Source organism: Ahaetulla prasina, chromosome 1 (genome assembly GCF_028640845.1).
Source record: "Ahaetulla prasina isolate Xishuangbanna chromosome 1, ASM2864084v1, whole genome shotgun sequence".
Lineage (NCBI taxonomy): Eukaryota > Metazoa > Chordata > Lepidosauria > Squamata > Colubridae > Ahaetulla > Ahaetulla prasina.
Window position 1 is genome coordinate 158,393,311 of NC_080539.1, and position 118,458 is coordinate 158,511,768.

At 39.5% G+C, this 118,458-nt stretch overlaps 3 protein-coding genes across 12 annotated transcripts; 2 read left to right on the forward strand and 1 right to left on the reverse strand.

The window, feature by feature from the left end:
• Positions 1–2,944: 2,944 nt before the first annotated feature.
• SMC6 (structural maintenance of chromosomes 6) lies at positions 2,945–42,977 on the reverse strand. Of its 6 annotated transcripts, none has more exons than XM_058179042.1 (27): positions 42,826–42,977; positions 39,648–39,787; positions 37,496–37,613; positions 34,036–34,141; positions 32,308–32,444; positions 30,008–30,069; positions 29,571–29,651; positions 28,869–28,970; positions 28,142–28,261; positions 27,952–28,050; positions 26,102–26,248; positions 25,750–25,838; positions 24,950–25,114; positions 23,675–23,853; positions 23,014–23,215; positions 22,001–22,115; positions 21,299–21,459; positions 19,835–19,970; positions 19,123–19,197; positions 17,507–17,677; positions 16,176–16,313; positions 14,163–14,308; positions 13,293–13,418; positions 12,590–12,695; positions 5,776–5,928; positions 5,263–5,360; positions 2,945–3,677 (listed from the first exon to the last, which is right to left on the reverse strand). In XM_058179042.1, the coding sequence occupies exons 1-27, from the start codon at positions 42,953–42,955 to the stop codon at positions 3,551–3,553; spliced, it is 3,429 nt and encodes a 1,142-aa protein (XP_058035025.1). In that variant the 5' UTR covers positions 42,956–42,977; the 3' UTR covers positions 2,945–3,550. The 6 variants fall into 6 exon arrangements, with proteins under 6 accessions (XP_058035025.1, XP_058035014.1, XP_058035003.1 ...); XM_058179031.1 differs by having other exon boundaries at positions 5,776–5,922; positions 42,802–42,959; XM_058179020.1 differs by having other exon boundaries at positions 42,802–42,959.
• A 148-nt stretch (positions 42,978–43,125) lies between these two features.
• GEN1 (GEN1 Holliday junction 5' flap endonuclease) lies at positions 43,126–74,801 on the forward strand. Of its 5 annotated transcripts, none has more exons than XM_058179083.1 (14): positions 43,277–43,406; positions 49,294–49,479; positions 50,010–50,196; positions 51,536–51,712; positions 52,580–52,690; positions 62,380–62,453; positions 62,589–62,680; positions 65,136–65,286; positions 65,378–65,414; positions 65,548–65,628; positions 67,146–67,276; positions 68,604–68,665; positions 70,430–70,576; positions 70,845–74,801. In XM_058179083.1, the coding sequence occupies exons 2-14, from the start codon at positions 49,319–49,321 to the stop codon at positions 72,227–72,229; spliced, it is 2,796 nt and encodes a 931-aa protein (XP_058035066.1). In that variant the 5' UTR covers positions 43,277–43,406; positions 49,294–49,318; the 3' UTR covers positions 72,230–74,801. The 5 variants fall into 5 exon arrangements, with proteins under 5 accessions (XP_058035094.1, XP_058035066.1, XP_058035104.1 ...); XM_058179093.1 differs by having other exon boundaries at positions 43,335–43,406; positions 49,254–49,479; XM_058179103.1 differs by lacking the exon at positions 43,277–43,406 and adding an exon at positions 44,120–45,747.
• Positions 74,802–93,491: 18,690 nt separating this feature from the next.
• MSGN1 (mesogenin 1) lies at positions 93,492–94,405 on the forward strand (the record flags this gene model as incomplete). Its single annotated transcript, XM_058179160.1, has 1 exon — positions 93,492–94,405. A coding segment is annotated over one exon (477 nt), but the record flags the coding sequence as incomplete, so codon positions are not given.
• Positions 94,406–118,458: the final 24,053 nt, after the last annotated feature.

Consider the following 118,458-nt stretch of genomic DNA (forward strand, 5'->3'; position numbering starts at 1 on the left):
CTGAGCTGCGTGATCATCATTTTTTTTTTACTTTTAAAAGCATTTTTTCTTCGGCCGAAAAAATGCTTTTAAAAGTAAAAAAAAAAGCCTCTGATGGTCACACAACTCAGCTGGGATCATCAGAACCCTTTAAAGGCATTTTTTCTTTGCTGGTTGGGGAATTCGGGAGTTCAAGTCCTCCAGGCTCAAAGTGCCAAGGTTGGAGACCCCTGCTTTAAAAGCATTTTTTCTACCTCTTTGGCCGAAAAAATGTAAAAAAATGCTTTTAAAAGGCTCCTCTGGCAATCCCAGCTGAGTTGCCTGATCATCAGAAGCTTTTAAAAGCATTTTTTACAACCTCTTCAGTTGAAGAGATTGTACAAAAAATGCTTTTAAAAGTAAAAAAAAAGTTGGCCACGTCCACCCAGTCACATTACCCCCCACCAAGCCACACCCCCAGAACCGATAGTAACACATTTTACATTTCACCCGAATGGGCCTCCCTAGAGCTACTTAAGACTTGGATTCAGCCGACCTAACCCGCAGGTCATGTGATCACATTTGGGGTCCTTAGCAACCAAAGAGAAGCATCTGGCCCACATTTACAGTCATTTGCTCCATCCCAGTCACATGACCACAATTTATGGCCACCACAAAAAGGTCATAAAATCAGGCTCCGTCACATGGTGATCTATTTAATGACCAGCACAATTACAACCATAATTCAAAGCTCTGTTACAGTCGTAAGTCGAGAACAACCTGCAAGAGAACAATAGCTATAGAAGATTACGTTTCCTCCCCTCCCTTTCTCAGCATGAATTATCTATTAAGAGTAATCTGTAAGGATGGATGACCTGGTGTCCCAATGTTTTTATCCCAATTTTGAACAAGCTATCCCATCTCTCAACATTGGTACTGCTGGCTGGGGCTGGTAAAAGTAAAAACACTAACACTTGCACACCCATGTTTGCTTGTGGGTTTTTCATTTTATAAACTAGCCTTTAATTTAGGCTGGAGTGAAACTAAAATTGCTGGATTTAAGACTATCTGGGTTTGAACATAATTCCCCTTTCTCAAATCATACCTAGTGTTCAAAAATGTACGTCATTTGCTGATTACGATCAAGATCATATTTTTCAAGAAGACTAACTGCTTCCCAAGGCCAGCAGAAACCATCACAAACCATTATTTCTGAGGTTTCTAATTCCAGGTTTCACTAGCCAGAATGAAAAATACTTGGGAGGACCAGTGCAGGTCATGGCTCGGTCACAGGAGGCTGAGGGCGGGCTGGTGCACATTGTAATGGTATCGTGAATGACTTTGGAGGATGACGAAAGATGCCTAGACCCTAGAGAACGACCCGAAAAGAGGGAAGAGCCTAAAGTAGCTTAACAGTCAGAAAAAGAAACTAAGGAACTTTGTCTGCCCCAGTTGATCAGTTAAAAGTGGTGGCAGGAAGTTTGCACCTTTAGACATGCAAGTAGATTTAGCTCATTTTGTCATGTTTCCCGTCTGGTTTAGCCAGGAGGGCTGACATTGTGGGAGGCTGAGGGAAAACCAGGGTCAGTCGGCATAAATTCAGGGGTTTACTAGAATGATTTAAGATGTTCCCTCCCAACTTTCCCACGGAGTTTGCTTGTGGGAAGCCAGAAGGAAAGGTTGCAAGTTGACCACGGCTCCCCATGACATTGTAATCATGAGTGGGACACACAAGTACCCAGATCACAATCACATGACCACGGGGGTACTGCAGTGGCTGGAATTTTGAGGCCTGATTCTACGTTCCAGTTTTTTTTTTCAGTGCTACCGTAACTTTGAACAGTTGCTAAATGAATGGATGTAAACCTGTCTGTGGAGATTCTTCATCCAGGTCAGTTGCCTCAAAAGTGCTTTTTAAAGGAGCCATGGTGGCCCAGTGGCTAGAATGCAGTATTGCAGGCAAACTCACTGCTCACTCCCAGTTTGATCGTCACCACTCAAAGTTGACTCAGCCTTCCATCCTTCTGAGGTTGGTAAAATGAGGAGCCAGATTGTTGGAGGCAATATCAGCAAGCTCTGCAAACAAAAATACTCTGCAAACCGCTTAGAGCGAGCTGTGAAGCACTATGAAGCGGTATATAAATCTAAGTGCTATTAAAAAAAAGGCCACTGGACTGTTTTTTCCTTGAGGAAGAAGAACAAAATGTTTCCTTTCTCATCCAAAACTTCATTTTCTTGGATGAGAAACAAAACGTTTTATTCTTTTTCCTCAGTTAAAACAACAACTGTCATTGCCTTTTTAAAAAAGAACTTTTGGAGCCAAGGGCTACTCATACTTTGGTAAACAACCAAACCCCTTCCATCTTCATAATTCCAGGTAGTTTCCATATTAATGTAACATTCATGCAACCACCTGCATATGATACTAGATCACAGTGGTTTACTCCAGGTGATACTAACGACATCTGCCTACAGCTAATATCAGCACAGCCAGTGAGGAGGAATGCTGGGATTTATACTTTATCAGTGCTGGTAGGCTTACATAGGGCCTAGTCCTGGTTTAGCATTCCCTATACACTAATATAAGGGAGCTCAGGGGCTAGGACATTGAGCTTGTCGATCGAAAGGTCAGCAGCTCAGCGGTTCAAATCCCTAGTGCTGCCGTGTAACGGGGTGAGCTCCCGTTACTTGTCCCAGCTTCTGCCAACCTAGCAGTTTCGAAAGCACGTAAAAATGCAAGTAGAAAAAATAGGGACCACCTTTGGTGGGAAGGTAACAGTGTTCCGTGCGCCTTTGGTGTTGAGTCATGCCGGCCACATGACCACAGAGACGTCTTCGGACAGCGCTGGCTCTTTGGCTTTGAAACAGAGATGAGCAGCGGCCCCTAGAGTCGGCAACGACTAGCACGTATGTGCGAAGGAAACCTTTACCTTATACACTAATATAGTTTGTTCAAAAACAGTGATTTAGCACAATATGCAAATCCGACCATCAACTGAAGTTTTATTTGCCACAGGAACTAAATGGATAACAGAAGCATTTGAAAGACAGTTACAAACAATAAAGTGGTTTAACAATGTATATTGTAATGATGAAGGAAACAATACAAATTTAGACAGAAATGTTGTTAGAGGACGTCTGATAAAGGGTTTAGTTTTTCACCTGCTATTATAACATTCAAAAATATTGTAAAAACAGGTAAGCAAACTATATAAAATGTATTCATCTTCTGTCATTTATATTTACCTCTTTTTTTGGGAACAATAGAAAATAAGAAACATTTCCCACATTCATCAAATATATTATTAATAGTAAACTCTGGCAAGAAATATACAGTAAATGTAATTCACAGGAGCAGAGAAGAAAGAAAGAACATATTAACTGCTACAATTCTAGCACCAAAAGGTTTACAAAATCTGAGCATAAAATTGAAATGTGTTAGATACCATTAAAGGCCTGCTATAAAAGGGAGAAAGGCCACAAGTAAACTTCAAAAATGAAAAAGGCTCTTTCACTGATTTTACCAGCAGTGAACATAGTTTGTGTGTCTTCAATATTACAAAACAAGTTAGTAACAACAGAGGAAATATTCTCATTCTCCATCATCATCATCATCATCATCATCATCTTCATTTGTACGACTGAAATTCAGTGTCTTTTGTCCCCTCTCAGGGTCTTCCATTCGAAGGATTCGGATAAGAGTACTTGTAGGCAAAGAACTAGATACAAAAGGCAAAAAAAACAACACAAAAAACAACCCATTAATAATGATTGTTTCATGCATGCTTTCATGCTTGGACCCCACCTGGTTAATAGCAACTCATCTTTTGCCTCAATAAATATGATCTATCAAAAACGTTTAAGCATTTTAAATACTGTTCGTAGAAACACTGGAACTATTTTTAGGCTAGTTCATTTAATTTCACAATCGTAAGCAAAACTCTAAAGCTGCCAAAACTTTACCTGTCCTTGGGTTAAAGGGTGATACATTAGGTGCCTTCAACTAACTGAAAGGCCATCGGGTGGAAGCTGAGAGGTGGGAGACCTGTTCTCAGAGACTCCAGAAGAAAGGACTACAATGAAGGAGTGGAAATTGCAATGCAGCAGCTTTCCTCTTGTCATTAAAGAGGGTTAAATGTTTTCTATTTGCTTCCAGAATTGACAAGCCCTTCTTTACTGCAAAACTGAACTAAAGAACTAATTAAATGGCATCTGTCAAGGTTGCTGTAGTTGCATTTGTAAATCTTGCAGACTTTGAGCAAGAAGGTAATCTGCAAAATCTTCTGATTATATGTTAAAATCCATGGGATTCAATACTGCACAAAGCTACTCTGAATACTAGGATATTCACATTCCCATTGCTCATTTTTATTTTTTTTAATTTATAAACTAGTCACAAATCTGATAGCAATAGCTTTTGACTAAACATTTTACCCACAGATATATAACAATGGCAACAGCACTTCTGCTAAATGCCATGTTAGAACCTAAAGTCAACTGTTCAACCATTCCCCACAGGTGTTAGTAAACAGGCTCAAGGTTGCTGAGGGCTGCTATCTCAGACTGCATGGAAAGCTCCTCTAAGTCAGGGCTGTCAAACTCCCGGCCCGCGGGTTGGATGTGTCATGTCCTGGCCACGCCCATGCCTGGTTTAGTGAAGTGGGAAAAGTCCCAATATGTCACGTGACGCTGCTGTGATGACACGAGTTTGACACCCCTGCTCTAAGTGATCTCACTCATTTCTGCGGAAAATGAACCCAATTACTTATTGTCAGCCCAACAAATACATCTGAATCCGTACAGGATTGAAAAATCTTGTCTACAAAGGATATGAGCCTATAGAGAGGAAAAAATTAACATTTAAAAATCAAATCACAAAGGCATAACTTATTATAAATTACTTAAATAACAAAAGAAGTATTCTGTTTAAAAAAGCAATAGAAAGCTGTTCTCCTGAAACAATGGTTATTGAAGTTAGTGTCCAATCCTGTGGTCATACGGGTCCTCAGAGCATATAGAAATCTTAGTAACAAACTGGGAATTTCATGCAAGGGATTTTTGCATTTATTTAACCTAATTAAATCTTACTGTAGATATTTCTAAAGCCTCAATTTAGTATATTTGATTTCAAAATGTAGCATTCATTGCTGATATTACCTCTTATCCAGGATATTTCTAGAACTCCCAATATAAATTAACCATAAAAGTATGTACATTTGAGAATATAGATAAATGATATGAAATCTTTTTTTAAAATATTGAAATGCCTTTAAGGATAGAGACTAGAAAATGTATAATAGATACCTCATGTTCTGAGGAGTGAGCAAAATAAATTGCCGATAACGTTGGGAGTCTGCCATCTTAAGCATCATGTCCATTGCAATTCTCCTGTTAACCATGTCCTAAAAGATATTGAAGTTGTGCCAAATGTTATTAAAAAAAACATTTAAATTTCCAAAACAATTCAATGTACATTATTGTCTTACAGACCAATTCCAATGCCACCTTTTTTTTCTCTTTTCTAACAGCTATTTTCCATCAACTTTGTTTAATTCAGGGTTAGGTAATCCGATTCCTCTGAGCACGACTTCTAAAAACTAAAGTAGTGTAAGTTCATTCATTCATTCATTCAATTTCTAGTCTCGGAAAGCTTACAATCCTAAAATTATAAGACAATTTAAAAAACATTAAAACAATAAAAACATCCAAAAAAAACCCCACATAACAAATAAACCAGAAAAAAAAATCCAAGCTACCCACCAAATTAGCCCATTCATGATCTAATATTTTACAGTACATCAATTCAGCCAATCATACCATAAATACATCAAATTCATCCAAGCATCTGAAAGGAGATTCAGCAATGGACCACAACGAGAGGATGAAGCAACAAGTGGAAAAGGAACGTTCGCCTCCAGAGAGTGATTTCATATCATCAAGAGAAGCCTTGTTTCCATTTCCAGGCTGTACCTTGGACAAAAAAAACCGAACTGAAGTGATAAGATACAAGAAAAATATATTTTCAGGTGAAACAAAGCATTATTAAAAATTCAGCTTATACTTGCATAGGGTGGCGGGGCTCTGGACTTTGCGGTGTTGGCAGCTGGCCACAGCACCTAGCTTGAGAGAGCACTCCTCAGTGATGGTGGCAGCACTGGCAATGCTAGGGCTAAAGTAGAGGGCGTGGGGTGGGTGGGCAATAGTGGCTGGATGAGACAACAGAAAGTCCCAAGAATCTATTTCAATCCCAGCACCAGCACCGCTATGCAAGGCAACCAAATGAGCAATAATGGAGAAGGCAGAAGCACTATTAACACACTGCAGTATTGCCAATAATTAACCCGTTCAAGCAGTCCAGAATGACATTTCAAAATTTACTGAGCAATCCACCTCCAACCCAGATGGATGACCCCATAACCATGGGAGGCTGCAAACACCTGTAAAGGTGAGCTGGTTGCCAAAGTACCCAAAATGCAATTACATGATGGGAGTGTGTAAGGCCATTGTAATTCCAAACACAAGTCATAAGTAGTTCTGGGGAGGTCAGTTGAGATCTTGAATCATTAAAATCATCAAGCAACCAGTTATAAGTTGAGGAGTATCTATATATATTTTTCCTGTCAGTATGAGATAATAACTTCACTGTCCCCAAGAGACAATAATGACAAATTAATACGAAACCTAACATTTCACTGACAGACTCTCACTCTGATTGCCAACATGATGTATTGATCATCATCAGTTTGGGAGCAGAAAACATTTGTTTTCTTTGTTGTTGGCCAATTTTAAATTCTTCAAGAAAGTACTAAAGTTGGATCACGACTGACCATCAACCTTTGAATGATTCATCTGGAAGCTTCATCTCCTGACTAGTACATCTGGTAAATAATCTTAATGGAAAACCAAATACAATCTAACCTGTTTTGCAGTTGTTTATATATTATTTTACATCCTCAAATATTCCGCTACAAGATGAATGGTACAATAATGCCTTCTTTAAAAAAAAATAACTGTCATTCCTGAATTGCAAACCTCACATGTTCTGAATGGGCTCGTGTTCTCCTCACAAGCCTAAGCAAACACGTTGCTGTTTTCTTTGGGCCGAATTTTCTTTGGTATAGATTATTCTAAATGCCTTAATTGAGAGACTGTAATCTAACTGTGGTTTCTTTGTGTAGCAAATGCATTTCAAAAATTGCTGGACCTCTGTTAATCATGTGGAAAACTATTCTATATTTGAAAGGAGAAACTTTAGAGGGTAGAGTTGTGCAAAACATTTTGAGTGTTAACTTTTCAGTCTCAAAATATTTCTGTTTGACTACACGACTTTAACGTCCAGTATTCTGTATATTGTATTCTGTATAATTCTGTACAATGGGTAATTCTCTCTTCTTAATTAAGAGTCAAAAATGAAATTTGTCTTTTTTCTGGTGATGAACTTTCCAGAAATGAACTCTTCAATGAATGATCACATGATGCTGCCTTTCCACTGCTGGATGAATGCCAAGTCTTAAGGTTGGGATGGACAGCTGCTGGTAGGCAAATGTACAGGTGAAACTCAAAAAATTAAAATATCGTGCAAAAGTTCATTTATTTCAGTAATGCAACTTAAAAGGTGAAACTAATATATGAGAGAGACTCATTGCATGCAAAGCGAGATAGTTCATGCCTTGATTTGTCATAATTTTGATGATTATGGCTGACAGCTCATGAAAACCCCAAATTCACAATCTCAGAAAATTAGAATATTACATGAAATCTATAAAACATGGATTGTACATAGAGCAATATCGGACCTCTGAAAAGTATAAGCATGCATATGTACTCAGTACGTGGTTTGGGCCCTTTCTGCATCAATTACTGCCTCAATGCGGCGTGGCATGGATGCTATCAACCTGTGGCACTGCTGAGGTATTATGGAAGACCAGGATGCTTCAATAGCGGCCTTCAGCTCTTCTGCATTGTTCGGTCTCATGTCTCTCATCTTTCTCTTGGCAATGCCCCATAGATTCTCTATGAGGTTCAGATCAGGCGAGTTTGCTAGGCAATCAAGCACAGTAATCCCATGGGCATCGACCCAGGTTTTGGTACTTTTGACAGTGTGGGCAGGTGCCAAGTCCTGCTGGAAAATGAAGTCAGCATCCCCAATAGCTCATCTGCGGAAAGAAGCATGAAGTGCTCCAAAATCTCCTGGTAGACGGCTGCGTTGACCCTGGACTTAATGAAGCACAGTGGACCAACACCAGCAGATGACATGGCTCCCCAAATCAACACAGACTGTGGAAACTTCACACTGGACTTCAAGCATCTTGCAGTGTGTGCCTCTCCATTCTTCCTCCAGACTCTGGGTCCTTGGTTTCCAAATGAGATGCAAAAGTTGTTCTCATCAGAAAAGAGGACTTTGGACCACTGAGCAGCAGACCAGTTCTTTTTTTCTTTAGCCTAGGTAAGACATTGTTTGTTGTTCACGAGCGGCTTGACAAGAGGAATACGACATTTGAAGCCCATGTCCAGGATCCGTCTGTGTGGTGGCTCTTGATGCACTGACTCCAACCTCAGTCCACTCCTTGTGAAAGTCCCCAACATTTTTGAATGGCCTTTTCCTGACAATCCTTTCCAGGCTACGGTTGTCCCTGCTGCTTGTGCACCTTTTTCTTCCACACTTTTCCCTTCCACATGACTTTCTATTAATGTGCTTTGATACAGCACTTTGGGAACATCCAACTTCTTTTGCAATTACCTTTTGAGGCTTTCCCTCCTTATGGAGGGTATCAATGATGGTTTTCTGCACAACTGTCAGGTCAGCAGTCTTACCCATGATTGTGATTCCTACTGAACCAGACTGGGAGACCATTTAAAGGCTCAGGAACCCTTTGCAGGTGTTATGGCTTAATTAGCTGATTAGAGTGGGACACTTTGAGCCTAGAATATTGAACCTTTTCACAATATTCTAATTTTCTGAGATTGTGAATTTGGGGTTTTCATGAGCTGTAAGCCATAATCATCAAAATTATGACAAATCAAGGCGTGAACTATCTTGCTTTGCATGTAATGAGTCTATCTCATATATTAGTTTCACCTTTTAAGTTGCATTACTGAAATAAATGAATTTTTGCATGATACTCTAATTTTTTGAGTTTCACCTGTATACCAAAGAAAAGGGGTTGATCAATCTTGTTTATAAGAACAGTAATTTGTTTGAGAATATGTAGGATTGTTGTTCAAAAACCTGAACCAAAATAGAAAAGATGCAGATAAATAGCCAGATTACTGACTTTCTTTGCACTTTAGACTTCCTTTTCAGTTATTTGTTTGTTTTCTTATAACTATCTTTCCTTAAGACTACTTTTAATACAACTAAGAAAAACATAAAAGAACTTCTAAGGAAAAGTGCAGCCTACAAGTTTATCTTTTCAGTCAGTGTAAGTAGAACACAAAAAGGAAGGTGAACATCTACTTCCAGGACAAAAAGGAATTGAAGAATACAGTGCATGGAAATCCAGCTCAGAAATCTCACCCTATGCCAATCACTGGAACCACGCAAATAGAAAAACTTTTCCAAGTAAAAGTGCAGCACTATAAGTTTATCTTTTCAGTCAGTGTAAGTAGAGGAAAGTAAACCATCTACTCCCAGGATAAAAAGGAATTAAGAAATCCAGCTCAAAAAGATCCAGCTCATCCTTTCCTTAATCATTAGAACCTTGCAAATAACTAAGAACCACCACAATGAATGCATTGTTTCGACACAGGTAATTTACATGCTTTAAAATTGAAAATTATATTTATATTCAACAAGGTGTCCACACATTATTCCAATGTTTCTTAAACTAAAAATCTTTTATGAAACATGTGCAATGAGATCTGCTAAACAATATATAACAAATAAATCATTCCACTGCTTCCAAGCCATTGAAATGAGTGAAATATTCATCACCACGATCCTTCATGAATTGCATCCAAAGCATCTAATACTATAAACACAGGCAATCATACCACCCTGTATTTACAATTAAACTTAAATAGCAATAAAATATTGTGCTAAGAAAAAGCAGCCAGAATACATTTATTGTTTTTCTGCAAAATATTCAGTGCGGTCCATCTTTTAGAATTATGAGGACATCTTGAGGTGACAAATGTCATAACAACTCCCCGATATGAAAATAATTTTAATTTATATATATATATAAAAAATCACAAGCAATTTCAAGGAAATTCAGCTAAGTGATAGTCTCTACAATTACATAAAATTGACTATTAAGTTTTCAAAAATTGCAGGACTATGAAAAGTTGAATCCCAGGTTTTTTTTCCCTCATAGAGTTACCTCTAAAACATTTTTCAGGCTAGAACCAGAGTCTGTATTATACTCATAAATGTGGGACAGAGCAGTTACCTGCTTCTTCCCCTGTTTGTTCAACTTGGAAATTGGCCAGAGAGGGTCAAGTCCATTAATTCCACTGTTATTATGAAAGCCAGTAGAAATGGTGAAAGAGAAGCTAAGCGTTAATCTTTCACCAACGTATTTATTCTTTGGGAGTTAATTCCATGTATTCATTAATGTGGCATTACTGATTGCCAATAACTATCAATAAACTGTCAATATATATAAGTGGCCTAAACAGAAAATTTGACGATTAAAAAAATCAACCCAAAACACCAAACTGATCCGCCATGTTCAAAATTAGATGTAACATTCTCACTTCCTTGTAGTGAAATTTCCTCATAAAGTCTTTACTGTTCCATATCGTTCAGGAAAAATTATACTTAATGACAATATCACACTTACTGTAATTTCAGGGTATAAGACACACTTTTTCTGCCCTAAAAGAGGCTGAAAATTTGGATGCATCTTATACTCCGAACGTAGCTTTTTTTTCAGCCCTAACCAGGCGCTAGGGAGTGAAGCGATCTTCCACGCTTTGCCTGTTCCAATCCCTGCTCCCTCTAACTCTCAGCTGTGCTTTAGAAGCTTTTTTTTATCTCAAGGAGGAGATAAAAAGCATGAGCGTGAGCTTAAAACCAGCAAACTAATGTACTGAAGCTGACCAGACTATGGATGCTAGCCAGATGAAAACCTGGTAGGCAAATTATTATTATTATTATTATTATTATTGCTATTTTCCTCCCCAAAAACTAAGCTAAGTCTTATATTCCGATGCATCTTATACTCTGAAAAATACGGTATATGGATAGCACTGTATTTGATGTAATATTTGTAAAATATCTTAATTTCTGTCACAGTAACTGGCAACAGGTTTTTTTTTATCTATTAAGGCCTCAAACCATTAAAAAAGGGGGAAATGTTTAAAATTAAAAATAATATAATCTGAATGAATATTCAAGAATTATTTTAATATGTACAAATGTTTATGTCACATAAAATATACAAAATGTAATATATTACTATACAGGTAGTTCTCAACTTTCAACAGTTCATTTAGTGACTGTTCAAAGTTACAACAGCACTGAAAATTGACGTATGATCATTTTTCAGTTACAACCTTTGCAGCATCCTCATGATCATGTGATCAAAATTCAGGTACTTGGCAACTGGTTCACTGATTGTGGCTGTGTCCCAAGGTCATGTGATCACCTTTTGTGACCTTCTCACAAGCTAAGTCAATGGAGAAGCCAGATTCACTTAGTAACTGGGTTACTCATTTATCAACTGTGGCACGAAAGATCGTCAAATGGGGCAAAACTCACTTAACAACAGAAATGTGGGGCTCAATTGTGGTTGTATGTTGAGAACTACCTGTACAAAGCAAGATTTTAATGTAGAAAGAATTACACATGCTGAAAGGCAATTTGTCAGGTATAATAAAAATGCACTTATAAATACCCTCATGTATTTCATTATTATAATCTAGTTTTCTTTCCAAAATAAAGCTGTTATGGATTAATTGGGAAGCAGAAGACAAGAATAGTGGGACAGAGAATTATTAAATATAATGTGTATTAAAATGGGAATATGGGGGGAAAATCAGATTTGTTATGAAAAGTTGCTTAATCATTTCTGGCTGGATATTGTTCACCAGACCTCAATTAATAACAAGCGTTCCCGATCTGGAGACATAATCTAATCTATCTCTAGCATTTTCATACATTTAAGACACAAAAATGAGATATCTTCGACTGAAGTTTAATGAATTATTGAGCCAGCTCTTTTGTGGGGGGAAAAAATAAAGCTTTTCACAAGTCAAGCTTGACTCCTAGTGACAGTTTTCATGGCAACAGTACAGGCTTGTTTTTGCCTTCCCTGCCAGCTCTAGCTTTTTGGATAATAAAGTACTATTAAATTGAGGCAATGACCTAGGGAGCATTTGTGCCTTTGGAAAAAGTGCTTATCATTTTCTGTTTGCTCTGAGGTATTAAAAAAATACTCTGTTTCCTGCAAGGGAATGATTTTGTACAACAGAGTGCTCACATGGAAGCTCATTCGCATGCAGGTTATGTGGAGGAGTGAAACCATTATTTTCAATTTCACTTTAAGGCCAATCTTTGGTAAATGTATAAACTGAACTGGCAAAGAGTAGGGGGGAGGAAACGCTTTATTCAACGATCAACTCATTCAAAACAATGCAGAAAATAAAATTACCACAAAAACAAAAGTAAACCGAAAACCTGACTTACAGTAATTGAAAGTCTTTCATTCTTGTGGTCAAACTCTATTTTTCCAGAATACGACCGCTGATTTAACAAAGAGTCGAAGTAATATTTGCATCGCATAGTAAGAAACCTTCAAAATGAAAACGTTAAAAAAAATGAAGATATAAAAGAAATTGAAAATGTATTAAACATATAAATAACATATGAAATGACACCAGCAGAAAACTTGGGGTCTGTCTATATGTGTCAGCTCCAGTTATCCTTCTTAGTGCATTGCCTTATTTGTCATAACAAAGGCAAGAGTGGACAGAAACCCCCATCCTAGAGACAATTAAATAATCTGTTCTCATAAACCAGGCTGAATCAGTTAAAGAACATACCTGTTGTTCGGCCTTTTGCATATGATTAAAAATTACTAAAAAAAAAAAAAGTTAGTATTTTTTTTAAAATTGAAGTTTTATAAACTTCTGTGGCACCAAAAAATAAAAATTCAGTAACAGAACTATTTTTTAAGATAAATGTACTTGTATCCCTTTTGCCTACTGACTTCAATTCTTTTAAGATGTATGCAATTATGCAAAAATATAATTGTTGTTCTGTATCACCTTGTTGTCATGAAACATGTAAGTCACAAACATTTAAATAAGTTCAAACTGCCATTGTCTCTTATTAGATCCTTGTTTAAAACTAAATAGTTTTAAAAATATCACACACACATAATACCTACCTTCTAAAATGCAGATACGTTTTATGTCTCTGAACCATCATCTCATCCAAAAGTTTAATGAATTTCTTCAAATTTTTGCTTTTGCTTTCTGAACTCTGGTATTTTTCTTTTGCTTCCTGAAGTTGTCTGCATATTTAAAAAAGAAAAATAAACATTTGTTTCAGAACAATATCAAAGTAAGCTAGAGAAATTCTGTGACAGAAAGATGCCTATAACATGATGCAGCCAGCTACTCATGTTCTAAGGAAGTTTTTCTAGATACCTGGAAGGCTACCCTGAACAATTTGGAATGTCATTCCAGGAAGAGAAATGATTGCCCCAAACTAAAATTTGGGGACCCCCCCCCCGCAATGATAATGATTTTCAACAATGAAAAAGAAGTATTGCTTCATGGAACACAAAGTTGCCCAAACTGGAAAATCAACACCAATTGTTGATTTTCAGTATTTAATACTTGACAATATGTAAAAATGATGATATAGCTCCAGATTTAGAAAACCAATTCTCCTTCATTAATTGGTGATTGCATTTTCTGTAACGATATTCTTGGAATCAAAGAACTCCATAAACATTTTCAGTGTTTTATGATTTTATTTTCTAAAAATATTTTCCAGATATATGAACTAAAGTTCCTCTCAGAATATAAATTAATTTGGAAATAACATTTATTTTGAAGGCATTCACCAGTTAGGTCAGTCAGAAAATTATGGAACGGAATGTCTAATTTAAAAAAAATTGACCCCTTTTTGCAGGCTAAATTGTGATTAGTCACTAAGCCAGAAAACATTGATCTAGGGTTCAGATGTCTCCTACATATTCACTCACCCTTACGTACAAAATTCTCTCCCTCTCACACACATACACACTTACCTTATTATTTCTTCTCTATCTCCAGTACGTTCTCTTTCTGAATTTATTTTTTGTCTCAAACGATTCATTTCTGTATCCAGACTTTTATAAGTCCTAGTTACTTCTATTCGCTCTGGATGGATCTTTGAAGCCTTTGCAATCATTTCCTAATAAATATGTTAAAATATGGCAAAAGACAATTTTCATTACGTTTTTGGATGAAAGTAATGCAGTAATGTAGAAAAAATAATAAAGTGAAGTGAAATTGAGTATAATAAATAAAGGGAACATGAGAAGGTTTTTAAAAAATTAAGAGCAAGTATAGGTGCAAATGAAGAAAATATACAGAAGCTGGATGCAATAAAATCTGAACAGCAATGGACTGCATATTAGCCCTCTGTAAAATCAAAAAGAAATGGGAAGGAATCCAGCAGCATAAAGCTGGAACTAAAATATAGGTCAGATTATTTATTATAATATTTATTAAAATTATTGACCTGCTCCTCATAAATATAAATAAAATTTCACCATCCCTTGTGATTTCCTAGCTAATAAAGGCTAGACTGCTGGACGCTTTGTCATGTCAAACCAAAAAAGCCTATTTCAGGTTATTTATACAGCTCTAGAATTTTAAATTATGCTGCTGCTAGTTTATTATTTTAACATTTAGTGTAACATATTTAACAAATTACTTAAAATATTGAACCTTTTATAAACAATTGTTTAGAGTATTCAAAGTATTCACATACAGACTCACACAAACACAAAGCCACAGACATACAATTCTTTGGGTTTGAAGCAAAAGGTGCTACTCATATCACTTGTCCCAAGTTATTAAAATTAGTTACAGACAGGTGCTCTGTTCATACCCCCACATAATCCAAAGCATCATTTTCTTCCAGATCTGAAGCACAGCACAAGTCCTAAATTATACAATTTAGCTTCAATGCGGTATCTCTGAAACACTTCAGAACTTTGTGTGTTATATTCAACCTAAACATCCATATATAGTAGTATTTAAATATTTGGTAATGCAAGCTAGAAGTTGTTGAAAATTTTACACTTTTTCCCCTGCAAGCTTCCTTCCATCATCAGGTAATATATATTTAATTGCCTTTGAATACTGAGTTTCTATCTGTTTATTTCTGCACCTAATAACTAGAGAAATAATTATTCTGATTTCCCCTAGGGCTGGAAAACTAAATTAGTAATTGTTATTAGCAATGGTGTTTTATTGTTCATGGAAAATTAGTCTGACTTTCTCAATGCAATTTATACTTAATTAAAATTGTTCCTCTTTAGTTATCCCACCAAAAGAGCCTGCAAAATAGCAATTCTGTCAAAGAGGGAAAAAGGTATGCTAGATTGGGCAACCAATGACTTATCAAATGGAAGAAAGCTCCTGGAACCGCTGTAGAGAAAAACTATAAAATTGTTTCAGGAAACCGGCTTCAAACCCTTGATGAAAAATAACTTGTTAGACCAGTCCTTTCCTCTTTAACAAGCAATTTTGGGGTGGGTGGGTAGGAAAGCATATCTATAAACAAATAAATAACACTCCAATGCAAAATAGTGCAAAGCACTGAAAAGACTGCCCGTGCTCTTAAGGACACAGCATAAGCAGTGCCCTGCTGGATCAGATCCTTGTCCCATCTAATTCAGCAGCCTGTTCTTACTGTGGTCCACTAGAGGCCAATCCACTGCATAAGGAAGTCCGCTACTCACACTGCCACCATAGCTAACAGCCATCTTTATGCCCAGATTTAGAGAAATCCTTCCATATTTGATATTGGAAATATTGGAGAGGAAATCCTAGAAATATAGGTATTAAAAAAACTCAAGGACCGTTAGGCCTATGTTAATTAAAATCAACTCCACAGAAATATGTAAGATACATATTACAATATGCAATAGGGAATGTGCCTTTCTTTATGTTACCGTATTACAATAGAGAATATTCCTATCATCCCCATCATTTAGTAGGCAACTGTACTGCCAAGAAATTTTGCAATCATGCTAAAGAAAATAAATTACCTCTAATTCTCTCTCTTTTGTAGCTACATTATGTTTAAATGCTTTTATGGATACTAAATGGAGCCTTTCTTTTTCTTCGTAATGTTTTAGATTGTTTTTACTTATCTCCAGTTCATCCTCTGCCTGATGTAATCCATCCTATTAGGAAGAAATCAATACCAACATAGGTTAATTAATGTATTAAATGTACATGCACTGCATACAAATGCACTGGCTGCCAATTTGCTGCTGGGTGCAATTCAAGGTGCTTGTAATCACTTTTAAAGGCCTTCATGGCATGGGTCCAGGCTACTTGCAGGACCATCCCAACCCAATGGGACTGGCCCGCCCTACCTGTGCCAACAGAGGAGGCATGCTGCAGGCCTAATCGGTCAAGGTACTCTGGTGAGCAGGATGCAGAAGAGCCTTCTCTGCTGTTGCTCCTGCTCTTTGGAACATCTTGTCCCCCAGAATGAGGTCAGCTCCAACCCTCCTGACCTTCCATAAGAGCTTGAAAACCTACTTCTGCCGGTTGGGTTGGGGCTCCACATGGGGGGTGGGGGAGAATTCATATTGGAAGTGGTTAATAGACTAATAATAGATCCCACCTCTTCCTCTGCTCAATCTACCCTATTTTAGTTAGGGCTGAGTATTTATCTTTTATATTATCTAGTACGTATGGTATACAGGTTTTGAAATATTTTATCTTTTTGATATTGTAAACCACCCAGAGTTACCTTGTGGTAAGATGGATAGTCAATAAATTAAATAAATAAAAAGAAAAATAACCCTCCCACCTCACACTACAAAGCAACTCTGGGCAGTTTACAATTAAAATCATAAATATAAAATATTAAAACATTAAACACATTAGATACAGAACCCAAAAAATCAAAGGCAAAATGGGTACAATGGGAGGATCTTCCTATTAGTCTACCAGCCACCTCAAGCATAGAGCGCCGCCATCAGGTCCCCAAGTCAATCTTTCCCCTGCTTGCTTTTTTTTTAAAAAAATGTCTGATATTAAATGTGTTACATTAATTTAAAAAACAATCATTTTGAGGGAGAACTATAGATTGTCTTATCCAAAATCTGCTCACTCAAGGTTTTTACTGACTGGGAAGGTTTTTTTCCCCCCAGGAACTTCTGTGTTGCTAAAACTAGCTAACTAGCTGATCTTCTGTTCTGTATCCAGGCCAAATTGTAGAACATTTTATCTAATATTTTGAATTTTCTGGTGCGCCTCAAACACAGTAACAATTAAAATCTTTTAAATGTGAATTAGAAGATGTAACCTCTTTTTAGATAGTCTTATTCATTCTGCCCACCATACTGAATGGTAATAATGCTACCTTGATTGTAGCTGCTTCATCTTGTACTTGATTAATTTTCTCTTTAAGAGCTACACATTTTTTTTCTTCTTCTTGCAAAAGGCATTTCAGTGCCTCCAGTTTCGCCTTCTGCTTATGTAATCTTTCCTTAACAGTTTCTATTTTCTGTTGGTTATCATGAATTTCTTCTTCCTGATGTAAAAAAAAAGTCAATTTGAATTACTAGTCATAAAACTGAGTTTCAGACTGACAACCAAAGGATAGCAAGGACACTATAGACTGTATCATACTGTAAGGATTTTAACACTATCAGTTTTATTATAACACAAGCTTTTGCAGAGGTCCGTCCCCCTAAAATATTATGAGGCAAAAATCGGGTTTATCCCAATGTGTTAGAGACAACTGCCATCAATTTAATCCTGTCTATCAAGATCTACTCTCCATTACACTTCAGTTTTGTTATTTCCCCAAAAGAATGTGGTGGTGATAATTATTTTACCCAAAGCACTGTAAGCATACAACTAATTTAATATTTTTAATATTATTTCCCCAAATACTTTGGAAGAAAAATCTGTAAATATTTCATATGCAAGCAATGTGTGTCTATTTTTGTAGTGAAGCACTATATGCTATTACTGAGTAGCTTTTAATATAGAATCAAATACACAGAGATGCTCTTTGTAGAATACTACATGGTGCTACTCACTATGAATATAACATTTTATTCACTGATTAACATTACAGTAATCCATGCTTAGGGGCTGCCTCGGACAGCAACTACAGGTAGTCCTCGACTTATGACCACAGCTGAGCCCAAATTTTCTGTTGCTAAGTGAAACATTTGTTAAGTGAATTTTGTCCCATTTTATGACCTTTCTTGCTACATTTGTTAAGGGAATCACTGCAGTTTTTAAGTTAGTAACACGGTTGTAAAGTAAACTTGGCTTCTCTATAGTTTGCTTGTCAGAAGCTCGTAAAAAGGTCATCAACTGACCGCAGGGACACTGCAACTGTCATGAATATATCTGATTGCCAAGCATCTGAATTTTGATCACGTGACTGAGGGAATGCTCAGTCCTAAGTGTAAAAAATGGTCATAAGTCCCTTTTTACAGTGCCGTTGTAACTTCGGTCACTAAATGAACTGTTAAGTCAAGGATTATCTGTATTTGTAGTTACAAAGCTGCCGAAAATGTAACCTTTTTAACCAATGGCCTCATGTATGACTTTTGTAGAATTTCTCTCACAGTCATGTGTTCACCATTACAATCAATTAACACATATTAGTGTGTTATTACATATTACTACTCTGTAATTTCATAAGCACAGTGACAGTTACATGGTTTTCCACTTAGTGACCACTTTGTTTAACAACCAAGTTCCTGGTCCCCATTGCAGTCACTAAATGAGGATTACCTGTAACAGCACAATATTTTTATTCCCCAGTTCTAAAAATTCATAATTTCTGCAAACATTCACTTATCTCTTCCTCTAGTAACTGAAGAAAAGGTAATGAAAATAAAACCAATTTCTCAGAAGTAGTAAAATCCTTCACTGTGGGAATTACTGTTAGTCTTAGTAGTTACACCAGGGTATACCAAATAATATAAAGATAGGAAGTGTTCAAACAGTTCTTACTAATGTAGAGATGACCACTGATTCTTCTACAATTTCAAGGTCTGTAATTTCTAACTTTATTTTTCTCATTGTTATCTGTAACAGAAATGAAAATAAATGTTAAAAATCGAGATACAAGCTAAGCCATGGAAAGAGTGGCTAAAAATTTCAAGGAGTATAAAAAAAGAAAAGCACTCTTCTATAATAGATTCACATCCCATCTTTCATTCAGAAATTCCAGGTGACACACATAGCACCCTCTCCTCTTATTTTTCTTTAAATTCATAATCCTGTGAGGTAGATTGGGTTGAGAAGGAATGATCGGCCTAGAAAAGCCTTGTGAGTTTCTATGGCTGAGGATGGCTTATAACCTCAATCTCCTCTTTCCTAATACATCTTAACCACCACACTACAGATAGCGTCAACTATTAGAACTGGCTTCATCCTGATATATTGTACAATGAAGATTATTAACTAGTCAATCTGTGTTAAGTGCTGGAGCAGCTTCTATTGGGTTTTCGGCCAGAGAAATTGGGGGAGGGGGAAGCCCTTGAAAAACATGACACTGCGAGATGTACTTGTCTAGGCAACCTCAAAGAAAATATTCCAGGATAGCAAATCTAGGGGTCACAAGGCCCACTGTATCAGCTGACCTAGGAATTCGGCTCGACCTATTGGAATAGATACCAGGATGTTATTTTCCAATAGAGATTGCTCATTATGTTATTCTTACCTGCAATTCTTTTTTGTGCCGATGATGATCAGTCAGATGAAATTTGTTCTGTTTAATGTCAATTTCAGTAGAACGCATTCGTTGTTGTATTGCCAAGAGATCAGTTTTTCGGTTTTCAATTTCACTCTCCAAATTACTTAAAGACATAACAAATTAATTGCAACAACACCTTAGCTAGAAACCTATTTTTACAAGAATCTGAAGAATCTGACATAAATTGCTTAAATGAATACTGGAATGATCAGCTCAAAGTATCCCCTCTTTTTAAAACAGCTGAGCACAGATTTAAGAAACTGTGCTCTTAATTGAGATTAATAAAATAAAAATCATTTTACGTAGACTGGACGCCACAGAAAATATTGAATTAGGACTGGTTCAGCAGAAGATGAAGGACCCGGATTGTTGGGGGCAATAAAAGTTGACTTTGAATATAATATACAAATGGATGAAGACTATTGCTTAACACAATGTAAGCCGCCCTGAGTCTTCGGAGAAGGGCGGGATATACATTCAAATAATAATAATAATAAAAAAAAAAAGAAGAAGCAGGGAGCAGTCGGTTGGACTTGATAGAAGAGAAAGACTTGCAAGCAATACAGTTTATAGTTCATAACTGTCCAGGTTTATTTTCTTTTATATCTTTATTTTTGTATATGTACCGTGTTTCCCCGAAAATATGACCTACCCCAAAAATAACCCCCAGCCTGCTCTTTTATGCATGTGCCTATAAGCCATCCCCCCAAAATAAGCCCTACTGAAAAGGGTGGGTGTGGTCAGCATAGGAGGCAGTGAGCGCATATGGGCCGTTGGTGTCTGGCAGCACCTGCAGCCAGCGCAGCACAGGGGAGTTGAGTACCTGTGCAAGCAGCAGAGAGAGGCAGAGGTGCAGGGGGGAGGCAGGCGATCCGGATGTGCTGCGCAAGAGCCAAGCGGTGGTGGCCTGGAACAGTGGGCGGCTGCTTTGCGCAGTGAAACCACCAGCAGAGGCGCAGGGTGGATGCAGGTGATTCAGATGGACAGGCCATGGGAAAGCTCAGCAGCGACAGGCCGCAGGAGGTTTGTCTTCGCATCTCTTGGCTTCCCTGAAGCCTGCACAGCGCATGGGGATCGCCTGCCTTCCACTCGGTACCTTCTGCTCTGCGCAGCTGCAGACTGCAACGACTAAGGGAGTGGCAGGCTGCAGCTACTGCCGGATACTATCAGTCCCCACGCGTTTGCCGGCTCTTTTGTGTGTGCTGGAGGGTGGGGTGCCCAGCTAGGCTGATCACCCTGAAATCGTGTTGTCCTGAAAATAAGCCCTAGAACTTATTTGGGGCCCAAAAGAAAATAAGACCAGGGCTTGTTTTCAGGGAAAGATGGTACATATAAACAAACACATGTTTTATATTAATTAGTTTGCCATAATAGATTATCTACAGACACAATTTAAATATTGATGAACAGATGATGATCTGTTATTCTAACCTTATGTCTGCTTCGACATCTCTGCTGAGAAACCTAGGCCCTTTATTTTCAGAAGAGTAGTATCTTTCCTCAAACACCTGATCACCATCAGCAGTAAAAGCTTCCTTACAATTTTTAGGAGGCTTGTTGTGCTGCATAACTCTTCGAGCGTCATAATTACTCTAAGAAAAAAAATAAAGCGCATCAACAATTTACAAGTAAACCTGCAATATTGACAACTCGGGAAGATTTAAAACAGAAGGGTCTGAAAACTTTTCTTAATGTGGTTATCACTACAATTTAAAATATCCAGCTGAATACCAATAGGCTTATTCCAATACTGTACACTATTGGATTTAAATTTTATGCAAAAAGTATTTAAAGCAAAAACTCATTCTCTCAAGATTATGGGTACATCACCCCCTTTATGTGACAGCCAGCAGATAATGTGCCTTAAATCAAATTTGATTTTAATTTCTCTCTTGTCACAATTGATGAAACCAGTAAGCCTTTCCTTTACACCCTGTTATCATGTCCTTTAAGCGCCAATATTTATTCTCTTATATAATAGCAAAACAACTTGATAAACAACTGAACATGATTTGGTACAAAACACAAACAGCATACACTTAATGAACAGTCTAATCCTAAATAAAATGAATTCTTACAAAAATATCATGCTAACATTCTGTATGCATTGCAAGTATGAGAGTAAATTCTTACTTTAATCAGCAGGACAGTCTCTATGCTCCTCATGTCAATTAAGCAATTGGCTACTACTGTATGGTCAATGTCTAATGCCGTCAAAACTGTTGGATAGTTAGGGTGAAAAACAGCCCTACGAGAAGTTAAAACAGTAAGATGCATTGTTGTGACAGCAAATGATATTAAGGATTAATCTTTATAACCAGTGAGTCTGGTGCACAAACAGAAATTTCTGGCAATGGGCATAGAAACTGGAAACCTTTAAAAAAAACATTTCTACCCTGAAAAAGAAATATGGAGGTTTACAGGGTTTGTCATGAGGAATAAAATAAGACATTTATGACCAACATCATTCAGAATTTTTCACGGTTCAAACTGCTACAATTGGGATATAGTTTTTGAATTTTAGTTGTAAACAAAAGAAAGCAATTCAGAGTGGCAAATAGCAGATTGAAGGAGGGTTGATTTAGAAATGGAAGGATAATTCTGGCATAGAACAGTTTAGAAGAAAACAGCAATTAAACACATTACTGGAAAAAAGACTACTGCATACCAACTCACAAATTTTTAGAGAATTCCCCAAACCTTGAGAACGAATTTTCAGAGGATACTTGTTTCCTCCTTTTAATTAATGGAGGATTATACAAGATTGCCCATAAAAGAGCATATATTGGATATAAATTATGTATTCTATTAAAAGGCCTCATAAACGGGAGAACAATGTTCACATATAACATGTCAAAAATTGTTATCGAAATGCCATTGTGAACAACTATAATGAGCTAAAGGTGACAAAAGCAAATCTCAGATTTATTGATGCCAATCTCAGAAGTTCCTTACAAACTAATTATAGGCAAAGTTATTTTAAAATATCTCTCAGTGAGTTTATTTCCTAGTATATAAATTATGATTGAGCTTTAATTACAACAATATCATTCAAACTACATCAGACAAGTGGGAATAAAGGAATTGATTTTACAAAGTCTGATTTAGAAATTAGATTTTAAAAGAAAAGACTCAGATACACTTACCTTGACTTTACATCATAAACACTGTTCTGAAAACGAGTAACAATAATCGTAGGTCGAAAACCAGCTTTACAGTATTTGGACATCAATGCCTGTAATACTCTTTCATCTTTATGATTGTCACAACAAAATGCAAGTAGCAGGTTTTTTAAGCATGCTTCAACAGCCACGGTAAGTTCAGGATCTTTCAGATGAATAAAAGCACCTAAATATAAGAATTAAACCTCAGTACATATTGTCAAAATAAGTTCCTTCAGTTGTACAGGATAGAACTGCTGTTTTCCGACTAAAGGAGTGCTGCTGGATAATGCCGAAAGCTTTTATACTTCAAACTGCATATGGATTGCTCGTCTGTCATTTACTTCAGATTCTTTCTTTGTAAATACACAACTCCTCATTTCAACATACCAAACATAAAGTACAATAGTAGGAATCTAAAAGCTTTTCCTTGCCATTGTAATACTTCTTAGAGGAAAAAGGGGTGTGGAGGGATGGTTTGCCTTGTATATCAAGATAAAAAAATGTGGTTATACACAGGCATATAGCAGCAATGGTACATTTATTCTTCAGTTTGCGAATATCAAAGCTGCAACTCAATACTTTTACTCTGTTGAGTCAAAGCTTTCATTATTTGATTACATAGAGAAGAACACTAATGGATTACCGAACGGTCCTATTGGTTTGTATGTAAACTGCCCTTGAGCATTAGCCGCATCAATTGCTTCACAAAGGTCTGGCATATATGATCCAAATCTTTTCATGCGATTGGTTTTACACTCCTTTAATTGTCTTAGCTGTTGCTGTTGAGAATCTATTTTTTTTTTCACTTCATTTTCTTCCTGTCTAAACAAAAAAACAAAAAACAAAAAAATCCACCTATTTCTCTTTGAGAAAATATTTCATATGTAGCTTATTTTTTCCCCAGCAAAAACTATTAATTCAGGATTCCAAAACTATGACATAATTTATGGTGTATAGTAAAACTGGGTACTTATGAACATATACTCAGCTTAAGAAATTATTTTTATAAGTAGAATGAAGTTTTTTCTTTTAGCCACAAACATACTCTCATTTTCTATTCAAATATTATAAAAATAAGGTGGGATATTTAACACAACTAAATCATTTAATAATGATCTGCAGTTTGAAATCAGAAGTGTTCACTGTCTCCAAAAAATTATTCAAAGTTCTACAAATGCATCTGCTTTACTTTCATGCTTACAAAAGGAAAAATGTTTTTGATTTTGTAAAATACACAACTTGCTTCTCTTTCAAAAATGTGGGTGACTTTACTTCTTATAGAAAAAATAGTACAGAATCAAAATGATTTATGCCACTTTCCAGAACTAACCTAGACAAAATTTATATGCATATTTCCCCTCATGCCAATATTGACTATTTCTTGCAGGTCCTTTATACCCATAGGGGAAGTGTGCAGGCGAATGAAGAAATCAAACAAGACACTATGATTAATTTGTACCTTTCTTTACTCAATTTACTATATATATATCCTATTATTTATTCAGGAGTTCAAAGTGGCTTCCATATTGTTCCTTATTGTTCCCCACAACATTCCCTATGAGATAGTCTGAAAGACAGCGACTGACCTTAAGTTTCCCATAGCTAATAGCAATAGTAGCACTTAAAACTTATATACCACTTCACAGTGCTTTACAGCATTCTCTCTGCAGTTTATCACATCAGCATATTGCTTCCCAACAATCTGGGTCTTCCTTTTACCGGCCTTGGAAGGATGGAAGGCTGAGTCAATCTTGAGTGGTCATGATCGAACTCCTGGCAGTGGACAGAGTCAGCCTGCAATACTGTGTTCTAACCACTGTGCCATCACGGTTCTTGATCACGGCTAAGAGCGGGCTAGAACATTTTACCCACCAAATCTAATAAACAATCAAGCCACAGTGAAACCTAAGAAGCTTACCTAAGTCGAGTAAAATCTTCATCGTATGAACGTAGAGCCTGTTGAAACTGTAGTATCTGCTGAGCAATAGATTCATCTTGATCCTGTAATGTCTTCAGCTTTTCTTTCAAGCAGTCTATTGTTTTTTGTTTTTCCATTTTATCAGGCGCTGAAATCTGTTCAGCACTGCAACATTGCGCAATTTACAGATTATTTTGTCCAAGCACTAATTTGGTAAAATACTTTGCATTATTTTAAAAAAATAGTAACAAAAACTGATCCTTTTTATTTACATTTCAAGTTATGTAATTATAGAGTCTTTTTATGTGGCCTAACTTTTATGATAAAATCAACATTAATAGGGCCAATACTCCCATTTTAAAACAGGGTAATTTAACAAAAATACAGGTTTAATGCTTATACTGTAAGACACAACCAATGGCTAAAATGGCTCTTAAGACTCTTTTTGTTGCATGTTTAAAGGGCACCGTTCATTTCTTTAAATGCGTGGAACTATGGATAGATAGATGTTATTGGAAAAGGGATAATAAATAATAGATTTTGAATCACTCTCTGCCTCAACTATCCTCAAATGTGTTTTTGAATAGATCAGATATGGAAGGGTAAAATGAAAACGGAGAAGGGAAGAAATATCTACTTCGCTGATAGATGCAATTCCACCACCAGCAGAATATTCATTAAAGAGTTGATTCTTTTTCTCTCTATTTCACATTTCAATGGAAAACCACCATCATTTTTAAAGAACCCATTTTTTTCTAACTGAGAACATAATTAGGGGGGGGGGGGGGAAGAATTATTACCTGTTTTTTAGTTCATCAACTTTTTGTTTCAGTTGTTCTTCATCTTTTAACAAACGCTTCAGTTCAGCTTGAGACCTATTATATGCTGCCTGGACAAGAAAAACAGGGTCTGTGTTAAAAGTAACTTGAACGCAATTACAGTACATACTGACCCATAATTTAGATAGAGGAAAGGTCCTACAAATCCCTTCTAGAAATCATAATTCTTCTGGGCCATAATTTGTTTGTTTTCCTAATCCATTTTTGCTTCCACACCAACAGTGACAAAATCCACACAACTGATAAGCGTCTAAGATTACATTACTATGAGGCAGCATTCAGCAATTTAAGGTTGTGGATGGAAAATTCAAACCTCTGCATCGTTATGTCCTTTTCTTTTTGCGTGCACTTCTGTTTTCAAAGCAATACATGATGGTTCTAGAGTTCGAGCTTCTTCAGTTATCTTCTGTAGCTCGTCTTGCCTAGTTCTATATTTAACTTCTGCTGCATCAACTTTATTCTAAAAAACAAATGTCATGGAAGTGTTGAGAACGATAACACAAAAAAGTCTTATTGATATTCAAATCCATCTGAAGGTAATGAGATAAGTTCTCATGGTTACATTCTTTGGAATGTGGAAGATGACTATACTTTGAAAAATGCAATTTCAATTGTTCCTTGCTTTCCAATATATTTTAGACCTCATTCAGGTCTACCATGAACACTGGAGTATGAATGTTATAGCTGAACCAGGTATAAATAGCAGTTATCTTAATATACAGGTATTTTCATCTTCGAGCCCTTATTACACAGAAAAGTAGTAGTCTGCCATTGGTGCTTCTGGCAATCAATCAATCTGAATACTGAATGTGATTTTTTTTTAATTTATTTTTTTAATTTATTTATTTGTCATAACAATATATGTAGGTATCATACAAAAAGATTATATAATATATAATATATAAACACATATATGAGTAAATATAAGGAGGTATAAGCATATATGTATATAGGAAGAAGAAAAGAAAAACAATAGGACAGGAACGGTAGGCACGTTTGTGTGCTTATGCACGCCCCTTATGGTCCTCTTAGGAATGGGGTGAGGTCAATAGTGGAGAGTTTTTGGTTAAAGCTTTTAGGATTATGGGAAGAGACCACAGAGTCAGGTAAAGTATTCCAAGCACTGATGATTCTGTTACAGAAGTTATATTTTCTGCAATCTAGATTAAAGCGGTTGACATTAAATTTAAATCTGTTGGTTGCTCTAGTATTATTGCAATTGAAGCTGAAGTAGTCTTTAACAGGAAGGACATTACAATAGATGATTCTGTGAGTTAAACTTAGGTCTTGTCGAAGGCGACAGAGTTCCAGGTTTTCTAAGCCAAGGATTTCAAGTCTGGTGGGGTAAGGTATTTTGTTGTTTTGATGAAATATATTTTGATGAAATATATTATGCACCTATACTTCTGTTCTTAATCTGATCAATTAAACAGTGTTTTCTGCCTATTGTGCTCAGGTACCTACATCAAAAGTATTTTACACAGGATTTAAATATAGCTCTGCTTCCAGAAGGAAGAAACTTTGATACTTATTTAGAAGTAAACATTCGTCTCAATTCAGTTTTGTTAGTATTATATAATAAGCCAGGTGATTAGATGTTTAAATGCTATAATGCACAAGCTCTGAAACCTGTTTCCCATTATTTTTATTATTCACATAACAAGAGAGGATCTTTTATGGGTTCTATAACTAAAATTAATGAAAGATCTGATTTCCAGCTCTGTGTTTAAATATTTTTGGGGAGAGCTTATTTTCGGGGGGAGGCTTATTTTAGCGCATGCACTCAAAAGCCCAATTGGGCTTATTATCAGGGGATGTCTTATTTTTGGGGGAAAAGGGTATATATTTACTTCTTCAATCTTCTATGTGCAAAAACCTTATTTTATTTATAGAAGTATTATTCCACAATTCGCTTTTATTTAGTTAGATTTCAAAATAAATCAATAGTCAGAGTATTTGTGTAATTCTATGTATAGCAGATCAGTTGTTCTTATAATTTTCTGTAGTCTTCTAGATCGTAACCTGAAAACTTCAGTTTTTCTGAGATGACAAAATGGTGACAATATAGAGGCAATGCTTGGCAATTTCTAATAATAATATTTTAAAAATTAATTTTAATATTTCAATTGAACCAACCATTTTATGACAAGTTTTGCAACTTACTTGCCATTCTTTCACTCGGTCAGTGAACTTATCAGCTTTTGCTTCTTGGGCAGTAACCTCAACTCGGATTGCTTTTATTTCTTTTTCAGTGTCTCGTACCTAAAATATAAACTCAGAATTAAAATCATTTATGTAATATTACAATCAAATTAAACTCATTAATATCACATTGCAAATGATAAGCCATTACCATCGCCCAAGCTATTTGACGCTGCAATTCCTGTAGCTCATTCTGCATTTCACTCAAAGCAGCAATACTTCTGTAACGTTCCTCCTTCTCCAAATATTGCTTTCTAAGTTCTTCAAGGAACTGCAAAAAAATATAAAAAAATAGCAGAGAAAATACAATAATTTCTGAATGTGTACCACTGACTGAAAAGTTCAGCAGACTGAAGATAAAGTACGACCATTATAAACTTTTCCAAGAAATTAAAATTTGAAATAGTTGCAATGTGCCCAATTAAGACTTTTAAGGATCCTTTCTTACTGATTATACGTTCTGTGAGACTGATTTTCAAGGTATGCACTGTGGATGGACTTCCTCCAGGTTTCGATAGTCCTCTAACTGTTTGGTTATACTCAATCTGGTTTGAAGTCATGGTTTCTAAAAATTCCTTTAAAATTCTATATTAACATAATGAGAACCTGGAGGTTAACTAACCACATAAAAAAAATTGTCAAAAAGTAAAATTGAAAGAGAAGGGAGACCTATTCAGAAGCCAGTCCAACAGATAATTGAATTATCTTGAATTGGACTATTGTAAGTCAATTAATTAAATGCTACCGTGCTAACTAATTAAGTTTTACTAACACTTTAAAACGTAAAAAATGCATTTATTTATTTGATATAAATTCATTTAACCTTTACTAGTATATTTTTGCTGCAAACTACAATATTAGAAATAGTTTTCTAATACCTCTCCTCCTTGTTCAACTTGATCAGATGTTCTTTGTTTAGTTTCCATGATGTATGAATAATCTTCTTTCATCTGTTCCAGTTGAGTTGCTTTCATAAAAAACTCAAGAAACATAATAAAGCAAGAGTTATGAATGCTGTCTTTCCACACTCCAGTTCAACAAATGCAACATAAAAATACAATATTAATAAACCTGTCCTGTAAATGCAAGTTAGGTTCTTCTGTGCAACTGTCCATATATCTCTCTAGACCAGGGGTATCAAACACAAGGCCCACGGCCCGGATCAGGCCCACAGGGCCATCCTGGAAAATGTAAGGAGCCGACCTGCGTCACCTCGGCCCTGTCTACCCACATCACTTTGGCCCGGTCTACCCAATGCGAAGAGGAAACACACCAACAGTTTGGGGAGTGGTGTCAACTCTGGCCAGGTTCCCAGTTGGCCACACCGAGTGGCGTCAAGCTGGCCATGCCCAGCCAGTTGGCCTTGCCCCCCACGTCAACCACAGCCCCGATGCAGCCCTCAATGAAATTGAGTTTGACATCCCAGTCTAGACATTTCTCTCCATACTCTTCAAGCTACTCAAAATTAAGAATGGTTGCAGACACTGGTTTCCATTCTTCAAACATTCGTATTTTTTTCTGTACAAACCTGGTTCATCCTGTTATACATTGCAAACCATACCACGTGGTGGCTTTATTACCTTGTATTTGTCACCTTCATTTTTAGACTGTAAAAACTGTTTACTCATTTCCTGGGTGAGTACAGAGACGGGATTATCTACCTGCAACAAAATAAAAGTATTTTATTTTTTAAAAAATTATAAATAGTCAGCTATCTGACATTCAACTATTCTCCTCCATATCTATTCCCACACACACTACTACATTGTCATAATTACGAAGTTCCAGCTTGTTCTTAAACTTCTAATGAACACATATAATTGTAAATCCCTTTATTGTGTTTATATTAAGTATTTAAGGGTGTGTTTTTTTAGTTTTATGAACTAATAACTCGGGATTTTTGTTTGTTTAATTCAATTACAAATTCCACACTCTGTATGACCCCACAATTCAGATTATCAATGAGATGGCAAAAATATATATAGCACTGCTCAGTACAGAATGGAGTTGCAGTTACCTGGATATTAAAGTGATCCAGGATTGCAGTAAGTTCTTCCTTCTTGGAAGAAATTAAGACTCCTAAATATAAGAAAGAATAACTGTAAGTATCATTATAAATATTATTGTACAGCCTTTTAACAGAACAGGCTTTCTAAGAATGTACCCATTTAAGAAACAGTTGTCTGAGCTTCATTATGTAACTTAAAGAAAAGGCAAATAGAACCAAATGTGTCATGAAGCTCACAGATATGGTTTTGTCAATGTGTCTGTATTGCTAGTAGCAGAATTTATTGGAAATTGATTGGGGGGGGGGGGAAATAGTCTCTTAACAAGTCATGAGATTTTTGTATGAGATTTTTACTTGCTATATGATGATGAATATCAATGTAGCATTCAAAAAATACGCCATCCCAACAACTTTGTAAGCATTTATTCACATTCATATTGCATAATTGCCCCAGAAACATGCAAAGAGTTAGAACAGAACATGAATGTGAAAGCATTTGATAGCATTTTGATCATCGGTAAGAAAAATTGTATCTACAGTCAGTCCTCGACTTACATCTGTAACAGAGTTTCCCCATTAAGACTACAGGTGACAATGGATGTTAAGTGAGATGGTCTCGTTTAATGACCCCTAACTCCATGCTCTTCCCAATGCAGCCATTAAATGAATGCATGGGTTAAGCAGAGGACAAAGTGTCTCAGGGATAGGGGAAGCCCTAGGAGGTCTAGCCCAGACATAGGCCTACCTGCCTTGTGCCTCCAGCCCAAGCACCCTGCGCTCTGTTCCCTGCCCCTGAGGATTCCTGGCACCCAATCCAGCCACTCAGCCACCCTGAGCCTAAAGCTAGGCAGCAGAAGCTACCAGCAAGTGGGGAACTGTTGGAGCATGTGGGCCAATGCCTACTTCTCATCCAGCCAGCCAAGGCAGCCTAAAGCCAGGCAATAGAAGCTACTGGGACATAGGAGATTCTTACTAACTGTAGGCCTCGACCTACTTCCCATTCAGCCACCCAAGAATTACAGGACTTGGCCTGCTCCTCAGCTAGCTTCGGTGGCCTGTGGCACCTGACATGCCTTTACTTGCCGAGTCCTGCAACTCCCTGGGTGTCTGGATGGGAAGGCCTTGGCCTACAAGCTCTAAAAGCTCTCAACACGCCAGAAGCTTCTGCTAACCAGCTTTAGAGCCTCGTGGGTAGGTGAGTGTTCGAATCAGAAGCAGGCTAAAGGCCTGCAGGGAGCTGGTGGGATGGGTGCAGAGACCCGGGGGGGGGGGGGTCGCTGCTGTAGCATCCCTACAGTGGGTTGTAATGGCGAACAACTGTGGGGGCTCTACAATGGCTGTAACTTTGAAATTGGGTGGTAAGTAGCTTTTGGGAAGGGGGGGATCAGTCATAACTTCTAATGGTCATTAAGTGAATGATAATAAGTCAAGGACAATTTGTATGTTTTGAACTAGAGGTCCCATAAGTCCTAGCCAAAATATCTATGATTTATGCAAACTACAGTCTAAATACACTAATAACTTACTCCCGATAGTTAATGATTGTTGACTCTGGATTGTATACATAAACAAAAGCATTTGGATCCAAGACATGGTATTTTCACAAAGCATGCAACTAATGTACATGTACATTAATGTATCGCTCATGTAATTAATTAACATAAGTGGAAGGGATGCTTCATATATTGAACTTAAAACTATACAGAAAACATATTACAGGAAAAGGGTGAAGAACACTTAGCAACAGTAATCCCAGGGATCCTCACTGCTGTTATTAAGTGAAAATTGTGAATCATTAAGCAAGGATCCTATGTGATTGCAACTTCATGCCAGCTTCCAACAAGCAAAGTCAATGGGGAAACTGGCTAGAAGACACAACTCCAAGGCAGTTCACAAACATCCAGAGAATAGGTGAACACAGAGGGGAGTACAGCCCGAATGCGTGCTGGCTGGGGATGGGTGCTATGGTATTATTTCATGCTCTGTAGCAGGGTCCTAGGGAGAAAAAAATGTGGGAGCGACTTGCAATCTTCCTTGCTGGCTTCTCCGTTGACTTTGCTTGTGGGAAACCGGCATAGAAGGCTGCAAATGGCTATCACATGACTATGGGATGCTGTAACGGTAGAGAGCGTCAGTTGTCAAGTGCCTAGAACAAGATCACGTGACCGAGTGGTGCAATGGCCAGGGTTGCTGAACAAATGATCTTTTAACTAACATCTATCTGTACAACTTAACTTTTTTTTCTAAAGTATTCTAAATGTATTTTCTGAAAATACGTTTTCAAAATTGAAAGTGAAATATAACCAAACCTGTATTGCTTTTCAGCTTATAACTACGATGTCCTTCTGAGGTTATGTGCTGATTTATAGTAATACAGTCACCATATTGCTCTGGTTTAAATGCATCTTCACCTCGATTTCGCAGAGTGATTGAAACATCTGCAGAACTGAAGCACAACGTGATTTGACATTGAGAGGCTTTTTATTTATAATAACAGTACTTTAAGTGGTCACAACATAGTTTTCAACAACTGCACTGATCTTAATCTAGAAAGCTTATATAGCTAAAGCTTTAAAAGGTAACCAACAGATCCCTTACTCATCGACTGCATATTTGAGCCTGGTTCCCATCTTTTAACTCAGCTCAAGCATCCAAATGAATATCAGTCATATAAATAAAAGCAAAATAGAGAAAGAAGCAAAAAGACAACTGTAAGGCAGGCTGCATATGACTGTTGAACTGACCACTCAAGGTATTGAAGTTAAAAATAAAATAAGATGCTTTTCTTAACTGTTTGTATCTACATATGAATAAGGTAGCCAGTTTACCTGTAGAAGAGTAAGCAGGGGTTAAATATCAAAAGAGCTGAGCATAGCAATTTCAAAAGACAATACTGACATACGAAATATAAAAAACTGAATATTTATAGCAACACAACAGAAATCCACATCGCAATTCCCTAAAGAATACAGCCAATGCTATTATAGCTCTGGTGGATTGAATCCACAGCATATCTCAGCTGAAAATTTTGCCAGCTAGTAACAGAAGCCAGAGTAGATTAACTGGAAAAAAGCTGTGGAGAATAGCTTCCCCTATCCATTCTCTCACATCACTGAATCCTGAATTGAAGGAAGCAATCTAAACTTTTCTTCAGATAGCTGAAATGCTTGCAGAATCTAAAAACAAACTGAAGAAGCACGGAGAAGTGTCCAAATATCTCCTCCTCTCCTGCATTTCTCCACAGGGAGAAACTGTCTGCAGGGGAGATGAATTTTGTCCCAGGGAATTTAGGACCCCAAAATTAAGAACAGGGTTATAGCCATTAATTATTAATTACAAAATGAGATTGAGTTTTTAAGGACTATAACTTCAGACTACAGCATCACACACATACCATCTGCAGTGCAAACACCCACTTAATTACAAATTCAAATTAAACCATTCCCAGCAACTGTCTAGCCAGTCTTTGGTTGAAAACATTCAGCAAAGAGGAACCCACCACCATCCTAGGTAACCGGTTCCACTTTCCAACTGATTTCATTTAAAGCATCTTTCCTAACATTAAATAGGAATTTTCATTCCTATTTAATGACATCTATTCTATGTCCTGAATAGAACACAGTGTTCTAATGAGACACAGAATCAAGCAAAAATTAATCAAAGAGGAACCCACTACCACCCAACAGTAATACTATCCACTTCAAAAGTTCTATCGGTTTCTTATCTATTGATTCCCTAAAGATAATCTCCAACTTTTCCAAGCCTGGAATTTAAGCTTCTTATACCCTCAGTTGGCTAGTGCTCGCCAAAATCTTGCCAAAATCTTGCGGACAAGTGGCCTCAAAATAAATTAGTTTATAATTAAATTTTATTTATGTGATCATCACATATTTATATTGCGCAGCTCACCTAAGAGACTCTAGATGTTCCTTCCCCATATCTGGCACTGCAAATCAGCCTAAAAAAGGACAGCTTTTACCTTAAAGACCAGAGATCCCTCCCCACACTTAGTACTGCTCTTGCTGAAATTCACTAACCTCTGTCCATCTTTCACAAATACTTTCAAGGAAGATCCTCGGTTTGTCACTGTAGCTTTTCCCCCAAGGCCTACAATCAGGGCAGTTAATACAGCACTTTTCCCACCTGAAAAAAAGCAATAAATATAAATGGAACCAACAGTGATACAACTGCTATGTTGTTTACTATATCCACAGAGACTGTTTTTCTTTAAAAAAAACATAAACTTGTCTTTAGCCCATACCCTCTACCTTTCATCCAGCCCATCCCCATTATTGAAAAAAAAACAACCTTTCAAACGAACTTGAGAAAAGAGGAGGAGAGAAGATGTTAGGAAAAATGTAGGCTAATAAAGGGAGAGGATGACTACAGCTAAAATACTTGACTTAGTAACAAAATGACTAAGGCTGAAAACTCAAGTGTTATGATAAAGACTCTTCCTCCGGCACAATCTAAAACAATAGTGGGCATTATTCATTGTTCCACTTTCTTAGTAATTTAGGACAATCCCTGAAGCCAAGAGCAGGGGTGGGAGTGCTAGCAGGGAAAATTAAGTATCTTTCAGGCTCAGAAATGATTAGGCTTGAGCATCTTTCAAATATCCTTTAGGGAATTCATGCCAACAAACAACAGCTTAAGTGCTCTCAAGAAAATTAAACCGGCTGCTCAGTAGCTGAGTAACCATTGGGTAAATGGTGGGTCGATGCAAAGACAATAGATACAAATTTCAACATGATGGAGGGTACAGGATTCTATTGCTTCGTCCACATATTTGCCCCAATTAGCTGAACTTTTCATGAATTGCCTTTAACACAAAGGTACTGAAGGAAAAGTGCTATGCCTGCTGCAAGCAGCAGCCTCTAACACATGGGTGTAAAACTCGCCATGTATGTATGTATATGTGTGTGTGTGTGTGTGTGTGTGTGTGTGTATTTGTTTTGTTTTCGTAGGTTTTCACGGGTATAGTGTAGGAAGTTAGCACCCACCCCCCTCCTGGAAGAATGAAATATTTTAGAAAATATTTAAAAGGCAGAATATATTTCCTGGATGAGAAATGGAGAAACATGTTTTAAGGACAAAGCAGCTCCCTGCAGCTTTCTGGCCCCCCCCCACCTTTGTCAATGGGCCATTAAGGCCTCAGCCAGGCTCACTCATTCCCCCCACCTTTGTCAATGGGCCATCATCTGCAACATAATAGGACCCATCTAGCAAATGAAACTCGCCACATGACACCTGGAAAGATTACATCAGCCAGCAAGGCTAGCTAAGACCCCTGCCCCTGAGAGTCTGACAACCAATCAGGATACTTTTCTTGTGCCCCAGGAAATTCAAAGCTCAGAAAAAGCATAAAGCCAGGGCGCGCACAGCATCTCACCCCTTTTCTGTTCATGAACTCAAACCATGTGAACCTGACCACCATTAAACCATCTTTCCAAGCAGCCTCCGTGTTTCCAGTGTCTTTGTCCCCACTTGGAACTGAACCCAGATGGATATTTCTTCCAACAATAGGTATGTAGATCTTGGCATATTCGGGTCTTTTCCCGTGTAAGTTGAGAGTATCTTGGCGACGTTTCAATGAGGTCTCACTCATCATCTTCAGGCTGGTGCTTTCGGCTTCGAGCTTCTGTGGGCAAAGCGTGGTCGGAGCTGCCGTCTCTCTATAAATACTGGTGGGGAGGTGGGGAGTGTTGCTGTGAGCGGGTTGGTTGGCTGTGTGGTTGCATCTTGATTGGTAGATGGAGTGTGTGTTTATAGATTGGTTGAGGTGGGGAGTGTTGCTGTGAGCAGGTTGGCTGTGTGATTGCATCTTGATTGGTAGATGGAGTGGGTGTTTGTAGATTGGTTGGCTGCCTCGGAGCATCCTGTGTGGGTGTGGTCCTAGTCTTTTGTTCCTGAGCTTTGATGTTGTGACTTCTGTAGTTCTGTGATGTGATGTCTTGAGCAGATGGCTGTGATGCAGCATCCCTGGCCCTGGCCTGGAGGGATCCCCCTCCAATCCCCACACAAAGCAAGCTGACACACACCAGGAATACATGACAGGACCTCGGACTCGAAGCCAGGCCAGGGCCCTGGATGCTGCATCATAGCCATCTGCTCAAGACATCACAACACAGAACTCCAGAGGCCACACCACCAAAGCTCAGGAACAAAAGACAAGGACCACACCCACACAGGATGCTGTGAGGCCGCCGACCAATCTGCAAACACCCACTCCATCTACCAATCAAGATGCAACCATACAGCCAACCAACCCGCTCACAGCAACACTCCCCACCTCCCCACCAGTATTTATAGAGAGACGGCAGCTCCGACCACGCTTTGCCCACAGAAGCTCGAAGCCGAAAGCACCAGCCTGAAAATGATGAGTGAGACCTCATCGAAACATCGCCAAGATACTCTCAACCTTACACGGGAAAAGACCCGAATATATCTATATATAAAATATATATATATCTATATATAAAAAATGTATGTATATGTATGTATATATATATATATATATATATACATATATATATACATATACATACATACATACATGTGTATATATATATGTGTGTGTGTGTGTGTATATACACACACACATATATATACACACGCACATACATATATGTATATATATATGTATGTATATATATGTATGTATATATATGTATGTGTATATATATATATATATATATATATATATATATATATATATATATATATATATATATATATATATATATATACACATTTAATATAAAATATTAAAGAAACACATGCAATGGATTTCAATATATAACTTTTGTAGAAGCATGCATGAAATGAGCTACTCACTGAAGAAAGCTGATGAGAGTTTAGCTATTTATCCACTGGCTCTAGCACTTCAAGGTAAGAATGGGCAGTTATTTGTTCTTTTGTCAGTTATACTGCCAGGTTCAATCGCTCCCTATATTGATTTCCCTTATTATTTCAAGTTCCCCCTTTCATCAATCTTTCCGGTAGTTGGCAGATTGATAGTCATATGCACTGTCATTTCAACTATTCTTGTTGTCCTTAAATCAGGCGCATCCAACCCGCGGCTGCAGGTGGCTAGTAATGTAGCCTCACATAATAAAGATATTAAGATACACACTAACTATACTTTGTATTTTATGTGCAGCCCAATACAATTCCTCTTCATTCAATACAGTCTAGGCAAGCCAAAAAGTTGGACACCCATGCCTTAGATAGAAAATCAGGGATCAAAAACTTGTGTTATGTTTCTGTTTTTTCTTATGAATGAAACATTCAAAATACTGTAAATTTTAGTCCAATGGAGCAAAGCAAACCATTTCAAGATGTGTACTCTTATAGCACAGCCAACTTTGAATTTTCAAATGCAGCAGTATTACAGATTCAAACTGAAGCAAAAAGAATGTTTACAAATTTTCTGCATACCTACAAATGAAAAACTAACACCATAACATTGCTTTTGATTAAAAAATTATAACTTACTTCCATTGTTTCCAACTACAAAATTGACATTAGATCCAAACTTGAATGGCCCCAACATAGAGTGACACATAAAGTTCTTCAACTGGATACTTTCAATTATCCCAACGTCCCCTGTGACCTATGAATACATCAGAAAGACATTTTGATTGCTTTTAAAAAAATGTCCTGATCACAAATTTCTTCTACACATGCCGAGAAAGCCCCAAAACCTCACAATGCTGACAGTACAATGCTTGAGAGGTTCTGAAATTCTATGGTACTAAGATTTCTAAAATAACTGAATGTATGTGACATCCTCTAAAAAAACTAATGATTTATTCGGTATTAGAATTGGGCAAAATTAAATCTATCATTTATTTTTAATCGGTGCATTCGAGGAATTTTCAAAATTTGTAATATAGGAACTGCTTACTCTATGCTTATACGGGAAACTGTGAAGCAAAGGCCAAAGTGTTTTATCAGTACAGATAGTCCTTAACTTACAACCACAATGGAGCCCAACATTTATGTTGCTAAGTGAGGCATTTTAGTGAGTTTTGCCCCATTTTATGACTTTCTTACAACAGTTATTAAGTGAATCATTGCAGTTGTTAAGTTAGTAACATGGTTGTTGAGTGAATCTGGCTTGCCCATTGACTTTGTTTGTCAAAAGGTCACCAAAAGTGATCACATGATCCCAGGAAACTGCAACTGTCAGAAATATGAACCAGTTGCCAAGCATCAGAATTTTGATCATGTGACCATGGGTATGCCACAACGGTCATAAGTCACATTTTTCAGCACCATTGTAACTTTGAACAATCATTAATGGACTGCTGTATGTCAAGGACTATCTGCAGTCCCACTTTCCCTGAACAAGACTGAATATATTTTTGGGGGAGGTGAAAAAAACTGTATTCCAACAGGAAGGCCCAACACAGAGTTTAAGAATACCTATTGTGGCAGAAACCTTGGAAACAATTCCTCCTCTACTATTTTTCAACATATACAGGTAATCCCCAGGTTACCAGCGTTTCCTTAGCAAAGTTATACGATAAGCATTTACAAACAAGTCCCAAAATTATGAATGTCGCAGCACATCAGTTGTTCGCCCTTACGAAAGATCACACAGGCTGTTCAGCATTCAGCTTGCCTATTCAACCTCCCCGCCAAGTCTTCACAGGCACTCTGCCTCTGGAGACCCGCTTACCTTGCCCTCCCTCCATTTACTTGCTGAAGTCTGCAGGGAGATTGCACCCCTATAGCTTTGGCAGCCCTTCGCAAAAACCAGTGAAGCTTGTGGGGGCGGACATTTCCCTCCAAAGCTCTGTTCCTACCAGCAAAAGCTTTTTGGAAAGGGCTGCCAAAGCCTACAGGGACGCAATCCTCAAGTGCTTCAGTGGTGATAAAGGAGGCCCAGAGGTGCGTGTGCAACCCTCCACACGTTTTTCATCGCCAAAGCCTTCCTCAAGCAGTTTGGCGGCAAGAAAGGAGGCCCAAAAAGGTTGTGCGTGCCCTTCCAGGCCTCCTTTTTCATCACCAAAGCAGTCTTCAAGCGGTTCAGTGATGAGAAAGGAGGCCCGGAATGGCATGCACAGCCCTCTAGACCTCCTTTTTCGTGTCTGAAGCTATCCTCAAGCAGTTCGATGGTGAGAAGGAGGCCCGGAACCACTTGAAGACTGCTTTGGTGATAAAAAAGGAGGCCTGGAAGGGCGCGCACAACCTTCTGGGCCTCCTTTTTTGTCATTGAAGCAGTCCTCAAGCGGTTCGGCAGTGAGAAAGGAGGCCTGGAATGGCGCGCCACCCTCTGGCCCTTTTTCATAGCCGAAAGTGATTTTGCATATGCATAGACACCCAACATTGGATTCAAGCACCAAGTCACAGAGCCTTTTCTTTGACACCATCATAATGCATATTTTTGTCATTGCCCCAATGCGTCTGATCACATGGCTAACAGTGAGTTATATTTAGGATTTTAGTTCAGCATCTGGAGGATCACAAGTTGCTCACTGCTGAATCAAAATGTAATCAATTTCAATCAAAATTGAAAGAGATTATTAATTTGATGTCTAGTCACTTCATCAAGTGTGGTTTTTTATATTTGTTTGAGACTGTTGTTTCATTTTTCCTTTCAAGATAATTTCAAAATTACATTGTTGCATTTAGAGCTTACCGATTGCGAATCGGAATTCTCACTTAGTAGATGTGCGTATTTATCACTAAGGTCTTCATCAGAGCTATCCGGGAATTCTTGCCTAGATCTTTTGTGGGATACTGGCGTTGAAAAACGGCGGTCTTTTCTTTTTGCCATAACTAAAAGCAAACATTGAACAAAAGTTATCTCACTCCATGCACAACTGTAAGAAAAAATGCCATCAGTATGCAGCTAAAATCAATACCATTCATCTCACTGCAACAAGTTTAAGAACTGGTATATAAATACTGAATTAAAATTAAAGGTTCCCTGTAGTATTTAATTCTGGCTGTATAATTCCCAGTGAGGGAAAGATCAGGAATTATTTCGAAAGAATTAAGAGAGATACACTTTAATTACCGTATTTTTTGGAGTACAAGATACACCTTTTCCCCCCCAAGAAGGAGGGTGAAAATCTGGGTGCATCGTATACTCCGAATGTAGCCCCGCCCAGCTTCTCAAACAGAGGTTTCAGAGGCTGAAAAAAGCATCAGAAACTAAGCTTCAGAAAAAAAGGCCCAAAAAGAGCTTCAGAGGCTTTTTTTCTGAAGCTGTTTCGGAGGCTTTCAGAGGCAGAAAAAAAAGTTTTTTCTGAAACAGAGTTTCAGAACTTTCAGAGGCAGAAAAAAATAAATCAAGGCATAGAGCTCACAACCAAGGAACCTGTTCCTAAAATTCACCTCTGGGAACAGCTGATTGGGGGTATTCCGGGAGGTCAATCTACCTGCCAATCAGCTTTTTTCTTATTTTCCTCCCCAAAAACTAAGGTACGTCTTATACTCCGAAAAATACGATACATTTTGTTAAACAGAAATGTCATAAATTCAAAGAAAAAAATAATCTTTAAAATAAACAAAGAACTATGAATTAGTATAGCAACAGCACTTAAGTCTTATATACCGTTTTATAGTGCTTTACAGCCCTCTTTAAGCAGAGTCAGCATATTGCCCCCCACAATCTGGGTCCCCATTTTACCGACTTTGGAAGGATGTGGTAGCATCCCCCAAGTGGTGAACTCATATTCCCCAAGAGAATCTGGCAGTAAACAATTCAATCTCAGCAGCATAATTTCAAGTAATTTTCCTCCGATTTTGGAGGAGGTAGGAGCACCAGTATAGGGGTGGGTTCTACTTACCTCCGCTACCAGTCCGCAATGGGCACACACACGCTTCTGCGCATACGCAGATTGTCTGTGATGACGTCCAGCCGGGTGGCCAGAGCCTCCTGCCGTTACTACCGGCCGGGCTGAACCGGGAGCAACTCACCACTGCACCAGTATCTAACTCAGGTTCTCACCTTTAAAATGCACTTAAATACACACAAGAACAATTTTAGCAAGGGAAGGGATTGACTATTTTGATTAAAATAATGGAAATGGGAGTACTCTGCCTCCCATTTGCCTTTTACTCCTATTCCTGTTAAAATCCTCTAAAATAAAATAGTTAATTTTTTGAAAACAGCCAGCAAATGTCAGCCATACCACTTCTGTTGATATTACTAGGTAGCCTGTAGCCCTCCAAGCCTTCATAAAGCTGTGTTTGGTACCCAGTCCCTCAGAACTATCTGCAACTTCTATAGTCAGTTTCATTTTCAATATCTGAAAACTATATATTTTTTATAATATGAAAATGTCTCACACCATGATTCCATTCTCAATTTATTCAATTTCCTTAATTAAACTGTTTAAAGCAGCTTTATTTCTCAGTCTTTTGGGGCTTTGGATATAATAATTTTTTAAAGAGAATTTTGGCTTCCTTTTTAATTTTTCTAGTAAGTTTTAGTTTGATTTATAAAGGACGGATTTATCCTTTTGCGGCACATCATCCTTAAAATGGACTATATAGGATGATTACTTCTAATAACTAAAGATTGATAGAGAAACTCATTAAAAATTAAGTTTTTTTTCAAGTCGATTTCAACTTCTGTGATTTCACGAGCATTTCTATATAATTTTCTGGACCACGATCAAAAGCGAACTGTGTATTTTCTCAACTTTCCTGTCTAATCTTACACCACTAGTTCTCCTAGTACTCCTTAGTCATCTCCCACCCAAGTATTAACTAACCCCAACATCGATCTTTTCAGTTGGGCACGGCCATCTGCTAAGGGTCATATAAATGGAATTAAATGCTTATGTTATTATAATATGGCAGTGTCTAAATATACTGCCCTCCCCCGCCCCCATTACAATAAATAAAACCATTGGAAATCTTACTTATACTGCTTTTTCCTGTTACTCGGTCCTTTAATTTAGGCAATTCCCCACCTCAGAATGTCTCAAAAAGGCATTAAGAGGCTTTTTACCAGGACTGGCCAAAGAACCTTAATCCTTTTTAAATCTATTCCCCCCACCCACAATTTTTTTTTTAAAAAAAACGGTTTACTTTCTTTAAATCAAACCTTTCTCTCGCCGAGAAAAAATTTCTTTGTAAGCAAAAAGAAAGATGGAAGCTTGTTTTCATTCTTTTCAAACAAAAACAAGAAAGAGACCGTCCTACCAGGCGGGCAACCAATCAGGGAGCGCCAAGAAATACACCAGAAGCAAAAGCTGGTTTATTTCATTCCCGAAGTTAGATCTCGGTTTAATTCTAACGTGTCGGGGATGCCAACTTCAAGGGAACTCGGCTCCCTGCCTAGGCGCCATAGCACAGCTGGGGGGTGCCGCGCACCTGAACAGATCTCGGGGGAGGTGGGGAAAGGCTCCTCTCCCAACTCGTTTTCCTCAGCCCCCCTTTTTTCCCCCAGCCTGAAGCTCTCGCAAAGGCGACCTTTGGCAGGCAACGCCCCTTCTCCCCCATCTTAGGTGGGCTAGGATGATGGGCAGGGCGATTCCGCCTGGAGATCAGCGGCGGACATGATGACTTCTTGCCTCGCCCCACAAGAAGAAGAAAATGCCCTTCACCTGCCCGGGTTTGGGAGGGGAGGGGATGGAAGCAAAAATGCGGACGGAGCTCCGTTACAGCCCGTCTTCTTTGGTTTATTCCCGGATCGTTTTGGATCCAGCCGCTGCCACAACTCTCCACCCTTCTCTCCCTCCTCCCGGACCAAACCCGTTCCCCAGCCCCTTCGGCGAGGGGATTTGGGGTTGTCTTCGGAAGGAGTCTCCCAATGCTTGAAAAGGCTGCGCCCTTACTTGGAAAGGTTCTGTCGAAATTACCGTTGGGCAAACCGCCAAGCGCGTGGCCCTTCTCCCGCTCCTCCTCCGCACCCCCAAACCAGGCACCGATCCTCTCAAAAGCCCCGCAGCCGAAGCGCGCCCGAATCTTGGGGCGACTGCCAGCACGCATGCGCAGTTCACAACTGCTCTGTCAGTTTCGCTTTCTAGGCCGGATTTGCATAAATGGAAAGATGTGCCCGGAAATCTGCCATTGGCGGGCGAGGTAGCTGCGTAGGGCGTCGAATTGGCGTTCCACGGCTGGTGATTGGTTGTTAGACAAAGACTCGCGTTCGGTATTGAAGTGTCACGCCCTCAAGAAGGAAAACAGAGCGAAAGGCGCTACTCTATGGTTTCCAAATCTATTTCTATTTCGTATTCCGCTGGGAACCAGAGATGGCGTAATAATATCACGGAGCGTGTTTCCTATTCGGTCAATAGTTCTGCCCCGCCCCCTCGCCGGACGTCATGACTGCGCAAGCGCAGTTAGGCCCCGTTGAATTACGAATCTTGGCGCTGTTACTTGGAGAAGTCGCTGCCTTGTCTGTCCGCATTCGGACGGGTGACCGTCGTGGTGTTGAGAGGTACCGGGAGGAAGATTTGCCTTGCTGTTGAGATCGCAAGAGTTTTTGTTTTTTTAAATTGAGTCTGATTCGGTGCTAGATTACAGTTTCTGTATACTTATCTCGGAGTTGAATCCCATTAAATGTCAGAAGACTGGACTGCATGCCTAAAAGCAAATATAAAAATCATAAGAAATCCTTTGTGAGATATAATCCGTTGCATCTGATATAAAACTTGCCAGGCGTATAGAAGATGACAGGAAAAACTGAATAACCTTATTCTATAGTAACTTTGCCTGGGACAAAAAACCTAAAATAGAAACCTCTCTATATAGGAAGAGAAAAAGTTGTGTCTTCTAAGGAATTTAATTACATATCTCTCATTGGCTTGTGTATTAAAGGTATTCAGTTGCAGTCCCTAGCCTTGTGCGTACCTTCTGATTCAACAGAAACATAGGTGCTCCCTGGCTACACAAACGCACACAGAAGTATGTTATTTGGCTACCACAGAATAAAAAGAGATACTAAAAATAGAATAACGGCATTAAAATAGATCTGGATAAAATAAAAAACAAGGAGAGTGCAGAATTACTGACAAAATAAAAAGCTGAAAGTATTTTATTTTTTTAGAAATATAGCTGTATGCTCCATTCTCAGGCATTTCTGCTTGTCCCATCTCAAAAATAGCATGACTATAAAGATGCAAATTGGACCACCAAATGAGTGCGTATTAAAGGATCTTCCCTTTGAAGAAAAAACTAAAACTAACTGAAGTGTTTTTGTCTGAGAAAAAAAGCCATTGAAAATATGATTAAACCAGATTACTGTAGATTGTGTGTTTTGGAGAGAGTGAAAGGTTTTTTTTTTCCTCTTTCAAAATCATAGAACTAAGATCTAGTGATCCTCAATAACAGGCAATACAGGCTATGCACAAACATATCTTCTCATTTCAGATTATTTTGCATGTGCGGTTATGGATTTTAGCTTAAATACGGTAGTTAAAATATGTTGTGACAAATTTACAGTGAAAGACAAATTTATCAGTTAGCATTCAATATGATGTTGAAATAGAACCATTATGTTTGGGAGAGCTATCCCCCACTATCTGATGCTTGGGGGAGAAGATGAAAAAATTCTGCTTGTGAATTTTTTAGAAGCATCTAGATAATGACTTTCCGAAACAACATTTGCTTAGATCCATCACTAGACTAATCAAGTGGGATTCTTCATATTATGTATCTTAGTATAGAAAAATGACATATTAAGGATTGTTAACCTCTAGACACCTTCTTTTTCAGAAATGAGCTCCCCTGTGTTTATAGTCTTGTTCAAAGAAAAACATAAACAAGACTGAAGCTTGAAAGTTTCAAATGCTGATATGCTATTATTTTCACAACTGTGTAATAGTCTCTTGAAATTTAAACAAAACAAATCTCTAAGGCTACCTAGGAAAATTAATTATTCCAGAAGAAGCAAAGTTAAAAAGTTTATGGGTATGGGGGGAGGCTTATAGATTTTAATGCCATCTGCAACATAAACAAGATCAGGATGTGAATAGCACAAGGAAGAGAAACTCTGAAGTTGAGAAATTTGTCACTTAAAGAAGAGTTCGGTGTTATTTTATTTTCGATAGTTCCGCTAACTCCTGAGATAAAAGAAACTTTGCACGTAGCTTAAAGTATTAGATTCCTAACTTTTGTGCTTGGTTTTAGAAAAGGCTTTAAAACTGAGCTGAATGGTTTCTTCAAAGAAATCATTCTGATTATTAAAGTTGGATTTAAAAAACTACAAAAGGCAAAAAAAAGGTTTTAGCATTGCTTCCTACATGAAGTCTTTCATATAATGTCTTTGAAGTTGTGACTGCTGATTTACCAATACAAATTAAGTTTTTGCTAAAAAGGGCATGTGTGTATCACTAGAATAAGTTTCTCCTCAGTGCCCTCCCGACCCCCTTCCCATCCCACCTCAGCCCCAAAGTGTTTGGCTAGTTCTAATTCTTTAGATCTCTCTGTCTCCTCTTTTTATCTTTATCTTGTGAAATTTGTTAGGTTCTTCAGAGTGATAGGATAAAAGCCAAAAAAAATTTGAGGATTTAAATCACTATCTCTTAGCCCTGATGTTTCATTCCATGTTCTTTTAAATATCTGACTTTTTCTGGCATTATCAGCCGGTTGCATGTTAGCAATGACTTGAAAAGATAGTGTACGAGATTTACTGAAGTCCCATTTTAATCTGGTAAAGTAGAAACCTATGCACAGGAATACAAACCTATACATAGAACTTGCTTCTGAGTGATTATTCTTAAATTTGTTGTCTATTATATTGCAATCCTTACAAACCTGGAACTTACTTTTGAGCACATGTAGGTATTACTGCTGTATAAATTCAATTACTATTTGAGATTACTGCAAACATTTGGTGTCGTTTTTGTTAAAAATTACAGGATTTTGCCACTGCCAAATTCAATCCAAAAATATGTCTTAAACAGCTATTCTATTTAGCCAGCAGGAGATAACTCGTGGAGATATCTCCAACTCTAATTGGAGATAACTCTTATGCATAATTCATTCTGGAGACATTGTGTTGATTAACACCGTGGGGGTGTACAGATGTAAATCATAGTAATAGACAAGGTTTTCTATGTATGTGCAAAAGAAGAGGAACGTTGCATAGGATACGAATCCACTGTTGGATCTCTGACTCATTAAAATAGGGATGAATAGGGTGGCTTCCAAATATGGTATAATTGCATCTCCCATCATATCTCGCTAGTGGATATATTGGGTTGAGTTGCTAGAAATATTCAGAAAAAAAATGAGCACATGTTTTTTATTCATTACTGGACCAAGTGGATTCAGGTTAATTCTGAAAAGAGCCCACATTATTAAGCAAAACGTGCTTAATTATAAGACAACAGTAATACACTCAGTTAATAAAATTAGTATAGCTTAACAGTGAAAAATCCTGAATAGTTATTGTGAATTATGTAGTTTGCTGAACTAGGTGAAGGTAGTTCATGATGATGATGTCAGCTTTGAAAGCCATGCTAGGCCGAAGGCTTTCACACACTGCCACTTTTTCCTGTTTGGGAAAGTAGGGGAGGGGGGTGATAGTACAAGGGATTATTAGACATAACAACTTTCTTCCCGCCGGTCAAGGTCAGGCTGAGCTCGCATCTGGAGAAGGAGTGGCAGGAGTGATGTCTCAAGATGGGACGGTTGAAGATTGGAGCATGTGGTCGGCAGAGGGGTCATGAGGGTGGGGATTTTGGAGTTTGTATTACTGAGGGAGGAACCCGGATCCCCAGATCTTGGGGAAATTGCCAGATTAGCTATGCTAGTAAAAGATCTTTGAAAGATGTTTGCCTCGGAGTCTTTTCTGCAAGGAGGGTTTTCTGGAACGCTGACAGATGATCTTAAATAGAAGATAATTGGAATTATAGTCAATCTATTTCTTCCTTGCTACAATGCAGTCTAATATCATTCAAAAATATTAGACTATACAGTACTGTGACTCCCATGACTCCAGTAGCCCAACCACTGGTTGAGAGTTATACCATAGATATATTTCCTCTTGTAGGTATAATGCTGTACATGTAGGTGTCCATTAGATGGCACTGTTCCCATTTTTTTGTTTTTAAAAAAACTATTAGGATAGTACATTTCTTTAGATTGACAGAGTGCTCAGGAGCATGTGACACTTGTCTACAACACCTTAAAGCATCTGCTGTTTTTACATTATCCTGAATGTCAAAGCATCTTTTGGAAGCTAAATCCAATTTATATTACAGCCCTGTGAATTGCATTCCAACTGACTTCTCTAGGGTGAATTGAAGAAGAAAGAGTGCAAGAATTAATTTGTCTGATATTTGAAAACAGTATTGTCAGTACTCTTAACACAGTAAGAAAAAAAGATGCTATTGAATGAAATTAGGAATAAAATCAGAAAATTTAAGGGATGAATCATTAAAGCGAAAAAAAAATTGAAGAAAGGACTAAAGAGCCAGAAGTAAAAATCTGCAGAATAGCAATAGCACTTAAACTTATATACTGCTTTACAGCCTTCTCTGAGCAGTTTACAGAAGGAAATATTCCAAATCAGGAAAGTAATCTTTTGTTCCACATACAAATCTTTCTTGAAAACAATGCATTGCCTCTCCGTAAACATGGACTGGATTGTTCTAAAAATCAAAATTCAGGGGCAGAAAGTAGTTTAAAGAGTAAAAATGACTTGCATTTTTTATTTATTGATTTGATTTTTATCCCAGCTTTATTACTTTATAAGTAACTCAGCTGGTAAAGATGCATAACTCTCTTTCTTCCTCCTTTTTCTCCCCGACAACAACAACCCTCTGGGGTACGTGGGGTGGGGTGGGCTGAGAGAGTGACTGGCCCAAAGTCATGCAGTCGGCTTTCATTTTTAAAGAGGGCGGAATAAATCTCACAGTCTCCTGGTTTCCAGGCCACTTCCTTAACCACTGGACCAAACTAGCTTAGATCAACATTTGCATGTTCTAGATCTGTGATGGCGAAACTATGGCACACGTGCCAGAGGTGGCACGTAGCGCCCTCTCTGTGGGCACGCAAGCCATTGCCCCAGTTTAGCTCTACCACACATGCGCACGTGCCTCCCACCGGCCATGTGGTCTTCGGGTCTCTGCTGCGCATGAATGGGGGGCAGGGCATATGCGGGGGATGCGCATGGATGCGTGTGGGTGGGGCACGTGCAGGAAGTGCATGCACATGTACGGGGAGGTGAGCGTATGCGGGGGGCGCTCATGCAAGCATGAGGGCACGTGCAGGGAGCAAGCATGCGCAGGGGACAGGGTGTTTGCGCAGGGGCTGCACGCTCTATGCATTTGGGGGATTCACGCACTCAAGCACACGCTTTGGGCACTCGGTCCGGTAAAGGTTAGTATTCTTTCGCGCAGGACTGGCATAGATTTTTTTATTACTGGGTTTTTAAATTTTAAATGGGTTTTATGGTTTTAAATGTATTTTAATTGGGGCCAATTTGAATAAGTTTTTTAATTATTATTATTATTATTATTAATTGCATTTGTATACCGCCCTTCTCCCGAAGGACTCAGGGCGGTTAAATTATTGTTTTACTTGAATTGTATTTATTCATTGCTATTTTTATTTGGCTGTGAACCGCCCTGAGTCCTTCGGGAGAAGGGTGGTATACAAATTAAATAATTATTATTATTATTATTATTATTATTATTATTATTATTATTATTATTATTATTATTATTATTATTATTATTATCATCGTCATCGTCATCATCATCACTGCTCTAGATTTTAAAATAATAATGCAATTGTAATATTAGAATTATGAATAAAAAACTAATGCAGGCAGGAAATAGCAATTTCTGGAATACAGTTTAGATAGTGAAGAAAGATGATTGCAATAACCCCTTCCATTCTAATCGACTAAGTTTATTTTTTAACTTTGTAGTAATTGTAGCACTGCAGAAATTGCGGAAAAAGAACTTAGAGGGATTAATAATAATTACTGCCACATGTCTTATGAGAGACAGTATTTGAATCTTTGAATCCTATGGAACTAAAGAGAGGTTTTCTTTGCAGTGCGTCTTGGTTTTTCACCCTTTGAAAACAGGCATTATCACTATGATTCTGCTTGTGCTTTTTCAAGTCCAAGTTTCATATTTTCAGTCTTAGGCTTTTCCTCAGTCTTTGCCACCACCCTTTTGTGGGAGAGGGACAGAATAAAGACCCTGACATAAGGAGCAGGCTTATAATGTTATAACAAGCGTGTGTCAAATTGGGATGGATTGGAGGGAAAATATTGTGTGGTGTTTGGAGAGCTTGTGGTTGATTTAGCTGTCTTAAATCATTTCAGTGGCATCCATCCATCCATCCATCCATCTTGATCTTTGCAGGCAGTGCATCTGAATATTTGGAACCATGGGAGTAACTAGCCTGTGGCAGATCCTGGAACCTGTCAAGCAACATGCCCCTCTCTGCAGTCTTAAAGGAAAAACATTAGCTGTTGATTTAAGTCTCTGGGTGTGTGAAGCACAGGCGGTTAAGAAGATGGTGGGAGTAGTCACAAACCCACATCTTAGGTAGGTACAGTGCCTCGGATAATAAATCACTGATATATAAGATATATTAACTTCTCTCCAGTGGTTTACAAAATATAAGATATAAGCCATAGTATAATTTCAGTCTGGGGAGTAATGAATTCATTTCACTGTAAGAGGCCCTGAACAAAATTTCTGAGTGCTCATGCAAAAGGATTCTGCATCTGCTAATGCTCAGTTTGTGGGGACTTGGGCCTTCTCTGCAAATGTTGTTAGGATTTGCAATATGGACTAAATAAGAGCCATAATGTATCTCATACTATCTTCCAAGAATTTGTCAGGCACGTGTCGTTGATACCTTTACCTTTTAAATTGTGTTTTTTTTCTAATTAAAAGAATGCTTTTGAGGGAGATAACAATGGGAGCCAAGAATACATGGAGTTTCCTTATGTTGATAGGCAATATAAGGAAATGTCAATATTTTGGGCATGGGAATAAATCAATTGATTGTTTATTGAAATCTAAGATGAGAGATATAAGATATGCTATTTAATTTCACTTTCTTACCGCAGGAACCTTTACTGTCGTGTCTCTTCTTTAACACTAATGGGGATCCATCTGGTGTTTGTCACGGAGGGTGACCTCCCCAAACTGAAAAGCAGCACAGTGCAGAAGAGAATAGAAGCTCGCTTTGGGCCATTGAGAAAGCCTGAGATCGCAAAAAAAGGGAGATCCCGTTTCAAATCTATTTTGAAAGAGGCAAGCTATCACAGTAGGTTATATTTACAGGATGTTGAGTACTGGCAGTATCGGATTCATACAAGTAGGAGGCATCCATATTTAATAAGTTTTATTGAACCAATGCTAAATTTTTGCAGACTTTGTATTGCTTGAGAGCAATTCGGTTGGATTAATTGGACACGCGCTGCTCTCCTGCCCGTTTCATCATCAAGCCTGGTGGCTTTTAGTTTCAGTAGGTTTGTAAACCTGAAGTTCTCTGCTTGTCCTTGATTTTCTTTGGCTGCAATGGTGGCTGATTTTGTATTTAATATGTAAGCAGAATGTTCAGATTACCTCAGAGGGGCTTGGAGGAGTGTATCTTCACATTTCAGATTTATTTATTTATTTATCACAGTTATACACCACCTTCTTACGGCATGAGTCACTCTGTACCCTGTAAGTGGAACACAGAGTCAACTTACAGCAGTTCACTTAGTGACCGTTCGAAGTTACAACGGCACTGAAAAAAGTGACATGACCATTTCTCACACTTAAGGCAGTTGCAGCATCCCCATGTCGCGTGATTTACAGATGCCGTGTCCTGGGGACATTGCAACCTTCTGACGAGCAAAGTCAATGAGCAAGCTACATTCCCTTAACAACCAGGTTACTAATTTAACAAGTGCAGGGATTCACTTAACGAATGTGGCAAGAAAAATAGTAAAATGGGGCAAAACTCACTTAACAAATTTATCACTTAGCAGCATAAATTTGGGGCTCAATTGTGGTCATAATTTCAGGGTTCCAAGTAACATCCCAACGAAAGAAAACTCAGAGGCTTGAGTTTCCTCAAAGTTCCATTTTATTAGAGATGTCATGTTGGCACAACTGGGAAAACCCAAATCTGAAAGCTTCCAGGTTTTCCCCATCCAAAGAAAAGTCCAAATTCCTTCCCCAGCACCCACATGTCCATCACATGGTCCCACCTGCACCGTCCCAACTGGAGATTCCTCCCAATTTCAGTTGTCCAGGTGCAGGGCAAGATGTCCTTGACTCTCAGAGAAAAGAATGTTATTATGAATATTTATATCTCTGGCTCCATACAATCCCCCCTCCCATTTTCCCACAGTAGTAAATGTGGCAGGCCTGAAGGCCCAATGAAAAAGATGGCTTCCAGGCCTGACACATAAGTTGAAGACTACCCATATAGTCTGTCCCAATTTTAATGCATTTTGCCACTGAAATTTGTCAAGGAACTGTACCAACGTGGTCTTGGCTACCTCAAACATTTTTAGAAAGGAGGAGAAGAGGAGCCATGAGTTGTTCACCCCAATGATATTTCTCATTGTTTCCTCCATTGGGATTTTTCCTGTTTCAGTGCCTTGAACTGCTGGAGACCTTGGGAATCCCATGGATTCAAGCAGCCGGAGAAGCAGAGGCAATGTGTGCTTACCTGAATGCAAATGGCCACGTGGATGGGTGCATCACCAATGACAGCGATGTCTTCCTTTATGGTGCTCAAACAGTGTATCGAAATTTTACCATGGACATCAAGGTAATTTACAGGGCATTTTTTAAATATATATGTGCTACTTTTTTAAAAAGTGTATTTTTTTTTAAAGAATAAGTAATAGATATTTTGAAAGAGAAAAGCAAGGAAAGGGAAGTAATAAGTAAATAGAGTAAAAAATACAAAGAAGAACGGAGAGAAGAAAAAAGGAAAAGAAGATAAGATAAATAGATATAAAGAAGTAGCTTTCAGTCTTCTTAATAGCTGTTTCAAGTATATTTGTATTTTATTCACTCTAAGATTACAGCATAATTTTTTTCCCCATACATTCTAATCAAATCCATGAATCACAAAATCATTTTTTTTTTACTTTTTACAGCAAAAAGCCCATAAGAGGTTTCCAGTCACTCATAAACGTAGTTATTGGCCATTCTCTAATCAAAATAAGTCTATCTTGCTACTTTGATTTTTTTTAAAAAAAATAATAATCTGAATCTCTGATAGCCTTTGTCTCTCTCACTCAGAAAGACCTCACTCCCCATGCCACCACTGTTTACTTTTTGTGACTATAATATGACATATTCTTGGGAATATGTTTTCGGCTCAGTAGGACTGAATTTCGAATAGACATATTTGTATGCCTTTTCTGTGCCATGGGGCAGAAGGATTGTGAAATGCTCAGCTTGTTCATTCTAAAGTGTTAGAATGGATCCCAAGAAAACTTTGATATTTACCTCCTCTTTACAGACACCATGATGTCTGCAAATCATGGTTTGACAAGATACAGTTTTCCTTAGAGCAAGTACCGTATTTTAAAACTTATTCAATAATGTTTGTGGTATTACTAGTAAACATATGAAAAAACGATGAAGCATTAAGAGGAGTGTCACTAACGTTCTCTATTCTGCACAGGACCCACACGTTGACTGCTACTTGATAGCTGATATTGAAGAGAAACTAGGCTGCAGCCGAGAATCTCTGATCGGATTAGCAATTCTGCTTGGCTGTGATTATCTCCCTAAGGTAACTAAATAATCAGTTTAGACAGACAGACAGACATATAGAGAGGGGGGGGAGAGAGAGAGATATGCATGATAGATAAATAGACAGAGAGACAGATTATAAAACCTGTTATCGGCATCATTATTTATTTAAAATATTTAGATAGTCACCTAACTTATACTTTCGGCAGTTCCCAACCAATGATAAAAACAATATCAATAAAACACATAATTAAAACATAAACACAAACCAAAAATCATGGAGAAGAAGTTCTAGAATCATATTACTCTATTACATTAAACCTTCCTTTATACAGGTTTCCTGTACCATAGATTTATTTTCCATCCACCATGTTTTTTTTCATGCCAAAGGACACTTGCTTGAAAGTGATTCTGTACTCAGAGAGGGGGAATGACTGGATCTGAGACCTTCTCTCACCACAAATCAAGAAGCTCAGTTTCTTTGTGGAAGAAATTACGTTTCGGCAAAGCTTCCTGCTGGATTCTGTCTGGATTCTTTTTTCTTCAGTGTGAAGGGATCTTTTAACCCTGATCGTCTTGCTCTGCTTTTTCATATGATAGGAGGAGTTGACAAAAACAGCCTTCCCAGTACAGGTAGTCCTCGACTTACAACAGTTCATTTAGTGACCGTTCAAAGTTACAACGGTGCTGAAAAAAGTGACTTATGACCGTTTTTCACAGTTAAGACCTTTGAAGCATCCCCATAGTCATGTGGTTTACATTCGGATGCTTGGCAACTGGTTCATACTTACGACCATTGCTGTGTCCCAAGATCATGTGATCATGTGATGATCTTTTGCGACCTCTGACCAGCTAAGTTCGTTGGGGAAGCCAGATTCACTCAACAACTCGGTTACCAACTTGTCAACTGCAGTGATTCACTTAACAACTGTGGCAAGAAGGGTCGTACAAGGGGATAAAACTCACCAGGTGTCTCGCTTAACAACAGAAATTTTGGGCTCAATTGTGCTTGTAAGTCGAGGGCTACCCGTATGTGTTTTCGTCAAGTCGACACAGCTGCTTCAGTTCCATTTTTTAGGGTTGACAGTAGCTGCCAGATGTTCGGTTCAAAATACCTTTGTCCTCCCTTTACCCTAGGCCAACTTGGGGTTTAGGACTGTTAGCAATCCCAGAAGAGTGCACCAGTTTAAAACTGTTTCAGCAACCCACTCGTCCACCTAACAGGTTACATAAGAATATTTCTTGCTATAAACATTATTTGCGCATTCTCTTTTAAACGGCATCTTACCTTGACCCTGTCAAGGTGTAACTGATGGCACCGCTTGTGGTAATATATCATTTCTTATATGAGTGTGCTTTTGTGGGACAGTATTTGCTTTCCCCTTGAATGTCTTGTGTTATTTTTGCCTGCTTGCCCTTTATTCTTTTAAATTTCTCTAGAGCTAGGACTCATTGTCTTTCAAGCTGACCTGCTTTAAAGAGGTTTTTTTTTTATTATTTTGGCGAACATAAAATGAGAGCTAAGCCATGTAAGCAAGAGGCGGCGCCATTACAGGATTGTTGGACTGCAACTTCTAGTCTCCTACAGCATTAGTGATGCTGACTATAAAATATTATTTCAGCAGCATGTAAAGGAGAGCCACATGCTGCCTGTGTCTGAGCCCTCTTGAGCTCATGGAAGGATATGTGTAACAGAAGTACGTTAAATAAATAGGGTACCACATATTTGCAAATCACTCTCCAGTGGTACCAATATCCTTGCAATCAAGTCTCCGCTGCAATTAATATTCTTTGAAGTGAAACAACATAATTTCTTAGCTAGTCCATGTTTTATTTATTTGGTGATGGAATTTTCTTGTTCGTCGCTACATTTGCCTGCTACTGAGTCTTCTAAGGACATCCAGTGTGCTGTAACTGATGTGCACACTCTACAGACACTCCCTTCCCCTTCCCAGCAGGCACATAAGTGGCTTCATCCAGATGGGGGAGAAAATGCAAAGGGATTAACATAGGGTGTGCCGCTTCTCCATTGACTTTATCCCTACAAGCTTCCCGGCAGCAAAGTCTCTTGGGTGGGGGAAAAGTGGCAAGGAGGGTCAGCGATCATATTAGTTCCTTCTGGGTTCCCCATTGACTTGTGAGAAACTGTGAGGTAACACTGAAAATGAGGATTACATGGCCACGGCAAAAAAAAAAAAAATCCCCAAATTTCATTTCCTTGGGAGTACTGGGTCCTGTATGTTATACAGTAAGTTAGTAAATTTGTGGTATCTTTGTTGACAAACGTTTTGCCCTGTGATGCAAGCTTTCACTCAATTGAAGATTACAAAATATCAAACAGACACGAGGGTTATGCATAGTGTTTGGTAGCATCTATATACTACTGCCTTCAAATGTTGCAACTGTATGGGTAATGCTTGGAACTCATTACCTGACTCCATAGTCTCTACTCAAAATCCCAAAATCTTCAACCAAAAACTGTCTACTATTGACCTCACCCCATTCCTAAGAGGACTATAAGGGGCGTGCATAAGAGCACAAAAGTGCCTACCGTTCCTGTCCTATTGTTCCCTTCATTATATCAAATTAATATAGCTGATGCATATTCTTTACTTATATATATATATATTTTCTTCATGATGTTTTTTTTTACTTATGACAATGTTTGTGTATACTGTTGTGACAAAATGAAATAAAAAAAAAAAAAACCGACCTGAGCTCCGGTCTGTTTCTAACAAACTATAATTGTACAACTGCTGGCCAAATGTGGCAGTGTGGGAAACTGGGCCCTAATGTGTCAGCTTTTAGCATGATTTAATCCCTGGGCTCCCTTTTTAAAAAAATGAAATGAAAGAAAACTGCCTGTGCCCTCCCCTCCTTCCTCACTCAAAATTCTCATGAAGAATTCTTCTTCCAGGATTTCTTGTCCCTCTGTCTCCCCAATCATAATATGGTAGCTTCCCCCTCTCCCACCCCCCTGCTTAAAATCACAGATAGTCCTTCCATTTATGATCAAAGAAAGTGTTGTGACCCAGGTTCCTGGACCCGGACTCCTGGACTCGGATGATTCAGAAAGTGAGGGAGAAGACCTGGCCAGCCCTGCTTCTCTTGGGCCCTTTCCCTCCCTGGCACCCACTCAAAGGGATGGGGAGGGGCCGGCACAGCCTGATTCCATGGAGCCTCCTTCTGATTTGGCAACGCCCCAAGAACAGTTTTGGAGCGATGCAAGGTCACGTAGACGTAATCGCCGTGCGCAGCAGCGGAAGAGTTGGGACAAAGCCAAGTCATAATTGTCATGCAGTGACATCTGCAGAGACTATAAATAGGAGGCGGGACTTCCTGGTTTTTTGTCTTGGACAAAGTAATGAGTTGGCGCGAGCTAATGAATTGGCGCGAGCTAACTATTTCAATGGAGGAAAGAATATATTCGTGAGTAATTCTGGCCTTATCTATAATTTCCTCGTTATCTCCAGAAACTTGGCAGGCCCGTGGGTAGACGTGGCCAGGACATGTATCTATGTAAATAAAAGGAAAAAAGGAAGGCCTCTGACGGACTCTTTGCTGGGAGTATTGGGGGAAGGGAAACAGAACATTTTGTCCAAGACCTGACTAAAACATCTTCTACCAAAGATGGATCAGCAGCAGGTACAGCAGCAGTTAGAGCAGCTACAAGCAGCTAATCAACAGCTCCAGCAGCAAGTGGCTCACTTGGCAGGCCAACTTGCTGCCAGGAATGTGCCTGCAGCCCCCCCCCATCCTCCCACTCCTCCTCCTCCTCGCAAGTGCCCGGTAACCGTGCGGGATAAGTTTTCTGGGCAGCCTGAGATGTTCCCGACCTTCTTGGGACAGTGCCAGCTCTACATGGCTATGAGGCCAGAGGATTTCCCAGACGACCGGGCTAAGGTGGCCTTCGTGATTAACCTTCTTTCCGGCTCGGCTGCTCGATGGGCCACGCCCCCCTTGCTCCAGGACAGCCCCCTGCTGGCGGACCAACAGCGTTTTTGGCAGCACCTGCGCACCATGTATGAGGACCCCGTTCGAATGCTGACGGCAACCAGGCGCCTTAAGGAACTCAGTCAAGGGAAACGCCTGCAGGAGTACATCGCGAATTTCGTCTTTTGTGCCAGGACTCTGACTGGAATGATGCAGCGCTGGTGGGCCAGCGTTCAGGAGGGACTCTCAGAGGAATTGCAAGACGAGCTGGCCCGCGTGGAGGCGCCATGGACCTCGACAACTTGGTGCCCTTTGTCTCCGCCTCGATGCCCGTCTGCAACGGCGACCGTCCGTCGCACCCCGGGACCCGCCGACATCTGCACCCCACTTCCTGCACCACCAGCACCCAGGGTCGCCCCACGTTTTGTAACCGCTGCGGAAGAGCCCATGGAGTTGGGAGCGCCAGACCTCGCCTGACAGCCCAGGAGCGGAACCGAGGCGCCAAGGGGATTGTGCCTGTACTGTGGGAGCCCGCCACTTCGCCGCTTCTTGCCCCAGAAAGCGGCGGGCACGACGCCGTCCCCGAATCACAGCGTGACCAATCGGAAGCGGAGCAGGCCCGACCTCGGGAAACCCTAGGTCGGGCACGCATTAAGCCCCACTGGGCGTTGCGGAAGTAGACTCTGGGCCCCTCGGCATCTGATTCTGGACACACGGATATGGTTGGGGAACCAGTCGGACGGGCTCCAGGCGCATGCGCTGGTGGACTCAGGGCCACAACAAACTTTATGGACCAGGCCTTTGTGACCCAGTTTGCGGTCCCGTGGTTCCGTGGACCCTCCGATGCGGTAGAGACAATTGATGGGCGAGAACTGGTGTCCGGCCCCATTAAATTTGCCACCCAGCCTTTGCGCCTGGCTATTGGGGACCATGAGGAGGCGATCCAGTTTTATGTCACGGCGGACCTTCATTTTCCTGTGGTCCTTGGGATGGCCTGGCTTCGGACCCACGATCCTCAGGTGGCCTGGTCGCGGAACACCATCTCTTTCCCGAGTCTGCAGTGCGTCGATCACATCCGCCACACCTGTGCCGGCCAGAACGCCCCCACCGCTGCCATCACCTTGCCTCCTGAGCTGACGGACTTCGCCGACGTGTTCAGCGAGAAGGAGGCGGACCGACTACCCCCGCATCGGCCCTACGATTGCCCCGTGGACCTTCTGCCCAACGCACCACTGCCTGTGGGACGCCTGTATTCCATGTCGGAGCCCGAGTTGGCCGCCTCAGGGACTTCCTGGACAAAAACCTGGCCCGAGGGTTCATCCGCCTTCAAAGTCCCTCTCTCGGCCCCGGTCCTCTTTGTGAAGAAGAAGACAGGGACTTGCGCCTATGCTGTGATTACCGCCGGCTAAACGCCATTACGGTGCGGAATCGCTACCCCTGCCGCTCATCCCGGAGCTACTGGAAAGGTTGCGGAGGCCACGATCTTCACCAAGCTCGATCTCCGGGGCCTACAACCTGGTGCGGATACGAGAAGGAGACGAATGGAAGACGGCATTCGCACCGATACGGACACTACGAATACACTGTCATGCCATTTGGGTTGACCAATGCTCCGCCGCTTTTCAGCACTTCATGAACGACGTGTTCCGAGACATGTTGGATCGGTTCGTGGTTATCTACCTCGACGACATCCTGATTTACTCCCGGTCCAGGAAAGCCACCTTCGACACGTCAGTCTGGTTCTGCAACGCTATGGAGCAACAACTCAATGCGAAGCTGGAGAAATGCGTCTTCTTCCGGACTTCCATAGAATTCCTCGGGCATATCATCTCGCCGAGGGCATAGCCATGGACCCATGTAAAGTAGAAGCTTTGTGTAGCTGGGAAGCCCTCGTCGGGTGAAGGATGTTCAGCGCCTACTGGGCTTCGCCAACTACTACCGGACCTTCATCCCGGCTTCGCCACACTGACAGCTCCACTTACCCAGCTCCTCAGGAAGAAGGTTGCATTCCGTGGGGTCCCCGCAGCAAGAAGCATTCACAGCCCTCAAGAAAGCCTTCACACGGAACCCGTCCTGAGGCATCCCGACCCGCTCCGGCCTTTTGTGGTGGAAACGGACGCGTCCAATGTGGCTCTGGGAGCGGTGCTGCTACAGGCTCCGACGAATGGTGGCACACTTTTTCCCTGCGCTTACTACTCCCGGAAACTCAACCCTTCCGAGCGCAACTACACTATCTGGGAAAAAGAGTTGCTGGCTATCAAGGCTGCATTCGAGGCTTGGCGACATCATCTGGAGGGGGCCCGACATCAGGTGGAGGTCCGAACGGACCATCGGAATCTCGAGCACCTCACCACAGCTCCGGAGGTGGACCAGCGGCAGATCCGTGGTCGTTGTTTTGCCCGGTTCAACTTCCGCGTGACCTACATTCCCAGCGGTCACAACCGGAGGGCGGATGCCCTGTCCATAAGCCAGAGTACCTCTGCGCCAAGGACCCCCTTCCTCCACGGACAGTGCTGCCGGCAGAAGCCTTGGCCGCAGCACGGGAGCCAGTGGACTTGCGGGCCCAGGTGCGAGAGGCGCAGCGCCAGGACGCCTGGTCGCAGCAAAGGAGAGCGGAGGTGGGCCCCACGTCTCCTTGGACCTTGGAGGAGGACTTACTCAAGTTTCGGGGGCGATTATATGTACCCACAGGACCACTCCGAGCCCTCGTCATGACCCAGTGCCACGACAACCCTGCAGCAGGACATTTTGGGTTCTTCAAGACCCTCCACCTGGTGACACGGACCTTTGGTGGCCCGAGTGCGGCATGATATACATGCCTACGTGACATCCTGCGTACGTGCCGGCAAGCCAAGACCGCCACGGGGGCCCCTCCCGGCCTCCTTCAACCCTTGCCGACACCCGACAGACCCTGGGGGGGGATCTCTATGGATTTCCTGACAGACCTGCCGCCGTCCTCTGGGTTCACCACGGTGCTGGTGGTGGTGGACATGCTCACCAAGATGGCACACTTCATCCCATGCCGCGGACTGCCCACAGCCGCAAAACGCCCGTCTCTTTCTGCAGCACATCTTCCGCCTCCATGGTCTACCGGACAGGGTGGTTTCGGACCGCGGAGTTCAGTTCACAGCCCGCTTCTGGAAGAGCCTGATGGCGCGTTGGAGGTGCAGGTATGTCTGTCGTCATCGCACCATCCGGAGACCGGCGGGGTACAGAGAAGGTCATCGGTATACTGGAACAGTATCTCCGTTGCTTCATCAACCAGCAACAGGACAACTGGGCCGACTACCTGTCCCTGGCGGAGTTTGCTTTTAACAACTCTCAGCACACCTCTACTCAGATGACCCGTTCTTTGCCAATGTGGGGTACCATCCGCGCTCTTCCTCTGGCACCACCGGACTCTCCTGTTCCCGAACGCAGACCTTCCTGACGGAATTGCATGCGGTCCAACAGTTGGTACGTCAGCAGCTGAATCGGGCAAGGAGGATTACAAACGGTCCGCCGACCGCTCCCGACGGGCAACGCCCCGCTGGCAGTTGGAGACCGGGTGGCTCTCCACCAAACACCTCCCGTCCGACCGCCCGGTAAAGAAGTTGGACCACCGATTCATCGGCCCGTTCCTGTCGAGGCAGTCATCAACCCGGTAGCCTACCGACTGACCCTGCCACGATCCATGCGGATCCACCCGTTTTCACGGTCCCTTCTGGTTCCTGAGGCCACACCGAGTCCCCTTCGTGCCCAACAGCACCCGTCACTGTCGCCGAGGACGGATCGGAGGAATACGAAGTCCACAGCGTCGAGACTCCCGCTGGCTGAAGGGTCGTTTCCAATATTTGATCGCGTGGAAGGGATACGGGACTGATTTCTCCTGGGTAGATGCCTCCGGCGTTCATGCCCTGACCTGGTGCAGGCCTTCCATGAGCAGAACCCAGCCCGACCGCATCCCGATCGTCAGCCCGGGGAAGGGCCCTGCGGTGAGGATAGTGTTGTGACCCAGGTTCCTGGACCCGGACTCCTGGACTCGGATGATTCAGAAAGTGAGGAGAAGACCTGGCCAGCCCTGCTTCTCTTGAGCCCTTTCCTCCCTGGCACCCACTCAAAGGGATGGGGAGGCCGGCACAGCCTGATTCCATGGAGCCTCCTTCTGATTTGGCAACGCCCCAAGAACAGTTTTGGAGCGATGCAAGGTCACGAGACTTGATCGCGCGCAGCAGCGGAAGAGTTGGGACAAAGCCAAGTCATAATTGTCATGCAGTGACATCTGCAGAGACTATAAATAGGAGGCGGGACTTCCTGGTTTTTTGTCTTGGACAAAGTAATGAGTTGGCGCGAGCTAATGAATTGGCGCGAGCTAACTATTTCAATGGAGGAAAGAATATATTCGTGAGTAATTCTGGCCTTATCTATAATTTCCTCGTTATCTCCAGAAACTTGGCAGGCCCGTGGGTAGACGTGGCCAGGACATGTATCTATGTAAATAAAAGGGAAAAAAAAAAGGAAGGCCTCTGACGGACTCTTTGCTGGGAGTATTGGGGGAAGGGAAACAGAACAGAAAGGCTTTAGCTTCTTGGTGTAACCCTCTGATTACAGATTGAGGAGATAGCAGATCACTGTTTTCCTCTGAATTTAGCACTTTTACTTTCTGATGCATACAAATCAGAGGTGGGATTCAAATTTTTTTACTCCTGGTTCTGTGGCTTGATGAGTGTGGCAGGGGAAGGATACTGAAAAATCCCCATTCCCTCCCTATCAGCTGGGACTCGGGAGGCAGAGAATAGATGGGGGAGGGGCCAGTCAGAATTTTTAATACCGGTTCTCAGAACTACTCAAAATTTCTGCTACCGGTTCTCCAGAACTGGTCAGAACCTGCTGAAACCCACCTCTGATCTTTGTCTCTACAACCTGACCATTCTAGTTCCAGGTTTACTTCTATTGATCTGGTCTGCTGAAATGGTTTGTCTCTGTTTTTATGTCATTTTGAGTCACACTTGTGGATTTCAAAATTTCAGAACATTTTACCTGCTGAACACATTTTTATAGTCCATATGTAAAAAACACTTGATCTGTAATCCAGCTTTTTAAAAAAACAGTTATCCTGTTAAGAGGTGGCCATTTTCTCAGCACGATACAGCTAAGGATAATATAGGTTAAATAATTTGCAATTCATTTATTGATTTGACTTACCGCTATATGGCCACCCATTCATGAACTGATATTTTACTGTGATTACAGTTAGTCTTTGACTTACGACCATAACAGCCCAGCATTTCTGTTGCTAAGTGAAACATTGGCTAAGTGATTTTGCCCCATTTTATGAAAGGTCATATTTCATGACCTTTCTTGCCGCAGTTGTTAAGTGAATCACCAGTTATTAAGCTGGTATCATGGTTGTTAAGTGAATTTGGCCTTCCCCATTCACTTTGCTTGTAAGAAGGTCACAAAAAGTGATCACATGACACCGGGACACTGCAACAGTCCTAAATATGAGTCAGTGGCCAAGCATTCGAATTTAGATCACATGATTGTGGGGGTGCTACTACGATTGTAAGTGGGGAAAATGGTCATAAGTCAATTTTTTCATTGCCATTGTAACTTTGAACGGTCACTAAATGAACTGTTGTAAGATGGGGACTATCTATACTGGGGAAAAAATACCTAAACGGCCACATGCCTTAATAATGTTTGCCCAATTATTTGTGATTTCATAGTTTGAAAGTCATGTAGTTTAGAAATAATAGTGTATACTTCAGTACATTTATCTAAACTGTATCAAAATACTTCTCTTGGTTATCAAAGGGAGTTCCTGGAGTAGGAAAAGAAAAGGCTTTAAAGTTGGTCAAAACTTTGAAAGGACAGAGCTTACTGCAAAGGTATGTTATTTTTAAATTGTGTTTCGTATTTTCTCCCTTTTCTTTTAGGGGGCAAATTTCTCACATGATTCAGATTCGTATTCGTAATGTGTACATGGCACGCAGAGTTGAATCACCATTTCAATATTGTTTTAGATTTGAGTCCTGGAAAGACCATTTCCAATTGGGTGAAGTCCCAGTATCGACAGCTAAGAAACCGCTTCACTGTTCTGTGTGCCATCATCCAGGTGAGTCGGCTCCTAGCTTCAGAAAACAGATTCCGTGGAAATATAACCAGACACCGGGGACGTATATCATATGTGGTGAACATGCGTAAAAGCAAAGAAATATTGGACAAAAATACATACATGGTTAGAAAAAATGTTAAAGCAACATATAGATTATAAGCCTGAAATATTTTTGTTAGGCATAACACCAGAAAAGTATGGTAAAGGAAACCTATACTTAATGTTACATGTTTTGATAGCAGCAAGAATTGTATTTGGACAGTACTGGAAAAATGAGGAAATACCTACAGAGAAAAATGTAATTTAAAAAATTTTAGACTCTGCAGAATTGTACAGATTGACACTACAAATAAAGGAAAAAGAAGACAAAGTATCTTTGAACGTGGGACTTGTTTTACAAATGGTTGGATAGCAGAGGTAGAAATTAGGAGCGGGAAAAGTATTGCTACGTATAAATAAAATGATCCAGATAAGACGTTGTTCATTAAGCACTTATGTATGTAATATGAAAATATATAAATAAACTGTTAAAAAAAGAAAAGAAAATAGATTCCGTATATTGAAGTCTCCCTTTAAATTGGGCACCCTGGTGTGTAAAGACTGATCGGTTATCATGATGATGAGCTGTGATCACCATCTCCTGTCTGCTGAAAAGAAAAAAATTACAGCCCCTGGTGAAAAAAGGAAAAAAAAAAGCAGTGTGATAGAAATGATTTGGACTTTACATACTCTCAGATGCTGCAGCAAACTGCTGGGCTCCTGCATAATCAACAATAAGCTATAGTTTTATGCCTGTCGTCCAGTGGTGGGTTTCAAATAATTTAACAACCGGTTCTCTGCCCTAATGATATCTTCCAACAACCAGTTCACCAAACTGCTCAGAAAGTTAACCACCGGTTCTCCCGAAGTGGTGCGAACTGGCCGAATCCCACCACTGCTGTCGCCATACAGTAGAATTGTGAATTAACAAGACTTGTAATGCTAAAATGGTATGGAACCGCAAAAGTAAACTTCTCGTTACCTTTGGATAAGTGAATTCTCTCCTCCTCACATTTGACTCTCAAACTCTGGTTTGCAGGGCAAGCACAAATCAGTTTCAGGTAAAAGAATAAACTTCTATTTCCCTCAGACTAGAAAACGAAATAATATATTATCCAGATGCATGGAAAAAGCTGTGTGCGGAGGCTTCAAATAGTACAAAACTGTAGGTTAAATTATGTTACAAAATGTTTCCTGAGTTGATAACATTCAGATATTTTGGCAGAAAAATTAATAATTTCTCTTTAACTTTGTATCTGAATTATTCGTTAGATTTTCACACCAATCTGAGCCATTATCTGCTTAATCGTAATTTGTTGAATCTCACATATGAAATAATAACTCATTGCTAAATCATATTTTTGAATGAAGCAGATGTTTATTTATTTGAATACTCTCAGAATCATGGTAAGACTCTTTCTTCAGAAAGCAAAGGAACTCAGATCAATGACCAATACAACCCTTTTATTTTAAATATACTTATTATATTTAGTCATTTAGTTCATATGCTACATTAGAAAGATGACTTCATTAGCAACTGTTTCAACTGGTCTGGAGGAATAAATGTCCTAGCATGATTTACAGGCTACAGTGGCTACATTCAACAGCATCTAAGCCCAAACCAAGCAAGCCATTATATGAACCCACTTGAGCATTAAATTGAAAAGTTTTGGCTTAACTGGAAACATTTGGCTCCAATAAACAGTGTATTATAGTGTAGTGGTAGAGTTTTAGAAAGGGGACGCAGTGGCTCAGTGACTAAGATGATGAGCTTGTCAATCGAAAGGTCGGCAGTTCAGCGGTTCAAATCCCTAGTGTCGCATAATGGGGTGAGCTCCTAGCTTCTACCAACCTAGCAGTTTGAAAGCAGATAAAAAGTGCAAGTAGGAAAATAGGGACCACCTTGGGTGGGAAGGTAACAGCGTTCCGTGTGCCTTTGGCCACATGACCACGGAGACGTCTTCAGACAGCTCTGGCTCTTTGGCTTTGAAACGCAGATGAGCACTGCTCCCTAGAATCGGGAACAACTAGCACATATATGCGAGGGGAACTTTTACCTTTACCTTAGTTATTAGACTAAGAGTAGGTGATCAATGTCTAGGCTACCTTCAGTCGGGGAAGGTCACTGAATGTCTTTGGGCCAGTTACGTTTCCTCAACCTCACCTATCTCATAGAAGAGTTATTGTAAGGGGGAAAGGAGGAGGAAGCACTATGTATCCCACCCATTCTAAATCAAACTGGGTTATAGGTCAAATAAATAAATGTGTCATCATTTCTTTTGCTTGCACAAGGAAAGCATTTCTGCCATTATACATACATTATATACATTATAAATATATTATACATACAAAAATGGGCAGATTTGTCTTTTAAGAAAAATATTTATCCTGTAATCCTCTTTCCTTTTTCTCTTAGGTTCTTCTAAAGATCATGAGGACATGGGATGTAATATCTGTGGTAGTGTGGGATATTGTGAGCCCCAAGAGACTAACTACTGCTGCCCCTGTAACTGGCATTCTTCTGAGTCAGAGCAGCAACGGAGCTTAGTGGAGGAAGGTATTAAAAAGTAGGTGTGCTTTCATACAATTTGCTCTGAATTGCTTCAGGAAGGCCTCTATGATGTTCATAGATCTGAGATGTGTATATTTTATTTACAGAAAAGCCAAGGCGTGTGAAGGTTTTCCCTTTCCTGAGGTAATTTTACAAGTCATGCATGCCTGCATAAATAGAATCACTTAACCTATGACTATCTCCCTCAAGTGTCTTATTCTATAAATAAGATAAATAATAAATGCCTTAATTTTTTTTTTCCTTTTTCTTTGCTAAGGTTATCCACGAATATCTCATCAGCAAAGACAAACCAGTGAAATTAAATGGGTGCCAAAGGCCAAATTTATTATCTTTTCAAGTATGTATTAAAACACCATACCTTACATGCTCAAATGGTCTCGATATTGAATACAGTTTAGTCCATTAAGATCATCCTTCTCTTGGTAAAGGAAACCAAATTAAAACATCCCCAAGAGATGGCTGTACAGCCTCTGCTTTAAGACATACAATGAAGGGGAGCTGCTCCCTTTCTGGGAAATTGCTTTCAGTGTAGAACCACATGCTGTTCTTACCACATAAACAAGCAGGGATGTAACTGCTATGGTTTGTGCTGATAGAATTATACTGAGGTATGTCAGTATCCTCAGTTTCAGGTATCTAACCAGATACGACATTTGTAGATTGTATTCCAAGATAAGTGGATTGGAGCAGATGTCCCAGAACTCAGTGTGATTTCTTTGACCAGAGGACTACTTCCTTAATGTCAACAGTTGAAAGACTGTGTACCTATCTTATGTATTCCTTTATTTAAATACTTTATATCGCTGCGTCTATAATCATTAAATAGATATAGGTCAAAATGAATGGAGTTAGGGATGAAAGGCAAGGAAGTTTACCTATGGAAGGAGAAAAACAAGCTTTGGGCAAGCGAAATAACATGGGAGAGAATCAGGGGTGAAATGGTCCCAGATCGGACCGGATCGCACTATCCAGTAGCGATCGTGGCTGGTCGTTCAGCGATCCAGTAGCGACGGCGGAGCAAAGCTCCACCCATCCACCCAGGTGTCATTATTTCCTGGTTTTAACCAGGAAGTAATGTGTTTTTACCTTCTGCGCATGTGCAGAAAGTTTTGTGCGTGCACAGGTCTGTGTGCGCACGTGATGTGCGCAAGCAAAGCACGCACAGGGCATGTACACTTCCAAGCCAGTAAGGAAGGTAAGTAATTTCACCCCTGGAGAGAATTAGTTTCAAGGTATCTCTCCGAGGGCTCTGAAGCCCATCATTTTTCAGGGTAAGGTTATTGCAAAATCTCCATTCCCACCCCACTCCAGGGGAAAGATACTGCAAAATCCCCATTCCCTCCCCATTCCTGGGGGAAGGATACTGCAAAATCTCCATTCCCATCCCACTCCAGGGGAAGGATACTGCAAAATCTTCGTTCCCTCCCCACTCCTGGGGAGCGAATAGAATGAAGGTTAGAGAAGAGAAAGTTCTCAGCCAGCCTGAAATCTCTCTGGTAAAGATAATAGCTTTCCCCCAACTCAGATATCCTGACACGGGGCTGCTATTATTCCTATCTGTATGGACTGATGTGACCAATTTAGAGGACATGTATTTGGGAACATGCTTCAGTTGATTTTGCACTCTGGTTGTCCTCAGACAGCCCTCTTGGTTTCCCCTGCTTTATATTTCTATGTCTACTTGGCTTGGAAATTACTTTGAGGTGACTGTTCTGTCCTTGTGACATTTTTTAAAAGTTCGTGACATTTCCAACTAAATGCGTCAAGTCTTCAGGGAGAATCAGTGCTACTGCTGTTCAGTAGATATATTTCTGTCTGTGTTGTAGTTGTGATTTCCCAACATGTTTCAAATAGAGGTTTGCTGTCAAGAAAATGAACTGGACCGAGCAGTACGCCTGTGAGAAATTGTGTAGCCTTCTGACTTACTATGACATGAACAGAAAGAAGTCTGGCCATACTGATCCAAAGCAGCTGCAGGCCCTGCGGTAACTCAATTTATATTTTAATTAGAATTCACCCTTTGTTGGAAGTGGAAAATATTGTTATTCTGTGCCTCTCCTCCTGATTTCGAACAAAATGGCCTCCATACTGCACAGTGTTTTCAGGAGCAAATATTGAAAATTAGAAGGAATTGTTTAGGCCATCAACCTGCTGATCAGGGCAGGAGTCCAAATGAAAGCAGATGTCCCGTTTAACTGCTTTAAAACAGCAAGTGAGGTAATTAGTTCTATAATTAGTTCCTAAAACCATCTCCCTTTGTTGTTGGTTGTTGCCTTAGTCCAGGAATGCCACCTGTGGAGTTAACATGCTGTTGATATAGCTGAGACTCCCTGGTGTGTCTGTTGAAATACATTGCATAGGTTCAAGAAAAAAAATATTCCACAATTCAAAACAGCATTTGAAACTGCTGAGGGTTACAGTTCAAAGATTAGAAATTCTACAGTATCAGCATGAGTTTTTGGATTCTGGCCCATTTCCCAAAAGACTGCTAAAGAAAGCAAGATAAAAGCTGCTATCCACAGTAATCCCAACAGCAGAAAAGTACGTTTAGGGGGACCTCAAAGAAGAAGCCCTTCATGTAGCACTAGCAATAGCACTTAGACTTACATACCACTTCATAGTGCTTTACAGCACACTCTGAGTAGTTTACAAATGTCAGCATATTGCCCCCAACAATCTGGGTCCTCATTTTACCCACTTCGGAAGGATTTTTATTTATTTATTTATTTATTTATTTAATCACATTTTTATACCGCCCTATCTCCCGAGGAACTCAGGGCGGTTTACAGCCTGATAAAAACACAAATATAAATACAAGATAAAACACCAATTAAAAAACTTATTGAATAAGGCCGAATATTAAAATTACGATTAAAATAATAAAACCCCGTTAAAAACCAAATTTAAAATTTAAAATTCTAGTCCAGTCCTGCGCAGATAAATAGATGTGTCTTAAGCTTGCGGCGAAAGGTTCGAAGGTCAGGAAATTGACGGAGTCCTGGGGGAAGTTCGTTCCAGAGGGTGGGAGCCCCCACAGAGAAGGCCCTTCCCCTGGGTGTCGCCAGTCGGCACTGCCTGGCGGACGGCACCCTAAGGAGTCCCTCCCTGTGAGAGCGCACGGGTCGGTGGGAGGCAATCGGTGGCAGCAGACGGTCCCGTAGGTAACCCGGCCCTATGCCATGGAGCCAAGGATAGAAATATGGATAGAAGGCCAAGTCAACTTTGAGCCAGTGGTGGCTTCTTAAATACTTGATTTCATTTTTACACACTGTCTTTAAAATATTAGGACATTCTTAACTTTTGTTTCTACAGGATAATCAAGTCACGGATTAGAAATGGAATTCCCTGTTTTGAAATTGTATGGCAAAAGCCAGGTTAGTATTCATCACTGGGCATACCAGAAGAGTACTTTCCAGTACATTTAAACATCAGAGTAAGAAGAGGTGGGAATGTTGAGAAATAGAAATATAATACTTCTTCATGTATAGTACAGGTAGTCCTCGACTTATAATAGTTTGTTTAGTGACCAAAGTTACAACAGCACTGAAAAAAAGTGATTTATAGCCATTTTTCATACTTACAACTGTTGCAGCATCCCCATGGTCAAGTAATTAAAATTTGGATGCTTGGCAACTGGTACATATTTACGATTGCAGAGTTCCAGAGTGATGTGATCCACTTTTGCAACCTTCTGACAAGCAAAGTCAGTGGGGAAGCCACATTCACCTAATCATCACGTTACTAATTTAACAACTGCAATGATTCACTTAACAGCTGTAGCGAGAAAGGTCGTAAAACGAGGCAAAACTCACTTAGCAAATGTTTCACTTAGCAATATAAGTTCAGCTGTGGTCGTAGGTCAAGGGCTACTTGTACAGCCTATGCACAAACGTATCTTCTCATTTCAGATTATTTTGCATGTGTCATTACGGATATTAGCTTAAATAATTAACAATCTTTTGTGACAAATTTAAAGTGAAAGACAAATTTATCAGTTAGCATTCAGTATGATATTGAAATAGAGCCATTATGTTTGGGAGAGTTATCTCTCACTATCTGATGCTTGGGGAGAAGAGGAAGCAATTTTTCCTCACAACAGCTTTTGAAGATGGATTGGGCTGAGAGAGAATGACTGGCCCAAAGTCACCAATAAAAGGTTTCAGTTTTTATCCTTTCAACATCAGTCCAACCAGAGCCAATTTGGTCTAGTAGATTCCTGCTAGAAAGCAGGAATCTGTGAGTTCAAGTCCTGCCTTAGCCATGAAAGCCTTTGGGCCATTCACTCACTCTCAGCACAGTCACCTCACAGGGCTTTTATTGTGGGGAAAACAGGAGGAGGAAAATGTGTTTTTTATACTTGAGTTCTTTGTAAAAATAATAAAGGCAGGATACAAAGGAACAAATGAATAAATATATGTGACCTGTTTAACAATGTGTAAATATTAAATTAATTGAAACTATAATAGAAATAAAAACACAATAATGACAAAATTGGATTTGGGAACCTTTGTTCTCCATAAAATTGCTGCTTTGAAATTAAATTCAGGCAGGCATTCTAGCTTTGCCCCTTTCTTGGTACAGGTTTCTGTAGCCTAGTAATCCCAGGTTCACTTCCGACTTCCTTTAGGTAGAACTGCGAAATTTTTCCTTCTAAAATTCTTGAGGCCATCTGCCAGCTGACGATGAATGACCGATCTGATTTTTCATATGAAAATTTCACATGCAGAATGGAAAAGGACAACATTTAAAATGAGAAATTCTTTTTCTCGGTCTTCCAGGCATATATTACGTGCCCTGTACATTGTACAGTTACAACTTAATTTCTCATAAGGCAAAATCAGTCTTCCATCATGCTGTAGGTAGGGTGCACAAATACGACGGTGTGAAGAATTTGTCAAAACACAGGGGCAGATATTTGTGGATTGCATGTAAATTAAGAAGCAGAGTCTGCAGTAAGGGTTAGACATGGGAGCCTCAGTTCGTAACCGGTTCTGCAGGATACAGATTCCAATCCCAAAGAAACAGTTATTTTATATCTTCCTTTTTCTAAAGGAATGAGTATGAAAATGATAATTAAGAGAATCATCTGTAGTTGTCTAGTAAAAGTATGTTTCTCTGCCTCTGCTTCATTTTTCCAGATCATTACTCTGCTGCAACTGAGGCTCAGCCTGCAGATCCCTTTCTAATAACAATAGAAGAGTCAACACTATTTGAGGCTGCCTATCCTGAAGTGGTTGCTTTGTATCAAATGGAAAAGTTGAAAATTGGCAAAGAAAAAAAGAAAAGTAAGCTGAAAATACGGCATGTTTTGTTTTATTATGTCTTATATCATAAAATAGTCACTATATGCTTGTCAGATTGTCAGTTGTTCTATAGAATTTTCTGCACCCTGGTTAGATTTTAATGAAGCTATTTAGCTTACCCACTTCTCCCACAATTGCCTGATTACAAAATCAAAAACACAGTGCTTTTTTAACTTCATATCTCATTTTCAAAAATTGTTTTTAACAAGACGTTCTTAACATTTTGTTGTTGTTGTTGTTGCTGCCTTAGGTAAGAAGAAAAGTAAAGCAAAAGAATGCTTAGCAGGGGACAGCAAAGTAGAAGATACTTTGTCTGACCTGAACTTGCAACCTGCATGTGAAAACGTTCTCAGCCAAGTTTCGAAATCTGATTTTAGGCCTGTTTTTGAACTGCAAAAATCTCCAAAAAAGAGCTATGAATCTCTCTGTTTTTCAGACCCTGCAGATTTTTCTACTGCATTAGGAAAGCCAAGCAACTTTTTTTTTGCTTCACAAAACCCAGAAAATGAATATAAACCTTCTAATTCTTTAATCTCACAAACAGAATTATTTATTAAGGAGCCTATGGCTTGTTCTGCAAACACTGATCTGCAGCTGAGTGGCATTGACTGGGAAGGGACATCCTTCAAGATTTCTCCAAGAAATGTTAATCTTCCTTGGTATTCAGAATCTGAGTCTGGCCTAGGCAATAATTCTTTAAAGCAGTGTTCTCCACCACACAGTAAAGCAGCCAATATCCTCACGCAGCATTCAGATTCTGCACAACACAATCCCAATCTGATCACTGGTGTAGATTACTCTGTTTCAGACACGGGCTTTCCTAAAGAGAAGAACGATCTGTCTTTAAAAGATCGAGCTGCTATGGAACGTTTGGAAGCTTTCCCCAAAGCTAAAAATGTGCCTTTGTTAAATCCAGCACAATTGCGAGAACAAATAAAGGCAACTTCTAACCCTGGAGGGGAATTTGCATCTCCTGACAGCATTCAGGAAATTGAAAATATGATATTACTAGAAAAACATCTGCGAGAGCTAAACTTAGAGAGCTATAGAGAAGATCTCCGAAGTTATAAGGACCCACCAACTGCAACAGATAAAGTCAAGGATTCAGGAAGTTCTTGGAGGCCAATGCTAAAAGTGAGTCACTTAGAAAACAAACAGCAAATTTTGCCCTCTAAGTCAAATAAAGTCCTAGGTAACTGTCAGATCGGGGGAAAATCTGTGCCAAGGATCATGAAAAGCTCCTTTAAGAAGAGTGTGTGCCAAAATAGTTATCATGCTGAGGACAGTGATAGTGAAAATGTGGAGGACAGGTGGAAGGGTCATAGGATCCCAAAACAGCAAAGAAAGAGTCATATGGTTCAGTTGAAGGACAAGTGCAATGGCAAAAGAGACAACAAGAAATTGGCATTTGAGATTCAGCCAGAACCAAAAGGGAAAGTTGATCACGCTCTTAAAGTACTCAACACTGATTTGTCCACAGAAGAACGTCTGCTTCTACCTCTCTCCAAGTCTCCAAGTCTCTCCAAATGTGGATTCGATCCTTGTCTTCAGGAGACCAGAAGTGATCTGAATATGTGTCTTGAGAGTCCGTTGCCTCTGTCTGAAAGGCTGAAGCACAGATTGAAGAGCAGTTGAGCATTTCCTGTTCCCTTCTGTCTGATGTCCTTATCTGGAAACATCTCAGATGTCTTGATAGGTTTTAAATGTCCTCTTAAATTTAATAAGTCCCATAATGTGAGTGGTAGAAGATTGAAAGAAGTGTCTGAAGTGAAATGACTGGGAAATTAAATTCTTCAAGCAACTTTTCTGTAGTGTCTTGCTCTAATTTTGACTCACAGACCTGCTGTGAGTTGGGCTGAAGTTTTCCTAAATAATTTGCTTGAGTGGTTGCATCAATCATGCCACAATAGCATGAACTCAAGAATAAATACATAATAATGTTAGATTTTTTTGCAAAGTATAAAATATGTAACAACTTGCTGATCAATGACAGTGGCAAAGCTACTGACATTTTTACACAAACAGATTGGTGCTATCATAGTATGTTTTTATATAATTTTGCTGTAGGTTTTCAGGTCCAAATTAAATAATGCTCTAGATCAGGGATGTCAAACTCGCAGCATCACTGAGGCGTCACGTGATGTATTGGGACTTTTCTCCCCTTTGCTGAACTGGACGGGGGCAAAGCAAGTACATGATGCATCCGGCCTGTGGGCTGCAAGTTTGACCTCCTGCTCTAGATCCAATCTTGAGTCAGTCCCTACACATGCAACACAGTTAAGTACCAGAATTATAAAGTGGTTAAAAAAAAATCAATTTAGAACTACCGTATGCCTGTAACATAACTTTAGAATTAGAAATCTAATTTATTAGAGAGGGCTGCTACAATCTAGTACTTTATCTGCTCTTTATTTTCTCCTTTGACCAATTTTCCAGCTTGGGATCTTATGGTCTTAGAATCATAATGATTTTCATTTGTAACTATATATAATCCGGTTTTTAAATAGACTTTCATAAAGACTTTTTTTTTAAAAAAATGAAATGCTTTTCAATAGTAGTAGTTTAAATGAATTAATTAAACACAAATACTTTGCAACAATATTTATGTAATGACTAAAGTCAAGGGGAGTTTGTCTCCATAAATAGTTGTGTTTAAGAGTGCGGTCTTTTAAAATATGGTATTTGTAACATTAGCGATTTTCTCTGATTCCAGATATTGTATTATTGTATTATTGCTTAGATCAAATTTTTGTTTTTTGTAGACAAGCTCTGTATTTACTGGTATAATGCATACTTTCCATGCCAAAAGTACCATTTTCAAATTATGGGCTTTTACTTCAGGCTGAAATAACTCCCCCAATGGCAGTTCTGGATACCCATTGCTGGTCAAGAGAGAGCACTTGAGCGAACAGTATTGGCACAGTGCAACTCCTCATAGTGATAGTGATCAGATCAAGGTGCAAATCATATCAATTTTTTAACATATAGAATTGAAAGTGCATCTTGTTGGGTAATTGTGCTTGCTGATTCACGAAAAGGGTGAAAACATTAATTCACAGGGTTGTTATTTTTTTGCCATAGAATTGTTGATGCAAGTGACATTCTAATCTACATATTTACTTTTATTTTTCACAATATATGGTCACATAAATTATTAAAAAGATGCAGAAGTTGATTTCACATGTTGTACTATGTCGTCACCTAATTTGTCTGATTTGGTTTTAATGCGATCTATAAAGCCAGCCATTGTGGTTTGTAAAATATTATGTACAGCTTAGCATGTGCATATAGCCATTGTAAGTTTGTTCTAAAAATCATGGTTAAGACAATCATGGCTAAATGTGACAATCCTAGCCAATTTGCAAAATTGTTTGAGCCACTTCAAATTTCCATTTATTTCAGTAGAATGGCTGAAAATATTCTCCTGAATTCTTTCTCACTGAAACCATGAGAGAGAAAGTACTCAAGTATAGCTGATGTCAGCCAAGGAGGCCATCTTTTTCTTTGGATCTTCAGGGCTGCCATACTTGGTGCTGTGGGAAACTGGGAGGGGGATTGCATGGAGTTGTAGAGTTATTTAGCCATAACAACATTCTTTTCTCTGGGAGTCAAGGACATTCAGCCTGCACCTGGAGTGTCGTGACTGGGAGACATCTCCAGTTCGGACAATGGATTGATTGGACCATGTGATGGACATGTGGGTGCAGGGGAAGGGACTTTGACTTTCCTTTGGGTGGGGTGTAGGAAGTTAGCACTCACCCCTCTCCTAGAAGAATGAAATATTTTAGAAAATATTAAAAAGGCAGAATATTATATTGCCCTGGATGAGAAATGGAGAAACATGTTTTAAGGACAAAGCAGCTCCCTGCAGCTTCCTGCCTCCCCCCACCTTTGTCAATGGTCCAGAGGCAGAAACTTATTCTCCCCACCTTTGTCAATGGACCATCATCTGCAACATAATAGGACCCATCTAGCAACAGAAACTCACCACATGGCACCTGGGAGGATTACATCAGCCAGCAAGGCTAGCTAAGATCCCCACCCCCTGGGAGTCTGACAACCAATCAGGATATTCTTCCTGTGCCCCAGGAAGTTCAAAGCTCAAAGAAAGCATAAAGCCAGGGCGCACTTAGCATCTCAGCCCTTTTCTGTTCAGGAACTCAAACCATGTGAACCTGTCCACCATTAAACCATCTTTCCAAGCAGTCTCCATGTTTCCAGTGTCTTTTTCCCCACTTGGAATTTAACCCAGATGGACATTTCTTCCAACGGGAAAACCCGGAAGCTTTCAGATTTGGGTTTTCCCAGATGTGCCAATATGACATCTCTAATAAAGTGGGACTTTGAGGAACTTCTAGCCTTGGAGTCCTCTTTGGTTGAGGGTGTTACTTGGAACCCTGACAGCTGAATTATGTCCCAGATTCACAAAACTAATTCCAAATTCATAAGGTTTTTTCTAAAATAATGTAAATGTATCCTGTAATATGCCATGGCATAGCTCAGGAATCTACTCCCTTGCTGTGTGAAACAACACCATTGGAAAAAAATAGCTACAGAAACCTTTTTCTATTTAGTTGTGACACAAGTGTTGGCCTGAAGTGGGAAGAAAAAGAAAATCTGTTCCCTACTGTTTATCCTATAGGTTTGCAAATTGCAGTGATGCAGCAATGCAGGAGTCAGTATATCCCCTTCTAAATGTTCATTTTCCTTCATAGAATGTTTTGTGTCCAGATCCATTCTTGCCATATTGTATAGAAGTCTTCCTCTAAAAATTACAAATGTTACATGCGCTGTTGGAAATCAAGTACTACTTGACGCTCTTAGAAGATGTAGTTGTATAAATGTACTGTATCTAAGTCTTTGGGTTTATTTTTTAAAGAAACAGGTTAGAAACTAGGAGATCAGGAGTTCTAGTTCTGTCTTGGGCCCAGAGCCACCTCTCTCTCAGTCCTGGGAAGGAGAAAAGGGCAAACCACTTCCACAAACATTACCAAGAAAACTTCAGGATCTTGTCTAGGCAGGCACAACACTGAGGTATAGCCATCACATTTCTTCTTGCTTTAGTTTTCCATCGCTTATCATTCGCTTATCATATTGGCAAAAGATCCAACTTAAATGTGTGTTTTTATTGCCAAAATTTTATAACAGGACCATAAATGCGTTGTGTCAAGGAAATACAACTCAAAAAATATACTGCATTTATGAGCCTGTTTAGATAAAAGAGTTAAAGTAGTGTTGATCTTGTCATTTGAATCTCGGGCAGGCCAACCTTATAACAAGCAAATCACCAAAGATGTTCAAAAAGGTGTGATTTTCATAATCTAGAAACCTCTTTCTATGATGGGATTCTTGGAATTGGAAAATATATTTCGGATGCTGATAACATTTTGGACCATCACTTTGGGATGAAGCCCCAACATAAATCAATGGATTTTAGAGTGTGAACATAAATATGACTATTTAATTTTCATTAAAGCAAAACTGCAATATTGTTTCAAGTTCAGGTAATAATTTCATGAGGCATACGATACTCCCCTGGAAAAAAGAATGTTCTTTTTAAATTGGAAATATTAATATGAGTAAACCCCATGTCATCCCAACTATTTCTGTAGGCTAATTTGTACAGCCAACTATTTATCAATAAAGCAAGAGGTACAAATGTAGATTTCATAAATCTGTCAAAATGTTTGCTGTGCACATTAGACTGCAAAATATTTTTCCAATGATTACAGCTATTGAAATTATTAAAATATATCTTCGGCGGGGGGGCGGGGGGAGAAAAGAATTGGACACATATCTTTCAACCTAAAGCTATATCAGTTGTCTTAAATATGCAAACAGTTGGCTCAACTTCATATTTGAATATGTTACATCATCCATATTCCTTAGCAATTCATAACTATATTACGTAAAGTTAAATATATGCTAAATAACACATCATTCTTTGTAATTGTATACATTATAAAAATTGCTGTGCACCTTTTTATTCAAAACAGAAAACTTTGCAGAATTAATCTTAGAAAGCAGGAGAAAAAATAACAAATATTTTCTTAACATGCCAAGAAAACTTCTTAATGAATTTCTTAACCCAGTTAAACTCAGTTTTGTTTAGATACAAGGACAAAAAAATCAATTGTTAAATGCCTATGATTTTTTTCTTTTATTGTACAGGTACATGATTTTAAGCTGTAAATTTTGTTGCTCAACAACAAAGGAATACTTGAATAAAACTAACAGATAATAGCTGCCTCCTCATTTAAACAGTGATAGAAATACAAAGTATTTGTTTCCTGAAGAGCCAAGTGCTAAATCTAGCACTGTGTTTTACTGTTCACCAGTAGCACTTAGTCTATAACAGATCTAGTAATATTGCTAACTGTGGTTTCCTTTCATCTGTTGATGCAAAATAGCAGGGCTTCACACTTCCTTAGACATGAAAAGATTTTTACCTTGACTTGTGACACCGCCTCCATTAATCTTCCACTTTTTATTCCAACCGTGCTAATGTTAAAATTCTCAGAGATGGCTTCAAGATAACCTCTTTATAAGTAGAAGTTGGTCAGGGGAAGAAAAAAATATATCACAATATTGTTTTTCTGTTTTCAAATTTGAACAATTTGTGTGGGGTTTTTTTTTAAAGTGATGGTCATTTCCTCTAAAAGATATATACAGTAAATATTTTGCTAGTTGCCTGTTCACTTATGAATCAAATGGTTTATCAGAAGACTTAAGCTGCAGTTAGATTTCTTTTTATACCAGTGTAACAATAAACGACACAAATTCCATAAGAAGGAAGCAAAGAATCAGTTGCTCAAAAAGAGCAATTCCAGATTTGTTTGTTGTTTGTTGAGAGCAAAAATGCCTGTTTCTAGGATTGGTTTTCTCCTCTATTTTAGAACGAAACTATAAAAAGAATGGAAATGGATCAAAATCATGGGAAGTATAATGTGGGCAGTACCTCAATGAAGTGTTGGGATATGGGCAGTGATGGGATTGAAGTAATTTAACAACCGGTTCTCTGCCCTAATTATTTCTTCCAACAACCAGTTTGCCAAACTGCTCAGAAAGTTAACAACCGGTTCTCCCGAAGTGGTGCGAACTGGCTGAATCCCACCACTGGATATGGGTAACATTGAAAGCAAACTAATTTTGTATTTTATTTATTTAATTTTTTTTGTATACTGGTACATCAATGTTAATGTCAGTGATTCCCATGAGAGTGCCTTCAAAACAACAGGAGAACCTACATAGTCAGGCAATGAAGGCTGGACTTTGGGTGACAAAGATGAAGTCCCCATAACCCCTAAAATAAAGAAGGTGCAAACATTTCATGAGGCTGATATTGCTCAACAAAGATGCTTTTCAAAAGGCAACTGGATTTTCTTGGGGGATTGTTCCTTCAAAAGTTTTGCTTCTTGGATGAGAAGCAAAATGTTTTTCAGGGCGAAAAACAAGGAATGTTTACTTACCTTTTGAAAAACATCTTTGGGACAGCCATGACCTGAATGATTAAGAATCTCCATAGATACATTACTCAATAGCATATCAAGGTTTTAACTAAGGTGGCCATATATCGGGTGAAATGTTCCCAGTTCAGACCGGATCGGCCAATCCGGTAGTGATGGCGGCGGGTGGTTCGGAGAACCGGTAGCAAAAATTTCTGGGCCCCTCGCCTATGCCCACCCAATGCCTGGTCGCCCACTTCCCCGTTTGCCATTTCTTTTAAAAAATGCTTTTAAAAGGTTTTTTAAAAAAGGCTGTGACAATCACAGCTGAGCTCCCTGATCATCAGAGCCTTTTTTTTACTTTTAAAAGCATTTTTACAACCTATTTGGCCAAAATAAAAAAATGCTTTTAAAAGTTAAAAAAAAGATTGCGCGCCATAGCTGATCACCACACCACCACCATCCCTGCGCACTGTTCTACTTACCCCATGCCTCCTTTTGGCATGCACTGGGTGTGCACCTTGCATTTGGTGCGTGGTGCGCCCTGTGCATGTGTGCATGCGCAGCCAGCAAATGGATAGTAAATCAGTTCAGATTTCACCACTGCCATATATCAATATGTACTGAATTATAACTATTCCTTTCATTTATCTAGAGTTTACCATAAAAACAGTGTTCATTCATAAGTAAAACGTGGGGTTATTTAAGGAAGAGCTTGAAAGCCAAATTATCTCCGTTCTTAATTATTGATCAGATAAGAATGCGCTTCGCATTGCCACTATAGTATTTTTCACGCCTACTGCATGGGATCTAGTTTTTGGCATCCCATATGCTCTTAAAAATCACACTTATTTCTCAGAAGAATCACTAAGCGCTCCATGGCATAGGGCCGGGTTACTTACGGGACCGGGTTACTTACGGGCCGGGTTACTTACGGGACCGCCTACTGCTACCGAATACCTCTCACCGACCCGTGCGCTCTCACAGAGAGGGACTCCTCAGGGTGCCGTCAGCTAGGCAGTGCCGTCTGGCGACACCCAGGGGAAGGGCCTTCTCTGTGGGGGCTCCCACCCTCTGGAACGAACTCCCTCCAGGACTTCGTCAACTTCCGGACCTCCGAACCTTCTGCCGCGAGCTTAAAACATATTTATTCATTTGCGCAGGACTGGGCTAGGTTTTAAATTTGTATTGATTTTAATTGGTTTTAGTATTTATATCATTTTAATTAATTTGGCTTTAGAATAAGTTTTTTAATTGTGATCTTAATCTGTATTTATATGTTTTTATTGGCCTGTGAACCGCCCTGAGTCCTTCGGGAGATAGGGCGGTATACAAATTTGATTAAATAAATAAATAAATAAATAAGCCAAGGATCTCCAACTTGCCAGCTTTCTTTGGCTGAGGAACTCTGGGAGTTGAAGTCCACAAGTCTTAAAGTTGCCAAGGTTGGAGACCCCTGTATTAAGCAACTTTAGCTTGCCAATAAAGGAGAATATTTGTAGCTCAGGGTTGAAATGAAGATTCCTTGGTGCCCTCTGAGCTTGCTTGTTTTCTTGCAGACGTTTCATTACCCTAACTAGGTAACCTCATCAGTGCTATTAAGGAGCACTGATGAAGTTACGTAATTAGGGTAATGAAACCTCTGCAGAAAAACAAGCTCAGAGAACACCAAGAACCCCTAACCTTTAGCTTAGCAAACTTAACATTGCCTCTCAGCATTGTGCTCTCCTCTAGCCAGCTGAGCTGAATAGATGAGTCCCTAATTTCCAAGCAATGAAGATGCTGTTGAGGCTCCCCGTCCTCTGTTTGTATAGTATAGGTTGAGATGGAGCTGAGATCACAGCATATATGCTGGTAGAGGAGAAAATCATTTGGTGGTACACAGACCTCTAAAATTATTGATCTGTGGGTCCTAAATAATGATATGCATAAACAAGCCAGTAAGAGTGAATTGGGATTTCTTCTTGGCATGCATTATAACTTGGGGGCAGGATTATACTACAGATGTACCCCAGTTCCTTAAAAAGTATCTTATCCAGAGCCATGGCTGGAAAAGAAATACTAACTAGATTTTATTTTAAAAAATCCTATACATACATACATAAATAAATACATACATACATACATACATATATCTTGATTGTAGAAAATATGACTTCAGTAACAGAGTTGTTAATTCCTGGAATGCACTGCCTGACTCTGTGGTTTCTTCCCCAAAACTTTAACCAAAGACTATCTACTATTGACCTCACCCCATTCCTAAGAGGTCTGTAAGGGGCGTGCATAAGAGCACCAGCGTGGCTACCTGTGCCTACCGTTCCTGTCCTAGTGTTCCCTTTGATTGTATCCAATTCGTATGGTTATTTCATGCTTATACTTATATATACTGTTGTGTTTGACAAATAAATAATAAAATAAAATAAACTGTTTGGAGGTAATCGAGAAACTATATATAGATGTCTTAACTGTAAAAGTGAAATGTGCTTCCAGTTTGTAAAGAGATCTTTAAAGAATTATATCAGTAAATGTACATTCATGGTTACAGAGTTTGCTTTTAGCTATATTAGATGATTCAGTAAAATACACCAGGAGGAACTTTTTTAAAAAAATCCTACCTCTATATTTTATGGCATTTTGGAAATGGATAATATACCTTAGTATAAAATATAGTCTTCCTTTACAGTTTAATACCTATGATGATTGTCTTTTCAGCATTTGATTCCTTTATCAATTGTCCCCAGCAGCTATTGATAGGTGCCTTGACAAATTTAGGGAGAAATAATTCTTGACTAATAGACTCCCTTTCTATTGTCTGCCTAAATTGGGACGGCAACAACTCTGAATAGGCGATAAATATGTTGTCTTTGGCCTTTCCTTTTCAGCCTGCTCAACCTAATTTGAGTCTTTGGCACCAAGGTGTTAATGCAAGGTTTGTTCTCTTCAACATGATGGCAGGTGATTTGCATTTCAGAGTCTGATAGATTTATAGTCTTTGATCTTTTAACCAGCTCACAGCCATGAAAAGAACAGTTCCTCTTCAGAGCAACCCTGCAAATCTGCATTCAGCATCCCCAATCATATTTATTAGGCAATTATATCGGGGTCAACATTTATTTCCCATTCAGTAATGTAGGATTGCTAGCAAATCACAATCCTTGGTGTTTTTAGGCAAAAATAAAAATGGAATTATAAACATATCTTACTACACTCCATAGGATCTACTTCTGAGTAAAAGGTCTAGTCTGTCAGTGAAAGGTCCTTTATGATTAAGAGGTAAGGATGCATAGCATTGCAAAATTAAGATGATTTATAGCAAACAAAAGAACAATATTATAAATAATAAAATCCTTCTCCGAAAAAGGTGTCGAGATAGAATAAACCACACAAGCAATATTTAAACCATTTCCAAGCATCAAGATCAGAAGTGATTCTACAGCTTTAGACAGTTTTAGTGATAAGGCCCTAGAAAGGGTACAGAAAAAAGCAACAAAGATGATAAAGGGATCTGCAAATTAAACTGATGAATGGCTAAAGAAATTAGGTATGTCTAGCTAGTGTAACTAGCTAGCGTAATGGGGTGAGCTCCCGTTACTTGTCACAGCTTCTGTCAACCTAGCAGTTTGAAAGCATGTAAAAAACACAAGTAGTAGAATAGGGACCACCTTTGGTGGGAAGGTAACAGCGTTCCGTGCGCCTTTGGCATTTAGTCATGCCAGTCACATGACCATGGAGACATCTTTGGACAATGCTGGCTCTTCAGCTTTGAAACGGAGATGAGCACCGCCCCCTAGAGTCGGGAATGACTAGCACATATGTGTGAGGGGAACCTTTAGCTTTAGCTAGCTAGCCTAACAAAGAGAAGACTTAGGACTGATATGATAGCCGTCTGCCATGACGGTCTCTCACAGATAAAAGAGGGTCAACTTATTCTCCAAAGCACCTAAGGGTAGGGAAAAGAAGCAATGGATGGAAGCTCGTCAAAGAAAGATCTAACCTGGAACTAGGGAGAAATTTCCTGATGGAGAGAACAATTAATCAATGGAACAACTTGCCTCCCGGAATTGTGGGTACTCCATTGTTGGAGGTCTGCAAGAAAATATTGGACAACCATTTGTCCAGGATGGTATAAAATCTCCTGACCTGAGCAGAGAGTTGGACTAGAAGACCTCCAAGGTCCTTTCCATCTCTATGACTTCTATTCTATTCTATTCTATTCTATTCTATTCTATTCTATTCTATTCTATTCTATTCTATCCAATCCAATCCAATCCAATCCAATCCAATCCAATGTAATAAAATATCCTGTTTCCCCCAGAATAAGACATCCCCTGATAATAAGCCCAATCGTGCTTTTGAACGCATGGCAATAAAGCCAAGCAATTATTTCAGGGTTCAAAAAAATATAAGACAGGGTCTTATTTTCAGGAAAACATGGTATATATAGTGCCAGTACTATATCTTTCTAATATTTGCAATATCCACTTAAAGGAGATGATCTACATGGGGGTGGGGGGCTTCCTTTGAGATTGACACAGAGTTTAAGTCTACCGCAGAACAGAGAATAATGGTCTTGAGCCTGGTAGTAGGATTTGATCAGCTCATCAATGTTGAGGAAGCTGCTCTGGCTATCTTTCTACATAATGCTGAACTATTTAAAGCTGTTCTAAAAAATATCCTTATTTTGAACTGGAAAGTTAATCAGGCATTCTATAAGTGCCAGTGCATTCTCTATGTATAGAGTATAGAAACTGTCTTAATAGAGTATAGAAATTGACTTTTTTATTACTGTATCTATTCTCTAACTTTCATCAAGCATCATGAGATTCTCTGAGTTCCGTCCTTTGAGAGTATTATCTGGCACAACCCAAGGTTAAACATGCCCCAATCCTGCTGGCCTTTTGTAAAACCTGGTTTGTTAGAGTCTGGGTTGTAGCTGAGCCCATTTCATGGTTGTGTTGTTATTGGTTGGCTTTTTTAAAAAAATATTGATGTATATGTTATTGGTTGTTATAATTTTCAAGTCTTGTTTTAAAATTGCTAGCTGTCCAGAGTCATGTATTTCAGATGGGCAGGTACGGTATATAAATAGAATGAATCAAATCAATCAATCTTTGGCCTCTTTTGAAGATATATCTCTGTGTCAGGCCTGCCTGTTGGTTGATAAAGCTTTGCTGATAAGTTATATTAGCTTTATATTAATTATTTTATTATGCATTCTTCACAGTTTAGAAGTTTTTGGAATGATATGCAATTTAAAATGTGTTTTAAAGTGTATTGGAAACCTGTAGAAAGCAGGACATTGTATGTCTATACCTGAAAAGATTATCATTTCTGCCTCAACCTCATAGAATAATCCAAAAGACCTAGTGGAAAATATGCTTTTGATTCTATTTTATTCCTTCCTCTATTATTAAGGTGACCAATTGTCCTCCTTTAGAGAGGACAGTCCTTCTTTTGTAAGTTCTGTCCTCTCTCGAAAAGTGCCCTCCTACATGTCCTCCTTTTCGATATTTGAAGACTAATCTGTAAATCTCCGTATTCAATCGATGCCGATCTGATCTGTTGCGTGTGATGTGACGTATTTGACATGACAATTCATCGAGGCTCGGTACAGTGCAGTGAGCCATGATTATGAGATGCATGCGTTCCGCACAGGAGAATTGTTTTGAGAGAGTGCGCTGTGCACAAGAATGCCCTGAACGCAAATGGCTTTGTTTACTTCTTACCGAAACACAACATGGCACATACGCACACATTAGACTCACTTCTTTCTCAGTGAATATTCAATCATACACAGGTGAGCACAATAATTCACATATTATTAATGCATTATCTATTTAATAATTTCCAAATATGTATAATTTTATTTACAAGTTTATTCAATGGAAAAGTACTCATTTAAATAATAATTAATAGGTATGTAAGCATAATTACAATATAAAATGTTATTGTTACAAAAGTTTTTTATTATGCATTTATCATATTATAGTATATTCTGTATAATTGTTGCAGTGAATAAAATGTTTCTTTTATTTACGATATTTTTTCTTCAATTTATTTGTATCCTCCCTCCTTCTCATTGTAAAAAAGTTGGTCACCTTACTATTCTGTACCATCTACCTGATCACCTACTAAGTATTCCTATAAATCTCCATAAATATTTCCAAAGCTCTGCAAGATTTTGCAAGTAAAGTTATCCCAGCATCTGAAGAACTGGGATACGGAATTTCTTTCAAAGTAGGCTGCTGGGACATTTTGGCTGCTAATATAGTTGATCTAAGACCGCTGTATGTAGCTCTAACATTTCAATTCTATTTTTAAAAGAAATGATTGCATGCCCATAGTCTGATGTGCGAGTTCATCAAAGCTTGACAGATCAGGTCAAAAAGAATAAAGTTCAGTTTTCCCTTTCTCTCATTTTTTATCCCTTGCTGACAATACAATATCAACATTAGTAAACTGCCTTTTGTAGAAAACCAAATTTGTGGAAAAACATAAGAGCTTTCAGAGCTGTGCTGCATAGACCCGAATGACCATAGGGAGGCAGCAAAGTATTGTAGTTTCTGCATCTCTTTGGTGCCATCTACCGGTCATTTGGATTTTTGGAGCCTAGATGTCATAACCTTAAAAGTAACTATGCCATTTGTTTCCAAGTGCAAACATTAGGCCTGATGATGAACTTCTGATTATTCAATACAAATTTTGATAAGACATTTAGTTTCTGAAAAAAAGCAGAATACCTGAGCAACAGGGCTTTGCCCTCTGTGGCCAATGATTGTGCTGGTTAAAATTTTTGTAAGCTGTAGTACCAGACATCTGGCAGAAATCAGGTTGAAAAGGACACCACCCAGATTCATAAAAGCCCAGATAGATGAATAATAGCAAGTCGTATTGTTGCAATGGGACTCTATTGGCATTTATGAAACTCAAGCCAGAAGTTAATTTTAGAAGTCATCCAAACTCCATGAGGAATCCCAATTGTCCAGCATGAAAATATCAAATTCATTAGATTCATTTGGAAACCTGTCTTATTCTTTTTTTAAAAAAAATATTGATATTAATAGACTGCAAAATTGAACCAGTCATTAAGTTAGCTCCTGGAAAGGTATCTAAAATGCATAAAAGAAAAAAAAATATTCCAAATTGAAGTGCCATGTTAAAAATAAATGGATGACAGATGTATTTTAAAACGGTACAGAAATAAAATTACACAGCAATAACTTATTGAGGCTGTAGAACTATGGAGAAATCACTGTTTCTTTGATGAAATAATTAGCATAAAATAACATTTTTATATTAAGGGAAATGGCAGTCATGGGATATTGTCTGCTAAGTTATTGGTTCTGGCAATGAAAACAGATTCACATATACTGTTTAATTCACACCCCCTGCAATTTTCCAGCATCTAATGTGTTGTGTACATTCAGCAGGGGGCACCGTTCCTTAATTCTTGCAAATAAGTGTAGAATAGGCTTTGGGACTTGGTTCATCCATGCCTGTGCCATTGCTCATTCCTTATGCCCATTGAAAAGATCTCTAGATCTCTTCTGCTTTTCAGCCTCAGATATTCCCACCATAGAAGCCACCCCTAAAAGAGGTAGCCACAGGTTGGAATAATAAGCATGCATGAGTCAGACTCAGGCTTACTCAGACTGAGTTCCCAACACTACTTTGGTTCCTGAAATTATGTCCTATTGTTGTTAAGAAAGACTATCAAGAATTGGTTTACCTAAAGTTTGCTGCTCGGGCTTACAACTGGTAGAGGTTAAAATGTTATATCACTCATATATTGCCATATGCTAAATAAAATAAAACAAACTCTATTTGGGTTGTATTAAAGGAGACTGAATGAGCTAATCCATCAGAGTTAGCTTTTTTAAAATAAAATACTCATGTTACTGCATGCATAAGCATCAAATCCCATTTATCCAAATGCATTCAATTTACAGATTTTTGGGGGGATGAAGTATTCTGGATTGAGGTCTATTTGGATTATTTTGTGAATCAGTAAATGTTACAGAGTAAGTATTCATATTAAATGTATTAAGGCAATGAATTCAAGCTTCTGAGACACTGGTATTCTATTTATTCTCTGGATTCTGGTACCAAAAGCAGAAGAAAGTCCCATTTTGGTAAAATCTATATTTTGGTGATCAGCTAAATAAAGAGTAAGGAAGCCCAAAACGCTTCAGCCATTCCTTTCTCTTTTCCGCTAATTGAAATGAAAAGTAAACATTAAAGACCAACCACACAGCATAATATCCTTTCAACTTCTGTTAACAGGGGTATTAAAAAGACTTCCCCAATATCAGCTGGAAAACACCAAGTCATAAAACCCCTACTTAAAAGATGGAGAGGTGTAAATTCAGCACATGGGACTGTTTTCATCTAGGGAACCAGTTGATTAGAGGCCAGATGTCTTAATGAATTGGGAAGTTGCTGTCACGTCTCAGCTAGTTGAGAATGCCACTTCTCAGAGGATCAAATGTTCACATGGAAGGGTTTTGAAGAGCATGTGATCTTACAAGTGTGTGAACAAAGCATACCACTTGCACAAGACCCCACTCCGAACAATACTGGTGCTTAGGGATATACAGTCAGCGACAACCGCTTTAACTTTGCTTATAGACAAGTGCCAATGAAGTCAACACAGGTTGCCTGCTTCCCTGCCAACCTGAAAGACAAAGCATGCACAACCTACTGGATTCATTCATGTATTTGAGACCAGTGGTTACACAACAGCTGCCTTCCCCCCCCCTCAATATTCATATCAAACAATCTCATGAAAGAATCCATGGCAGAATGGATTGGAGAATGATGGCAATGTTATGCCACTGTGTTTTCCAGCTCTGGTGACTCTCAGTTTCAACATACAGGCATTTTCCGGCTCAATAAAGATGGTAACCTTGCTTCACAGATGGTTCAAACTCAATCTTTCCCAATTGATACCTTCCAGAAGTGCCAGACGTCAGCTCTTCAATCGTCCACAACTTTGTCTCAGCTGTCAAGATGATTATGAATGACAAATCCGGACACTAGTAGCGAGACTGTAGATTGCATTCTCAAGAAAATTCATATTGTTTCTGCCTAGTATGGTTAGCCCTCAGGTTGAAATGGTTTAATTTTAAAGGAAGCATGGAAATAAATGAGTTGTGATTATTTGTTTAACCATACTTGTGCTGTTTTGCACTTTAATCTTTACTGATCAAATTCATCTGGTTATTTGTATTTAAGAGATCATTTCCATTTTGGCTGCTCTGGATCCATTCAGAATGTCTCTAAATAAATAAAATAAAAATGATTAAGTATGGGTAGCCAAGAGAGGTCAAGACTTATGCTGAAAATCATATTTGACTAAATAGATGAAAGGAATCATGAATGGAAAGTATAGTTTCCTTACAGGGAAAAAAATCAGTGCAATCTTTTCTGAATGCATGTCTTCAATGGAATCCCCCCCTCCCAAAAACTGAATTTGACACATGAGTATCCCTCTTTAAGATTTGAGTTATTCAGTAGAGTATGTTTTATGTATGAAATGCATAAAACAAATCTTCATTTGTTTTCATTTCAAAAGTATCCACTTTTTTTCTGTTACTAAGAAAAGCATCTGCTTCTTCCTTGTATCATTTTAAAGAAAAAGCTGCTCATTAGTAGCATTTTACTATTGATATTTGTTTATTTTAGCAACCTACTTATGCATTTGGAATTAGGACGAAGGAACTCATTATCAACAGTGAATGAAGACTGAATGTCTGCCTTCAGATTGCTGAATAAATTAATGGAGTGAAAAATAAAGCTGCCATTCAGGCAGAAAATGCCTTTATCATTTTTCAAAGTGTCACTGAGCAGACCTATAATATTAGCTCCATAACTCAAATAACCTTCAGTGTTATGGGATTACTATGACAAAAATGATCTCACCCAGATCTGTATAAGGTGAGGAAAAGGTAGAGGTCAGAGATATAAATTTGTGCTTTTAAATTTGCTAAAGTAAAGCAGTATGTACACTTACCCATTTCGGCTTTCATTTTCTGACCAGGCCAGCAAAGCAAACAGATCCATGAATCTATTTACATTATATGAGCAATTTATAGTGTCCTCCATTTGTCATTCTGCTAATATATCACTAATGTGGATGACATTACTGTACACTGCCACCATAAATGTGTGATAATGCTGTACATTGCTTCAGTAGTAGGGTTTTATATCTTATTTCTTCTTTAACACCATAGAGAAAATGTAATATTCATTTCTGTAATTTTAGTACTTCTGCAGCAAGTCATACAAGCAGCAACAACTTACCTCACAACTGTACACTTGTCAATTTTAGATCATTTCAAACGTGTGCTTTCAAATAGGCCTTAACAAATCTAATCAGTAAATTAAAATCCATAAATAATATATATTTACAAGTTCCAATATAGGAAGCCACTTTCTACCACCCAAGCACTCTAACTGGTAATTGTCCTTTAATTCGTCAGAAGTAAATCTTTCAATCACAAATATGAACTGGAGGAGTTAGTTGATAATCTTTCCAAAAGCAAAAACTTGGGAGCTCCAAATATATCTCAGAAGTATTTTTAGTAATATCAGTTATAAATTATTCATTTTCATTAGATACCAGACTTTGAAATGACATGATTTTAAAGAGAGCCCATTTCTACTTTTTCTTCCATTTATTGGTCCCCATAAATGGCTGCTTAAAAGAACTGGCTTGTGTCCTCAACTGTCCATGCAGCAAGAGAACAATATAGACTTATAACAGGAAGAACCATCTCTCCTGCAACCTCTGCATGGCTACCTTAATATCCACCGGAGAAATCAGATTTGTGGGAAGCACAGAAAGTGCAAACATGAAAACAAAAGGGATTACTTGTGGATGTGATATTGGAAGCAGCTCATTGCTTAGTCATTTATGACACTATTTAGCAAAGAGACCTGTATAACATGGAATCCCTTTGGCTACGGTAAATAACCAGCTCTATTCACAAACAGTCTAAAAAGAGACTCCTACTAAGCCACTGTTTGTGATAAACAACAGGAAAAAGGAATGGAAAATTAATTTTATTCTTATTAGTATTGAATAAAGAGGTGCTTAAGATGCACAGGGCTTTATGGTCACTGGAGGAGGAGGAGGAGGACGAGGAGGAGGAGACAGCCTGACAGCAGGTGGGACAGGATTTCATCTCAACTGGTGATCCTCTAGGCCAGTGGTTCCCAACCAGTGTGCCGCGGCACTAAGGGGTGCCGTGAGATCTTTTGAGGGTGCCGGGAACTTTTGAGCTACAGAGATTTTAAATATCTATTTCCTTATAAGGGGTGCCGGGAACTTTTGAAAGGCTTTCCAAGGGTGCCTCAAACAAGAAAAGGTTGTGCCTCAAACAAGAAAAGGTTGGGAACCACTGCTCTAGGCTGTGGCCTCTGGTCTGTGCCCAATAGTCCAGTCCTAGCACCACTGTTGAGTAGGGCAAAACAACTAAATTATTAAACTAAGCCATTAATTGGGATCTCAAGTTTAAGAAACTACTCTGCTTACCTTTCCCAGGATTTGGAGAGCACTGCATTTCTCCTTGCCTATCAGAACTCTCTGAATATGTTTCTCTGGATTCCTTTCATGCTCTAAGGAGAGGTTACCAAAACATTTGAAAACTAAGACCACTGAATACACACTAGGAGACAAACATGCTGAGATAATAAGAGGCACAGAAAAGGCAGAGGTGAGGATTTTGACCTTCACATCAAGACTGGTACAATTCTACATCTCACCTATCATATTCCTGCTGCTTAAAATTTGATGACACGTCCTTTGGGAGGGGTAAATTCTGCTCACAAATTTTAGTGCCACTTTTGGAATCAGCTTTATGGAGCATCACTTCCTGCTTTATATATGAGACTAAATTAAATAACATTTCCTTCCCCGTATTCTTGAAAATATCGTTTGGAGAATAACTAGGCCACTATAATGGGAAATTATTGGTCTTTTCACAAAATTGCACTTCATATTGTTCCTTGGGGAAACGAGGATATTGAAACTCATTTTAAGCCATTCTTCAGCTATACAGAAACACCCTCATTCCTCTTTCAATACAATGCTGTGTCACTTTTCATGATCACAATAAAAGAAGCAAAGGGAAGAATGAGGAAAAAAAAATACAAGAGCCATGAATATGCTCTAGAAATTAAATACTGAGTTTTGCTCAGTACAATGTGGATTGAAAAATCTTTCCTCACTGTAAAAAGAAATGTATGAAAACAAGTACATAAAAGTCCAGGGAATTAAAATAATACATCATCCTATAATATCTACAATAACTAAGAAATTGTTCTTGAGGGCAAACTACATATTAAGTTGAACACATATGTTTTAATCCTGTTTAAACTGGTATTTAGTTTGAATAAAAAATTGTCAGCCCAAAACGTACTCTTGATCCCAAACCAATTCCTATTAGAAATCATCCTTGACTTCTACTGGTACCAATTATGCTGGTAATAAGTCTTTCATATCCTTTAAACAGGTAGTTAAAATATTTTTGTTCCCATCAGATTTTAGTACAACAAAATGCTTAATTTTCATAGCTATGGCTGCTTTATTTTCTTCTGACATTGAATGCTGTGTTCCATTGTATTCCTATTACATTGGTATATATGGGTTTGAGACCTTTTTATGGAAATAAAATAAAATATTGAACTAAAGAGCTGTGATAGTTCCATATCAAATATTTATATTTGATGGTGGTTATTTCAACATTAATGTGAATTAAAAGTAAAGGGAATACTATCAACAGAATGCTACACACAGTCTGAACGTAAAGGCGATGTGGAGGGAGGGAGGGAGAGAGAGAGAGAATTGTGCAATGTTGGATATCACACCTCACACTCCAGAAACACTTCCTTCATATACAAATTAAATGGATAAACTCTAATTAGAGACGCCCATGGAAAATATCAGAGCAGCAAGAGACATCAGAAACAACATCCCTAACTACAATTATAAAGCTTTTGGAATAATTTATTTTAAAAGTATGGGGTGCATAATGAATCTTGCAAACTCATTCAATTTTATTTATCAAATTTAAAATTTTCCATCTCCCATATACAGGGATTCTGGGTAGTGTGCAAGAAAAATATTTTTAAAAACTGTGTAAAATGTAAGAGGCAAGACTGAATAAAAATCAATATTAAAAGGTAATTAAAAGGCGGGGGGAAGCTTTTGTGAATCCCAAACAAGGCAGCAGTCATTTTTCACATCTTTCTAGGCCAGGAGAGTGGTTGCCTGCCTAGGACAATTGCAATGGCAGAAAAGGCCCTCTTTATGGACCCACCAATTGAAATTCTTTAACAATGGGGTCTGCAACATACTTTCCCTGGCAGAGTGGATGGGACAGGCTGATATAATGGGGAGAAAAATGGTTGTATAGGTAACCTGGTCCCATAGGCATGTAGGATTTTAAAAGTCATAACCAACACCTTGAATTAGACCCAGAAGCAAACTGGCATCCACTGCAGCAATGTATAGCAAAATGTGCATATTCAAGGAAATATATAATACCGTAACAGCACATTCAATGTAAAATAGTTATCAGAGTTTATAAACCTGATCAAGCTCACCAAAGGTGGTCCCTATTTTTTTACTGTTATGCAGCACTAGGGATTCAAGCCATTGAGCTGCTGACCTTTCGATTGACAAGCTCAGCATCTTAGCCACTGAGCCACCTGTGTTATAGTTATATCCAAAAGTGTGCCTTTTGAAGAAATGGCATCTGTCAGAAGAACAGATTCTTCTTCCTGCCTTCCACCAAGCTCTTTCAAGGGTTGAGAATGATCCAGAGCAGATCTGGGGCACATCTGGCAGAGCGCCAAATGGAAGAGAACAATGGAAACTCCCATGAAATCAGCACCATCATGTTCATTTGATGTTGAATATGGCCAATAATATACAGCACAACAATTTCCAAATGATATTATTAAAGGGTTGACGAGACTGGGGACAAAACGCAAAACTTTCCTGTAAAACAGTATGTGTTTACAGCGTCCTGTAGTGGTGAAGCTGTACATACCCTATGTATGCAAACTTGACCTCCTGAAAAAGAAACCCCAGGATGAGCCATCAGTATGATATAAATAGAATAGAATAGAATAGAATAGAATAGAATAGAATAGAATAGAATAGATTTTTTAATTGGTCAAGTGTGATTGGACACACAAGGAATTTGTCTTGGTGCATTTGCTCTCAGTGTACATAAAAGAAATGTTCATCAAGAATCATAAGGTACAATACTTAATGATAGTCATAGGATACAAATAAGCAATCAGGAAACAATATTAATATAAATCATAAGGATACAAGCAACAAAGTTACAGTCATACAGTCATAAGTGGAAGGAGATGGGTAATGGGAAGGATGAAAAGATTAATAGTAGTGCAGATTTAGTAAATAGTTTGACAGCGTTGAGGGAATTATTTGTTTAGCAGAGTGATGGCCTTGGGGGGGGGGAAAACTGTTCTTGTGTCTAGTTATTCTGTTGTGCAGTGCTCTATAGCGTCGTTTTGAGGGTAGGAATTGAAACAGTTTATGTCCAGGATGTGAGGGGTCTGTAAATATTTTCACAGCCCTCTTTTTGATTCGTGCAGTATACAGGTCCTCAATGGAAAGTAGGTTGGTAGCAACTGTTTTTTCTGCAATTCTACATTTTAATACTGTATCATTTAATAATGCTATCAAATACCTTTGATATCAACTAAAAAGGGCTCGTTGGAGCACAATAAGTAATCCTCTGAAGCCTCTTTTTCGCCTGCTTCATTCAACCTTTGATTCTGTCATGTTTTTGTTTTGGTTTTTTTAAAAAAAGGAAAGCCGGCGTTCAGAAAAGGTGCAGAACTCAAAATACGACGGGCGTTCTGGTGCGCTAGGAAAGTGAAGACGGGTCCGGAGGGACGGGGTTGCCCGGCTAAGAAAGGAAAGAGAAGCTCCCCTCCTGACTTTTAATTCCTGACGGGATGTTTATACGATAGGTTTCCCCGCCAAATCCCCGGGGGATCGGTTAACATATCAAGCAGCCTAGCCCGACGGCCTTGCCAGGCGCTGCTCTTGCTCCCTGCCGGGGACGCCCTCTTTCTCGCCCTCAGCCGAAATGGCCCTTTAGCCGAAGGGCGCTAATTATCCCAGCCAAGCGGAGAAGACGCCGGGAGTTCATTAGAGCCTCCCCGAGCTTCATTTGAATGCCCGCCACTCCCTTGACACCCGGGTGGCCCCTTTGCTCACCAAGCCCTCCCCACCCCTCCCGCTCCCATAAAAGCCTCTCCCGAGGCCCGGGACCCCCCGACGTGGCTCGCATGCCGCCGCGGCCCCTCGCCCGCCTAAGCCTCTGCCTCGGGAAGGGCCAACGGAGAGCATGGACGCCGAGCCCTCTCCTTTCTTCTCCACCACCACCACCTCCTCCTCCTCCTCCTCCTGGGACTGGAAGGTCGGCGGCGGCGGCAGCGGCGGCTCTCTGGAGCCGGGCCAGAGCTCCCCCGCGCAAAGCCTGTCTCCGTCCCCGTCTTTCGACTCGTACGCCTCTTCGCCTTATCCCCTGCTGGTGGACGTGCCCTGTGGCCCCGGCGACGGGAACGAGGCCGGGAGCAGCCTGAGAGGTTACCCGCTCGGAGAGTTTCCCTCCGTTTATCTTTCGCGGCCCGGGCAGGGCCAAGGTCACAAAGGGCCCAAAGGGCGGATGTCGGTGCAGCGCAGGCGAAAGGCCAGCGAGAGGGAGAAGCTGCGGATGAGGACGCTGGCCGAAGCCTTGCACACGCTGCGCAATTACCTGCCGCCCATGTACACGCAGCGGGGCCAGCCGCTCACCAAGATACAGACGCTGAAATACACCATCAAGTACATCGGCGAACTCACGGATTTGCTGAACACCGTGAAGCAAGGACAGATGCCTTGAAAGGCTTTGGGGGAGCGATGCCCTCTCTGGAAGGCCGTCGCCTATCCGATCCTCCCCACCCACACCCACCCCACTTCCACTTGACAGCCTTCTGGTCGTCTTTTGTAAAAAGTGACATTTTTTACGAACAAATGTGGGTCGAACCTCTTTCCCCAGTGGGAGGACACAGCCATGCGGCTTTGTTGGGAACAGTAGCGAAGCGGTTTGCCAGTTGCTTGCTTCTGGGATATGTCTTTTTCACTGACTTTTTGATCTGCCATGCTGGGATTTCCTCGTGGTCTCCCATCCAAGTGCTGATCCTACTTAGCTTCCGAGATGGGTCGGGCCGTTACCAGTTGCCCGGAGGAGTTCAACAATTAGGGACTTGTTCAAAAGACAATTTGGGTCAATCTGTTATTCTAAGGGATAGTTCATGACAAGAGAGTGGTATTTTGGGATGTCAGATGTTGGACAGACATTGAATCAAACATAGGTGTTGACGGGACTTTCTTTTTTCTTTTTAAAATTCAGTTAATGTTGGTGTGCCAAATTTCATTTAATTGGATATGTCTTGAAGTGGCAATCAATGGATTTCTTAAAAAAAATAACTTTTCATATCCCTATGTATTTTTTAGTTATTTCTGTTGGTTGGGAGGCATTTTATACCAGCAAGAATATTTTTATGCTTATGATACATTATGATACATTTCAAGTTTCAAAGGGAAAAATCCTAAAATGTATAAAAAGTTGGTTCTGATTGGAGTTACTTTGGTTACAAGCCTGGTGTAATTGAGTTTACATAGATGTAAATTGCATTTCTGATCAAATAATAATCACTGTGTTTTTTAGTATGGGACATCATCAATCTGGCCCAAAACGGCTGTCTTCATAACATGAAAGTTAGTTTTAATATAGAATAGAATAGAATTTTTTATTGGCCAAGTGTGATTGGACACACAAGGAATTTGTCTTGGTGCATATGCTCTCAGTGTACATAAAAGAATGTACATGCATTTACTGATTTTGTAAATATAGAACTATTTTTAAATTGATAATAGCGGGTTGCTGAATCTCTCAATCATCAGAGCCAGGGGAAAGTAAGTTGTGGGTGGGCTGATGGTTTTTTAATTTTTGTTTGTAAATATTGATAGTCCATATAAGGGACATGCTTTCAGCATCCTAAATTGGATATAGTCCAGCTAGGATTAATCCCAATGAAAGCAATGAATTTAATCATGACTGGGGGAACAAAAATCATTGACTTCAGTGAAAATTATCCTCAACTATTTATTTATTTTCCTATCAAGAGATACACTCATTTCTTTATAAACCTAAGTGTTTGCCCAATAGTTGGTTACAACACCCCAGATGTTTTTAGCATGATAGAAATTGATTGTATAAATTCATTTGAAATGCTTCTGTAAGGGAAACTCTGAAATCCAAATCAATATGTATGTTTTCAGCTCCTTATGCGAGGATATATATGTGATGCAGAATTGAACCTTATGGGCACTGACACATTGATTCCACACCATTCTTAGATGAAAATGCCTTTGAACAGGAGCATTATCAAATCTGAGGCAGCCCTATCCTGGTAATTTGATTGCTGCTTTATTAGTTGTAAGGCATACATTCAGCATATTTTCTTTATGCTTGAGGATATGTTAGACTGCACATGCATGGTTCTCATGGAGTTCAATTGCTGAGTGAGCAGGGCTCCCTTGATAGAGGGTATCTGTCCAGCTGATCTGGCAGCAGCACATTGCCTAGGGAGTTCATCACACATATCTCACTTTGAAAGATAACAAACTTTCGGCATGATAAGCTATTTCCCTCAGAGCCATCCAGAGCAGGCTGGGCTGAGATATCAGGAGATGCTGAGATTTGTGGTGCTGCATTTCAAGTATAGTGCATCTAACCCTGGTCTTTTGAATGTGATTGTTATTTTTCCAGAGAACATACTGGCAAGTTTTCTACAGTATTACAAATGAAGGGGAAGAAAGTAGATTTACATACTCACAAATCATGTTTTATTCATGTATATTTCAAAAGTATCTCAGGGCTTTGGGGACGAGCATAATCAGCTGGAGAGAATAAAAGAAAGAACAGAAAGGTTTTGTCTTCTTAAATAAAACATCATATAATCTCTTAGTCTTGATAAATGATTTCAAGTGATAGCAAAGCTCTGCAATGGCCTAAAACCTGTCATTACAAGGCAGAAATTCTCTTTAGCTTAACAGCCAGCTTTCATTTCCAAAATCGTGCCCTTAGCAAAGGCTATTTTCTTTTTGGAAAAGCTGTGTGTTGTTCCATCACATGGAGGGAGAGTGCATTTCCCTGCTTCAGAAGCGGAGTGATGGTCTTAATTCAACATAACATTCAGGAAATCAATGTCAGAGGCTACATATTGTACATCACAAGGTAAAAAGGAAAGAGAAAATGTACATTATCAATTTTGATTGAAAATAGATTGCACATGACCTCCCCTTCCCTCCTTCCACCCTCTCATAGCAACCAAGAGGAGAAAGAAGAGCTGGTGTGCTGCTGCAATGCAGATGAAAAGTGAAAAATAAAAGAAAGCAAGCTCACCTTTTCCTTTCCCTGGAACAGAACAAACAGTAGTCCCACATTATACAGTCCATGACGTAAGATGAAAAAAGAATGATTAGAAATAATGGTACAGAGGGACAGGTTTTCCAGGGTGTCTGATTTGCACTAGTAGCACATCCAATTGCATGATCAACAGTTTGGGTTATTTATTTCACTTTCTTTTTACTTTTTCATAAACAGATGTCATGGACATATTTTTGTATTTTCTCCTTTCATATGTTAATCATAAACATTTTGACTTAAAAAGAATAGGTTTAAAGAAAGGGGGCTACCCTCACTCCTTCCCACTCTGACTTTTCCATTCTGTATGGGATTTTTCCTCAGGATATTAATGAGTGGGGTTACTATGATGAACCAAGAAATAAATTTGAAGGATGGTTTTTTAAAGACACACCAAAAAAATTTTTTGACTGTAACTAAAGAACTGCACCTGCCAGTGAAACTTCTCTCGATAGAATTCAAATCTGCTTTTGAGGGAGGTGTTGCCAGTCATGCATAGGAGTGAAAGGCTAAACGGGAAGCTGGGGGAGATGTGTGTGTGTGTGTGCATGTGTGCACAAACACACACAGATCTAGAAGGAGTGCAGAGAAGAGCAACAAAGATGATGAAAGAGGATCTCGAGGCTAAATCATAGAATGAATGGTTAAAGGAACTACTGGTAGATATGTTTAGACTAATGAAGAGAAAGCTCAAGGGAGGCATGGCAGCAGTCTTCCAATTGAAGGGATATCACAGGGAAGCGGGAGTTGTTTTATTCACCACCCTGATGGGTGGAAACTCATCAGCGAGATTTTCATCTGGAAATAAAGAGGAATTTCCTGACGGCAAGAATGATTAGTCAATGGAACAGCTTGCCTCAAGTTGTGGGTGCTCCATCATCGGAGATTTACAAGGAAAGATTGGACAACAGTTCGTCCGGGATGGTCTAAGGAGTCCTACTTTGGGCAGGGGTTTGGACTAGAAGACCTCTAAGGCCCCTTCCAATCCCACAATTCTAAGTTTGGAATAATGTTGGATTTGGTCAACATTTCAGTAAAGGTTGCAGGAAGGGAAAAAAAGTGATATTGATTTATTTATAACTTATTCTAGCTTGTACTTTGTTTTTAAAAAAGTGATTATGTAGAGAATACAATCATAAAACAATGCAAATGTCAAGAATTAAAACAATGCACACACTTAAACTACAGTACTTTAAAACATATCAAATTACAAATAACGATAATAATAAACAGGACAGGTTAATAATGACCAAACCAGACTGTGGTATGTTGAGTATGAGCTCAGCCAATGAAAGAATAGAATAGAATTAGGTTGGTTTTTTTTATTGGCCAAGTGTGATTGGACACACAAGGAATTTGTCTTAGTGCATATGCTCTCAAATGGGTCTCAGAATAGCCCAAAGAGGATGGAGAGAGCAGCCTATAGAAACTGTCTTTTGGGTGGAAGGGAACTGGAGAAAGGCATGGAGGGAGAAAAGCCGTGATGAAATCCAATTTTTTTTACTACCAGTTCTGTGGGTTTGGCTTGGTGGGCGTGGCAGGGGAAGGATACTGTAGAGTCTCCATTCCCTCCCCACTCCTGGGGGAAGGATATTGCAAAATCCCCATTCCCACCCTACTCTGGGGCCAGCCAGAGGTGGTATTTGCCAGTTCTCCAAATTGCTCAAAATTTCTGCTATTGGTTCTCCAGAACCTGTCAGAAGCTGCTGGATTTCAGCCCTGGAGAAAAGAATTGAATGTCCAGAAGGAGGAGGAGAAGGAAGGGGTGGAGCAGGAGGAGAAAGAGGAAGAGAAGGAGCAAAGGAGGAGGAAGAGAAGGAAAAGGAAAAAGAGGATAAAAAGAGGAGGAGGAGAAAGAACACATGCTGCAAATTTGTTAAAGGTTCCTGCTCGTTAAAAGTAAACTAACTTTGAGACTGAGATGGCATTACAGTGGCTGTAAAGCTACTAAAAGGCTACTAAAAGTCAGCAGGTGGGTATCAAAATATTAGAAAACACCTAAAACCTGCAAAGTTGGGAGGAGGGAGGGAATTAAGAGAGAATGAAAAAAAAAACCTTCCAAGATAACTTACTTGATTTAATAAACATTTCAAAGAGGATGGAGTGTGTCGCTAGGTGGGTGGGGAGGAGTGACAATTACCAAAACAGCAGGTGTAGTCCCCCTGCTTAGCCTTTCACCCCTCTACAGTTTACTTTATATTGATTTATTTGTCAAATACTTATAAGATAACAGATATAAGTATAAACATGATTATGAATACAGGATAAGGATACGAATAAAAAGGGACATTAGCACAGGGATGGTAGGCACGTTGGTACGCTTATGCACGCCCCTTACAGACCTCTTAGGAGTAGGGTGAGGTCAACAGTAGACAGTCTTAAGGTTAAAGTTTTGGGGGTTTTGGGAAGTAACCACAGTCAGGTAGTGCATTCCAGGCATTGACCACTTTGTTGCTGAAGTCGTATTTTCTGCAATCAAGTTTGTATCTATTGTGTGCTCGTGTATTATTATGGTTGAAGCTGAAGTAGTCATTGACAGGTAGGACGCTGTAGCAGATAATTTTCTGCTCATGTACTATACTATACTAAAATGAACAACTGGCCCTTTAAACACACTTTCAAAAGAAAAACAGAAATGGCGCCTCTCACCATTTTCCTCAACCTCAGAAAGTAAAGCCAGGAAAGGAAGCCACCAATGACTTTGTCTGAAATTACTCAAGGTTCCCTCTGGAGGGAGCCCCATATCCCTCCCAATGGGAAAGTCAGTTTAAAAATGATGCTTTAGGGATCTGTCTATAAAGAAGAGATAGGATATGGGATGAAGAGATAATTGTTGGTAAGCATGGAGGGGATGAAAAATCACTAATCTTTTTTATACTTGTGGTAAAAGTTGGAAATAACTTCTTTATATATTTCTTTTACTTTATTCTTTCTTTTTTCTATTCTTTCCCTTCATTTTCTCCTCATTTTCTTCCTTCCTTCCTTCCTTCCTTCCTTCCTTCCTTCCTTCCTTCCTTCCTTCCCTCCTTCTTTCTCTTTCTTTCTTTCTTTCTTTCTTTCTTTCTTTCTTTGTCTGTTTTTGTCTTTTTTAAGTTTAGTTCATGTTATATTTTACTGTTACAATTAAATAGTTTTAATTTTATCTCCTTAAGTTATCTCCTTTACTTAATTTAATTTGGTATTTCCTTTAGCTCAAAAAAAGTAATGTATTCCAGGCTCAACTTCTGTCATTTTGCTTCTGGAATGCATTTCTAATTTCCACCAGGATTGGACATTATTTTCCAAGACTCCAGCAGACAGCACTGTCCAAATAGCATCCTAATAAGAGATAGCAGCTAAATGTTATATGATGGCAGCTAATAATTCACCTGAGGTTTTTTTACACTAAGGTACCAGGTAGTACATTTTATTTATGTTCATAATCGACGGGCATCAGCTTACACTGCATTTAGAATAAGATTTCTATTTTTATTGGCAAGTATCATATACGAACAACATCTTGAACAATTATGGCAAAATATACCAGTGACTATACAGTTTATTGAAGAAACCCTTTATATGTAGTAATGATTAAAATAAAAAAAACAGAAAAAAGAAACAGAAAATAATAAATGGAAAAGAAAGATAATCTAATAACTTTAATATAAAATTAATCCATAAACTTATCACTAATTCTAAACCATGAAGAAACGTATTACTCCATCTTTTCATTTGAACAATATAAAGACATTTTTTTAAAAAAGGGATAACAAACACCTATCTTGAACCCATTCTTTAATATTAGGATACATTTCTTTCAATTATACAAAATCATTTTTGATGATTCCCAAGCTCCATATAGCCAAACTGCTTCATAAAATTACAGATTCCATATTTTTAATAATATAATTCAACGTAGCTTAACCGTCTTTACTATTAGTAGATAAATCATGTCTAGTAATGATCATTGTTTCAGAGGTATTTCCACCCCAAATTCCTCAATGCTATGAGCAATGATTTTAATGTTCTGCCTGAAATTTGGGATGTATCTGCTCTGAAAATAGCCAATGTTGAACTGTAGAGCACAAACATCAGCTCAGGAAATGTTTTGTGACATTTTGTATTATGTCTTAAATTGTTTTACCGTAATGTTTATATCATAACATGTTTTGAAAAAAAATGCCAAATTTCAATTCCATGGGAATCATGGGTCCTGGATTTTGGATATTTCTGTAACTTAGCTCATTTGAGTATCATAATTCAAAGTATTTCCCTACAGTACACCATTTCGCCCAGTTAAAGATTACAAGAATCAGAGTTTTAGTATATGTAGCAGATGTTTGTTTCCTGAAATTGTACTAACACATGCTGTAAATTAAAACTTGAAAGGGAGCTATGGCTGCACAAGACTAAATGATATGAGTTGAAGTTTGGTCTAGTGGTCAAGGCACCAGGCTAGAAAGCAGGAGACCATGAGTTCTAGTCCTGATTTAGCCATGAAAGCCAGTTGGGTGATCTTGGGCCAGTCATTCTCTCTCAGCCCAGCTCACCTCACAGGATTTATTATTGTAGGGACAATAGTAGGAAGAAGAATTATTATATATACATTCGTCCCTTTGACTATTTGGAAAAATAATAAAGGCAGGACACAAGCAAACATACAAATAAATGAATAAATATTTCTTACATTTAAAGTAGAATATTCAAAGATGGTTTTAATTTCAGATGGTCTGAAAATACTGTTTCCTTTTACAAAATGCCATTTTTATACACAACTGCTTTTCAGTACACTTCTTTTATTTTAAATTCCTAAGGGCTATGTTACAGGTAACCCCCTTGTCTTCCAAATGTAGTACAGTATTAAGATATTAAAGTAGAAACAGATAAACCCATAGCACAGCACATTGACTGAAGTTACTGATCTTTCCCATAGGTCTGATTTCTTTCCTTGTTGAGGATAACTACAAATCAATATGGTTTGGGATATATTCTCACAAAAACTGAAATGTCTGGGCATTTCCAGGGAGGTGTTCCGAATGATGGGTTATGAGCATGTACATACAGCATTTAAACAACATATCCACACCTGGAAGTCCAACAGGACCAGCATGCTCTTTCTAAGAATGTCTTTTTAATTTTTTTTATATACAGCTGTTGTTATCAGATCAGTGTGATTCAGTCTCTTTAAATGTAGCTAATTTTTTTATACTGCTTCTAAAATTAGGCAATTTTTAGTGTGTTTTTTCGCAGTTCTGGTCAGTAGTCACAACTGAAACTTATTATTATTAGTAGTAGTCATAACTTCTCAAAATCCCCAAAGCTTTAACCAAACATTGTCTACTATTGACCTCACCCTATTCCTAAGAGGTCTGTAAGGGGCGTGCATAAGAGCACAAACGTGCCTACCGTTCCTGTCCTATTGTTTCCTTTCATTATATCCAATTAATGTGGTTGTTGCATGCTTATGCTTATATATATGCTTATATATTATATAGTTATTTTCATGCTTATGCTTATATATACTGTTGTGACAAAATAAATAAATAAATAAATAAAAATATTCTTTCCATTAATAGCTACAAACTGATATAGATGTTACAGTGATAATTGTAGATGTAAATATCTAATGTTAACTTACAAAAGAGAGCTGTTTTGGAAAGAAGTATAATATAAATCTCGGCAATAAATTATATGAAAACCAGTTTGGTATAATGGCAAAAGCACCAGGCTAGAAACCAGAAGGCTGTGAATTCCAGTTCTACTTTAGTCGTGAAGCCGGCTGGGTGACTTCAGTCACTTTCTCTGAGCCCTTGGAAGAAGGCAAACCATTTTGAAAATTTTGCCAAGAAAACTACACGGACTTGTCCAATTACCAAGAATCAAGAATGATTTGAAGAATGATTTGACATGCATCTGTATGTGCGCGCACACACTGCAGCATCAGGAGCTTTGTTGGTTGCAAAACTTCTCCTAAAACTAAAGTTGGCTGAGGAACCATCTGTAACAGTATAATGACCAATTGTATGACAATGAAAATAATGATGCCAGCTGGGATTTTTACAAGTGTCTGCTTAATTGCAAGGAGCAAGCAGAAGAACTCTTATCACCCAAAATATTCTCTCTCATTTTCACTGAATTAGTTTTCAATTTCCTCTAATGAGACTCAATGAAATATCACATGGAGGCTTCCTAGCTAGCCAATGATGATTAAACAAAAGCAATGAGATGGCTGTGAAATCATTAAGATTGTGGTGTAGACACACCAGAAGAAACTGCAGAGAGAGAGGCGGGGGAAGGAGAGAGGTAGTCTTAACATTACTTGTGGATTTTCTCTATAATTGCCATTTTGTAATTTTACCAATCAAGCCCTGCTTATATTCAGCCAAGTTTTGTTCAAGATCCCACTTCCACACCCACCCCTAAATTGTAGGTTTGTTCACTGTAACACACTGTGAGGGCTGGATGGTGTTGGTACTTCATGGCTCTGTTTTCAGAATATCCCCCACATATAGATGGTTTTATACAGATTTCAGTCTTCACTGAGTAGCAAGAAAGATAATTTTATAGCTCTTAGGCCAATATTTCCAGCAACGAAATACTGAAGATTAAAAAGGAAGATATGTTAATTTTTAGTGGTTCCTTTTGTAATACTAAAGAATGAAAAGCTAGTGATGTTCTTGCAAATAGCTTCCTCCTCCAGCTTGGTATCCAACAAATACTCTGCCTGGAAGATGTTGCAAATTGTTGTCCAGCATGATGCAGGTGAAGGAGGAGAATGTAAAAGTTGGCTTGAAACTCAACATTAAGAAAACTAAGATCATGGCATCCGGCCCTCTCAATTCCTGGCAAATAGATGGGGAAGAAATGGAGGTAGCGACAGATTTTATTTTCCTGGGCTGCAAGATCACCACAAATGGGGATGCAGCCAAGAAATTAAAAGACGCTTGCTCCTGGGGAGGAAAGCTATGGCAAATCTAGACAGCATACTAAAAAGCAGAGACATCACCCTGCCAACAAAATATGTATAGTCAAGGCTATGGTGTTCCCAGTTGCAATGTATGGACCATAACGCTTAGCGCCAAAGAATTGAGGCCTTTGAACTATAGTGCTGGAGAAGACTCCTGCGAGTCCCTTGGACTGCAAGGCAATCAAATCGGTCAGTCCTAGAGGAGATCAACCCTGACTGCTCTTTAGAAGGCCAGATCTTGAAGATGAAACTCAAATACTTTGGCCACCTAATGAGAAGGAAGGACTCACTGGAGAAGAGCCTAATGCTGGGAAAGATTGAAGGCAAAAGAAGAAGGGGACGACAGAGGTGGCTGGATGGAGTCACTGAAGCAGTCGGCGTGAGCTTAAATGGACTCCAGAGGATGGTAGAGGACAGGAAGGCCTGGAGGAACATTGTTCATGGGGTCACGATGGGTTGGACACAACTTCACAACTAACAACAACAAATATCTGAAAGGTATCAATGAAGTGACCAATGAAGTTTGCATTAGTTCAAAAAATGGGCCCAATGTTGATCTGTCCTACCACCCACCAAAACAAGGACCAATAATCTTGTGTGTGTAACAGATTCTATGTATGTTTATTAATGATGTATGTTACCTTATTTACAAATAACAATGTAAAAATAAAAATTTAAAACTCAGCCTAGAGTTGTAAATCCTCTTATTTCTCAAAAATGGTTTTTTTTTGTTATTTAATTTCTAAATTCAGAGGTATTTCCACCCCAAATTCCTCAATGCTATGAGCAATGATTTTAATGTTCTGCCTGAAATTTGGGCTCAGGGTAGGGGTGGGGGGTGGCGGTTGTGATTAGAGAGAGTCTAGAGCCGAGGGAGACCACTGTACCTCAGATTGCCGGGTGCGAATCCCTCTTTGTGAGATGGGGTCATAGGTGCCAGATGGGTTTGCTGATCACGTACCTGGCTCCTTGCTGCGTGACAGCTGCCCTGCCCGAGCTCCTGGAGATGCTGGCCGGGGTGGCAGTTGAGACCCCCAGACTTTTAGTCATGGGGGACTTTAACTTGCCATCGTCCGGCTCGTCATCGACGGCAGCTCGGGAGTTCATGGCTTCCATGACGGCCTTGGACCTGACCCAAGTAGTTGATGGCCCTACTCACATTGGGGGTGGCACTCTGGACCTGGTTTTTGTCTCTGGTCAGTGGTCGAGAGATCTGGACTTAAAGGAAATAGTCACTGAACCTTTGTCATGGTCAGATCACTCTCCTTCGCCTGGACTTTCTGACCGCCATTCACCACCGCAGGGAGACGGAGCCGACACGTTGGTTCCGTCCCAGGCGCCTGATGGACCCGGACGGAGCTTGGGCCATTTCCTGAGGGTCTGGCTCACGGCTCGGCTGAGGAACTTGTTGCGGCCTGGGAACGGGCCGCGGCGGGGGCCTTAGACCGTGTCGTGCCTTTGCGGCCTCTGACCCGGCGCAGGTCCCAACCGGCTCCTTGGTTCTCCGAGGAGCTGAGGGGGATGAAGCGCCGGAGAAGACGCCTAGAGAGTTCCTGGAGGTCCAGCCGTTCAGAAGCTGATCGGACACTAGTGAAGTCCTATACTAGGGCTTACCTAGTGGCATTGAGGGAAGCGAGGCGTAGCTACGCCTCCTCCCTCATTGCATCGGCAGATAACCGCCCAGCCGCCCTGTTTCGGGTGACCCGCTCCCTCCTACACCAGGGGGAGCGGGATGACCCGTTGCAGGGACGTGCTGAGGAGTTTAACGGTTATCTATACGATAAAATCGTTCAGCTTCGGGATGGTTTGGACCAAGATTGCGGTGATACGGGTGAGACGGCTGAGGGTGGTCTTGGTGACATTTTATGGGATGAGTTTGACCCTGTCGCTCCCGAGGACATGGACAGGTTGTTGGGGAGGCTGAATGCCACCACGTGTTTACTGGACCCGTGCCCCTCCTGGTTGGTGCTGGCCACGCAGGAGGTGACACGAGGCTGGCTCCAGGCGATTCTGAGCGCATCCTTGGTGGTGGGTGTCGTTCAGACCGCATTGTAAGAGGCGGTGGTGTGGCCCCTACTCAAGTAGCCTTCCCTGGACCCGGCTGTTTTAGGTAATTATCGTCCGGTCTCCAACCTTCGCTTCGCGGCGAAGGTTGTAGAGAGTATGGTGGCATATCAGTTACCCTTACACCTGGATGAAACTGTCTATCTAGACCCGTTCCAGTCCGGTTACCGGCCCGGTTACAGCACGGAGACAGCTTTGGTCGCGTTGGTGGATGATCTCTGGAGGGCCAGGGATAGGGGTTGTTCCTCTGCCCTGGTCCTATTAGACCTCTCAGCGGCTTTCGATACCATCGACCATGGTATCCTGCTGCGCCAGTTGGAGGGATTGGGAGTGGGAGGCACCGTTTATCGGTGGTTCTCCTCCTATCTCTCCGACCGGTCGCAGTCGGTGTTGACAGGGGGGCAGAGGTCGGCCCCGAGGCGCCTCACTTGTGGGGTGCCGCAGGGGTCGATCCTCTCGCCCCTTCTGTTCAACATCTACATGAAGCCGCTGGGTGAGATCATCAGTGGGTTCGGTGTGAGGTACCAGCTGTACGCGGATGACACCCAGCTGTACTTTTCCACACCGGACCACCCCAACGAAGCTGTCGAAGTGCTGTCCCGGTGTCTGGAGGCCGTACGGGTCTGGATGGGGAGAAACAGGCTCAAGCTCAATCCCTCCAAGACAGAGTGGCTGTGGATGCCGGTCACAGTCAGCTAAATCCGCGGCTGACCATCGGTGGCGAGTCATTGGCCCCGATGGAGAGGGTGCGCAACTTAGGCGTCCTCCTGGATGAACGGCTGTCTCTAGAAGATCATTTGACGGCCGTCTCCAGGAGAGCGTTCTACCAGGTTCGCCTGGTGCGCCAGTTGCGCCCCTTTCTGGACCGGGAGGCCCTATGCACGGTCACTCACGCTCTCGTGACGTCTCGCCTGGATTACTGCAACGCTCTCTACATGGGGCTTCCCTTGAAGGGCATCCGGAGGCTACAGTTAGTCCAGAATGCGGCTGCGCGGGTGATAGATGGAGCCCCTCGGGGCTCCCGCATAACACCCATCCTGCGCAGGCTGCACTGGCTACCTGTGGCCTTCCGGGTGCGCTTCAAGGTTTTGGTGACCACCTTTAAAGCGCTCCATGGCATAGGGCCGGGTTATCTACGGGACCGCCTACTGCGACCAGATACCTCTCACCGACCTGTGCGCTCTCACAGAGAGGGATTCCTCAGGGTGCCGTCAGCTAGGCAGTGTCGTCTGGCGACGCCCAGGGGAAGGGCCTTCTCTGTGGGGGCTCCCGCCCTCTGGAACGAACTCCCCCCAGGACTCCGTCAACTTCCGGATCTTCGAACCTTCCGTCGCGAGCTCAAGACACATTTATTCATCTGTGCAGGACTGGCTTAGATTTTAAATTTAGAGGGGTTTTAAATTGATTTTAATATTTATATTTCTATTTTTAATAATTGGGCATTAGAATAAGTTTTTTAATGATTATTTTAATTTGTATATTGATGTTTTTACATGCCTGTAAACCGCCCTGAGTCCTTTGGGAGATAGGGCGGTATATAAGTTTGAATAATAAATAAATAAATAAATAAATAAAGTTACAGTGATTCTAGGCAACAAACAGATTAAAAACCAAACCCACTAAGTTGAAACAATTAAAAAATTGGCAGCTGGAGAAGAAAAAATAAATCAGAAAAGAATAAAAGAAAAAGAAGACTCTTTCAGTCAATGTTAAGGGCAGCATATGTTTTGCTGTTTTTTTTCCCATTCGTTTGAATATATGAAAGAAGAAAAACTCAAGGTGGTATTTCTTAGCAGCTAATTTTACTTAGGTGAACTATCCTTTTACTAAATTATAGGCATATCATCAGCTTTTTTGAAAGTCACTCAGTTTTATAAAGAAAGGCAAAGTATAAACGATCATAATCGTATGAATATGATCATGATTTATCACTTGTTGCTTGTATGTACACAGAGAGCTTATGCACCAGAGACAAATTCCTTTGTGTATCCAGTCACACTTGGCCAATAAAGAATTCTAAATCTAATGATAAATGTATACATACACCCAGGAATTAAACGTGGGTTTTGTAGCAGAACTGCTGAGCCATAGCGGGCTGGAGTTCTCAAAGGAACCAAGACGTTCTCTAGAATTTTGCACCCTAGCTTCATTTTCTGCTTTGGAGTAGCAGCTTGTTAGTTCCCACTGCCTTGTCTAAAGGCATGGTTCAATAGCATCCTCTCCCTAACCCAGTGCATGAGAGGTAGGACTCTCTCATATTATTCTTTATGACAGTTCAAAAGACAAAGATAAAAAGTCTGCAGTCTGAAAGAGATGTTTATTTGGAACATTGCAGTTGTTCTTGCTGGCAAGAGAACTATATTTATAACAAGTTTTACATTGCACAATCAATCAATATTGATATTTATATTACAGTATCGATAGTATTAATTGGTTATATTAAAATATTACTTGACAAAAAGTGTTATGATACTGTTCATGTATTGATGTTGATGTATATATAAAAATAAAATAAAAAACATAAAAAAGGTGATATGATAGTGGTTCTATAGTTAAACATGCCCATTTGAATGACTTCCTATAAAGTGGAGACACGGGCTACTGAAAGATTTTGGTTCCAACTAGAATGTTGTACAGTACTTAATGACGGAACAAAATATAAGTAAGTGCTGAAGTCAATGCTTTGGATATCAACATTCTCTGGATGAAAATGGTGATAAAGTGTTATAATAGTTATATCATTTGAGTTTTAAGTTTCTTGAATATCCTTAGTAAATACCACCATGTCTATAGTGTTATTCCTATTATTCAGATTCCTAACATTATATTTGGATGCAGCTTCATATCCAAGTTTAATTCCAGAATGACAATAAAGTGCAACAATGCTTCAGGCTATATATTAAGTTAAAAATCAACAAATGCCACTTCTAGGCACTGCTATGTACCGGTATATAATACTGATGTGCACAAAGTTCCTGGTCCCATATAAACATTCCTTTAATAAAAATAAATACATAAACAAGAAGCTGGTGCATCGCAAAGCGAAATATACTCCTTTAGCACCTTATTTTCAAAAATGTTTTTGAGCCCCATGGTTAGCAGGTAACATTTTCAGAAGGCTAATTTATCTACTAGTGATTTTTTTTTCCAGTCGCCATGGCCAGTAATTTTATTAATAGATCGTTCTTATAGGGCAGCCGTTTTATAAGTGTGTCCACTAAATGCATTGAACATTTCGAATGTGCTCCTGTCTCTAAAAGATTGCTTACTTTTGTTCTAGGAAGCAAGGGAATATGTAAATCTCATATGGGAGATTCATAAGGACATTAAATGTATGGTATAGTGCTCAAATTTATTTATTTATTTGTATCCTGCCTTTAGTAGTTTTTAAAAAATAAGACAAGCAGCAAAGATATCCAACACACTCTTCTCCTATTTTACATACAATAATCTTCTGAGATAGGTTGGGCTGAAAGAGAAAGAGAGTGATAGGCCCAAAGCCACCAAGCTGGCTTTCATGGCAAAGACAGGACTTGAAGTTCAGTCTCCTACTTTCTAACCAGCTGCCTTAACCACTAGACCAAACTGGCTCTGATTGGACTGACATTGAGAAGACAAAACTGAAAGCCTTTATTCTGTGACTTTGGACTAGTCATTATCTCCCTCAGCCCAATCCATCTTCACAAATTGTTGTGAAGAAAATTTGTAGAACAGAATGCCACATGTAATGCCTTTACCTTCTAAAGGAAAAGCAGGTCTAATAGTAAATCAATTACTATCAAGTGATCAAGTATCAAGTGATGAGACTGCATCCGCCAAAAGACATATGTGAAATTAAATAGCATGTCAAGTTTGAAAGATTCTAGATATTATGTGGAAAATACAGCTGAAATTGACCAGAAAACCTTTTCAATTTACCACACCTTTGTTTTTGAAGAGTTCAGAAAAAGTTATTCTTCATAGTTGAGGGTCTTTTCTGAACTTTTCCAACAACCCAGCATCTGATTCTTGAATTGTGCAGTGCCTATTATAGCAAAGTACAAAATACATTTAGAGGTTTATAGTTATAAGAGGAAAATTCTTTCCCGCAACCCTAAAATGTAGCATGTTTCTTAAAGAATGCTATCTATGCCACATGAGAGAAATCCAAGAGTTTCCCTTCATGATTGCTTTACTCAATGATAGCAATAGACCCTAATTGGTCTCTCAACCAAAGGTACAGCACTTAAAGCTCATTGTGTATTCCAGATTGATGCCAAGAGCGCTGCCACAATAGTCCCAGGCTGCCTTGATAACAGTTGTGAGATGACATGAATCCAGCATTGTTACAAAGAACGCTCTTCGCAATTCGGCAGGAGTCTTTTTAGAACTTATTATGGCAGGGGTATCTTTGGCAGGGGTGAGGTGGGAAGGAGTGGGGAAAGAGGAGCTATAGCAACCAGATTGATTTTCCTCGTGAATCCCTTCTACACTTTAAGGCTATTTTCTTCAGCATGAGCCTATCATTCTCCCTTCCATTCCATCCAACAGCATTCCAAGGTTCACTCAACTACTGGTTCATCACTGCATAGTTGTGACTGGAATAGAAGCAAATCTAGTAGGTGCTGGAGGGGTTAATCTCAGGGTGTCTCTGGGGGTGTTTTATTTTGTGGCAAGCACAGGGCCTGAGTGGGCAAATGTGAGAAGAGGTCTGCTGGGATTGGATCAAAGGTCACAGGGCCCACCTTTCAACCTGTGCATTCAACCAGGTGTCTCTGGGAAGATTATAAACAAGGTATCATCTTCTACAGTACTTATTTCACAGCGTCCTCAGCATTCCAGTCATGAAGGTAATGTAGAGCACTCATGAAAACTGTAGTAATCATGGATAGGCTTATCTTCATGGCATGTTGTTAGAATGCAGTATTGCAGGTTAATTCTGCCGATTGCCAGCAGTTTGGTCCTGACTGCCATAGGTTGGCTCAGCCTTCCATCCTTCCGAGGTTGGTAAAATGAGGACCCAGATTATTGGGGGCAATATGCTGACCCTGTAAACCGCTTAGAGAGGGGTGTATGAAACGTTATATATAAGTGCTAATTGCTATGGTTCTTGAGTGCTTCCATGATGCGGAGGTTGAGATCTTGGACTAGGACTGGGAGATGCTGATTCAAATTAATCCTCTGCAACTCAGTTGATGACTCCGGCTAATCATTCTTTTTACCCAATCTCCCTTACAGATATGTTATTGTCATTTATATCGACTGTTTCCCTATGACTATCATTAAGTGTTATATCTTATGATTCTTGACGAACGTATCTTTTATGTACACTGAGAGCATATGCACCAAGGTAAATTCCTTGTGTGTCCAATCACACTTGGCCAATAAAGAATTCTATTCTAGACTTCCGGTGGCTCCACCTCTTCGCTGAGCCCCTAATTAAAGGGGCTCCGCACTGAACATCGTAAAAGCCAGGAAAAGCCGGCTTTAATCTTTTTCCCTGGATGAAAGGGAAAAGATAAGAGCAGCAGGGAAATGTTGGTAGACCTCCCCAGAGGCTTTGTTTTAATTAAGCAGAGCCCCGAAGGGTCGACGGGTCCCATAAATATTCCTGCCATGCTCCGACTTCAGTGTGTGCCTGCAAAAGCAGGAAAAGAAGAAAGTGTCCATCTCTGCTAATTGTCTTATCTTTATGGATTTCTTTAAGCAGACGGAATGAGTGCCAGCGGACAATTATTGGATTGCAAGTATTTTTGATTTCCTGACTTCTACCTTTTAAAAAAGAGAATTTTTTTTTTCTTTTGTTTTAATTGACTCTTAAAGATGGCGCCTGAACGGGAGTGAAAGTGACGAATGGAATTTCAAACAGTCTGTGCAACTAAGAAGATAAGAAATGTTATGTGTGGATTTTAATGAAGTGAACTGAGCTCTCCTATACTTAAAGGGGAAAAGAGAAGTTTCTAGACTTATATTTTGTGAATTTTAAAAACTGAAATGGCTACTAAACCACCTAAGACTGGGGGCAGAAGGGGTTCTGAACCAGCTTTAGAAGATCTGATTAAAGAACAAAGGAAAGTGTCTGAAGAAAGGTTTAAGGAGATTATGGATAATAATGAGAAAATAAGAGAAGAAATAAAAGAGAATAATAAAAAAATAAGAGAAGATATCTTGATGGCTTTTCAAGGTTTGGCAAAAAGACTGGAGGTGGTGGAGGAGGAGGTGCAAGAAATTGTTCAGTCAAATCAACAAATAGAAAATAGAATGGGGGGAATGCAAATCAAATTGGATAAAAATGAAGATCAAGTGGTGGTGATGCAGTATAGAATGATGGAAGGAGCTCTGAGAATTAGGGGTTTGAATGAGGAGAAAGGGGAAGATTTAAAAAAATTTTACCAGAAGCTCTGGCTGAATTTATTGAACTTGATCCACAAGAGGTTGCTTATCAAATTGACAAAATTTATAGAGTTAATTCTTGGATTGCTAGGCAAAAGAAACTTCCTAGAGACATTGTGGTTTATTTTTTGAAAAGAACAGTGAGGAATCAAATTTTGCAAGTTGCTTTTCAGAAAAACTTGAAAATAGGAGAACAGGAGTTGAAGGTTTTGAAAGAGATTCCTCCCAAGATGTTAAGGGATAGAAAGGACTTTACATTTTTCACACAAGAACTTAAGAAATACCAGATTCAATTTAGATGGGAGGTTCCAGTTGGCTTGACAGTGTATTATCAAGGAAGGAGATATCGTATTGACACAGTGCTTAAGGCCAAAGATTTTCTTTCTACAGTGCTGAAACTTGAAATAGAAATAATAGAAAAAAGAATTCAAGAGACTCGAATGGGTGTGGAAGCTGAGGTGCTTCCAGTGATGTTGCCATCAGAGGAACAACCACAAGAACAAAGACTGACGAGGGGAGCCCTTAAGCGTAAAGAAAAGGAGCAACAAACTCAAAGTAAAGTTCAGGATTCTGCTACAGAAGCGGTGGGAGGAGCACGGCCGAAGATACGGGAGGACGATCTTCAGTTGATTGCTCAAAAGCTTCAGCAGCCCAGTAATGGCAAATAAAATCTTGACTTGGAATGTCAATGGTTTGAACTCAGCTCAGAAGAGAAGAAAAATATTTCATTATTTGAAACAATTTAAAAATGATGTTATTTGCTTACAAGAAACGCATATTAAATTATCAGATCAAAAGTACCTAATAAACTCAAAGTTAGGTAAACATTTTGTTGCTTCAGCTTTGGAGAAAAAACATGGCATAGTGGTTTATTTGAGAAAAGATATACCAGCCAAGTTAATAGAGGCAGATATTCACGGAAGATATATTGCTATTGAACTTACAATAGAAACAAAAGGACTCTCTTGCTTGGTATATATGCACCCAATCAGCAACAAGAAAAATTTTATAGAATGTTATATGATAAGTTGATTCTATGGGATTATAAATCGTGCATTATATTGGGAGATTGGAATGGAGTAATAGATACACGAAAGGACAAGAGAATTTCTTCCAAGAAGATACCTGCACATGCAAAGCTGCCTAAATCCTTTTTTGATATGATAGAAGATTTTGAGTTAAGAGATGTATGGAGACTGCGGAATTTGGAGGAAAGAGACTATACTTTTTTCTCTGATAGGCATCAATCCTTCTCACGTATTGATTTTATTTTAATTTCTAATGATTTGCTTTTTAGGGTTAAGAAAACTAAGATATTTCCAAGATGTTTGTCTGATCATAGTCCTGTTTGGATGGAATTGCAATATGGAAAAGAGGGTAGAAGAACTTGGAGATTAAATGAAAATTTGTTTAGATATCAGGATAATGTAAATCAATGTAAAAAGCAGATGAAAGAATTTTTTGATTATAATTTGAATAATCAAATTATATGGGAAGGTAAAAAAGCTAGGGTTAAAATGAAAATAATTCAAGATTCTCGGGAAAGGGGAGGTTTAAAAATGCCTAATTTTAAATTATATTATGAAGCAGCTGCTCTCTCTGCAATAAGTGATTGGTTTAATTTAACAGAGGACAGAATTTTGAATATAGAAGGTTATGATTTGCTATATGGATGGCATGCATATTTAATTTATGACAAAAAAGTGGATAAGGCCTTTAAAAATCATGTGCTAAGAAATGCCCTTCTGCGTGTTTGGAAAAAATACTCTTATAAACTAAATTATAAGGTTCCTATATGGGCAAGTCCTAGACATACAATAGAAAATATAAACATAGAACAGAATCAGGAAATGATTACATATAAAGATCTTTTGTATACTGAAAGAGGTAATTTGCAGTTAAAATCTCTGCAAGTATTAAGAGAGGAAGGGAAAAATTATACTTGGTTTCAATATGAGCAACTACATGCTAGATGGAAGGGAGATCAGAAAATTGGTATAGAGCAGAACGAGGGAAATTTGGTAAAGCAAATTAGAAATCAGTCTCAGGAGCATATAAAGAGATTGTATAATGTGTTACTTGAAATAGATTCTGAAAGGGACTTGGTAAAGGACTGTATGATAAAGTGGGCACAAAATTTTCAGGAGCCAATATTATTGGAAACGTGGGAAAAAATTTGGGTTAGAAATGTTAAATTCACGCAGGCACAGAATCTGAGCGAACATTTTATAAAATGTTTAATAGATGGCATCTAGATCCTAAAAAATTATCGTGTATGTATCCAGATATGCAAGCAAAATGTTGGAGATGTAATTGTGATGACGCTACATATTTTCACATTTGGTGGACTTGTAAGGACATAAAGGCCTTTTGGATAAAAATTTGGTGGATTTTACAAAATGTTTTGAAAAAGAAGATAAAGTTCCTGCCGCAATTTTTCTTGTTGGGAATTATTATGGATTGTACAGTAATTGAGACTAAATTGATTTTAAATCTAATAACTGCAGCAAGATTACTAATAGGACAATATTGGAAGAAAAAAGAAGTACCAACAATAGAAGAATGGATATTGAAAGTTGCCAATTTGGCTGAGATGGCGAAGATATCAGCCTTTTTGAAAGACAATACGCAAGAAAGATACTTAAAGGAATGGAAAAAATGGATTGACTATATTCAACGTAGATATCAGACTAAGAGTTATCAGACTGTTTTTGAATAATTATGATGTATTATTTTTGATTGCTTTCGGGGGAAGTTAGGAATTGATGATTGTAGGGGTATAATTAAGTTGGGACGAAATTTTTTTAGCATATGTTTGTTTTATTTTTAACTATACCTTGCGCTCGTTCCGGGAAGTCGGGGGGGGGGAGGGGGGTTGCGAAGGGAGGGGGGAGGAGGGGGGGAAAGGGGAAAAAAAATTTTGTAAAACTTTTTTGAATTAAAAAAAAAAAAGAATTCTATTCTATTCTATTGTTGCTATTGTTGTGATAAGGATATACTGAAGGAGAGTCCCATGTAAGCTTCTCTGATTTCTAGGAAAAAAGGTGGAGCAAAAATAAATTCCCTTTAGAGCTGGTGACCAAGCTGTTTGACCATTCTGGTTGTGACTATATCACAGATATAATCACAGGGCATCGGACTGATTAGGGCAGTTCATCTCTCGTCAGCATCTATTGTACAAGCAGTGCAGACTCTGCCAAATTCAAAAAAACAGTTCTGATAAGAAGGGATTAATTAGTTCATGCATACCTATATTCATATATTTGTGTGGCTGTGTGTGTGTTCACATTGCATATCCATCTTCTCACCAAAGTCTTAGTCAGGAAATCAGGTGCTACCACATATAAGGTTCATCTTACATGCACCGAAAGGAGCACAGCCCATTCTATACATTTTTGGTATATGAATGATTTATATTCCCAGTGTAGGCATGTATCTCAATTGTACATAAGTACACACAGTTAATTACACACAGTTGCAACCTCTTCAGACAGAATGAGGGCATCACAATGGGGCTGAATCCCTGCACATTTCATTTTAATTATTACAGAGCATTAAAGCTTTTGTGGTTTGGCCCTATTTTCGTTGCGAACCTCCTGCTCCTAGGATTATATGAATGTTGTTTTGCAGCCTTATACATTTCTCTATAATGCTATAACTTATTGTGTCTTTCTAACTTAATGTAAAATAATATGTTTGATTTTATTGGAGGTAAATATATGGATTAAAATCCCCTTTGTATTCAGATGCATTGAATCACAATTCCTGCTACTCCAGAATGAGGGTGATAGCAATTTAAATCCAAGTAGAGAACCTATGACCAACGGGATCATTCTTTTCACATACGATATAGGCTGGCGCCATTTTCCTTCTTCTCATGACCCTCAGAATTGCCCCAGTGAAGCTTCCTCTTCCTCCTCCTCAGCTGATTCGCTAGTCAGTGAACAGCCTGCCACTTTTGTGAGGCTATTATTTTGGGAGATCTAAACAAAGCAAATTTAAGGAAAGAGCTACCAAAATACTTTCAGCATGTCAATTGTCCCACTAGAGGCAAGAATATTTTAGACCATTGCTACACAACACTAAAAGATGCTTATTGGTCTTTACCATGAGCAGCTGTGGGACACTCTGATCATTGCATGATTCACCTTGTCCCTGCTTACAGGCAAAGACTTAAAACCACAAAACCAACAATTAAATCAGTAAGGACCTAGACTGAGGAGGCAAAGTTAAAGCTACAGGCCTGCCTTGACTGCACTGTTTGGAATCTTTTCAAAAATACCTCTGCAGACTTAGAAGAACTCACACATACTGTAACTTCATATGTCAGCTTCTGTGAAGACCTATGTGTACCGACCAGGAACTTGCGAATATACAGTAACAATAAACCTTGGTTCACAGCTAAACTTAAGCAGTTAGTTGTTCCAAAGAGGAAACATATAGAAAAGGTGATAAAAGACTGCACAATCAGGCCAGAAATATATTAACAAGGGAGACCAGAGCAGCAAAAAGAAGCTACTCTGAAAAGTTAAAGAATCAGTTCTCAACAAATGAACCAGCAAACATGTGGAAAACTCTTAAAAATATCACCAGCTATGGCAAACCTCCTTCCCAGGCTGAAGGAAATCAACAACTGGCAGATGACCTGAACATGTTTTACTACAGGTTTGAAAGGAAACTACAGCCACCTATCTCCACAACCCCTGTCTCAGACACACCAACAACAGCCAAGCTTCCTAAAACTAACCCCATCTCAGACACACCAAACCTCCTTCAACTGACCCCATCCCATTGGGTTCACAACCCCTAGTGATCACAGAAAAGGAAGTGCAAGACCCATTTCACAGACAAAAGCCAGGAAAAGCTCCAGGCTCAGACAAGATAACTCCTTCTTGCTTAAAAGTCTGTGCTGACCAATTGGCCCCCATCTTCACCCAAATCTTCAATAAATCACTAGAGATGTGCTATGTTCCTTCTTGCTTCAAGCACTCTACTATCATCCCAGTGCCAAAGAAGCCCACCATCAAGGAACTGAATGACTACAGACCAGATGCTCTAACATCTCTAGTCATGAAAACCTTTGAAAGGCTAGTGCTGTCCCACTTGAAAACCATTACAGATCCGCTGTTAGACTCCCTGCAATTTGCATACAGGGCAAATAGATCAACAGATGATGCTGTTAATATGGCTCTGCACTATATCCTACAACAAAGATGTACACCATCATTCCAGACATTCTTCTAACTAAGCTAAACCAGCTACCGCTGCCTGAACACACTTGTAAATGGATCATAAGCTTCCTAACAGACAGGAAGCTGCAGGTGAAGCTAAGCAGAATCACATAAGATACTTGTACAATTAGCACAGGGCCCCCTCAAGGCTGTGTGCTCTCTCTACTTCTCTTCTCTCTATATACCAATGACTGCATCTCAAATGATCCATCTGTTAAACTACTGAAGTTTGCAGATGACACAACAGTGATCGGTCTCATTCGAGACAATGATGAATCCGCATACAGATGGAAGGTTGAACAACAAGCCTTGTGGTGCAACCAGAACAATCTGGAACTGAACACACTCAAAACCGTAGAAATGGTGGTAGACTTTAGGAGAAGCCCTCCCATACTACCACCTCTTGCAATACTAGACAACACAGTATCAACAGTAGAAACCTTCAAATTTCTAGGTTCTACCATACCTCAAGACCTAAAATGGACACCTAACATCAAAAATGTCATCAAAAAAGCACAACAAAGAATGTTCTTTCTGCGCCAACTCAGAAAGCTCAAACTGCCCAAGGAGCTGCTGATCCAGTTCTACAAAGGCATTATTGAGTCTGTCATTTGCACCTCTATAACTGTCTGGTTTTGTTCTGCAACCCAACAAGAAAGACACAGACTTCAGAGGATAATTAGAGCTGCAGAAAAAACAATGGCTACCAACCTGCCTTTCATTGAGGACCTGTATATTGCACGAATCAAAAAGAGGGCTGTGAATATATTGACAGACCCCTTGCATCCTGGACATAAACTGTTTCAACTTCTACCCTCAAAACAACGGTATAGAGCACTGCACACCAGAACAACTAGACACAAGAAGTTTTTTCCCGAACACCATTACTCTGCTAAACAAATAATTCCCTCAACACTGTCGAACTATTTACTAAGTCTGCACTACTATTAATCTTCTCATTGTTTCTATCACCCATCTCCTCCCACTTATGACTGTAACCTTGTTGCAGGTATCCTATCCTACAATTTATATTGACTGTTTTCTAATATGATTTGATTGCTTATTTGTTCCCTATGACTATCATTAAGTGTATGTACCTTCTTGATAAATGTATCTTTTCTTTTATGTACACTGACAGCATATGCACCAAGACAAATTCCTTGTGTGTCCAATCACACTTGGCCAATAAATAATTCAATTCAATTCAATTCAATTCAATTCTGGCTGGTTCATACAATACCACTGGCTGGTTCATACAATATTCTAAATCATGGTTTGTTTCATATGT

Bases quoted from the DNA above. Each gene is read 5' to 3' on its own strand.
- SMC6 (XM_058179020.1), bottom strand. From the start codon at position 42,955: ATGCGTGCTGGCAGTCGCCCCAAGATTCGGGCGCGCTTCGGCTGCGGG. The intron at 26,249-27,951 runs GTAAGTTGCAAA...TTTGTTTTTTAG, and splicing joins ACCGAGTGAAAGAATGGCAA to AATAAAGTTGATGCAGCAGA. The intron at 3,678-5,262 runs GTATCTATTATA...TTTTGTATCTAG, and splicing joins CTCACTCCTCAGAACATGAG to TTCTTTGCCTACAAGTACTC.
- GEN1 (XM_058179083.1), top strand. From the start codon at position 49,319: ATGGGAGTAACTAGCCTGTGGCAGATCCTGGAACCTGTCAAGCAACAT. The intron at 50,197-51,535 runs GCAAGCTATCAC...TTCCTGTTTCAG, and splicing joins TCAAATCTATTTTGAAAGAG to TGCCTTGAACTGCTGGAGAC. The intron at 65,287-65,377 runs GTAGGTGTGCTT...TTTTATTTACAG, and splicing joins GTGGAGGAAGGTATTAAAAA to AAAAGCCAAGGCGTGTGAAG.